The sequence below is a fragment of the Electrophorus electricus genome, chromosome 24 (assembly GCF_041902795.1).
Source record: "Electrophorus electricus isolate QZ-2024a chromosome 24, ASM4190279v1, whole genome shotgun sequence".
Taxonomy (NCBI): Eukaryota; Metazoa; Chordata; class Actinopteri; order Gymnotiformes; family Gymnotidae; genus Electrophorus; species Electrophorus electricus.
In genome coordinates, this window is record NC_137520.1 from 14,800,498 (window position 1) to 14,930,753 (window position 130,256).

At 40.2% G+C, this 130,256-nt stretch overlaps 10 protein-coding genes and 1 pseudogene across 26 annotated transcripts in view; 2 read left to right on the top strand and 9 right to left on the bottom strand.

Moving 5' to 3' along the window:
* The window catches only part of LOC113572339 (fibulin-2-like), a 29,073-nt gene extending 17,793 nt beyond the window's left edge, over nt 1-11,280 (top strand). For 2 of the 3 annotated variants that reach the window (XM_027001792.3, XM_081707054.1), the window contains 11 exons: nt 838-942; nt 1,358-1,459; nt 2,338-2,472; nt 3,618-3,755; nt 4,810-4,953; nt 5,577-5,705; nt 6,300-6,425; nt 6,706-6,822; nt 8,820-8,948; nt 9,374-9,497; nt 9,925-11,280. In XM_027001792.3, the coding sequence (XP_026857593.2) occupies nt 838-942; nt 1,358-1,459; nt 2,338-2,472; nt 3,618-3,755; nt 4,810-4,953; nt 5,577-5,705; nt 6,300-6,425; nt 6,706-6,822; nt 8,820-8,948; nt 9,374-9,497; nt 9,925-10,282 (1,607 nt within the window). In that variant the 3' untranslated portion in view covers nt 10,283-11,280. Of the gene's footprint in view, nt 1-837; nt 943-1,357; nt 1,460-2,337; nt 2,473-3,617; nt 3,756-4,809; nt 4,954-5,576; nt 5,706-6,299; nt 6,426-6,705; nt 6,823-7,570; nt 7,627-8,819; nt 8,949-9,373; nt 9,498-9,924 lie in introns of those variants that run through there. The other variant, XM_081707055.1, reaches the window with a different exon arrangement.
* Nucleotides 11,281-28,161: 16,881 nt separating this feature from the next.
* wnt7ab (wingless-type MMTV integration site family, member 7Ab) lies at nt 28,162-35,909 on the bottom strand. The gene is made up of 4 exons (XM_027001740.3): nt 35,612-35,909; nt 34,789-35,015; nt 32,588-32,859; nt 28,162-29,796 (listed from the first exon to the last, which is right to left on the bottom strand). The coding sequence occupies exons 1-4, from the start codon at nt 35,680-35,682 to the stop codon at nt 29,314-29,316; spliced, it is 1,053 nt and encodes a 350-aa protein (XP_026857541.3). The 5' UTR covers nt 35,683-35,909; the 3' UTR covers nt 28,162-29,313.
* A 1,885-nt stretch (nt 35,910-37,794) lies between these two features.
* On the top strand, nt 37,795-42,736 carry fbxw12 (F-box and WD repeat domain containing 12). 2 transcript variants are annotated; one of them, XM_027001738.3, is made up of 10 exons: nt 37,795-37,960; nt 38,857-38,894; nt 39,002-39,171; nt 39,347-39,468; nt 39,648-39,854; nt 39,940-40,104; nt 41,012-41,222; nt 41,357-41,538; nt 41,651-41,781; nt 42,127-42,736. In XM_027001738.3, the coding sequence occupies exons 1-10, from the start codon at nt 37,817-37,819 to the stop codon at nt 42,224-42,226; spliced, it is 1,470 nt and encodes a 489-aa protein (XP_026857539.2). In that variant the 5' UTR covers nt 37,795-37,816; the 3' UTR covers nt 42,227-42,736. The 2 variants fall into 2 exon arrangements, with proteins under 2 accessions (XP_026857539.2, XP_026857540.2); XM_027001739.3 differs by having other exon boundaries at nt 37,824-37,960; nt 38,870-38,894.
* A 592-nt stretch (nt 42,737-43,328) lies between these two features.
* On the bottom strand, nt 43,329-46,801 carry adtrp1 (androgen dependent TFPI regulating protein 1). 5 transcript variants are annotated; one of them, XR_014119727.1, is made up of 7 exons: nt 46,575-46,801; nt 46,211-46,357; nt 46,031-46,132; nt 45,623-45,738; nt 44,954-45,114; nt 44,581-44,760; nt 43,329-43,997 (listed from the first exon to the last, which is right to left on the bottom strand). XR_014119727.1 is itself a non-coding variant. In XM_027001744.3 (6 exons), the coding sequence occupies exons 1-6, from the start codon at nt 46,749-46,751 to the stop codon at nt 43,960-43,962; spliced, it is 708 nt and encodes a 235-aa protein (XP_026857545.1). In that variant the 5' UTR covers nt 46,752-46,801; the 3' UTR covers nt 43,329-43,959. The 5 variants fall into 5 exon arrangements, 4 of the variants coding, with proteins under 4 accessions (XP_026857545.1, XP_026857543.1, XP_081563079.1 ...); XM_027001744.3 differs by lacking the exon at nt 44,581-44,760 and having other exon boundaries at nt 45,623-45,705; XM_027001742.3 differs by lacking the exon at nt 44,581-44,760 and having other exon boundaries at nt 46,575-46,795.
* Nucleotides 46,802-46,944: 143 nt separating this feature from the next.
* mybl2a (MYB proto-oncogene like 2a) lies at nt 46,945-56,021 on the bottom strand. 2 transcript variants are annotated; one of them, XM_027001809.3, is made up of 9 exons: nt 55,854-56,021; nt 54,556-54,652; nt 53,808-53,879; nt 53,594-53,686; nt 52,376-52,596; nt 51,570-51,720; nt 51,423-51,479; nt 51,073-51,171; nt 46,945-50,163 (listed from the first exon to the last, which is right to left on the bottom strand). In XM_027001809.3, exons 2-9 carry the CDS (start codon nt 54,646-54,648, stop codon nt 48,328-48,330), a joined length of 2,622 nt encoding a protein of 873 aa, XP_026857610.1. In that variant the 5' UTR covers nt 54,649-54,652; nt 55,854-56,021; the 3' UTR covers nt 46,945-48,327. The 2 variants fall into 2 exon arrangements, with proteins under 2 accessions (XP_026857610.1, XP_081563078.1); XM_081706952.1 differs by lacking the exon at nt 51,423-51,479.
* A 5,569-nt stretch (nt 56,022-61,590) lies between these two features.
* sgk2a (serum/glucocorticoid regulated kinase 2a) lies at nt 61,591-68,150 on the bottom strand. Of its 3 annotated transcripts, none has more exons than XR_014119783.1 (14): nt 68,014-68,150; nt 67,297-67,465; nt 67,157-67,209; nt 66,718-66,775; nt 66,455-66,538; nt 65,780-65,911; nt 65,496-65,608; nt 65,354-65,390; nt 65,174-65,260; nt 64,978-65,073; nt 64,688-64,843; nt 64,228-64,317; nt 63,808-63,861; nt 61,591-62,618 (listed from the first exon to the last, which is right to left on the bottom strand). XR_014119783.1 is itself a non-coding variant. In XM_027001731.3 (14 exons), exons 2-13 carry the CDS (start codon nt 67,324-67,326, stop codon nt 63,843-63,845), a joined length of 1,098 nt encoding a protein of 365 aa, XP_026857532.1. In that variant the 5' UTR covers nt 67,327-67,465; nt 68,014-68,150; the 3' UTR covers nt 61,591-62,618; nt 63,808-63,842. The 3 variants fall into 3 exon arrangements, 2 of the variants coding, with proteins under 2 accessions (XP_026857532.1, XP_081563312.1); XM_027001731.3 differs by having other exon boundaries at nt 63,808-64,004; XM_081707186.1 differs by having other exon boundaries at nt 63,808-64,004; nt 67,297-67,372; nt 68,014-68,096.
* Nucleotides 68,151-68,369: 219 nt separating this feature from the next.
* On the bottom strand, nt 68,370-79,873 carry l3mbtl1 (L3MBTL histone methyl-lysine binding protein 1). 7 transcript variants are annotated; one of them, XM_035522369.2, is made up of 22 exons: nt 79,739-79,873; nt 78,391-78,535; nt 77,697-77,878; nt 77,450-77,594; nt 76,842-77,007; nt 75,727-75,874; nt 75,521-75,566; nt 75,182-75,273; nt 74,715-74,819; nt 74,484-74,619; nt 74,167-74,258; nt 73,904-74,055; nt 73,729-73,805; nt 73,304-73,389; nt 72,750-72,860; nt 72,040-72,178; nt 71,590-71,692; nt 70,902-71,096; nt 70,657-70,706; nt 70,319-70,476; nt 70,070-70,132; nt 68,370-69,728 (listed from the first exon to the last, which is right to left on the bottom strand). In XM_035522369.2, the coding sequence occupies exons 2-22, from the start codon at nt 78,524-78,526 to the stop codon at nt 69,597-69,599; spliced, it is 2,514 nt and encodes an 837-aa protein (XP_035378262.1). In that variant the 5' UTR covers nt 78,527-78,535; nt 79,739-79,873; the 3' UTR covers nt 68,370-69,596. The 7 variants fall into 7 exon arrangements, 5 of the variants coding, with proteins under 5 accessions (XP_035378262.1, XP_081562868.1, XP_035378264.1 ...); XM_081706742.1 differs by lacking the exon at nt 79,739-79,873 and having other exon boundaries at nt 78,463-79,729; XM_035522371.2 differs by lacking the exon at nt 79,739-79,873 and having other exon boundaries at nt 70,319-70,434; nt 78,391-79,729.
* A 129-nt stretch (nt 79,874-80,002) lies between these two features.
* Nucleotides 80,003-85,617, bottom strand: srsf6a (serine and arginine rich splicing factor 6a). Its single transcript, XM_027001730.3, has 6 exons — nt 85,437-85,617; nt 84,346-84,509; nt 82,602-82,717; nt 81,974-82,176; nt 81,027-81,104; nt 80,003-80,928 (listed from the first exon to the last, which is right to left on the bottom strand). Exons 1-6 carry the CDS (start codon nt 85,541-85,543, stop codon nt 80,466-80,468), a joined length of 1,131 nt encoding a protein of 376 aa, XP_026857531.2. The 5' UTR covers nt 85,544-85,617; the 3' UTR covers nt 80,003-80,465.
* Nucleotides 85,618-86,564: 947 nt separating this feature from the next.
* On the bottom strand, nt 86,565-90,211 carry arl6ip5b (ADP-ribosylation factor-like 6 interacting protein 5b). The gene is made up of 3 exons (XM_027001805.3): nt 89,985-90,211; nt 88,845-89,062; nt 86,565-87,559 (listed from the first exon to the last, which is right to left on the bottom strand). The coding sequence occupies exons 1-3, from the start codon at nt 90,161-90,163 to the stop codon at nt 87,384-87,386; spliced, it is 573 nt and encodes a 190-aa protein (XP_026857606.1). The 5' UTR covers nt 90,164-90,211; the 3' UTR covers nt 86,565-87,383.
* A 4,833-nt stretch (nt 90,212-95,044) lies between these two features.
* LOC113572315 (bifunctional apoptosis regulator-like) lies at nt 95,045-98,025 on the bottom strand (annotated as a pseudogene).
* A 3,030-nt stretch (nt 98,026-101,055) lies between these two features.
* smpd2a (sphingomyelin phosphodiesterase 2a) lies at nt 101,056-111,708 on the bottom strand. Its single transcript, XM_027001756.3, has 10 exons — nt 111,535-111,708; nt 110,644-110,740; nt 110,433-110,509; nt 108,692-108,785; nt 108,220-108,309; nt 107,510-107,592; nt 106,706-106,838; nt 104,554-104,658; nt 104,304-104,445; nt 101,056-101,435 (listed from the first exon to the last, which is right to left on the bottom strand). Exons 1-10 carry the CDS (start codon nt 111,576-111,578, stop codon nt 101,056-101,058), a joined length of 1,245 nt encoding a protein of 414 aa, XP_026857557.1. The 5' UTR covers nt 111,579-111,708.
* Nucleotides 111,709-130,256: the final 18,548 nt, after the last annotated feature.

The following is a 130,256-nucleotide window of genomic DNA, read 5'->3' on the forward strand; positions in this document are numbered from 1 at the left end:
TGTGTGTGTGTGTGTGTGTGTGTGTGTGTGTGTGTGTGTGTGTGTGTGTGTGTGTGTGCATGTGCATGTGTTGGGGTGGGGGGGTTAAGGTTATTTGTCTTCACTGGAAGGCCAATTACCTTCCTTATTGAAACTAGAGTTCCTTCCTCTGAAGCCTCTTAGATTGACTGATAATATTTATCCAAATAAGACATGGAGAAGCTTCTGGGCCCAGCATGCTGACTGTTTCTTAAGGTCACCAATAACCGTAATAGCCAAAAATAACCATTTTTTTCTTCTCTGCTCTTTCCTAAATGGTCAGTGCTATTCAGGAATGTCTACAGATTGAAAGACAATATATTGTTCATACACACATTTTGTTCATGGTATTAGGTAGCTGGAAAGTAGCGTCTTCTGTCCAAGCATGTGTAAGACCTACAGTGGCCGCTTTTGTTGCCTGCCAGTAAAGGCTTTCAAAAGACTTCAGTGGACAAGTCTGAACAGGAAGGAAAGGCAGGCCACTTTCACAGGAAATTATAGTGCGGCTCAATCCCAGAATGACACTGGAAAAATAACGATACTTGTACAGGTTCATAACCTCAGCTCTCGCACACATCACATGTTTAACCCTCTGCCTGCTCTACTATTGGTGAAGGAAACATCCAACACCAGATCCAAGTTCCTTTCCTCCACCACACCACATAAGTGGAAAGATTTGCATTACATAATTGCAGTCCCCTTTCTGGCTGCTTGGTTTGGGTTGTGTGTGTGCATGTGTGTACGTATGTACGTATGTATGTGTATATGTATGTATGTGTGTATGTATGTGTGTGTGTGCGTGTGTGTGTGTATCTACAGTGATGGTAGATGAGGAAAACACACTGACAGAGAACGAGGCCCCCACAGTGAGCCCAGCTGAGACGCCATCCTCAGCACCTCCTGGCATCCCAGGCCCATGCGAAGGTAAGTGACGTGCTTGACACCTGAGAGAGTCAGATCTGAGTTCATCATGTCCCTGGCTTAGCTGTAGATATTTTTTTAATTGCTTTGAGGGTTCAGCTCCACCCAGTAAGGCAACAGAAAGCCTATACCACAAAATCACATATTTCCAACAAACAAATTTGGCTTTCTCAACCATATCACTCCAGTGTTACTGAGCTGCGCTGACACGTTTGGGTCCTGCGTGATCTCGGCTTGAAGTCTCCTGGTTCGGGTGCCACCCTGGTACCCCAGTGTGCTGGCGTCAGGCAGGAATCCTAAAAGAGCAAAGGGGAAGGGAAAAGGCCAGCTAACTGTGAATCACTCATCACACACACAGGGCTGGGGACTTTCCGCATTTATGAGTAGTATCACCAAGACAACCGTTGTCCTTCTGCAGGAATTGGCCCGTGTGAGCAGCAGTGCTCCCTGGTGGCCGGGAGGCCTGTCTGCTTCTGTTTCCCAGGGTTCTCGCTGCTGGCTGACAGACGCTCGTGTGAGGGTATGTGCCTTTTTATAGCACACATGAACTACTCGTGACTTTACCCACATCTGAATGGCTCATTTCTGATCAGCACAAGCCCTTAAGATGGTTGTAAGCGAGCATAATCTAGCTAACTGTGTCTGTGTAATTTAGATTTTCCTTGAGTGCTTGGCAGCCCAGGTACTGAAGTGTACAAATAGAGCATGCAGGTGTGTTAACACACACACACACACACACACACACACACACACACACACACACACACACACTCATGCTGCTTATACAATAGATCTAGTGTTTCTTCCAACAGGAGGGCAGCATTGAGTCAGGTGAGGGGGAGCAGTGGAATGCACTTGCAGGAGTCTAGAGAGAGTTACTGCAGTATATACCTCCATCAGCACTTGCTAATCTCACCCCCCACCCCAATACACCACCACTAACCCCCCCACCCCCACCCCCACACGGTATCTCTCTCTCTCTGTCTCTGAGCTGCTGAACCCATTGTAGGCCATACTCATGCTCAGGCTTAGCTGTGTGAGTGCACACTGAGCTCCCTAGCCTCACGTAACCAAGCCAGATGCTGCTGATTTCCGAGCGTTCCTGCAGGGGGCTAAAGCTTGTATTAAATTCAGTGCTGCTCAGGTCGTGTGTTGTTCAAGGCGGGGGTCTCTGCTGGGCATGCAGTGACTCTGGGATATTGTGAGAGCGTCGGTCTACTGTTGTTCACTACTGCTCACACTCCGCCCTTATCACAAATGTTCTGCTTACACACTGCTCTTCTCTCTCGCACTCTCTCACATTTATCTCACCTCTCTCATTCTATCCCATTTTCCCCCATCTATTCTCTTTCTCTTTCTCTCTCTCTCTCTCTCTCTCTCTCTCTCTCTCTCTCTCAGACATCAATGAGTGTTTGCTCTCGACTCACACTTGCCAGGTGGATGAGAGGTGCGTCAACACCGTTGGTCATTTTACATGCGAGCAGCAGATTGTTTGTCCTGCAGGCTATCAAGTGAGGAGCAGCGTGTGTGAAGGTACTCGCGCTTAGCTAAACACCATCACAGCACACCAAGCAATGAACACCACGTCCCCTCACAATGTCCCATGCCACAAAATTCCTAGCTGTCCATAGTCAATAAACTTTTTTACTAGCATTATTAACATAATTCTCACATTTCTCATACGATGCAGTTTTATTATTTAATATTAGGGTTCATTTCTATAATATTTTAGAACAACACAGAACAGAATGTTTTTCTTTGCTGTCTTGTTCAGGATATTTTTGTCCTTTGTATACTGTAACATCTATGAGACATGTCAGTCAGTGATGTCTCAGATAACATCCTTGACTTCTAAACTTCTAAAAAGTCATCTTCTGAATACTGGAGTCTCTACATCTCTCTCTCTCTCTCTATCTCTCTCTGTCTCTCTCTCTCTCTCTCTCTCTCTCACTTTCTCTCTCTCTCTGTGTCATTTTCTGTTTTGTTCTTCTGTCTGTCACTCTCAGTCTCACATTCTTTTTCTTCATCTCTGTTCCTCTCTCACTTTCTTCATCTCTGTTCCTCTCTCTCTTTTGTTCTCCTTCTGTCTCCCCGACTCTTATGTTTACTGGCAGATGTCTGAAGGCTCCAGGAATTTGGCACCAAACATATAAGCACATCCCTGATCAGCACTGTGCTATCTGAGCTTGCTGCTTGGGTTGGGCAGAACGGACATTACAGTGTTCCTGTCCCATTATAAAAGGGATTAAGAATTATACAACACATCTTCACATATAAATCTAGGAAATATTATAGACAACATATGTACTTAGTAAAGGAGTATGAATAGAGGGAAAAGAACTTGATGGTTTTCATATTTTATCCTTGAGTAACAGTGCCACCAAGTGGTTATAGTGGATCCTACTTCAGGGGAATATTGTTTGGTTTTTTTGTTTGTTTGTTTGTTTGGTTTTTTTACTGTTTGCAAATTAAATGTAACTGCAGCCTAACTTGAATGATGGCATGTTAGGAGCAAACATGTTCCAGTTAATGCTACAGAGTTCTCTCATGTAGGTAGCCATTGTACATACACCCTGCATAATTATAGCTCCTAGTAAAACTGTATGTTCGTGTTTATGACTCAGTTATTTCACAAAAATACAAAAGCAACAGCTACCATTTCTGTTGTGTCCTTTCAGACATTAATGAATGCACCCAGGGAACACACAGCTGTGCGCTGGGATACAAGTGTGTCAACACAGCCGGCTCCTTCAGCTGTCGAGCCAGGGCAAGATGTCCTGAGGGTTTTAGTCAGGACACACGGGGACAGTGCATCGGTAAGACCTTTAATTCCCTTTGACATCCAATTAGGATGTTTCAGAGACTCAAAAAAAAAATTGTAGAATCTATGGCAGGAACTGTGGCACTAACAGACCTAAGTTAATAAAGTCACAGGTTCATATCTCAGGGTTTCTTACAGTAAGAGACCAAACAGTGTACTATTTCTATCATTAATCAACCCAGTTATATTATATTGACATTAAAGCTTAAATCATAAATATCTATAAGGTATTTTTCTCACTTTCTGTTGCATTTGTAATTTAATCTGTTGTTGTGCCTTAGAGTTGATATTTAAAGTTCTGATCTTTAATTAATTTCAGTTAATTTAGCAGTTTCAGGCACATGTGAATATTGGAAACAGAGAGTGTAAGTTGGCTCTGCTTGGATTGGCTCTCCAGTACAGCAGGAGATACTTGGTCCAGTCATCTTATTTAGGTCGCAAATGTCCATCTGCACAGCTACAGTACTGCAAGATGTAGCTGCAGGGTCCCTAACTAAACATACCTGAGCAAATTCATCACCTGATTGGCTGAGCGCTTCCTTCGCTGGGTGGGTATGATCGAGGGGGCATGGCCCAGCCCCATGATGCTCTGCTCTGCAGTTGGATGCCAATGGTGTGAGACCCAGCATAGTGTCTCAAAGCAGCAAATCATAGGGCAGCTATTGAGTTAAACAGCAGTCGGTTTGCAGCAGGATCAAAGAGCAGGCGGGGCAGTCGCAGAGGGGCAGAAAGCATGACCAGCAACATACTTGCCCCTCCTCCCCCCACCCCACGCTGGTGAGATGGAATTAGTCCTCAGGAACAGGAAGGAGGGCATGTTGAGACAACCAGCAAAACCCAGATCTTGAGTTGGAACAGGCCTAAAACGAAGGCATTCGTGCTGTAGAAATGCCATCTTAAAATGGCCCGATTTATCCAATTAAAGGCTATAATTGTTATAACCTTTAGATGTGTTGAACTGAAGTTACCAGTCACTGGGCTTTTCATTGTGAACTGTAAGAGCTGCTCTAACACTGTCCTATCTGTCCTATCCTGGGTTGTGTGTGTAGACATTGATGAGTGCCGGACCGTAAGCCGGCTCTGCACCACTGGCTTCAGCTGCATCAATACAGTCGGCTCGTACAGCTGTCAGCGCAAGAACATCATGTGCGGCAGAGGCTACCATGCCAGTGCTGATGGCATGAGGTGTACAGGTAAACACCTGCTCACCTGAGCTGGATCTGCTCAGAAAGGTATTTCTCTGTTCCAGGTGTTCTGAGCACTGCTGTCACGTTTGGCTTGACACCTGCTCTACCGCAATCTGATTCTACTCTTTAAGGGATTATTAATTACCCCATGCTTTGGCTCTAGTGTTTTAGAGCTGGAAAAAACACTAAAAAAACAACAACTAGATGGTTGGTATAGTGTAGTGGGTAACAATACTGCCTCTCCTGTAGCGAACTGGGATATAATCCCCTTCTGGGAATGTGCTCTATACTATACCAGTATGAGCTTTTGGACTACACTCACCTGCCTCTGTAACATACTTGAAACTGTAAGTTGCTCTGGAAAAAAGGGTCTGCCAAATGCATAAAATTTACATATAGTTCAACCAAACCACACTTTTTCCAGTATATTAATAAAATCCAGACTTAACAGTAACCAAGACTTTATGCTAGCATTATCTTTCATTCACTGTTTGCATGACTAAAATTTCCCTCATTAGTTTTTATTTTGATATGGATGATATGAATGTGAATTATTACTCACAAACATGCTCTGGTGCTGCCCCCTGTCTGCTATGTCTGGTAATACATCCTCTGGCATTCGTATGCAGATGTGGACGAGTGTCAGAGGGGTGTTCATCACTGTGGGGAGGACCAGCTGTGCCACAACCTGCCCGGCACCTACCGCTGCGACTGCCATACTGGTTACCAGTATGACATGTTCAGGAAGATATGTGTGGGTAAGGGGATGTAGATATACTCCAGGTATGAGCATGAGTAAGCCCAACACCCAGTCTGGATCTGTTAAATTGGTGCCATGACACTGTTTGCTAAAACCTTACTGTGTGTGTTGTGATACAGATGTTTGTACCTAGTTGCAAAAAAATGCACAGTACCTAATATGATAAAGTACAATCCAACATGATATGAAAGGGCAATATATGATTTAATATGTATAAGCATAAAAATAGTTCATTACTATCTTTGGCTGGGGGCCATCCTGAGTTGGAATGAAATAAAGTTACCAAAATATTGACAGCTATTAATCAGATGATAAAGACTTCCAACCCTAAGCAAATATCTACCGCCTGTGAAAAGTTGACATGTTGTGAGACACATGCAGTGGTGTGAAATCGCCTGCTCAGTTTAGACCATCTGTTTACATTTTTATCAGGAGCACTGGCACAGGTAGTCACGTGCGGCTTTGAAGAGCCTTATCTCCACCTTTACGGTTCCAATGGGCTGTAGAGGACCAGGCACTGATTCATGGTGTTGTGGCTCAGTGTTGGGCCCTCTTTGCACTGTTTAGACTAACATCTTGCCTCTTCCTGCAGACGTAAACGAGTGCTGGCGGTACCCGGGCGGGCCATGTGCTCAGACCTGTGAGAACACCCTGGGTTCCTACCGTTGCTCCTGCTCCGCCGGATTTGCTTTATCCACCGATGGCAAGAACTGTGAAGGTAGGAACTGATAAGGAGGCAGCATGTGTTCAGGACGCCTCACTCCGAGCTACCTTTCCTTCTGACATGACGTCTTCCTGTTTCTCACAGAGCAGAAATAGTGCAGGTTCCCTTTCTGGCCTGCCACACCGAATCTCTGATGAGCGACTGTTAGATTACTAGAGCATTTATATCAGTCAGCATCAGTATAAGAAAATTCTGTGGTGATGATGGAAGACGGCAAACGTACACCTCAGTGATGGAAACATCCAGAATAACGAAAACATGTGTCGTCATGCAGATGTGAATGAATGCCTAGTGAGTCCCTGCAGTCAGGAGTGTGCCAACGTCTACGGCTCCTTCCAGTGCTACTGCAAACAGGGCTACCAGTTGCAGGAGGATGGACGCACCTGTGAAGGTAGCTGTAATCCCAGTACATTCACCTGTGAAGGGAACCATAATCCCCATACATTCACCTGTGAAGGTACCTGTAATCCCAGTACATTCACCTGTGAAAGTTCCATAATCCCCATACATTCACCTGTGAAGGTAGCTGTAATGCCAGTACATTCACCTGTGAAGGTAACCATAATCCCAGTACATTCACCTGTGAAGGTTCCATAATCCCCATACATTCACCTGTGAAGGTACACGTAATCCCAGTACATTCACCTGTGAAGGCAACCATAATCCCAGTATATTCACCTGTGAAGGCAACCATAATCCCAGTACATTCACCTGTGAAGGTAACCATAATCCTAGTACATTCACCTGTGAAGGTAACCATAATCCCAGTACATTCACCTGTGAAGGTAACCATAATCCCAGTACATTCACCTGTGAAGGTAACCATAATCTTAGTACATTCACCTGTGAAGGTAACCATAATCCCAGGGAAGAAGGATGTGAGAGATCGGGATGCATAAAGAGCTCTTTTAAAAATCTTGAATAAAGAAAATTAAAACACCAAGAAAATAGGTTCAGTCAACTTTCTCTCCTTTTCTTTGGCACTTTTCAGTGAAGTCTGAGTGTTTTCCTGCAGTAGAGCTCTCTCTCTCCCTCTCTCTCTGTCTGTTTCTCTATCTCTGTCTCTGTCTCTCTCTCTCTCTCTCTCTCTCTCTCTCTCTCTCTCTCTCTCTCTCTCTCTCTCTCTCTCTCTCTATCAGGTAAACTACTGAAAGAGAAGTCACAATTGAAATAAACTACCATCAACGCAATGCAGGTGCAGCCAGTTTGAATGATCTGCTCTCTCTCCGGCTCCCTCTCTCCGTCCCTCACTGATGATGATGGAATACACATTATGATTTCCATAAACACTGATCTACAATGAAGGAGAAGGATCAGTGTGATAGTGATAGGATTAACTGACTATCCAGGATCCAAACAGTCAATAATAAGTGTGCTTATGTGCTTAAAAGACACATATCTTGGTATGTTACATAATCTAAAATCTAGTCTAAATAAACTGTTGCAGTGTTGGCACCCAAGAACACACAGTAACAACTAATAACACACCAAAAAGTGATGATCCATGTATGGCCACATACTCCCAACTCAGTTATTAAATGAACATATTACAACATTAAATTTTACCAAATAAAGGGACATGAAGAGACACACTGCATCCTAGGATTCCTCTCTGTACTCCTCTCCTCTTAGATGCCACATTCACATTTTCTCATTTAAAGATCATTTAAGAATCTTCTGCAATTAATTAATTATTTAATCTATAGAGTTTATTTGTTTTGTTTTAATTAATTTTACATAGAGAAAGGTCATTTTAATCTTATTTTGCCAGATAATTGTGCTTATCTCAAATAATCATGCAGATAATTTAGCAGTTTTTAAAAAATATTTGAAACAAGCAAAATAACCTACTAAGTACCTACTATTAAGACACTTTAACTAGAAAAACTAACTAGAAATAAGTTAATTTAGGCTATTTGCTAAACATAGCTATCTAACCCAGTTAACCCAGCTAACTCACCAGACAGCTGGCTAGCAATGCTACTTGGTACGATCACTGGCTAACTTATATGAGAGCCCCAAATATAATGCATCAACTCTATCTATGAATGGATTAGTAAAGATGTAATGTCCATTCATCTTATCCTATTACATTTCATCTTGTAAATAGCTTTAAAAAATCAGCTTATTTGTTGCCTCTTCTTCTTTAGAGTGCAAGAGTCAGTGTGGTTTGAATTGCATTCACCAGAGGGGCACACGCTAAAGTACTTGAAATTTACATTTATGGCATTTAGCTGATGCTTTTATCCAAAGCGACTTACAATTGTGACTGAACACAGCTTGAGTAATTGAGGGTTAAGGGTCTCGCTCAGGGGCCAAATAGTGATAACTTGGCAGTGGTAATTATATAGATGGATATTACTCATGCTTATGTTTTTTACCATACAGATATTGACGAGTGCTCCCAGAGGATCAGTCACCTGTGTGCCTTCAAGTGTGTAAACGTCCCTGGAAGCTACCGGTGTGCCTGTCCAGAACACGGCTATACCATGTCCTCTAATGGGCGTTCCTGCCAGGGTGAGCATGTCTGATTCCCCTTCTGGCACAATCACTAGTATCGAATAAAACAAACAAACATCCTCCAGATTTTCAATGAGATTTACACAAGGTGAACAGACATGGAATTCAGCCCCTTAGGGTGTAACTGAGAGTCAGGCTCAAACTCAGCTCCCGTTGCTTCAGATGCATATTTCTTAAACTGTGATCTGTCAGGTATAAGAAATATAACTCAGCCTCCATAACTTTGTTGCCTCTAGATTGGCTTTTTGTTGTTGCTCTTTGTTTGTTTGTGTTTTTCTGGGTATCTTTTGTTAATCCCTGCTGTAAATCCAATTGCTACTGTTTATTTTGTGTCACAAAAATAAAACACTACAAAAGAAGTCATTGCTAGTGCATGTTGTTTGATGAAGTCAAACTTGACCTCTTTCTGTTGTGTGTTTTAGACATTGATGAGTGTGGGACGGAAGCTCATAACTGCACTGCAGGAGAAACCTGCTACAACATCCAGGGAGGACACCGTTGTCTGGGCTTCAGCTGCCCCCACAACTACCGCAGGGTGGCGGACACGTATGAACCGCAGCCCACAACACAGTTCAGCCACCTGAGACACACTTGCTTCCAAATAATAAAGTAGGGCCACCCCCACCAGGATTGTTCTGTGTTATCTACAAAGGGGCAGCGTCAGTGCAGGTTTTCATTTCAATCAGGTACGAGCCATACCTGTTTGGTTGATTGGAGACAGAGACCATCTGATTACACAAATGTCAGGTGTGCACCAAAAACCTGCCACCACGTTGGACCTCTGTGGATAAGACTGAACCCACCAGGGTTAAGGAATGATGTACTTACAGGTGTTCATCTCACTTTACTGTAAATCTCGTGTAAGCAGCTGTGTGGCCCTGTAAAAGCACTGTTTAGTTCCTTAATCTGAACAGTCATGGCTGATAAAAAAAACAAAAAACAAATTGTTTCCCCTTTGTTTCCTTTTTTTCAGACGCTGTGAACGGCTCAGTTGCTTCAACTTTGTGGAGTGTCAGAACACTCCTGTGAGGATCACCTACTACCAGCTCAGCTTCCAGACCAACATCATCATCCCTGCCCAGATCTTCCGCATTGCTCCTTCTCCAGCCTACTCTGGAGACATGATCATCGTCAGCATCTCCAAGGGCAACGAGGATGGTTACTTCAGTGCCAGAAAGCTGAACGCATACACCGGTGCCATCTACCTGCATCGGCAGGTCCAGCATCCGCATGATTTCCTCCTGGATGTGGAGATGAAGCTATGGAGGCAGGGCACCTTAACCACATTCCTGGCCAGGATCTATGTCTTCATCACAGCCAATGTGCTCTAGAACGAATCCTGCTCCAACGTCCAGGGAGGATTCGGCAGCCTGTCTTTTGGCCGCCCACCAGATTGCCACAGACTCTTGAACTCATCCCTGCCTTATGCGCTTCACAATCACGGCTCAAACCTAGATCATTCAATCATGCCTTAAGTTCTATTTATTATTATGCTTCCTAAGCCTTAAGACCCTGTTGAGCAGATAGATGCAACCCAGGGGCCTCAGACTACAGGCTCAGAGGGTCACAGAACTGTTATGTTAATTATAAGGCAGACAGTTGCACTTATGCCAGTTTAAGTGCTGAATGTCTCAAACTCAAGGTTCACAGTGTATTTCTCTCTTTGTCCTGTCTTAAAGCCCCACTGAAAAAAGGGTAAATAATACATTTTAAAAAGCAATTTTAAATAAATAAACAATTGTACACACATTGCTAATTTCCATTTAATATTTATGATAATTGTATTTCTACTCATATAATATTTACTGGATGTATAAAGTTGTAAGCTGTTACATTTATTTTTCTTACTTATTTGGTATTAAAAAACAAACATTTGAAATGAATATGGGTTATGATGCATGCTAATCAGAACCATCCACAGTCCTACCCAATGTCTCAATTTCAGAGCTTTTCTGAAGTTGATATTCGACTAAATTCACACTCACCTCTCCAGATTTAGACATTCTCTGTGTCCACATTGGGAAGTCTGTTTATAACTGACAACACTAATAAGCAGGCAATACTTTCAAACTCACCAGCGGTTTGAAAATATTGAACATTTGTTTTATGAAGAGCCTACAAGAAACATTAGGTCTAGCTTTCTGTACTTGGCTAACATTACAAATCCCACCTGACCTCACACTACAGGTTAAAAAAATAAATAAATTGGTTTGAAAAGCATGTAATGTAAACCCTATAAAGAGTGATTAAATATGAAGGAACATGCCTACAGTGGTGGATCATTATAATAAAAGGGCAGGCCCTGTGAGGAAGTGTGTCTGGGTCTTAACTATCTTTTCCTTTTAGTGCTTCAAAGACATCCTGTCATTCTCCTGCCATCCCATAAAGCCTGGAGATCTGCCTTTCTTCTGTGTATTTATCATCTCTGACAATTAGGCTTACTATTTCTGCCAGATTTAATTGTGTCAGAAGCTGTGATCAGGGCCACCGAGTTGAAATCCTCTTTGATACCTCTTTGATACAGGTGGTCATTCTCTTAGGGGAAAATGTTTTTAGCTACATGGAAAGACATGCTCAAACCTATAATTGAGCAAGATATGAAAGCATATCATCACCAGACAAAACTGAACTGAATTACATACTTCACCACCTTTTTGGCTAAACAAGTCAGAGTCAAAGAAAGTAACTCATACACCTTAGGCTCATGCTCATAACCACAAACATTTCCTCTGAAAAAGGAGGTGTGAGTTTAAGTACCTCAAAGCAAGAGAGGCTGAGTGTGCATCGGAATTCGCCCCAGAGGAGCATGAAGATGTAGAATGACTGTGAAATAAAAGACTTAGCAATTCTCACTCCTGTTCTGGGCTCCAGATCTCAGAGGTGGAATGTAGCACAGCAGAGAGAAATTACAAGTTGTTTTATTAACGTCCATCCAGTGGAACATCAAGCCTTGTCTACAGACTATTTTTGTTAAAGGAATTCAGTTATATTTTAGCTTCTGGGTTAGATTAAATATATTTTCAAGTTTGCAAAATCTCAGGATTTGTTCTATGACAAAAGTCAAAATCTGTTCAAATTATTCCTGGAAAAGGAAAGAAATCAGGAATTATGTTGATTGCAAGAATGTAATGTGATAAGTGACCTTACAGAATTATATTCACAATACAAAAGACTTGTTTACCAACCATGGTGAGCATTAGTAAGCAGATGATGGGATTTATTTACAGTAGCAGACATTTCAATAAATATTCCCTGAGTACTGCTTATACATTTTAAATTTTCCTTTTTAGATATTTTTCTGACTTTCACTTTAGTACTTTAGTCGCCATCTGTCCCATGTCACTACTGAATGGGGTAGGCTGTCTGTCCAGTCCACATATGGGCTCTGTCAGTGGAGGCTTCTGAACTACCCAGCACATGACAACGTTACACTCAGAATAGGTTTGACTCTTTCATTCTCTTTCAATAACGTCATTGTGAGTTGTTCTTGGGGATCCTGGCTACAGACAGCAGATGGCGCTGCTGAGCGTTGAAGTTTACCGCGTCAACATTTCACCAGCTGCACAGTGACAACTGTGGCATCTGTTAAACCCAACATGGAGGAATAATAATAATAGAGGAAATCAGGAAACTGTGTTCAAGCAGAAGTGGCGTATACAGAGAACCTAGTGAGACGCAGCTCTATACAACACCACACAGTTCTTCTCTCAAGTCTCAACTACTCTGAATGCGTACACTCCTGTTGTTATCGCAATATCACAAAAGTGTACACTTCAGAGAATACCTTAGGGGCTTAGGGCATAGGGGCTATGTCACTTCATTATGTAGAGCCACTCTGTATGCCTTCACAGTAATAAAGTGATACAAATCCAACTTTTGAGTCTAAAAGAATAAAGACTCCTTACTCATAAAACAGACGGAAAAAACAGAAATTTGTTCAAATATTAACCTAATCGAAAATGAATTTAACCTAAAACTTAATTCATTAAAGAGCTTAAACATACCAATTTGCCACAAGCTTCACATTTACACCTGGCCATTGAGATCAGCACTGTACTGCTCCCTTCTGGTTGGAAGGCGTTACTTTTTTTGAGAATGTGTGATTTGAATGTCTTTCTTGAAGAGACAGTGGATGAACACATTGCAATGTAGAATTCTAAACTACAAACACGTTTTAATCTTCATGTAAATAAAAATCACCTCATATAATACCGAAAAATAGCTATCCTTAATACCCTCTGTGCTGTCATTACTCGCTGTGCAAATAATGAGCAGAAGGTGAAATGAATAACGTTTCGTCGTGAAAGTCATATTTCAGAATGTGAATTTTGCAAGATGCAACAGGTAGGCTTTTCATGGCTGTTTGCATACCGTGGTGACCGCAGTCTAATCATGATTTACTCCTGCTGCCTCATCTCCCCCAGGGCTCTGCAGGAATATCCTGTGTAGTCGTTCCAAACCCACTTTGCCAACTATGGGATGCAAACATTTGTTTGTGTTTATCCCTACAGCAACGTCTTCAGTGAGCTCGCGCCTTTCAATCATGTCGCTTATTTCCTTGATTGTAAAAAAGGTGGAACAAAGGCTGGGGGGGGGTGAAAAGTTGCGCTACAAAATTATGTCAGCATTCGGTCCCCTTTTCTGCATTATTGGTATTTTATAGCCGTGCAGTGTTGACTTGATGAGTACTTTATTGTTCATCAGATCAGTGACAAAGCAATACGCACAGGCATCATCTTCACTCCATCATCATGGCAGGAAAACAAAGCGAAGTCTTGTAAGCGGAGTTAGAGTTAGTGTTAGGGTTATGGTCAGAGTTAGGGTTAAAGTAGGGTTAGGGTTATGGTCAGAGTTAGGGTTAAAGTAGGGTTAGGGTTATGGTTAGAGTTTGCAGTTCAACTGCTTTCAGAAGATAAACGACTCAATATCCAGCAGGTGGCGCACTTCCTCACCTCACTGCTCCCAGATCATCTCTTCAAAAGTGATTTGTGCTTCAAAATGTGTTAATTTTTTTATTGATAATTATATTGACTTTAACTTTTTTAAATTTATATTGTCATTCTAACTTATAATCATCCATCATCATTCCTGTCTGAGGCCTTAACTACATGAACGATGCGTCCCTCCATGATCTTAATAATCGTTTTATAGAGATTTCATTTACATTTTTACTATTAATTCTGCTAATATTTAATTTTTACAGTTGGCACTCTATGAGGCTGCAGTACAAAGCATTTGCTGTAATCTATTAAATTACAATAAGTGATCTTGTTGAGCAAAGTTAGTTTGCTCAGTCTGACAGCAGGTGGCGCTGCACTTATACCCAGGAAAACATTTACTTTTCATATCCACACACGGTGAATCTGCCCTGATTTTTCTTGTGTCAAAAGTAAGTTGATAGGTATAACCCTTGATTCTCAACTTACATTTATACCAAATGTCTGATACTGCAAAGCTTTTTGAGTTTAGCTCTAACCTGAAGTTGCCATGCTATGGTTCTAGGTATCGATGTCCTTTTCTTAAATATATCTAAAACATATTTGCTGTTTTGGGGCTGTTTGCTGTAATTCTTTGCTCATTCTTCTCACTGCTATCACTGTATGTCAGATAATATCTTTGTCTCAGAACCCCAGTCACCTTTACAATGAGATCAAATCAGCTCATGTGTAGTATCACATTAACCTGCAAATACAGGTATGGAATAGAAGTGGGTGTATGGGTGTATGTGTATTATGTATTATGTATATATTAATACATATAACACGTACGTCTGTGTACCTGGGAGGGGTAGACACCTACCCTCCACTTTTGCTAAAATGAGGGCGAGACTTAGGCACTACTTTTAACAAAGAGCTTCTTCTCACCAAGGTGCATGCATTACCTAATGAAGGTGGGGGGAAAGCCAAGATAAAAGAGATGGAAAATGACATGTGATGAATGTGATCATTGTTTCCTGCTGCTTTTCTGTTTCACATGATGAAGCTCTCGGAATGCAGCTATGAATCCGTGTTTCAGTTCCGTCTCCTCGTCCATTCAGTGCCTTTTGTTGTGCACTCACCTAGATCACACTCCACAGTGACTGCACGCCCTCGATCACTGATCTGCATGATGTTTGCACAAGCTGCCCTCATCCACAGACCCAGGATCAGTTCCATTGCACTTACCTATGGCTTAAGATTGGTATTTAGGCACTGGAAACTCTGAACTCAGACCTAGCTCAAAGGGGTCGTCTCTGCCTGAGCACATTCTGCCTGGCTTGTTTGAACCATGAATCTGGATTCATACAATGATAAGAGGCCTGTATATTCATGGCATTCACAGCCAGTAGCCATGCCTCAACAACAGAGATCTCATGTAGTCACTCTTGCCTGTTATCTCATGATTTGCCTGTTATTTCTGAGATGCTTGTCTCCATGCAAAAGAGACTCCATGAGTGAACACCTTGCAAACTGTGACTGCACTGAGTAACGGTGGCAGTTTTTCCTACCACCAGGAGCTTTTATATATGTATATATTAAACAAACAAAAAAGCAGCACCATGCCCATTATGCTGCATCTCATCTGCCCTAAATTGGCAGATAATGTCCAAACTGACCATTTCTTGGTGGTGATCTGGATAGGGAGTTCCTGATTCCTTTCACTGGGAAACCTCAATAGTGATGCTTAATTTTCATTGACTCTGTTTATGTTGTTGCAGAGGGTCTCATCAATCATTATATTCAGTCTCAAGCATTCTGACAAAAAACTGGGGATTTCCTTCAACAGGGCTGCAGAACACCTTGTTTTCTGATATTCTTCATTTTCCTGTGGTAAGGCTGATTAAGACTTAAAAGGTAATTTTGTGTTAGTTGAGAAGTGGATTTTGTATTGAAAACACCAGGTGACCAGGTGCCAGGTAGGAGCAGAACAGAAGAGTAGCTCCAGTCTTCTTCCAGGGTTCATCACTACTCCATGGTTGGTGTAGCATTGCTACAGCTCAGCTCCACGATGCCATGAAGCTAGGCATGAGTTCTAGAATCCACCAGAATGGCTACAATGTTACTTGTCTGTCTGTCTTCTAGAACCACTTCCTAATATTGAAAGATTTGAGACATTTAACTTATTCTAACCTATTTATGTATGATGTTTCTAAGAGTCTAAAATGTACGTTAGAGCTCAAATCAACCTTTTCCCTGTTGTGGTCTTTCAAAAAAGTGAGGGGAAAAGCAATCCTTGCCATACAAGGGTATATTCCAGTCTGTAAACTGCAGGTTTTGGAGCAGTGGTAGCTCAGTGGTTAAGGTACTCCACTTGTAATTGGAAGGTTGCTGGTTTAAGACCCACCACTGCCAAGTTGCCACTATTGAGCAAGACCCTTAACCCTCACTTACTCAAGTTGTACTCAGTCATAACTGTAAGTTGCTTTGGATAAAAGTGTCACATAAATTCATTCTTTTTTTGTAATGAATGAATTTGAACTGTTCAGTGATCCCCTGGCAGAAAGAACATGATATGGCATGCTATTCTGTTTTTCTTTTTGTACAGGGTGGCTGCATTTCCTGATGAGGCAGAAAAAACCCACATCGTGGAAGGCACAACATTATCAGAGTGCATCTGTAGCCTTCTGTGGACACAGATGAGCGGAAACAGCCCGACTTCAGAGCATATTGATGCCCTGTGGTCTTCAAAAGCTTCTCTTTCATACACAATGTTTGCAGTGTAGATTCAAACATCAAGAGAACTGGAATTGTTTTGCAGTGCATCTCATGCAGTAATTGAATTTAGAATGGAAATAAAAAGCCTTAGAACGTGAAACGTATGACCTCATTGACCACCATATTCAAAGTGAGTGTGGGAATGAGCTTTACGCTGGAGGCTTTGGGTCTTGAGTTATACTGCGGCAAAAGCCTCTCTATTACATCTGTCCTGCCTTCATTTGTTATAGGACTTACGCAATGTTGGGACAAATGCAGAGCCAGCGATGTTAAGGCAGAACTGTGTCTTTGAAACTGTGAAAATGTTGACTTGTGTCTCGGTTGCCCACAGGGCAGTGTGTGTGTTATTGCTGAGATTTACCATGACAGGTAAATGATTACATGGTAAAGATAATTTCCTGGCCCTGCCCATGACAAGACCAGGATGAATGTCAACAGGATGAAGGTAGCAGAAGGATAAAACAGGCAAGATCACTACAGAATGTTTATTCAGTCTCAAGTAGAATGCAGTTCCAAAAAACTATTTCTACCAGAGCTTCCCATGGTAGTAGGTAAGAGCTCAGCAGAAAATAACACACACACACAAAATACACAGTGACTTAAATCTGTCACTTGGGCTCTATATTGGGGCAAATTTTGAAAAGATTATAATATGGTAAGCATAGAAAGGGTGGACAATCTGGTACTCACATCTGCAAATGTGTAAATGTTAGCATTTCAGCTAATTTCATGCTGTAGCCTTTTCATCTACATTTAAAAGTATTTTGCGAAGTCAGTAGCTCTGGGTGTCTGCACAGCAATTAACAGCTAGAAGTAATTGTATACATATGAAACTGATGGCATTAGTAAAACAGAATTGCAGCAACAACAGAAAGAAAATCCAACCACAACAGCAAAACATATGGGACTCTTGTGATGAATGTCTTTCCTTGTGAGCTCAGATTGGAGTGCCTCATTAACGCTGGCACTGGTCTGATCTCCCTGCAGGAGAGTGTGTTTTCAGAGACTTCATCTATTTGTGGGTGGTCATGATTACCTCTATGGTCTCCGAGCTTTGATGTAAATGGTCCCAGCTACACATAGTACTTCGAGGTTTGATGTGTAGTCGTTGATTACCAGTGTGTTGCCATGTATTGTCATAAAACATCAAACAGCTCAGAAGCCACAGTACCTCATGCGCGTTGTCCTTCTGCCATGTCTGTGCTCCTTTGGATCCAGGAAAGTGATGATACCAAAAGCAGTTTCTGGCATAAGTCAGTTATATTGGGTCTGGTTTTGTACATCTCAATGAAAAAAAAATTGCTTTGTTACTTGATTAGTAGAGTCATTTGTATTGGGGACAATTTGACAATCAATTGTTTTATCCAAGATACGCTTATAATACGTAAGGAAAACTGTGACATTTATATGCATTTTATTGTCTAGTTATGTGTTGTTTCACTCATCAATCCACCACTCCATTCACCCATTCATCCTTTTATCCACCCATCCATACACACATCAGGAAAGTATTTTAAATGTCTTTCCAATTAATAGTTAAGTCATGCTTTCATTCTTAAAATTGGCTTGAAATGTACATCAGGAATCAAACACTCCACTTGGTAGGATCTTCTTCAGGATAATCACTACCTGCAGGGTTGTGGGGTTTTTTTTTGCCTTTGCTTCACTGAATGGAATATGGGCTTCCTATCTCCAAACTTGTCCCCACAGGACCAGAGAACTCAGCCACTGGGAAAATGCCAGCTGACTCTGAGGGGTACAGTAGCAGTGGAACAGGACTTCTGCTTGCTTACAGTTCTTAATACTACAGTTAACAATATTGCAAATGAAGGATTTCACGTGAAGGTTCTATTTATTCGAATGTATTATGATATAGCAGGTTCATCTAAATATAAAATGTAAGTATTTGACATATATAAGACGTTCTTACTGCTTCCTGAAGACAATTGGTGTAATTAATAAAAAAGGGAAGTGGTGAAGCATAGTAGCTGTGACATCAGTAACTGAGGGATAATTAGCTGGTATACCTCTCAGGCTTAATGTGAGAGAAGGATTTAAGGAAAATGAGTTCCTTAACTGATTTTCTCTGTGTTGCTCTGTGCAAATTAGAAAATACTAAATATATTGAATAAACCAGTTTGGTTTCAAGTGGGTCTAAGATGTTGGATCATTCAATTCAATAAACCCATGAAGTCCAATGTGTTCTTCGTTGTTGTGAATTCACTTTAGATTTCTATGTTTACAATGATCACAAGTGAGCAGGAAGGTACACTTCTTCTGGACATATTGATCTGCTTTTAAAGCTATTGCACACACCTGTCTGAACATATTGTTACTGTTGTGTTTGTTTGTTTGTTTGTTTTTCAGTACAGGTGATGCTGAGGGACTGTCTGTGCAGACTGTGGCCAGCTCTGTTCAACATTACACAGGACCTGGGGAGGACAGGACAGCTTCACAATCAGTGAGAGCAGCTGCATGTCAGTTCATAGAACTCTCCACACTCTCCGGATAGGCCCAAAGCCTTCAGGGACTAAAGCAATTTTTCACATAATTGCAGTAAACCTGCCAGACAGGCTCTGCACAGATACAGGCCTCTGACTTCCCCCGCGCGATACACCAAGTCTTAAAAACCCCAACTGTGGAGCCATACACACTGACGTTTGAGCTGTTTACGTATTTCAAACATCTCGCGGTGCGACCTGGAAGAAAGCAGGTCTGCCTGCATGCCTTCTGCAAGTGGTCCCTTTGCCCAAGTCATTCAAAAGGAGAAAAGGGGCTCATTTCTGGCACAGCACCTCATATATGGAGTGCAAGTGATTTTAATAAAGCACCACAGCATATCACAGTGAGAAAGGTTAGAGATGCCAGGTTGGGACCATTATGTAACTGTGCATGACACAGTGCAGAACACAACACCTTAGACTGAGCTTCAGAAGAGCATCCCTGCAAATAGAGAACATTAACAAGTTATAATGCAAAATAAAATAGAACTAAGGACGCCTCCAGAAGGAAAGATGTGTCTTGAAAAAAAAAACCAGAATAAAGAGGTTATGCTGTTGACATTATAAACAGCTAAATACAGTGTATACAAAGAGGGTTGAGCCCAGAACGGAATTCCCCTAAGGATATATCAGTTCAGCTTGAATGTCTAGCTGTTGTTATATTGGGGAATCTATCCTGGAGCCTCTTCAGCAGTTTTGGCCTGTGTGAGATAAAGAGTTCTGTTGTAAGATATCATTTTCTGTCATAATTACAGAAGTGTAGTGAAATTACATATCCCTTTGTCCCAGCTGGTTTGTTTGACTGTATAAATATAAGTATGTTTATTTCCTACACTACTGTTTGTTTTTTCAATGCAATTTGAGATAGAAAGAAAGAGAAAAGAAAGAAAAAGAATGAATAGAAGGAAGGCAGACTGACAGAAGGAAAGAAAATGGCTCTATTAAAGTTAAGACAATCTGTTCTTACCTAGCTTAACTATTGAATGTCATATCCAGAAATAAAACTGCAGGTCAGTCAAAATATTTCCACTTGGCTATGTATTTGTTTTGCAAAATTTTCGTTCCTAATTAACCTGCAGTGACAAAACATTTTACAGGAATCACTATAACAGGATTAAGCAAAATGATGACATTTCAGTTAATTACTACTCGGTAATTTTATTATACTGAGTTCAAGAAACCACACACTCAGAAAGAAAAAGGGTGCTTGTTAATGGTAGGTTTGGTAAGTGATGAAGGAGAGAAATACACATAGCTGAAACTAGGGTGCAGAAGACAGGAGGAAGGTGCTATGATCTGAGGACACGAGTCAGTGATCTGCTGGAAAGCTTCCTGAAGTCTCTAAGCAAGTCTCATTAACATCTCTAGCTGAATGTAATACACACTACACAGTTCCAGTACAAACCAGAGCTTTACAGCTCTGCTGCTTTCCTTTGCGTACAATTTCTCAGTGTCATATTTCAGGTCTATATTCTATATATATTTCACTCAGCTGATAGCATAGTCTATATTTTTATTTTTTTATATAATATTTTTGTGCCTTTTTTCTATTTCTACTGCTGTTTGCTGTATGAACACCGCTGAGATTGTCACTTAGTTTCACTGCACCCTGTGCAATGATAATAAAGCAATCTATCTATCTATCTATCTATCTATCTATCTATCTATCTATCTATCTATCTATCTATCTATCTATTCACATTTCGGATCAGATTTTTTTTGGTTTTGCTTTCAAGTAAGGTTGCTTCATATCAGGAGTGAATGGCACAGAAGGGAGTGGTCATCCACTGGGATCAAGACCATGAGCTCTCTGTCAAGTAAAAAAGTCCTGGGCATGAGCAGTAACTTGCAGCCATCCTGTGGGCTTAACACCCGGCTTCTGCTTACCTCCGATCACAGCAGAAAAGTCCTCAATAACTGCTCAGCTGTTTCATCTATTTGCTGACTGACAGAGTTGTACACAGCAGGTGAATTTTAGAGTCTGAACAGGAGTTTACCTTTTCACAACTTAGCCCATGAGCACTCTGAGGAGTGGGAGTCATTTTCTACACTATGATTCTATTTTTTTTCCCCCAAGAGTGACTCATAACATCATAAGTCTTTTTTAAGACCTGTAACATCATACAATGTTTTTGAAAAGTTATCCACTTCAAAAGAATATCTCAGTGCTAGCGTTCCACTTAGGTTGGCCTTGTGTGGTTGGACCAGATAAAGACAACCCTGAGGGAGGGTAATCCCCGTGTGACAAGCGAGAAGGCAGACGATGTTTATCAAATTCATGCAGTTACAGTCAGCATGTATATTAAACAGGTACTCTATCGCTAGGATGCCTGGCCGAGTAACGTAAGTCATACTTAACAATGATATGTTACCTGTTCAGAGTATGCTAACATATATCTAAAACCTTCACCTAGAACTTAATATCATACTTTGGTTTGAAAAGGATTTGCTTTTTTTGCCAGTAGAGTCCTGACCATAATGTTATCTACAGTGAATAAGCTCCGCGAGAACACTGTATTCTTGGCCAAAGCCACTTTATAGCCATTGATACTAACTAAAGAACAATTACATATGTATAATTGATCATGGGGAGTAAAATATATTGTACTACTGTGCAATGAAAATGTATCGCCTACTCTTCTAAGTAGCTGAATGATTAAGGCCAAGACAGCCCCAGCACAGAACAGAGGCCTGTTCCAACCTGCTTATTCCACTCCAATCACCCGAGAGTCAACAAAACACATGGAGCAATTAATCAAAGTTGTGATTTCAAGCTAGCGCAGTCTGACAATATGTGCTGTGTGTTCAATGTTCGTATTTTCCTCCCTGTGTAAGGAAGGGAAATATCCGGAAATATCTCACATCTGTCAAGAAATTTAGTCAGAAAGTCACAAGCCTGAATATATTTCATAAAGTAAAGAGTGGGTGAATACCTATAGCTATAAATACTAAATCTATGAAGCTAGTATATACTGTATATATAGTGTATTTTCAGCTTTGATGTGTAGCTTAGTTCAAACAGATGTTGGAGTATCCATTAATATTTAAGAACTGACTCAGAGGTCCCATGCATGTGCTTCAGTCTGCCTTTGATAGACATACTGCAAACATCATAGAATGGAATTGGTTAATGTACATATAATTCACACACAAATACCCTCTGACAGATGATTTTAGAAATCTTTGCCTTTAAAAATCAAAAACCAAACAAAAATAGTTTATAGCTCTAAATGCCACGCCACACTTCTGAGCAATTTCATTAATCCAGAATATTTAATTATTCTCTTGTTAATGGATATACATTTAAAACATGTGATCTCATAGTTCTAGGCTTTCAAACTGCAACCTTTGTGGAATAATAAGCAGTATATATTTTTTACTTTTATATTACATATTTATACCGTACACAGTCTGTTTCTCTTTTAAAACGTGACTCAAAAGGGAGTGCTGAATTGAGCTATGTGAGTTGATGCAGCCTTGGGCACTAAGAGTGTGTCAAGCTGTCTCCATCGCTCTCAGACAAGCACCACCCTGTACTGCATTAGCTACTGATCAGTCCTTAAACAACAGCCTGAGAAGACAATGCTACTGTCCTTTGTGTGCACAACACCGGTGGATTGCGGATGTCCTCCACCGCCCAGTATAATGTCCTCCTTCCAAAAGCTATTCAGAGAAGATCGCTGCTCTTCCGTCACATTGCCATCGCCAACATTTCGTCATACTGTAATGAGAGATGGGGGCCTTTGAGAGAGTGTCAGTTCTGAGGAGAGCTCAGATACTCGCTTTAGCAGAGAATGCCACTGTGCTACATTCTATCTCCCAAGCCATGGTGAAACAATGCAGGAGCAGGAGCAGTCACTGTGGTGTAATCTTTCTCCTCTGGGATGTGGTTTTGAAAGCTAGCCTTCAACACCTTTCCACGTTCGGTGACCAGCAAGAACCTGCAAAAAATTGTTTTTAAATGCACGAATGCTTGAGGTTGCCCACGAAAACCGGGACGCTGTGAAAGTCCTTCCAGTGAGACAAAGCCTTCCTCCCATTTCATTTGTCTCCGTCTAACCCTGTCTTTAGAGTACGTTATATGGCAGGCCTAATTAAGCATTGAATCTCCAAGGCCCGTAAAAGAACCGAGTCGACCGGTTGGTGATGTTGATGGTGCCTCAGCACAGTGGCAGGTTAATATACATCAGCTTAGTAGGCACATGGGGAGGGACTTTTGTTGGACTGGTAACAAAGATGCTTCTTTTCTTTCTCCACCTTTTGTCCCATCCGTTATCCCATTAACATGACTGTGCCTCTGCTCATAGAAGTACAGCCAGCTGGACTGCTCTGACACACGCTGAGACATTTGACCTTGCTCTGAACCGCTACCGGTGGGGGGAATGTTCCATCATTAAGGCGGGAGGAGGTGCATTTTTTGTTATAAATTGCAATGGTGACTAATGAGTGTCCTAATTATCGTTTGGATTTGAAGATGGACACAATGGCTGCTGAGAATACATTGAGATCACTCAATTTTAAAGGAATACAAAAATGATATTGTCTGATTTGAAAGAATACATAAATTATAGTCCAATTTTAAAAAGAAATGTGAAAGGTTCTAATAAAATATAAAAGTCTAATAATTGTTTAGTATACTATATATTTAGTGTAACATGCTATAGTGTTAGTACTTTAGCTCAATGATAAATCACATTGTAAGGTCACATTTCGTCATATCTTTTACACTGTATAGTAGTGATGTCCTTTATATCACACTCACTGTGAAAGCTGACATTGTCTTCACTACAATGCAGTATTTCACAGATCTGATGGTGTCATATCTTCCAGGTACTTTTTTAGCAGCAGCCTTGTAATGTAAGAGGTTTTTTACCTCTCGCATCTTCCCACTTGTCTGGACCTGTTTCAAATGTATCATTGCAGAAAGCCATGAAACAATTTAAGATGATACTGCCAGTTTAAATTACTAAACCATGTGGTCACAGTCATTATGCTATCAGTCTTCAATCTCGCTCACATGCAGTGCATTCATGCTAGTCTTCTTTAAAAACACTACAAAGGAAAAGGCAGCACCTTCCCAGGTTTTTGGTAGGGTTCTAGAGATCAACCACTTAAGCACAGAAAACTATTTTAACTACCAAAATGTTTCTTAACCCTCTTTGTAGTATGAAAAATAATAATATTTGCATTCTTTGAAAGCTATGCCATACCTCCCAAGACACTGATGAAATTACAAGTAGATTATAATACACCAAAGAAATAAAAGGAGAAGAAAGAAAGAAAGAAAGAAAGAAAGAAAGAAAGAAAGAAAGAAAGAAAGAAAGAAAAAGAAAGAAAGAAAGAAAGAAAAATGGAGGAAACATCGGTCATCAAAAGAGTTTTGACATCGAGTTCACTGTCACTGTGATACAGGTTGCGGTTCAAAAATGATACACTGAGCTTTCCACTCTTCATTTAGAAAACCTTTCAAAGTCCTGTTCCATGGCACAAGCCTTTCTCTTTGTGGTTTATAAAGCCCAGTGTGGTGAGTTAACACAGACTTTAGGTCTTGTTTCAATTAGCACATCTTAAACCGGACAATCCAGCAAGACGATTCTTTCTAGATTTTCTTTCACCTGCATGATTTCTGTTATTTATTTGCAAAGTAAAACTCCAAAGGCCCAGTACATTCGAGGAACAAAGAGACTCTGATTGGGACTGAGCTCTCCCAAAGTTCTTTGTTCAACTTTAGTTATTTAGTTCTGAAGTTTAGTTTAAGTGTTTTTATCCCAGTCACTAGACCTAAGTTGTATTCTCTGAGTTGCCCAGAGGGGAACAGTGAGAATCAGAAGTCAATAGGAGACAGTGCCAAACTTCTAGTTTCCTCAACTGGAAAACAGATCAATTACATAATATAATGAAATGTCAACATACACATGAAATTAAAAATGAATGATGCACAAATGTCACTAAAGATTATCTCCATGTAAACCTGAACATTTATAGCACATTTGTACATTTATTTTGTGAAGTTACAACATTGGTATGAGTGAAATCACAGGATTGCATACACACATGCTGCAGGCTCTTTTCCTACTGCCCAAGTATAAATTATTAACAAGACTACAAGACTGCTGTGCAAATATGGCTGCCTCACCATTATTACTGGATCCCGTAGCTTACCTGCCCTGCATGTGATGTAGGAAACCACTGCTGACTCTCTCCCAGCTCAGTGCAGGTGGCAAGATGTGGATCGGCTGCTGCAGGGAGCGCGTCGTCTAATTCTTGAATGCGATCATCCATAACAAGTCCTTAGGCTGTTGTCGCAACATGGCTGGACTGTGACATGTGGTGATTAAGTTAGATGACATCAAAGAAACCCAGTAGCTTCAAAGGTAAATATCCACTCCCACTATTTCCTCACATCAATACCATGTCAGCTGTAATGCTAGGGAATGTTGCATCTAGGTTACCTGGTTCATTTGACCTTCAGCTGTGTTAAAAAAACACACATACTAGAAATGAATTAAAAGTGTTGGTGAAAAATAAAATACCATCATTATGGAAGCTCAGAAGCATCATAAAGAGAAGGCATGTGTCAGGTTGTTGTGCTTCAAGCTCCTTATAGAGATGTCAGTTGTACGAAGATTATAGTACGTGTGACTGCAGTGAAGGGGACAGGGATGGGTACATGAGAGACCACCATACCCCACACCAAACCACAGCAGAGTTTGAGCAAGTATCCTATGGGGTTCACGGCTCCTTAAGAGTACCATGAAACATGCCAGAATTCCTGCAAGACCTTCAAAGAAACTCATTATTGAAGTTCAATCACTGTGTCTCTAATATGCACTTGCGAAATACATACTTCAAGGATTTCTTTCTTTAATGCAAACATTATCTGTATTAAAAGCTTGCCTTGATGCTGCCTCCTCACAATCTCATTGTCTAGTCATGTTCCCCGTGGGCTTTGTGGAGCTTATTTCCGAGTGTTTACAAGCAGCAGGAACGTGTCGGGAAAACACGAGCCTCCAGTGCAATGGCGTGCATTGTTCTGTCCTGCACACTATCAGGTAATGCAAAGACAGAGTTGCCAACCTCACAGCACATTACCGTTACTGATTGTCTCCTGCCACCAAGATGCTTTCTGTGTTGTGACACTACATCGTGTCTCAGTGGTATAATGATTGCCTCGCACTCTGCAGTTTGCAGCGCACATCTCTGGTGCTCGTGCATGTCCCAACCAGACAGAAAAACAAAAGTATGACTGATGGAATTATGTGTCAGGTGATTTATGGACAAGCAGAGGGTGGAAAACACGCTTGACTCCCCGCTCTGCGTCTACTACAATTACTCTTTATTGTTGTCTTTTGACTACTGATTATCCATGGTGATTACTTTAGTTGAGGAATTAAAGCTTTCTTATCCTGACAAAAATTATGTTTTATGAAACCATTTATAAGTAATTTAATGAAATATTTCTAAATCAGCCTTTTAATTTTTATAAAAAATCGAATAAAAAAACATTTTTAAAAGGGTTGCCCGATACAGATAAAAAATTAAATATGCTTAAAGGTAGACAGTCTAGAAGCTGTCTAGCAGTCTAGAAGCTGCATAGTAAGCTGCAAAGATATGAAGGAAAGTTTGAGGGAATGTTTGTATATACGAGCAAGTCTAAAAAACTGAAAGAATAAAAGGTTCCACCTCAACAAACACATCAAACATTGCTTATATTTGCATTGATGTCTTTGTTTATATAGAAACACTGCTAAGAACATAATTGACATCACCTTGATCTCTTTACTACACAAAGGCTCTCTTGCACATGCTCGTCAAACAACAAAGCCAAAACAGTAGCTTTTCAGATGACAAGGCTGGGAAAGGCTTTGTTGCAACAGTGCATATTAATCCAGTTTCAACAATATCTAAAGAGCATTTCAGAGAATCAGTTGAAGCACTAAGGGAGAAGATTTGCAGGTTCCTGCTTTTGAAGAGTGGAATTCATTCCCTGAGCAAGGCAAGTTATTGAGTATATTTGATAGCATGTGTCTATACTTTTAACATCATTTAATAAGTAACTTAATTGATCAATTAATAGGTAACTTTATTCCGGCAATGAATTTCCTCAGTGGAAAGAACAACTATGTGTTTAAGCACGTGACCCTAATGTGACTGTAGCTGATGACTCATAATTAAGCCTCAGTGATGCAAAATAGCAAGAAGACTTGCTCCCAACCGCTACGACTGCAAGAGAAGGTCTTAAGGGGTCTTCTGGTTTAACTTTAACCAGATTTCCCAGCCCAGAAGCCATTCATCCCTCTGCCACCTTTTGATCCTAAGTGGAGGTTGTCTTATGCATTGCAAATCTTTCCCATCCTCCTGCCACTCTCCAATGCATATACAAACCTTCCTCCACATGAAATATGTGATTTTTAAGGCCATGAAGAAAAGGCAAAAAAAAAGGACACTTCCGGACAGTGAAAGACTGGCTTTCTCAGAGGCTTTTGGGAAGACTGGCTTTCCCAGAGGCTGGTGGGAAGACTGGCATTTCTTGGATGCTGCTTTACATTTTGTGGCTCCTTCTTGAAGTTGTTGTAGCAACTGGCAGTGGAGTTTGAATGAGGTGCATGTCAGTATCATTTATCACCAAAGGCCCCAGCTCCTCCCACAGGAGCAAGCCATTGCCAAAACACTTTCAGAACAAAACACATCCATTGCATCCTCTGACCTCACACTGCTCCTCTGCCCTTTGAGATCTTAATTCAGTAGTTTTATTCAGTAGTTTCAGAAGTTTTGTCTTTTAAACAATCTTTTTTTTTTTTTTTTAACGTTCATGGTTTCTATGAGTAATTTCTTATTTGCAGGAACATTTAAGCTTATGTCTATATCGATATGAGAACTGTACCTGACTACATAGAAAAAAAATTTTTTTTTTTTTTGAAGATTAAACAGTAAAAAAAAACCCTGAAGAATCAGTACAAGGCAGTATTACCTTGAAGTTGTCTAGTGCCAATAAACTATGCAGAACATAGGATACCATTTGTAACATATTTATATCAGCATTTGTGGTGTTAGCTTTTAGCTTTTCATACTACACTTCTTAGCAGGAAACCAATACACAGATACACAGAAAGAAATTACACACAAATGATGTGTAATTAGGTGATTCATTAATCATGCTTGATTTTAATGTCACTACCATCTGCCAGCTTATGTTACCCATATTCCATAACTACTGCATAACCAGACTGAAAGGCAATGCAAACTGTGCACAACAAACAGGAAAAAAGTATAAATAAGTCATTCATATAAAAATACTCTTTTACAAAATATACTCTTTTACCAATTATTTTCAACGTAATTCCATGTCTGGATATATCACTATACTAATTAAAATTATGCTTGTAGTCAGTAGTTATTCCACCACTTCACCAAATGGTGATTCTCCAAACTAGCAGCAAATAGAGGGAAACACAGAGAGACATGAACTATCACTACATGCCTCCACTGCTGTATTTTTAGGTTCCAGTGAGAATCTGATTTCAGTGTGAATCTGATTTCAGTGTGAACTGATTCTGCGTTCACAAACATGCAAGGCTGCACTACTACTACTTCGTAGCACCTGAATGATGAATAAATAAATAAAATTGTTTCTCTAAATGAATCGTCAGTTATCTCTAACGTTGAGTTGTGCCATTACAAGTTGCACACACCTATCGTTATGAGTCTAACTTGGAGGAAGGGAAAGTCTAGTAGCTTAGATGCATTTCAGACAGCTCCAGACTCGCCCATTCTCAACGTGTGCCGCAGGCCTGTTAAGATAAGCAGGGCCCTATGAGGAGCTGAGGTTATGAATGGATGCACTTCATTCAGTCTTACAAGTCCAGGACCATGTCATTTTTCTCCCCATCCTCTAGTCATTTTTAAGGTCTGCTTTTAAAGTCTTTCTCCAGTGTTCAGCCCTGACACTCATGGATACATTCCATGAGGAGGCAATGTGCAAAAAAGACAACAGCAAACGTCTGACATCAGGGCTTTGAGATGTTCATCAGTAGACTCAGCATCCCACCCACAAAAAACGTGGTGCAGACTTACCACCCCACCCCTCCCGCACCACAGCAGGGCGGAGCCCCCAAAGGTGAGGGGGTCCAATGATCACTCTTTAAAACCACAAGAGCAAAGCCAAGTTCACTTGCAGGTGTAGACCTCCGTCCGCTCGCTGCAGGTGTTGCACTTGACGTAGCAGCACCAGAGGAACTTGCAGTTGCACTGCCACACGCGCGAGTACTGGTGTGTGTCATAGCCACGCCCACAGCACATCAGGTCGCAGCTGCTCGGGTGGTGCGCCACAGTCTTGTTGCACACACGGCCATGCGTACCCACACTGCCTGTCACCACATCCGGCTCGCAATAGCTAGGGGACTTGTCGATGTACACCAGGTCCGTGTCCATGGGCTTGCGATAGGAGAAGGGCTTCTTGATCTTGAGGAAGGTGGGGCGTTTGTTGCGGCTGGCCTTCACGGGCTCCACCAGCACGGCCTGGCTATACTTCTCCTTCAGGATGTAGCCCAGCTCCCGAAACTTGGGCAATGTGGTCCAGCAGGTCTTGGTGGTGCAGGAGCCCGACACGCCGTGACACTTACACTCCAGTCTCATGTTCCTCTCCAGGACCTAAAGCAGAAAAACTCCTTAGTCAGCTACTTTCAGACAAATGTATCATGGATTACAACACTCTGGGGTTTTTGTTATTGCAACCAATATATAGTTCCGCGTATATAGTATTATATACCATACTGTAATTACAATAGAATTACAACCTGATTTGATTTTACAGTGAGCATGGGCATAAAATGCAAAAACAGCAGTATTGCATTCATGGTAAAAATACTCAAATTAGAGTTACATAATCCACCATTATTCACTATACAAATGTGGATGAACCTCTTAGGTTTTGGGAAGATTTGGAATCTGACACTATGTCAGTGTTAAGTGAATCCCTCCTGACAATAGCAAGGTGCCCCTACAACTTACTGCCCTGTCAGAAAAAAGTCTCCTGTCCCAGCTGAACTGATATGATTAATGAGCATAGGTCACCTGATATAGTAACTCTGTCTATAGTGTATACACAAGTGCAACTATCAGATGTCAGGCTATGCATGTGTGGTTATACCTTACCTTACACAAGAAAAAGAAACAGAGTTAAAGGAAAGAGCTGAATAAAATCTTAGAATTACCATGAATTTCATCTCTTAAAAGTGTGGTCTCATATATTTTACATCAAAGTTTCAGAGCTCTTCTGGGTTATTGGGAAGAAAGTATTTTCTTTTTTAACATTTCTCCAGTGTTCAGATCAAACACCCCAAATGTTCCCAAAGCAATATACCTAAATGTCAAAGCTTTGCTATTCTCAAGTAATGGTGAATACGGTCTGATAACACACAACTGCAGTTGTGCATCACACCATGGGGCATCTTAAAAATGCCATCATTTAAAATGTTATTTGGCAAGAGAAGTTCAGTATTTAAAATGGTACTGTTAGCCTTGCACAAAGTTTTCCTCTTTGCCTGAGCATCACCAATAAAACTGACCTTTCTGAAGTCGCTTCTCTGTTAACATACCAGTGACAAAAACCATGGGCAGCTTTTGTTAGCTCCTGCTTAGCACTGGGCAATGAAAGCCAAGATCTTAACCAATGTCATTACATGAGCCAGCATAAATTAAGACTGTGGATAAGGACGTTCCCAACAGAGGCCTCCTTTAATGGCCCGGAGACAAAACATACAGATAGAATGAACCTGGAAGCATAGTCAGTCCACTAAGAGGCAATTTAGCCGCTTAGATAAGCCAGTGTGAATTCAGCTGTTCCATGAGGAGGGAAAAATGGCAGCTGTGAATTGGCTGTGTAATGTCAGCATGGAGGCCCTATGTGAGGGGATGATGCTCGAGTCATGAATCGTCTCTCTGTGACGAGGAGTTGGACAAGCCAGACACAAGATGGAGACTTCTTTTCCTCCTCATTAAACTCAACCAACAGGGGAAAATGAGATTTGTTCTGTGTCTGCCAAAACTCTGCCACTGGAAGCTGAAGAGGAGCCCAAATCTAAAGCTGACAGGCGCATACGTTTAACGAGGTCCACTTGTGATAGCAAGAATTCCTGTTTTTCATATAGAAGCACAACAAAAGGCTTTTATCAGGCTCAAGATTTAGTTGAAGATATTAACCTGCACCACATCAAAGACAACTGGCAGCTGGTGTGGAAAGGGAGGACTTTCAGATGCAGGTGAAAGTGAAAACGGCATTTAACAGCACAAGGTGTTCTGAGGAAACTAAAAGGTCTGACAAACAACAACAACACAGCATCAGAGATGAAACATGTTACCTTTTTCACCATTTGATGAAGAGAGGAACATCATGAGGGCTCCCAGTGTGAGTCAGTGAGTTGTAAACTGAGCAGAACATAGGGGAGCTGATGCTTTTGTGTAGTTCCAGTGTGTTTGCAATTCTCTGATCTGGTTTGTAATCAAACTCTGCCACTTAAACTGCTCTTACCCCTAAAAGCTTCCCATTATTGCACTGCCAGCTCAGTTTTGGCTTCCATGCCAGGCTGCTGACGTCCAGGCACTGCACTGCCAAGTTTACTGACTACGTTCAGACTCTGACTTTACTTTGATCCATTTAGTGTGACCACTTGGCCAATAAGAGACCAAGTAGTAATAATCTACCAATAGCTAATGGGAAAAACAGTAATAACAACCAAATAGAGTAAGCCATGGTTACACCTCACATCTTTCTAGCTCAGTGGCTGTCAAATTAAATTGTGATTTGTTTTCCCTGATGAAATGGCAAAACAAGCCAAAAATACAAACACACAAGTGATGGGATATTGTGAACATTTATGGATTATTTAGTGACAACAGCCTATCTGTTGCCATGTACAGTTTGGTTTAGACAACCTTCAATTCTTCATGAGTTGCTTGGATCTGTTTTGATGACAGACAATTCTCAACCAAATGGCATGTGTAAAGATGCCCTGACCCCCTCCGCCAACACTGCCACATCATTGTCTCTGCTGATTTGACCAAAGGATGCACCGCTGAACTGAAAGCTGTCCAGCTATGGTGACCAGCTAAAGCTGTTCAGCTGTGATCAGAAACAGACCAGTGAGGAAAGAGGTCAAATGTAGCTAATGGATGGTGCCTGGGAATATATGTACTAAAATCTGTACCTGTACACCCATAAAATGTAATAGATGTGAAGTAAGTATAGGTGTATTGTAGAGGTTTCCACTAACATAGGGGATGAGTGTACACTATGGAGATGAGGACCACATAAGAACCATTACACTGCTCTTTCTGCCAGATTAATATGTCGAATTGTATGCATGATGATAAAGGGTTAAAAACACAATTAGTTAATTAATGCATGGATTTATTTTTGGAATTCCTACTCTTGTATACGTACCTTCCGCCCCACCTCATTGTTGTGGAGGTTCATGAGCGTTCTGGCACTCTGCTTGATCTCGCGTGCATCCACGAACACCTTGGAGAAGCCCAGGCCGTAGTGGACGTCGGCTGAGCAGCCGCCCCACTTCCAGCCATCGGCGCGTCCATAGAAACCTTGCTTCTCTTTGTCACAGCTGCAGTCACTCAGGTTGCCCTGTGTGCACGCCGCTGTGATAGCATGTGCCACCCCCGCTGCAATGATGGCATAGGTGAATGCAGCCTCTTTACTGCCTGAAACACACACACACACACACAAACACACACATACACATGAATATACACAAACACGAACAAACACATGAACACATACACATAATTATATATATGCACACACAGACACACAAATACACACACACAGATACCCACCTACACATACACTCAACACACACAGTGTGTACCAAATCGTCCACATATTTTAAAAGTGATCTGTAAGGTGGACCATTTCATGTTTGTGAACACATGAGCTGTTTATTACAGTAGACATGTAAATGTGAAGTTTTAATTACAGTGCTGATTCTCCTATTGAGAAATATATGTTTCTTTTTTTGCAGAAATGCCCATTGCAAGCATCAAGTATTTGTATATTGTATATGTATATCTTTTTGATACTCATGAAAAAAATCTAAAGTTAAACAACTCAAGTGTCTTTGGAGCATTTTCTAAAAAATTCACCTAAATACTGTTAAACTTTAGTCCACTGTCCACATCGCTAATACAAACTTCAGTACAGCGACCATGTTTTTGGCTAGTAACACATGACACATATGTCACAACTGCACTGAAATGAGGTTTGTGAGAGGTGAAATGCATTCATGTCTATTAATTATTCTGCACAGAGGTGCTGCACTGTGAAAAAGAAACGCTATTGATCATCTTAGTCAAACTGGTATTACATAGCGGGAGTGAACACCTGCACCCATAAGGTTAGCACCTATCTCCTGTGTTATAAATCATCTACAAACAGCGGTTATGCAGGATTGGTGTTTAGGTACCAGCCAACCTGGATGCATATAATGCAGGGCAGGTCAATCATAACAGGCTTACACTTAATAAGGCACCTGCATTTAATAACCTTCTTTCTAACAGAACTGAAACTTACAGTACACTGTACTTCCCACCATGTTTTAGAGTGAATAGTGTACAGTATTATTTAACAGTATTATTTACACTGTAAAGTATATTACAGTAAAGTTTATTACAGTATTATTTACACTGTAGGTTAGAGCACTCCTACTTCAGTTCTATAAACAGACTATTTTCTGATACTGTGGATTTGCTGGAGTACACCAATTTGGCACGTGATCAAGCCGGGCTACTAATCTGCAATGGCACTGCGCTGTGAAGGAAAACAAAGTAATTTGTCTGTTTTCTTTTATTTTCAGTTAAACACATCGTAACACATACCCGTGGAAAGACCTCGCTAGCTGTAAATGCTAGATAAACAGATAAGAAAACACAAAAATATGTGAATGCTTCTCTCAGAAAGTCACTTTTCATTTAGAAAAGGGATTGACGAACTTGCTGACAGCTTTCTTCCTATACAGTTCTACTTAACGCTAAACAATAACTGCAAACAAATGTCCGATACCTCTCACCCAAGTAAAGGGCTTCACTAACGGGCAAGAAAACCATGTATTTACGCACTCGCCCGCAGCCGTAGTTGCTGTTTTTGAGGTAAAAGATTTTTGTGCTACCGCGCGGCCAAGGATTTGAATAACAATAAATACTAAAGTCTTTTTTTTTTTCATATCAGAGATGATAGCAGGAATGTTTATTTAAAAGTACAACGCTAAACTAACCAAAAACAACGTATCTTTTGCTGTCTGACTTTTAGAGGGCTCTTAAAAGGTGATTGGGTGCGTGCATCTGCACGCTTGCACGACCCCAGGTACAAACACGCGCTCATGTCATCTGACAGACATCTCAGGCATGTGGGACGGAAGTCTAAGGTGAACCCGGTCGATCATTTCGTGAACTTTTCAAACCAACCTAATCCATCTTCACGCATTGCCACTGGGCTGTTCAGAATCAGGTTTACCTGAGTTGTAACTCAAATCAATGCGCACATTTCCCTTTACAGTGAAGCCGTTGTGTAACGTCTGCCCCCATAGACCCGTAAGGTACGTGATGCAGTCGAGCTTTAAAAGTTTTGCAACATACCCACTTTCAACTCTTTTCCGAAGACAGTTCTCTCTCCAAGGGCAGAACAGTTCCAACGACCGTTCCTGAACTGAAATTGGCATTCATTAATCCCCATTTGGGCTCCCTGTCCGATAACAATGATTGCGTCCGGTCGACTTTGGCAGATGATCCGTTGTCGGGGTACGAGTCCGGGGATCTTGTTGCATATGATGCTAGCTCCTAGCGCTATTACCGATGAGAAACCCCTAAAATTAACAAGACAGAAAAATCCGTTGTCCGTTATTCAAAAGTTGAAGTGCAAAAAGCAAGGCTTCGCTTGTCCCACTAAACTAATTCTACAGTAACAAAAGCAGAAGCATAAAAGCAAAAAGTTAACAGTAATAGATGTGTGTATGTGTTTTAAATGAGAATACTCGTTTCAGTGTTTTTATACAATATACAACTTCTCTGCGTTTCCGAGACGCGTCCTGAGAGGTGCCGTGTCAGAGACCGCGCAGTGCGCACTCGCACAGCTCCGAGCGAGAGAAAAATACGATATCCGAAGACTTACACAAACACGGCTCTTAGACAAAAAGAAATGGGTAAAATGTATACTGTGTTCTATGTAGGTTTTACAGCCTGTTCCACATTGCGATTAAGCAATAATTCTAAATGTTCGTTCCGTTTCACACTGGCGAACACTACATAAACTTTTCATACCTCCTTTCATACTTTCAGCCTATTGTGCGACAGTTCATTAAGATGAACCGTGAAGCTCTTAAGATTTCATGTTATGTCAAAGAATAGCCCAGAATCCATGTACGAATAGTCGAAATGCAGATTGATCTCCGTCATAACTCACCCAATTTTCAAGTAGATTATTCCAAGACAAAGAAAAACGCGAAACATCCAGCGTCGCGTTTTTCTGCTCATGGTGATCGCGTGTCTGTTTCCCGCAATGATAACTTGGAAGTGTAAAACTAAAAATGATGTTCAGTTGGCAACTGTTTTACCGAAGTCGGCTCGAGTCCTAAAAGAAACGCGTCCTCCCGTCATGTGTATTTCTTGCAGCTCGCGTCATCAGAACGCAGATACACGGCTTTGAGCTCGCGCAGTAATGCTGGTGGAAAGATGGGCACGCAGCTCGCTGATGTGATATCAAACTGCCTCGTGCCGTGTGATGTCTCTAAAGCGCACTTCAGTGCACGAGTCCTACAGTGGGGCGTGTTCTGGGCTGCAAGGACTGAGCCCACCTGTGGAGGCCGAGAGACAAGCCTACTGCACGAACGACAATTCACCTGTTCATTGTTTTTATTTTTATATGAGTGATTTCTTAATGAGTACAGGTTCGCGCTGAAGGTTATTGCGTATGACTATTTCAAGGGACTTGCACGCCCATAATACGATTAGGCATTTTCTTACATTATATGATCTAAGATCTAATTTTTTGTTCCCTTTAAATTGAAGTGACGGTGAGACACGAGCGTTTTTAAGTTAGAAAGCTATTAGGAAAATAATTGTATTTATTTGGTTCGTTTGTAACGTAACAATAACCCAAACCATGTGTGTTTCATTCTACAGCCTTATCGGGCGTTTATACATAGAGTTGACTAGTTCACTGCATTATATAAGTTTAATTACCAGATGTAGAATTGGTAGCTTGGTATTGGTCTTGGATGCGCGTGTTGTTCCATATGCAAAAAATGGCAATTGGGAACGACTGCTGGTATTGCTCCCCCTGCTGATACACTGCGTCACGTGCTTTCTATATAAACAGATTAACCACTTATTAAAAAGGTAAATACGTCCAGTTGGACACAATCAAATAAGTTAACTAACTGAACGCTAGAGATGATGCTACAAAAGAATACAATAACCCAAATACATTGGGTGAAAATAGGCTCCTAAACATTCTGACGCTCGAGGCAGGCTGAGGTCGTGCTGGTTTGTGTGAAAGAGTATTTCCCATCACAATGCCAAAATATTGTGTAACTATCATTCAACAAACCATTAGGTAATGATGGGAAATGTTTATAAAGCGTACCTATAAGCGTACCTATTCTTGTAGTGTATCTAACTATCTCTCTCTCTCTCTCTCTCTCTCTCTCTCTCTCTCTCTCTCTCTCTCTCTCTCTCTCTCTCTCTCTCACAAGATGTATATATATATACATCTTGATTCATGTATGGCAGTTTTCATAAATGCGACACCCTCTTATTATCTTTCTTTTAGACAGCCTGATTCGCCTAGCAATAGTTTTCCGTTAACATTCTTGTTCCAACCCTTTCTCACTGCAGGCTGCTTGCAGGTAAAAGCTCCCGGTTAGGGTCGTGCAGTGCGTGTCTTTTCCCGGTTGGACGCATGATCGGGATGCGCGCAGAGGGTGCAGGGTCTCTTCACTAGAGCGCCGTCCGTCTCCCGCGGGGCTCCTGGGGGTCACACACAGTAGTCCTGGAAAAGATGGTCTTGTTGACACGACTCAAATTAGAAGCACAAATCTCTGTTTTTTCACCATATATCGAGCGACTTTCTAAAATGGCACAGCTGCATAATATTGTAAAAGGGAATGCTCAATGGACAGGCTTTGAAGAAGAAAATTTGATGTTGGCTACACATCAACTAACTTGTTATAGATATAGTAACCCACAATGTGCCGTTTTAACTGGATTTATATTGCTATTTACACAGGTCTCACCTTCACCATGTACACAGCTGAAATAAATGGCTAATAAATGCTGCACAACAGACTGCAGTGCACTGTTACCTTTAAAATGTAATTACAATATTAAAAGTAGGTGCAACACGCACACACACAAACACACACACACACACACACACACACACACACACACACACACACACACACACACACACACACACACACACACACACATATATATATATATATATATATATATATATATATATATATATATATATATATATATATATATATTCGTTCATTTAACGAGAAACACAAACAAAAATCACTCCTCTTTCAAAACGCATTTCACCAAAATTGTCCCCGTCGTGATGCCGTAGTTGAAGTAAACATATCCTCAAACCTCGATGGACAGCCAAACGTCAGGCAACTGTGGTAGTCTTGACCACAATATGGAGTACGATCAGCACCGATTACCGCTGGATTGTTGGATAAGCATATTTTCTTTTCTAAATGAGGATGACTTAATCAGAGTTTCGTGTGTGTGTAAGGTGAGCAACTTAGAAATTGTATCCTGCCCGCCTCATGAAGCTGCTATGATCTAAGCCTGGTCGCTTCTCCAGACGTACCGTGTCCCCTGTGAAGTGTTTAGGCTACCTACTGGTAGCCTAATCCCACGGACTATTGTACATGTGAGCACAGAAATGCACAGATTTCACGCGTGCCAAAAACCGGAATAGTAGTGGCAGCATTGTGTCCGACCTTCTCCCCCTCACCACGCACATACATGAACGCGAGGTGAATGGAGTGTAGTACTCTTTACAAACACAAGCATTTGGGTTTTCCCAACTGCTCTGGTCAGTTTAATATTTTCCCCTGCTTTTACATACGTGCTTCGACTAATCGAATAACTATAAAAATCACTGGTATAAATGTGATGTAGTGGATGAGAAACTATGGCATTTTAAGGAAGTGTTTACACACCGCTGGAATTAAATAAGGGCCTAGTGTTAAAGAAAGTGCTTCTCAGGCCCAGAAATTTCCATGCACCGCACACACTGAGCGTTCCCTGCTGAATTACACCTGCGCCACATATTTGGTAATTCCAGCTCCAAACACACCTCAGCCAGGTAATCCATCCCGCTCGCCAGGTGTGTTTGAAAATGGAACTTTACAAAAATCTAGACTGGAGTCAGGATGCCTAAGGACAGGGCGACCATAACCTAAAAACGGACCCTTTCTCAGCAAAAACTCTGATGATTGCAACAGTACTATAATGTAGTACAAAGCCCAACATAACAGTTAAATCTAACCAATGTCATTAATAAAATGTCTTAAGCAATATATAGTAGATGTAATGTATTTTTAGTTTATTTATGCAACAAATATGACTGTTTACACAGGAATAATATTTTTTCCCTTCTCATTAATTGCACCTTTTGCTGAGGAATGGCATGAAGCTGGAGAAACTCCATGGCTCTGGAGGTAAGTTACACTACAAAACAGTAATTCTGCATGCAGTCTTCGGGCTGCATTTAGTAGTCAGTTACCTACCAATGAGAGGATGCCTTTTAAAAATCCACTTTGTCCAGAGAAATGTGCTTGCGCCGATGGGGTTTCTGCAACCTAGGCCAGCTCCTCGCCGCCTCCGAGAGGTACACCTGGAAAAGGTATTACCTGCATCGAGTGAATCTGGAGCATCATATGAAGTCAGGTAGGCCAGGAGGGGACTACACCTGCAAGAGCCTGAGAGGTCATAAAGGTACCTGTGCCCGTTCTGACGATCGTTCCAGCAACAGTTCATTTTTTTGGTGCTTGTTGCATTTATCTTTATGTGCATACTGTTTGTGTTAATTTTATATCTGTAATTGTAATTACATACTTTGTGTGTGCCATAATAAATGTCAAATACTATGGTTCTGCATCTAATCTTTAAGGAAAAGTTGTTGGTTTTTCTTACCTGGTGGGAAACACCACTCTCCAAGACATTTGGAGATGCTCTCCAGTTGTCTGCAGTGCATCTCTGGATGGCACAGTGAAAGCATGGGACATTCACAAGGTGGGACATTTCACTGCGAGTTATACTGTGTATGGCTATGTATGTGACAAATTTATGTGACAAATAAACCAAACTTGAACTTGGTTTTATTTGTTGTTGTTGTTTTTTCAAACTTTTAAGTCAATTCAGCAAAGACCTGAGACAGCATGTGTTACATTTCATGTTTTTTTTTCTCTGAGGGTGTCAGTCTGTGGTCCAGCTCAGCTGGGAACCCAGTGACTGCCATCGTCACAGACCCACAGCAGTGTGTTGTAGTCACTTCTGATAGCACAGGAGCCATCAAATCATGGCAGGGCCAGTCGGGGGCGGAGCTGGCCACTTTCTCCTCCTCCTCCACTCAGTGCACATTGCTGCCCTTCTACAAGGACGGAGCCTCTTTCCTCATGGTAATTACACAAATCTTGAATTAGTATTGATGCATGATTTATTCAGAATTCAAATTTGTACATTATGCCTGTTTTTTTCTTTTAGGTGGGAACTGCTCCAGGTTCATTACTTGTCTTGAGCTCCCCCTTTCTGTCAGAAATATCAAGGCATGTGGTGTGTGACTCATTTCAAATAAATATTATCCTCTCATCCCCTGATAAGAAATGGATACTTGCTACCTCAAAGGAGAACTTTGATTTTAGTCCAAAGGTAAGCTTTGCAGTTTCAGACACTGGCTTCAGGTATGAGACTCTTGAACACAGAAAAAGTGGACAATTAAACAAAGGGTTTAATGATATCATAACTTCAAACAGTTAACCTCAAAATAGGTTGATTCTCTGTTTTCAGAGAACCACTTTGGTCGTGAGTAGTCTGATCAGTAGTCAAGTACCTTATGCACTAAGATACCACTGCCCTGATTGTATGTATAAAAACCTATGGGTCAGATGCTTCACAGGAAATAGAGTTTGCCTTGTTACACAAATCACATTGTGTCCCTTATTTGTATAAGTGTTGTACCTGAATACATATCTGTTCCAGACCCTGCTTAACTTAACACAGAACTGGGAAAAGAAGGATTTAAAAGCCATATTTGTTTTAATCACTACACTTAAATTCTCAGGATTTATACGTGCAAACTAGAATTAATGGACTGGTTTAAGTAGAAGTTTCAAAAAATAATCATTATGAACTACAAGAGGTCTGATACGTACAGTAGGATTAAAACAACATCTGGTACTGGTGTCAATATCAGCAGTTACCTGAAGATCTGGAACTGTACTAGCTGTGATGCGATAACACAACCTCTGCATCTTTTTTGAACTAAATACATTTTTGATATACCAGTCTATATCCTTGATGCAAAAGGAAAATAGGAAAATAAAACTTTCAGCTGCCATGCAGAATACTATTTTAATTGGAAAATTTTTTAGATTTTTGTGTTTTGTATATGACTTCTTTTAAAGCCATGTATTCCTGTTATTGATTTATTGATCTCTGTATGCTTTCCTCTAAAAGTGTTTAAACGGTTCTCTGTACTGCTTGAGAGATAAAAGGGTAAGATCAGAATACGGAAAAAAGGAAAGCACAAACCTTTGAGCCGCTTTTCTGTGGTCAGGTTTTCTGGAGTGCGAGCCTGTGCAGCCCTGTTGAAGAAGAGGACACAGTGTTTGTGAGTCTCCCCGTCAGAGGCTGCATCGCTGCAGTCTTTCTCCCCACTCAGCCGGCACGTGTGGCCGTGATTCACCATTGGGGACCGGTCCACCACACGGCTCTCTCAGTCTTCGATTTAGGCATGAAGAAGTCCAAGTGCAACATGGAGGCTGAGGGTAAGGCTGACAGCTAAACACAGCAATGTTTTTTAAAGTTCTCATTGTTATAATTGGCTGTTGTGTTTGTGGTGTCAATGTTTTTGAGTTTGTATTCAAGATGTACTCAGTCTTCGGTTTTTCTGTGGTTTCAGGTCAGCAAGTCGAATCATTTCCACTAAATTTAAAGCAGAGGCATTCAGACATCATTCTTCACGCTAAAGGCAGCAGCACCATTCTGCTTACTGATGGCAATGACCTAAACGTCTACACCCTTAAAGGGGCCCTCATCGCTAGCTTTAAGGACCACATACAACCAATAATCTCGCTCTGTGTGGTAGGAGACTGTCCTCATGTTCACTTCACCTTTACCAGGAACATAAGGCAAAATGCATTTACATTTATGGCATTTAGCTGACAAATGCACTTACACTGTCCTGAATTTACAGGACAGTTTCCGCGTGGTCACTGCATCACGTGACTTGTCTTTAAGAGTGCTGACATGGAAAAAGGACCAGGATAAAGCGCTCACCCTCGAGAGCCAATACCACCTTCTGGGAGGATCCCACACAGCATCAAGGTACATTATCACTGACACAAGGGTCCACTGTATTTGGTAGACTTTCATTCAGTGCTCTGGAAAACCAGACAATACCATTTCAAGCCCATTGACCAATGCCTCAGCACAGTACAGACCAAAGTGTGATGTGCTGTGTGGTACTTTCCACTATTGGTAGGGAGAGGAATTTGCCTGTAACTATAGCTGGCATCCAGTGCTACTTGCAGTGTTAAAAGTGAAGAGGTTTCGTGTTAAATGCAGTTTGTGAAATTTTTCAGCAATGTGTAAATGTGTCGGAAGCTTCAAGCTTCCCATACAATAAATGTACATCAATTCAATTTTAATATGAATTGCTTATTTCTACAGAGGATTCACAGGGGTGGCATGCGATTATGCAAGTATAGTTGCATCTGTGGAGTCTGTGGAGGGGAAGGATGTTCTGAAGGCTTACATTTTTAATTCTTGATCTACTTTTGATTTGAACGATGATTCTAATATGCGGAGAACATTTACCACTTGTTTTACTCAGATTGTTTTAGGACTGTGTGAATGTTTATATGATTCTGGAGTTTTTAACATTGCAGATTTACCTTTTTATCATATTAAATATTGCATTAATTCTAATCAAAATAGTGATGTTTTAACTTTAACAAACCAACTATGCTCTCATGACAATATTATTCTGTAAAAATAGATTATTCTAAAGTTTATGTAAAAGTTACTTATTAAGCCTCATGACTGATGCAATTATTCGTGTATGCCTTAAGCTTTGTTTTCATTATGAGATAATTGTAGTAATGTAGAAATAAAGAGGCAACGAGTAGACCATTCAAGCAAGAGGAGAACCTGCCCCTGCCATGATCTCTCCACCTCGGCCATGGTGATCCCCCTTACGTTCGTTCACTGTGTAACTAAGACTTAAGGGAATGTTTTTTTAATAATAAATTCTTAATAATAAAAATTACGAATATAGCGAGCCCTGCTTTTGTTTCATGTTTTTTTCCACCACAAATTCATATCTATATGTATAGTACTTTATGGAACACGATATGAAGCAGGGTTACAGAAATCATATAGAGAGAGAATCCAGGTCCAGACCTCTGGTGAGCAAGCTAAGGCAGCAGTGGCAAGTCCCCAAAGGGAACCAGGAGACCTGAGATGTACAGGGAGCTGGCTGCTTCTTATTTAGCATTTTACGTAACGAGTCAAAAAGTTTCTGTCTAGATTTGGTCTTCCCAAAGCTACAAATAATTGATTTGGGCATTTAAAAAATAAACACAAAATAATAATTAATATATTGGAAATGAAAGACAATCAACACAGCAGACTGTTGAACAAGCAGATTATGAATGAGGCCTCAACTTCTGCTCCCACCTAGTTTAACCCACTAATCCAATTATGCCTGAAACAGCAAGAGAAAAGGTCGACAGCCACAAACAGACAACAAATAACGTTGTTTAGGCTAATCTTTATCATCTGTAGTTCTTTTAAAAAAATAAATAAATAAATAAATTCCTTACAAAAAAAATATTTAAAAAAAAAAACAGGGCCCCAATATTGCATGAAAATATAAATGACATCTGATATTTATTTTCTAATGCAATGGTCACATTAAAGTAAATGAAGGAACAGTAACAGAACAAAAGGAGAGATCAGGCAAAAGCAACATTAAAATGCAGCTTTCTGTATGAAGCCAGCATTAGAATTTGATTTTACATCAGTTACATAGCAAATTACATATGCTTTAATGTAATTGTAAAGTAGCAAGCAAGAAGTCTCTGACTATTCAATTCAAGCAATGATCCTGACTTTTTATTCATGTGGTCTATTAATGATATGAATTATCTTTAATGAAACAACATTTTATGACATTAAATAAAGGCAAACTATTTCCTGTGGAACCACAGGTTTTTATGAATGATTACATACAATCAGGGCAGTGGTATCTTAGTGGTTAAGGTACTTGACTATTGACCAGACTACTCACTACCAAGTTGCCACTTTGGGGCAAGACCCTTAACCCTCAATTCCGCAAGTTGTACTCAGTCATAATTGTAAGTCGCTTTGGATAAAAGCATCAGCTACATGCTGTAAATGTAAACAACCAGGGATGTACAATGGTTGGCACAGGTGCCTCACAGCTCTGGTGACCTGGGTTGAGTTCACAGCTTGTAGATACTCGTTTCCTCAGTCTCATCTTCATACCTGAAGATGTGTGGTAGACTGGTCTGGTATGACTGGGAGTGAATGAGAGAGAGAGAGAGAGAGAGAGAGAGAAACACTCTGAGGGTTCCTGCCTTCTGCTGCTGGGATAGCCTCCCCCTCTGTGACCTTGAACAGGCGTGGTTTATAATTATTCTAAAAAAGTACATTTTTTTTTAAGGACAGAGGAAGTATAGTAATGATAGAGCCATATTTTATGAACTTAGCATCCTGTACTGACTGTCAATACTGCAGTGTATCGTAAACATGTTAGTCAGTACTGCAAGTGCTAGTTTTATGTAAACAAAGTCACTGAATTTAGCTTTAAGTGAACAATGAAATTGAATACTACTAGCACAAAATTAACCACTCTGACATTTTCGGTATTAACCATTCATTTTTTAATAAAATTATATTTTTATATCTCACAATCCACCAAGGGACTCCTTATGATTCTAGTACATCTGAATATGAATAAATAGGAATGCATGTGTCAAACAAATTTTCTAAACAACAACAAACTAGTATATTACATACATTATGTATTATTAATTGCTACTTTTGCCATCAACAATCATACCTTTTTGTGAAAATGATTAATCTGTGCAGTCAAATCACCTTTATTATTAATTCAGATTGCAGGAGTCATGGTGAATTCTGCCAGAAAGACACAGAGTCCATTCCAGAGTGAACTGTGATTGGACCATTATTCTGAGCTCAAGGAAGTGATCTAGTCCAGATGGTTTTAAAATGTAGATAGTCAATCTGGATTCCTGCAGTCCCTTATTTCTTTAACTTCTGATCCCCTTTGAGAGAGCAGAATGTCAGAAAGACACCTTACTTACATGACTGTACATCGACAGCAATCATCAGACAGGAAGGTGAAGGGAAGTCAAGACCACCCATCCTTGTTTAGATTAGGAGACATTGTACAGTAACACTGGCATGAGGCATGTGTAAGCTGGCAGGCCTTGCTGGACTGGCCTCTCACCTGCTGTGCTCCAGACTGCATGACTGAGCTTCTCCCCTAGCAGGTAAATGGGGACCATGCTGACAGAGGCGATGGCCAGAAACAGAACCAAGCCGAGCGGACTGAGGCGGGCCATGATGGGGTACACCCAGATCCCCGAAATGTGGCGAACCCATAAGACCCTGAAAAAAAATTAACACACAGGTATGTCAATTTCCACCACCTGGTACCAGCTCAAATCGACTGTACTCACCTTTTGTGTGTGTGTGTGTGTGTGTGTGTGTCTGTTTTAAAAGGACCAATAAAACCTCATTAGTGGGAATATATAATTCATAAATAAACAGAGATCAAGCCTTGTTGGAAGGACATGTACTAATGACATACAGAAACCAACACTGATAAAGATGAAAGGTCAAACAAAAATCATAATTGTCAATAATAATAGTGGTAGTAGTAATAATAACAGCAGCAGCAATAACAGCGATGATAGTAATGATAAATCAATAAGTGATAAAAGATTAAAAAAAGACAAGAAGAAAGGCACCAATTTAGTTTATTAAAGCATAGCGAGTTAAAATTTTATTTTTTCGTTCAGATTACAGAATATTCTAGCTAGGAACCATTATGTAATGTTAGATTCAAAATAGTAAAAATGAGCATTTGTCATAAAAAGCACCAAGAGGACATTACCATGCCAAATACAGGGAAGCAAACAGAGCCAAGCTCAGAATGGCTTTGGGACGACTTGGGTGTCTGTGGTGCTGCAGATACATCTGCAGCAAGAGCAAAGGCATGACCGCGGTGTGCTGGGGGGGGGGACGACGACTGCAGTCAAGAACAGCTCACGAAATCCACCATCTTAATAGCAAGACTAATACTGGTCCAACATGACAAAGCTTTTATTTAGCACAAAGGTTACGCATACTAAAACGTTACATATTTAAGTGTTTGAATTTCAAATTTAATACAGTACGTGAAAGAAATATGTACAAAACGTTATCAGCGACTATTAGAGCTTTCAGGCCTGTGAAGGCCTACATGTAGCCAAGTACAAGAATTAACCGACAGATCCATGGAAGCAGCACTGCCAATACTCACCAAGGCGTGATTTAGCCACACGGGAATAATGTGGTCTATGAGCTTGGGATACACCAACTCTCGGTCGTAGGCGTACAGAGACCAGAAGGAAGCGCACACAAACTGAAAAGAACAGGTGCCGTTCATTAACCGGACCGTCGCCCACTCACGTTAGCGTGTGTTCTGGACCGGGACACTCACGGTGCCGACTGGAGCAGCCAGAACGGTGAAGAGCCCATCTCTCGCGCTTACAAGGAACAGCACAGTCCCCCGCGTGCTTCTGCTCGGGACCACCAAGTGCGCCACATCAGTTATAACGCAAACCGCAAAGAAGCCCGTCTGCATTACCTGCGCGGGAAACAGGTGCGGTTAGCTGGCTAGGCTACGCGCGGTTACATAGCTGGTTAGCTCGTTAGCTAACTACTCAATAACTGTCCGGAAACGAATATGAAAGTCAGTAGCTATCGTACATCTTCATAAACAAATATTTGGCTGGCTTCGTCATTAACTGAGAACAAAGTCAGCGACTAACTTTGTTGAGAATCGTTTAGCCATTGCTACTTACCAGATTGATAAAGGTCAAGTACTTCCAGCGACCTCCGTATGTCCGAGCTCCAGGATGTCTGCCTGAAATGTCTAACGAACAGTTAGAATAAAGAATGAACACATACCAGGCAAAAACTGTAATATGGACAAGCAGACATAACTTGAGATTAACTCCCGGTCTGACAGTTTGAGCCATTTTTAATTCTACTGTTGCAAGTTGGATATGTATACCGCCACCTACAGGCGCCTGAATAAACTTGTCGGCGTGAAGACAATAAATCTTCTGGATTACTACATGGGCGTTAAACTTGCGGGAGAACTACGGGATACCAGTTTTGCCCCGACTTAATATGCTTATCATTTCAAATGTCCTGTGCTGAAAACTGACAAATACAAATGCCTGAAATTGCATCCCAGCTGCTGAAACAGAGGCATAATTTCATTAAATTTAATTTAACCCTCAAATTTTCATTATTCTACTTATTTCCAGAGGCTGTTTTAGAAGCACAGCTGTGAAATTTCCCTTTAAACATCACAAGACAGTATTGTTTCTCCACAGGCCATCCAGTTAATTACAGATTTGAAGTCATTTACTGTTTCCTTTTCATTAACTGAACTTACTTTTAAAACACAATCACCTCCAGAGCATAGACTGACATGTCAAGGGAAGAACTCGTAACCCAAATCATTCTCAAAATTGGTACACTGCCCATTTTCACAGCAAAGGACTCATTTTACTCCATTCAACAGCAAAACTGTGCCAAATCCATCCAGATGAAAATTGAATTTAAAGAAAGCTTGTGAATTCAGATGTTTGTAGGAGCGTAGACTATATTCTGAGGGTAACAGCTTCAGCCTATGTGCCCTGCGACAACTAATCATTAAACTACAGCAGACCAAAAGGAAATTCTTCCAAATGCAGTGCATCTAACTCATGCCTGGAAGACACATGACAGAGTCCCTACAACACAAGGTTATTTTATGTAACTAGCATTATTGCATTTAATTAAATGGAAATACTTTTACATTTATCTGACATTTTTATCCAAAGTGATTTACAATTATGACTGAGTACAACTTGAGTAATTGAGGGTTAAGGGTCTTGCACAGTACCAGCTTACTAGAGGGGTTGGAACCGTCGACCTTCCGATTAAAAGTCAAGTAACTTGACCACCAAGCAAGCACAGGTGGCAGCAAATAAGTAAGTACACTTAAAGGAGAGGTAGGGTTATAACAATAAATTACAGCAGACCACTCCAAGATGAATCAATTTACTACCAATAGACTAATCTGCAAAGCTTGAAAATGAAAATTCTGAAAATACAGTTCAAGAATGTATTCAGTGTGAATTTGAGAGATCTGAATGGTATACTCTGGTCTGAGACCTGAGTGTTATATTCTTGAGAAGAGAGTGTTATAGCTTGCTGATGTAAATATTATTTTAAGAACACATAACGAATTGTGTAGTATTACACATCATAACATTTAATAACATTTCCAATGCACATACAGTATTAAATCATGAATTAAAAGGTCTGTGCTGGAACATGAGGGCAGCAGCTTTGACGAACGCAAATGTTAACATCAGACAAAGTGTCCTAACAGCTCAGGTTCATAAAACATCAGTTAACTTCTATTAACTTTAAACATGGGGTGTATTCAGTCTGTACTGTTTGCATGTAGTATGTGGCTATTAAAAAAACCAAAAAAAAAAACAAAAACCAAACAAACAAAAAAACAATCCTGACAAAACAATATTCCAAATACATAGATTACAATCTAGTACTGTTTTTTCCACCACTTAAACTTAGATACTCTCTGTACAATAACAGTCTCTCTGTAGCATGCTCTGGCAGCCTATTCCTTCGGGCCCGAACTATACATGCTGCCAGAGGAAAGAGACGTTTGAATCCTCCTGAAGAGGCAGGTACAGCCAAAAGCTTGTGGCAGACACTTCTTAACTGTGGGAAACGAGTGGCCTCTCTCCAAAATACCTGGATGGAAGCATCTCCATCTAGCAAAGGTTCTGATATATAGAGGTCCAGCTCTGAGACAGTCATTACCTTTGGGGCAGGCTGCATAAAGCACTTGATGTTGCCCAAACTAGCTGCTCCTGTGGCAGGTATACCACCATAATCTAGAGCCACATTGCCTTCCTCCACTGGAAACCATGTGTTGGTTTCACTCATTGCAGATTCTAGTATTGAACAAGCCCAGTATTTAGTAGGTGGAACAAGTGTGCTACCCTGAGCTACTTCTTTGCCATCGTCAAAGGGCTGAAGCTTAATACGCGGGTCCAGGACCGTGGCTAATATGACATCTTTTTGCATAATCAGAGGTTGGAAGTAGTCATGCAGGCCAGAGCGGAGAGCTTTGCAGAACTGGGTATAATTTGTGGACTTGTCCTTGAGGGTTTTATCAAGGCCAATAAGAGATGGAATGACGAGGGAGAATGTGACGCCATCATCCTGAAGCACCTGGATGGCTTCTTCAAAGGGCTCCAACAGGCCTATGAGGTCCATCACCTGTTCACGCTTGACATGGATTACTGGTGGAGACACGGTAGTCTCGTTTGCCTCTTTGCGGGCTTGTGTTAAAACAGCCATCACGGAGCCCCAGGAAAACTCCTGCACTAGTTTGCGAATGATGGTAAAAGTGGAGTTCCAAGCATAGCTGTTATAGTTGTAAGGATTTGCAAGGGTAAGTTTGCATTCCTTTACCAGAACCTCATTCCAATAGGTGCTACGGCGGAAGAAGGCCACAATATCTTGGACCTGAGAGAGCACATACTCAGCAGACCTGGAAGCCTTTAACGCTTCCTTGATCACCAAGTGCAGAAGGGTGCTAATGCAGTCAACATTTTGGCCCAATAGGATTTCAGATAAATCCACTATAGAGCCTTGATCATCAAGGAAGTCTAACAACTCATCTTCATCTGGGTCGTTCTTTAGCGCACTATGCATAATCTTGTAGTCGCAGAAAAGGTCATGTGTAGCAATGGTATTCTTGGCTTCGTGGGCAATAACATAGCCAATATTTCTGTGAAACAGGCTGTAGCTAAGGAGCACGGCCTCCAGCTCTCGCTTAACCAAGACATTCAAGTTTTTCCGATCTAAATGGCGAAAAGCAACCATTGGCCTATGAATATTCCAATCATTGTCAAGGAAATGCAGCTGAACAGCTAGAATAGGTTCAGAATACTCACTGGACCAAATATCTGCAGTGACATGAACATCAGCACTGCCTCTACTAACAGTGACACAGTTCCTGAGCTGTTTAATCAGATGAGGTTTAAGACACTTCTCCACCTTATCATAAAGCTTTAATGTAACCATACGCTGTGAAAGCCTGGGGTACTGGGGACCAATACTAGCCATGAAGTGCCGGAACCCAGACCCCTCAACAATGCTAAGTGGCAGCATGTCTTCTGCCACCATTTGGAGTACAACCTTTGTGAAGGTTTTCTGTTGAGACTGCATTGTGTGACTGGAAGTTGAACCTGGGGGGAGACTTTCATTTGTGTCATTTTTAAAGTCTGCTTTCAACTGCTTTCTTGTTTTGAGTTTGTGGTTTTGCCTTGGATCCCTGGAATTTCTGACTGTGGTTAACTGCAAAGAAGAGATTACTTTTATATTTAACATTTAAAAAATTATTAAATATTCTCACTCACACACACACACACACACACACACACACACACACACACACACACACACACACACACACACACACACACACACACACACACACAGAGAGAGAGAGAGAATCACCAGCCCCTTATTACAATATGTACATTTAATGACTGGTAGAATAAAATGTCCTTGTTTGTTTGTTTGTTTGTTTGTGATGCTCCTAGATTAGGATCCTCAATTTTTTCCTCCATCTCTCCATTGTCCCTTCCTTCATCTCTTACCATTACCTGCATTTCTCTTTTTCCCTGTTCCACAATCTTTACTTTCATTCATCCAGCTCAGTTCCTCTTGCCTCTCCTTGATTGGTTTCTCCTGTCTGTCTAACTGTCTATTAAAGTAATAGTAAAGAAGAACCTACTCTTTATGTGATTATCATTCTTCCACAATTATGACAAATACCTGTGTGAAAATGTGTAAATATTAACTGAATTCAAAATCAAGACTTTCTAGGTAAATACTAGTGAACTAAGTTCCTGGTTTGTTTGTTTGTGTTTTTGGGGGGGGTTGTGTTGTGAATGCACCGACTAATCTCCACTGAATGCATCTGTGAATTGTAACATTATTGTTTGTTAATTGTATGCCTTTCCATAAACAGCAAAGTAAGTATGTAGTTAAATGTATAAGCATTGTTTCCAAATGCAATTAGTAATCTTATCACTCAAGACAATTACAATAATATATGTACTGAAATGTACTATTTTACATTGTACAATTATTTTATATTGTACAAAGCATATACAAATATACACTCAGCTGACATAATATCAAAGCATGATGTCACCAATAACCAATTTTCCAATTCAAGTACAGACTTAATATTCTTACCTGCTCGGGAATATGTGTCACAGGATCTGAATCCAAAACAACATCACAACAAAAATCATCCAAATTCATTTTGGTAGGCAGTGGTGTAGTTTCATTTAGCTAGGACAAAAATATATATAACAAATAATTACAATTAATACATAGAATAAACAAACAATTACATTTTAAACATCCAATCAACCATTCATAAGAAAATTCAGCAAGGAATAATATCAGAACTACATAATTTGAAAATCACAATATTATAATTTACAAACCTAGTTCAGATATTTAATCAGATTGATATGAATTAAGCATGTGAGCATGAACATAAATGAGCATTATAACGCTGTCACCCAGAAACGACTTACATCCTCAGTAATGTCCACCATAGCACCTGATGTCAAACCAACACAAGCAGTGTCCACCTAAGAACACAGTTCCTACATTGTAGTAATTAGCAACTCATTCATATACAAGAAAATAATATGCTCCATCCAAATATTACATTGTCATACCTTGTTTTCCTCTACAGGGGGAGACTTATTGGCGTTATTTTGTATAGATGGTTCTACACAAGGCATATCACCATCATCCAGCACCAAAGCACCAGTTTCCACTTTACGCTTTAAAGTTGAATACCAGTGATTCTTGATAGAGTTATCAGTCCTGTCAGGTATATTACAAATTAATCAGTGCAATTGTCTTGATGCAGTGAAACACACTCAAACATTGACGCTGAAAACAAATATTACACTAAACTCAGTCATCTGAGATGTAGTCAGAATCAATATTTAGAACATTTCTCAAACACTTTTCTACATGCAACAAATTTAGAGTGAACTGAACAAAATAAAAATACAAAGTATTAAGTAGGATGGCATTCCTTGGGCTTAGGATGTTTGAGACTCTTCTGAAGGTTGCCTTGGATTACTGAAGTCTGTTAAAGCATGTAACTATTTGGAGTCTTCATTGCAGGCCAAATTTAGATAAGAACTAATATTTTAAAGTTGATTTAAGTTCCTTAATAACCATTTTTCCTACTAAATTACAGGATGTGTGTTGATTTAGATCAGCTACTCTATCCATGTTCACACCATTAAGATGTATACAGGTTTCTGCTGGTCTGACCAGTAAATTTTGCTACTCAACACTGAACAAAAACAGCATTTAAAATTTATGAATGAAAACAAATTAAGCAATGCAATAACCTTAACATACAATGATCAAAGATTCACATTAATATATTTTATTGGCGCACTATGTTTAAGTCACACATGCTCATTATATATATATATATAAATATAAATATAAATTTGCATACCTGCCAGGGAGCAATCTTGAAATCTTAGCCCAACGATTTCCTAACATATTATGGGCTTTGCAGATGATGACATCCTCTTCTGTGGTCCAGGAGGTTTTATTTATAGAAGGGTCCAGATGGTTATGCCACCGCTCTCTGCATTGCTTCCCTCTGCGACCTTTTAGGTACTTGGCAATTCTTGTCCACTTTTTGTCTCCAAACTTTGTTACTAATTCCATAAGCTATAGAAATTAAGAGGTTTGTTAGAAAACAATTGACTGCAAAGAAAACTGTACACCAGTGTGTATGTACATGTGTGTATATATATAGAGAGCCAAAGCTGAGGGGATTGTCCTTTGGAAGGTAAGGTAGCATAACAGATGTTAAGGTCAGCTACAAGTACCTTGGAATCCCACCAACAAATGGGAAACCAAAAGGAAAGCAGCTATAGCCAAATTCCTACTAAGAGTGAGGCATGTCCTGAGAGGTCATGTGAATGGGAAGAACATGATCTGGGCTATCAGCCTCTACAGTCTACCAGGCACCAGATACTGTGCTGGCACATTAAGCTGGCCAAAGGAGGAGATAGAAGCCACTGGCATCAAGACAAGGAAGCTCTTTACAATACATTGAGGGTTTCATCCCAGTCCTGCACTCAGAGACTGAGCACTAAGCAGAAAGAGGGGAGCTGAGAACTAGTGAGCATCAGAACCAGTATCCAGGATGAAACAACCAATATCCATACACCAGGAAATATGCCCCAACTGATGAAGTACTTAGTAAATACCCGAGACAGCAGAAAGCCAAAGATAATGGGAATGAGGAGGAGCAAGAACCATCAAGGGAGAATAAACCCCTGCACAGCATGTGCTACCGGCAAATAGAGAAAGTGGCTAATTTGGAAAACTCCTACCAATGGCTAGAAAAGGATGGATTGAAAGACAGCACAGGAACAAGCTGTGAATACAATAAATAGAAGTTGGAATCTACAACACCAGGCAGGACCCCAGATGCAGACAATCCAGCATATAACAATGGGATGCAAGATGCTAGCAGGCAGACTGTACATGGAACGCCATAACCAAGTGGCTGGCATAGTATACAGAAACGGCCAAATGGGATACACCCCTGAAGATGGTGGATCCTGTGGGACTTCCAGATTTTCTCTCTCTCTCGAAGTCCCACGGAAGTTTAGCTCGGGGTGTGGGTATCTCTCCCTCTCTCATTCTCAAGGCTCACCCTTTCATCTTCTTCCTTAGTCCAACTTCCCTTGACAAGGTTTGGGTCCAATACAGTAGTAAACCGATGCTTACAGTCCTGCTCACTGCGTCCCTATGAAGATGTAATATTGAAAATTGTTTTAGCTTTCCATATGCCACTCTCACACACAACAATTAATCTTTAAAATGGAAAATAATATTGTTTTCTTTTATGAAAAACTACTGTTACTTACAGGTAAGAGCAAAGCAATTGCCTTCCAATTATGGGGGCCAAGGCTCTGAACTAGTGACTTGAGATTTTCATCCTAAATGTTGAAAATAAATAAATAAAAAGACATTTGCCAGGCATTATTGTAAGGACAAATGAGAAATAAAACAAATGAAATTCTGCCATCATTGCCTAGTAAAGCCCATTAGACAAGATTTTGATTCACCCAGCAAATGACATCAGCAATGAATTTTAATTTAGTGCCAAAAGTTCTACAGCATTTTCACTTAACTAAGCGACAGCTGCTGTTTTTTTAATTTACATGTGAAACCCCTGATGCTGCCACCCACATTCCTTTCTTTCTTTTTTCTTGGATCAATACCTTTTGCATATTTGGCAGCCATATTTGTGCATGTGGGTGGCAAATCAAATATTTTTAGTTTCAAACCATTACAAAAGCATATTGCAACTAAGCAAATGCTCAGAGTCCACTTTAAATATATATGCTGTCTCACCTTTTACTGTATGTGCACAAGTCATATTGCACCATACTGAATGCACTTTATAACTGTCATAATAAAATAATTCATTATTAATAAAGGGTTTTTTACCATGCAGTAAAGATGACATTACCAAGAATGCTAATATCAGGGTTTTTCAAATGACAACACATCTGATCCAGCTCCTCATGAAATTGTGAAGCTCTCCAGGAGCAAGGGCAAAGATTGCATGAAGGTGTTTCAATGTTGAGACCCAATGCTAATATTACTTACTTCCTCAAGAGTCCATTTAGCCCTGGACATATCATTCGCTGTTTGATCTTCAGGGATGTCCATTACAGGATTAAGGTTTTCTGTTTCCTCCATGAGGCTGAAAATATAGTAAAGAGGAAATGTGGTCCTCAGCAGATTCCTGCTTCTCATTTTAAAATGTACCATGACAGACAGAGATAGATAACTTTATTCATCCCAAAGGGTAACTGTTTTGTTGCAGCAGCATAAGACATATCTAGGCACACTATGGACCCAACATATTAAATAGTAATTACACTAGAGACAGTACAGTTACAATGTGGACTATAGTTACAATAGAGACAAATGATTCCTCACGAATACAGGGAGCTACACTGGATGGAGGATAGGGTACTTGCTTTTTTGTTGCCAATTCTAACAAGATATATGTACATGTAGCTAATTCTACCAGTAACGTTAAAACGTTACAAAATTTTGGCTGCTGCCGACAACGGTTTAATCTAGCTACAATGTTATAATTAAACCTTTAGCATTAGATAATGAATTACACGAGCCAATTAGTTAGCTATCCTAGCTACTTCCATCTATGCTAGTTAGCCAGCTATTTGACCGGAGCTAGACGTAACGCAAATGAACGTCATCTAAAACGTCCATTAGACAAAGCTATGTGTCTACAAACCTGAATTACAGGTTTTTGATGAACTAACATCACCGTTTAAGATCTGCTTTACTGCTTGTTATACTTTGTTTTTTGCAAAAAAAGCTTCTTGCTACCCTCAACCTGAAGTAGCTACCTAACTTGGCTAATGCTAACTATCTTATCTAACTAGCTAGCTAGTTCAGACTGTTAGCTAGCACGTTTACGATATAGCCAAAAACGTCAAGACTTTCCACAAACATCTGTGTGTATCAATTTCACGCAGACTTGATATGGACGAAGTAACCTTTCCACTTGTTTATTTACATCTGTACGGACACAAAGCTTAGCTAACCAGCTTTCAGTTAGCTACATAGCTAGGTTAGCGCTCAGTTAGCTAGCTCGCACATCTGTAACTAGCTGGTAACTAGCTTTCTCTTGCGTTACAGCTGTGTACGTTAGCTGGGTTAGCAAACCTAGCTACCTTAAAAGCTTGGTTTTGGATATGAGACTACATAAAAGGTTTACTAACGGTAGACAGCTATACAATCGTAACTAGTCGGGCTTGAAAGCTACGCCAGGCTAGTTAGAACCGAAAACAGCAGGTAATTATGCTAATACATTAGCGGAGTTAGCCAGCTAGTAGCTAATGAGACCACGCAGCCGTGATTTATTCACATACCTTAACACTGAAAGCTGTCTTCCAAGATTCTATGTTATCAACGGTTTCCAAATAATTAAAGCCAAGCATACACTACGTGATAACTCTTTTTGTTGTAATATCAAAACATTTGCCTTTTTCTTTTCCGTGCTGTAGTGCACCTTCAGGCGCCGAAGTATCAACTGCAAATGAATGTACTGGTCGAAGTTAAACGGCGCCCGCGCATAGTCAGTTGGCTCTTGCGCATCAGAGCTGCGTTACAACTGCGCATTTCCTAAGTAACATAGCAAGCTAGCTCTCTTAAGTAATCAATTTAGTAACAACAGACACGTCCTTAATGTTTAATAATTGCTTATCGTTATGGAGAAAAAGGACGCAGATACAATATTACAAGATACACAATAACACATCGGTTTATATCAGACAATGAAAGAAAACGGTTTATCCACAATCATATTGATATACAAGCTAGCTAACTCTATAGAGTTGTCCAACTTGGCTGCGCTCGCGACTTACTTTGGGTCGTAATCATGTCAAAGTTAGTAACGGAACAATATTAGCTAGCTATATATACAGCTGTATAATTGGGACAATTAACTATGATTAAATTATTTTATAGATGCATCTTTGCTCCCACGTTACTTGTCTTCTGTAATATATTTACTTGGGGGCAGCAGAAGAGGTAGCGTAAAGCTAATGACTCTTTCCAGCTAACGCTAGCTAGCTAAGCTAAGATAATTAGATAGATAACGACGTCTGGATATTCAAAATTAATATATTGTGTCCACATATTTAACAACATTACTTTATAACAGCCTTGCATCTACTGAATACAAAGGACATGTGTCAGTAACGGTAAGCTAAAAACTGTCTTATGTAGCTCCCAGTCAGGTGTACAGTCTGTTGCGTACAATTCGTTGGTCCTTTATGTTAATAAATCATTATTTTCCTCAGGTACCATTATATAACCAAGATAGCAGGCCTGTTTTAGTCCAGAGTCACTGTAACAATCGACTTGCACTATACATGGGGTGAGATATAATTTCATAGCGGTATAGTATTTAAAATGACAATCAACTTCTATGTAATAACATTAAAACATATTCTCTCTCTCTCTCTCTCTCTCTCTCTGTGTGTGTGTGTGTGTGTGTGTGTGTGTGTTTGTGTCTGTGTACACTCTGATGCTTTGTAAATAGCACAAAACAGATCCTCTTAACAACATCATTTTTTGATGAACATTCTGTGCCTCTACATTACTTTGGACCACAGGTGTAAAACAAAAGACCATATCCCTGTCAATTCTTTAACCATTCAAATTGCAAATAAATTATTAACTTTTCCAAATTCAACATAACGTTTTTAGATATCCAGTGGCTCTGTCTCATCAGCTGCCTTTGTGCTAGATCATGTTGTGATTGTGATTGCTGGACAGGTCTACCTTTATTCCTTGGAAACACAGACCTGGATTCCCACACAAGGTGTTTTTAATTATTATTTATTAATTTATTTTATTAAATTATAGCACATTTCAGCACAGTCACTAGCATTTGAGGTGAGTCATGTTTGTAGCATGTGGTAGCTCAGTGGTTAAGGTACTTGACTTGTAATCAGAAGGTTGCTGGTTAAAGTTGCCAGTGTTGGGCCCCTGAGCAAGGCCATTAACCCTCAATTGCTCAAGTTGTACTCAGTTATAATTGTAAGTTGCTTTGGATAAAAGTGTCAGGTAAATGAAATGTTATTGTCAGGTGTTGCATCAAGTGTGTCTAGTGTGTCATCTCTTCAGTGCTGCTTCAGTAAGGACAAGGCCTGTGTGGTAAGTGCAGATCATGTACATTAATGCACATTATGAAAGTCCTGTGATAAGTTTTCACATAGTGCACCACTGTGTTTGCATAGGATGTGAGTTCAGTTGTCATAGTTTACAAAGTTGGAAATGCTGTGGAGAATCAGCACGTTTTTCTCTCTTTGGACGGAGGATTCCACTTTAGGATTTTGCGAGTTGCACCAATGGCCAAGGTAAGAATTGATAGACAGGCAAGAGTAACTCATTGTTTTTTGGTATTGTTTTTATTGTTGTTTTTGTTTTCTACCCAAAGTAAGCTCTGTGAATTGTGCATGTTCAAGGGAATAAAGGCATCACTGCTTAGACAGTACAGATTTCACAAAGAACATGTATAACTCCACAGGTAATTTTTTTAATCATCTCCATTTGTTATCTCACAGCAGTTTATTGGCGGTGTGTACAATATGCCTACTCTGTCTACTATTGTGGCTATGGTCATAGATGAGCAGAATATGGTATGATTACTCATCTAAGCAAGCAGTTATATCATGTATCAACCCTGTGGGGTACTGCCTGAATTGTGGCAGCTTTCTTTCCGGTATGTATTCTCCAAAACCTTGCTGCGAGCTGTCCTGCACCCACTGAGGGATCCTCTGCACCACATCCAGGTCATTCAGCCTCGTGGCATGCAGGGCCATCTCATTATATGGTCACCACACATGCTGCTGTATTCACCCAACAATGGTAAACTCTTGTATCCTCAGATTAATCATAACTGCACCAGTCTCAGCCATTATCATCAAAATATTTTTTTCCTTTAATACAAAAAATTAAAAGATTTAGATTTGAATTTGAAACGAAACATAATTACCTTCCAAGCTTGACTGGTGATATTACCAGAAAACCATATATCTAATCAGTGAATATTTGCTTTTCTCCTTGTTCATTCCTCCTTGTTGAGTAGGACTCATTATTATACCCTTCTCCCAGATTGGTAAAGAAACGAGCACCTTACCCTCTTCAGGTGAAACAGTGCTGCAGGTTACAACAGGTAGTCATAGCAACACACAGAAGCTCCCCTTCTTCCAGCTCTGAAGAAAGAATATCATTAACATGTTTTGTCACTGGTAGGCAATCATGGTTTCGTGGCCATTTATACAAGTGATGGGGCCCTGTACTATGGAAGAGTTGGACTCGAAGCAGCAATGACTAAAGTAAAGAGCAAAAGAAATGTGTGGAGTCATGCAAACCACATCTGTTTTTGTGATTGTCATGATAACAAATAATTTGTACTTTGGGCTTATTGTGCTAAAGTCATATTGTTTTTCTTTTTAGTATTTACAATCACATATAATAGTGAAAGTACATTATAAACTTGCACTGTCATATAGTGAGATCTCTTTCCTACTTCACACTTTTTCAGTTTTCTTTGGTTATGGATGTCTGTGGGGAAATCTTCATGATGTTCACTGAATATGGAGACCTGATGCTGTTTAAAGCCAGGGCTAAGGACCTGCTGATGACAGACTTTATTTTCGATCGTACCTACATCAATGTCAACCAGGAGTTAACACGCTCTGATCCTCCTGCTGGGTTTTGTCTGGTCAGGCAACAAACTGTCCAATATTTTAAACTTTTTAATTTATTTTAATTACAGTTCAGCTGAACAACACCGATGTTGCTAGCAGTCCAATGCTAATGGGGCTACTTCTAAAAGTAAACTATGGTAACCTGGTATCATGGTAACCGTAATGCTTTGTCAGTGTCCATGGCATTAACATCATGTGTTTTCAATATTACTGTGATTTGTTAGAGTGTATAGTTTGCTCTATTATATCTCAGGTAGAAGAGTTTCATAGTGACTTTGAAGATCAGCTGTTTTACATTGATGTTGGTGGCACCACACAACTCACTGCTGTTTTCTCCCCCTCCCTTTACAGTCGATTATTTCCATTGGTAAGAAACCGGCTGTGCGGTTTTTTTTTTATGTAGATGTTGAGAATTCCGGAGCTAGTATGTTTTTTGGCTCCTGGAGCACTTGAAGAATCTCAGACAGTTGTTTTCTCCATTTTCTTGCATTTTCTGTGGTTTTTGATTTTCTGGTAGGTCACAGTGACAGATGCTCAGGTCATGGAGGCTAGATACATATGCAAAGAGGATGGTACCACCACTATAGGAAATATCAAATACAGACTGGTACTCTCATGCTTAGATGTGTTAATGTAATTTATGCTCTTAGAAGACTTTCCAGTGCATGTACAGATTAATATTTATGGTTCCTTTACATGGCTGTTGTCCTTACAATGTGTTGGACATACTTCCAGGACATCACAATTCGCCCATTAAAAGACAGGAAAGCTACAAATATGTTACATTGGTAGGAAGATGTTATATGGAAGATTTGTTTTGTTTGTTTGTTAAACAAGATAATCCATATTTATAACTTAATGTATATGCATCCCTCACAACCATACAATTCATGGTTGGAGTATTTTAATTAATTTATATGGCTTTCAGTGTGGTTTTGGAATTGACGTCAGTGTTAGCACTGTTTGGGTGGGGGGTGAGGAGGGTGCTTCATCATGCGTGCACTTGCATGGTCTTCCAGGAGGTGGCAGTGATGTGCAGCAGGTGTTTTCTCTTCCATCACAGCTCGCAGGACAGTGGAATCTTGTCTACAGTCACAGTAGACCTGATGAGAAGGCACATAGTGTGCAAAGACCATAACCCTTTGGTGAAGACCAAATACTTGGTGATATTAAATAATAATCAATAATGATAAGTAATTGGTAGTGAATGATCATAAAACACTTATTAGATATTTTTGTTTTAGAAAGCCCACATCATAAGTGGATGCCCTCCTGAAAAGCATTTACGGGTTTTGAGGTAGGAGAGGGCTTATTCCTTCAATCTGCCCTGCCTTTCATTGTTAAAATAGACATGACATTGCAAATCTGCTGATTTTGACTGTTGTTTCTTTCAATGTGTCTTTCCATTAGCAATATAACAACATGTTCTAGGGGTATCTTAAACCAGGAAGTACTTCAGGACAACTTCTCTTACACCATTCCAAAGTAGGCACTATAATTCATGATGGCTTCTGGACTGAAGCAATAAATATTTTCCAACTGTGAAGTGTGCAAATCTCAGCTGGAAATAAAATGCTTTTTACTATATCCCCAGAAGCGTCTATGACCCAGAGCATCTGTTTAGGCCAAACTCAACCAGCAAAGACCTCCATATTCAGTATGACTTTACCAAGTATGAATGCCCCGTGCTCGCCTATTACAACATACCATGGAAACCAACCCTGGAGCTGTAAGTCCCTCGACATCTTGCAATGATGCATTTTATTTCAGAACAAAATAATGTGAACAGTGTGTATGAACACAATATTAGTTTACAGTATTTAGAGTTAGAGGGCTGCTTTTTGCTTTCAGATTTATTAAAACATTTTAAAATGTGTTGTGTTGCACATTTTAAAATTTCTTAATATGTAAGTGGACATATGTAACTGGAAGAACAGGCTCACCATTATGTTCAACTGTTCACCTGCCTTTTAAAGTGTAAACTACCCTGTTTAGCTGTGTGGACTTATCAGATTACATAACATTCTGACAGTGCTCTTAACATGCAGGTTTTACACTTACTGCACAGATTATTCATCCAGCACATTGATTTCAGCTGTAAATGACATCCAGTAGAAGTCCTGACATAAATGTTTAGCAGCAGTTCTGCTTAAGTGTCTGTATATCACAGATATGGAGCTTGGACTCATAACTGCACTTTTCTGTGGCCAGTTTCCTTAACTTGGCACATGCCCTGATCTGATTATATTCAACACTGTTAAACCCTGACACATTAGTTTTGCTTTGGCTGGCAAAACTGTACAGCTGGCAACTGTTCAATTACTTTCATAATGTTCAAAGTTTAGTAAGTGATGTTCATTTAAACAGAATGAAGGCAGAGACAATTGCTTTTTAAATTGGGATTTATCCACTTCATTTTTTTATTGGCAGTGGAGAATCCCAAAAAGACACTTATTACACTGCGACAGTTCAAACCTAAAGATTCTTTTGCTGTGTGGTGTGATTGTAATTTATATTGCTAAATAATATAATACATAATACAATATTGATAAATAGTACAATATACAGCAGTTTAAATGACCTTGCAAGCGTAATGACCTTGCAAGTGTATCATGTACAAAGTACTATCTTGACTGGAAATGTTGCCCACCTTGAACCTCAGCTGTCCCTGTTTCAGCTGGAGTGGTAACAAGTTTGAGGAGTATGTGCCAGCAGATTTTGTGATGTTTGAAGTGAACGGAATGTACAACTACCAGTATTCGCAGTCAGTCAGAGATGCTAAATGTATTTCTCAGCCTCAGAACTGGATCTCCATGCTGGTTCGCCAAAGCCACCCTAACCCCAACACTGCCTGGAGTAGAGAGGTACCACCACTCCACACACACAGTGGCATTAAAAATTATGACCTTTGCAAAGTAATTAATATTTATTTAATTGCCATAATGGTGCAAAAATACAATGGGGGCAAATTCCTTCTAATCCAAGGGTTGTTTTGTGTGATGCTTGGTGGTTTCGTGCTACTTATTTCTGATTGTTCTTAAGAATTATAAAAGTTGCAATGATCCAGATGGACCAGAGCTCATAAATCAAAAGGCAGAGTATCAGGTTCTGAATAAGGATGCCGGGAACAGAATAATCTTCTCCAAGTACAACGGGATATACATTTTCAAAGCAACAGTAGTGGATGCCAGTTACAGGTAAGGTATCACAAGCAGTAGAGAAATCATTTTGCAAACGGTGTGCTAGTGTAAGTTAAGGTGGTAAAGTGTCTGCTCTGTCCTCCCACAGCTTATGTGAACTGAGCACCACATTCAGTGTGTATGTGTACGGTGCATTCCCCCTACAGTCCCTGGTGATTGAAGTGATGCTGGGTGTCTTTCTGGCCATTTTGGGGGGGCTTCTGTTCATCAGCTTCTGTTGGTGCAAGGAGTAACATTGAGAAGAAAGGACATCATCACAGGCTTAAGCAACTATGTGTGATCCATGTCGACTTTTTGTTGTACCTTTTGTTTTAGGTGATGATATTGGAAGCTTACTACTTCCTGTTACACAGTAAAAACATTTGTTGCTATGTCTTAAATAAGTAATCTTATTTATTTGTTTCTAAGAAAGTAAATTAGAATAAAAATCTGTTACACATTTTGTTAACTATTTGAGAATTTTAAGACAGCTGGGTTGCTTACATAAATTTTTTAACAGTGGTAATAAACTTCTGATGCAATGCTGTGCTATTACATATCACTTCTCATTATACAATGACAAATCTCTGAGTGTTGTCATTTGTAATTTACATAATGAACAAGAAAATACATGATAATGGTGGTAAGGCAGGAAAATGTTTTATCTTTTACTTGTTTTTACCACACCTTATACAATTGCTTGGCACTCATAGAACAACTGAAAACAAAACATATCACATGTATACTGTGCTCTACAACACACTCAGCAATCACTTATGTTTTGTTACTAATAATATTGTTTTCCTTAAAGGAAGCCATAAATGCATCAAGGTTCAGCAGTATAGTTATTATAAGGCAACTACAAGAATGGTTACACTGTTTCTCCAGTTTAATATTTAAACCAGGACTCGTTATTATATACAGTGTCCAGTACTGGGTCAGAATTTGTATATACATAATCCATTTTAACACTGAGTATATAATAAAAAATGTCAGGAGGACAGTCATTTAACCACACACACTAACAGTCAAGTGACAGACAGAAGGCAATGTGGAAAATATTCGCATAAGTTTCATCACATGTGGGTGAGGGGGAGCTTATGAACGGTGTACTACTGTCCAGTCTCATCTGACTTGGACGTTAGCTCATTGGTAACTGGTGCAATGAAAGGAAAATTAAAACTGCCATTCGGTGTTCAATGTTTAAAATGACGGCTTATGCTCTGAGGCTTGACTAAGGCAATCATATAGCTTGCAGACACTATTGTTTTAACTCCAAAAAGCAGATAACCTAACTGCCTTGAAACTTTGAGTATCTTTGAATATCTTCACATATGAATATAAATCACAGATTATGGTTCTGTTAACTTCCTAGTTAACTTACTTACTCTTCTTCAAAATATTAAGGCAGGCAGGTTACTTACTTCTTTTTATAGTGAAGGCTCAAGCTCCAGGAGCCTCAGAGAAAGTTGTCATCACTAGAGACATAAGAAAAGCCGTTGAAAGCATTAGAGCTGCTGGTACCCAGGCTGGGGTTCAGTTCTGGGGTATGACCCACTGAGTTGGGCACCATCTCTCTGGTGAACTCTGGGTCAATGTGCTGGAGGTCCGCTGGACCTCTCTGGGGAAATTGCAGTTATAGAGTAAACACACTGACAGAACTATTTCACTGCATATATCAATCAGTTTAATTCTAAAAAAAACTTGTGATTAACCAGTAATATTTATAAAACAATGCCAATTCTTTCAGAAATTGATAAGAAACTCAAAAATCTAATATGCATGAAGATTGAAAACATTTGCTTAAGATACACTAAATGTGAAGAATTATGTTCACAACCTACCACATTGGGGTTATAAGGTGGAGTGATGCGCTTGTGAAAGAGGTCGTCCCAGTTAATGGGACTGAAGAACACATGATTTTTAATCTCAAGCTGCAAGCCAAAACAATGCTTCCATTATCTTAATAGTTACATCAAGACAAACACACAGTGTTATTACTAGTGGGGTTAGCAGCATGTTAACGTGTTCATTTGCCAGAGAAATGTCCCATTAGCTAGAAGAACGTCACATTTGTAGGCTATAATGTAATTTCTCACAACATTTCTCACTCACTCATACCATGCAGGTATGGTAAGCTGGACAGTGGTAGCTCTGTGCTTAGGTGCTTAACTAGTAATCAGAAAGTTGCCAGTTCAACCCCTGAGCAAGGTGCTTAACCTTCAATTGCTTGAGCTGTATTTAATCATAACTGTAAGTGTTTTTGGATAAAAGTGTCAGCTCAATGCCATAAATGTAACTCACAAAGTCAGCAATGGCGCCCAGTCGACGGTGCTGGTCTTTCTGCAGCAGCCCATGGAGCAGGTGACAGGCTGCATTTGATTTCCCAGGTGGCATTTGCAGGGGCTTGTGCAAGATGCCGTCGTACATCTCTGCTACGTCACGTTGGTAGAAAGGTGGCTGCACACACCACATTGTGAAAGAGACAGAAATTGTAAAGAGAAAATTCAAAAGGAATTTCAAATTTCAAATGGTTTTGTGTATGCACTGTTTGTAAGCAAATCGTGCACTATGAGGTCAGTGGTGGAACTCACTAAGCTGAAGAGCATTTCATACATCACAGCTCCTAGACACCACCAGTCCACCGTGCGGTCATATGACTCCTTCCGGAGCACTTCTGGGGCCAGGTACTGAAATGAGAGAGGAAGACTTCCCATGGTAGTAATGCATGATGGAAGGAAAGGTGGAATCCAGTTTCAACAAGTAAAGTGTTTTTCTTGTGTTCTTCACCTCGGGTGTTCCACAAAATGTTGAGGTGGTAGCTTCTGGGTCCAGTCCTTCTTTACACAAGCCAAAATCAGTCAGCACAACATGACCCTAAAGCAGGCAGTGGTGTTTAGCATACAAGTCACAACACATTTCCAAGGATTTTAGAACACATTAGATTCAAAGATGGGTAGTCCCCAATACCTGAGCATCTAATAGAATGTTTTCCGGTTTCAGATCCCTGGATGGATAGGTTGAAGATCAGAAAGAGTTGAAGTGTGGATGTGAAATTGAGCAATTCATGTGATTTATAATGTGGATTACAGAAAATGTCCCAGGAACTGACCTGTAAATAATATTGAGGGAGTGGAGGTAGCCAATGGCACTAGCAACCTCAGCTGTATAGAAGCGTGCTCGCGGTTCGGAGAAACACCGCTCTCTCTGGAGATGGAAGAACAGCTGGGAATAAAAGAAAAGGGCTAGTTTGCATACGTATTCACAAATGATCTGACCTATATGTGAACTCTGTGTGCATACAAAAGCATGGTATCATGAGCCAACTTGAGAGCAAACTTCTGCAATGATAAGGGTACACGATGGTCACGGCCAAGTTTCTCTGTCAGACTCTACCTCCCCTCCATTGACGTAGTCAAGGACAAAATAAAGCTTCTCTGAGGTCTGAAATGAGTAGTGGAGGCCCACAAGGAAGGGGTGCTTCAGGCTCTTCAGGAGGACACTCCTTTCTGCCATTATATTCTTTTGCTGGAAGGCACAGAACAGCATTGATGCAAATGACATGAGGCGAGGTGACACAGCAACACTGCCTCTCCGTGAAGGTCAAACACAATGGCACACTCTGGACAGAGCATTCAAGCCTGATGCGTTAGCATCTCCTCAAACAGTGGCACATTCTTCTTAGTTGTTTGCTTATTGGAGACAATGGACTCATGTAACTGATTCGCCCGCGGTGCATTACAAGTGGAACGTTTAGCAGGATTTCAGCTCATTTCACAAGTGGTGACATTGCAAAATGCAGGTGGTGGAAGCAGCACATGTAGGCACAGACACAATAAAAGAAAGGTTAAGTGTTCAGCTAAGAGCTATAAATGATTGTCATGGTACAAAGGACAGAGGAAGTATATCATTACATTTGATCGCTACTACAGTAACAAAAAATTAGTCATGGCCACTCACGCTTCCACTTCTTAGGTTAAGTGGTCACATTATCAAACACTCAGCTTAAAATAATGACTCCTATATATGTACCAAACAAATGTTCAGGTGGAAAAGGCTAGCAGTACAAACCTCTTTTTTCTTTAATATGACTTTTTTCTGCAAAACCTTCACAGCATAAAATTTTCCATCTACTTTGAGTTTGGCAAGGAGCACCTGTAATTGATAATGTCATTCCAATGGCATATTATTACCTTGAGTAAAACCCTGCAGTAAATATAGAATTTTCTGCATTATATATTCTAAAGATAGCAGAGTAAACAAAGTTCAGCAGACTTGCTATTAAAAGGTTAATAATTTCTCAAGTCATAATGCAATGCTTCCAACACTCCTACTTTTCCAAAGGTTCCCTTTCCAATCACAGCAAGAAAATCAAAGTCTGTTGGTTTGGCACTGAAACCAGAGAAGGCACAAAATTAGCACCATCATATATATGATGAAGATTCTAGGTGTGTAACTGCAGTTATATATATATATATATAATATATTCAAAAATATTCAAAATATTCAAAATTGTAGTGAAGTACACAAGGTTTCCAGTGAAACAGGACGTTTTTGACAGAAGTCCTTCATCAGCTATACAAGCAAAGTGCAAGTCAGCTGTGCAAGTCCCGTTTCTCTGGAAACTGTGCACGTGTATATATATATATATATATATATATATATATATATATATATATATATATATATATATATATATATATATATATATATATATATATATATATATATATGAATAACCTAATTTTAAAAAAGAAATAAAAAGCAACTTACTGAGGATTGGCTGAGGCCCCTAAATTAACATCACTGGCCGAAGGTGACAGCGGCTGAAGCACAAATTCGTTAAATGTTATAAGTCTATAATATCAGCTGAAGAGCTGAACTCGGTTGGAATGCGGTTGTAAAAGACTTACTGGATTATAATGTGCCATCTTTTTTTCCATTTCAAGGTTTCCAGTTCCCAGAGGTCAGTCTACATCTGAACTGTGTCTGAACGGCAAAACTGTCAGCGTTTGATGACTCGGCCACTATCGAGTGTTTGCCAGTCTGCCTATAGAGGTGGTAGCTTCGCAAAAACTGGATCTTCCGGTTTGTGTTAAAAAGCAAAGCCATGAAGGACATTGTAACAGTTCCCATTAAGTTTACATAGTAAATACTCTCTTTCCATGTAAAGGAATTTGACAATTAGCCTCTATTTACAATTTGGCATAAATGATGTGGAATGACAAAAGACAGACGCAAACAAACAAAAATGATTTTACCTGTAGGCTAAAAGACAAGTGTTATAACAGTCGATTAAAAATAAAAGCATTAAACTTACAGGTGCACTTGCATTAGCCAAATGTTTCGTGTTTTTGATAGTAACTAACAGTCTAAACTATTCTGTAAGAAAACAGGATTAATGCAAATTCTAAGATGTCCATGATCTTACTGCTGAAAACTACACTATAATATAAGTGAAGAGTGAACTCAGCAGTCCTGGTTAACGGTTAAAGTGGACAAAAGTGCTATCGTACATTTGTAAAGAATATGCGACGTAACCTGCTTTCTTTTGTCAAACAGAAATGTATACTGCACAGTAAGGTCGTTATGTCTTATATAACACGTGTATCTTATGCCACTTTTCCTACCTTGGCTATCCGAACTCGTGTAGTTTGCATGACGATTGACGCGCGTGTGAAGAAATGGAATTTTGAGCGGAGTCTCGCGGAGGTGTTACGGGGACGCGCGCTGATTCGCAACATTAGACCTTCACGTCAGACGGCAATTAAATTATCGCACTTACGCCAAAACGACAAGTGAATGATCAACTAAATGTATTGCCGAAAGAGGTGTGGGTGCTGTTTAGTGCGCTCGGGGTGTTTATGGCAGTACGCCAGAAATATTCAGAATAAATAATCTACTATAGGAACGCTGCGCTAAATTATCAAATTTAGCGATATCTTTTTGCATGCTATATATATTTCACAGACAGAAACTATCTAGCAGGGCTTGAATTAAACGTTTATTTATGTTGATGAGCTGAATGACATTTTTACTCAAGAACTGTACATTATTATATTTTCCCATCAGAGAGAGAATAGTTCACCGAAAACAGATTAAGACTTGTGATGAAGGTTCAGTCCCAATCCCTGTTAATTAACAACAACAACAAGAACAAAGAATGAATACAAGTTCATTATTTTGATAAGCAACAAAATACCTCCAGAAACAGTCTAAAGGGAAAACACTGGAGATTGCCCTGATACTGCTCTTCAGTTGGCTCAAAATATGCATCTGCTCCACCTAGTGGCCGATCATATAAAGTGCATAAACATTATCGTGGGTTAAACGAGGTTTCGGGGTAGCACCAAATCTGCCTAAAATGCCCAGATGTTAATGAACACCTCTCACATCGTTACGTAGAACACGTTTGTTCACATACAACAGCATACTGTCAAAAAGTGCTACTCAACACCTGCCTCATGTTTCTGTAGAACACCCTTGTTCACATACAATACCTTACTGCTAAAAAAGTGCTACTGTTTGTGACACCAAATATTATAAATCCCATCTTAGAATAATTAGTATGGGGCCATCCAGGGTATTCACAGATCTCTCTGCACCAGCTATTCACAGTACAAAAACTGCTTGGTTATGACTGAGGAAAAGAGAACACATCCCCTCTTACTGGACTCTCCCAGGAGGTCAGGTGGCAGGATGGTATGTCTGCATCACTTTATGTGATGCATCACGAGCAATGATGACATCACTTTCTATCACCTTCTAGAACACATACTCAAAGGAAAGTGGCAGCACGGACGTGAACAGTGGACAGTTCGCTCGCACGCACATACGCAAAGGTCCTGGTTGACTGGAGCAGAAAGAACAATGACCACCCAGGACAGCCCAGAGCCTTGTGTTTTGGATCGGACCATTTTCTACTGTAATGCTGCGTTCAGCTTTTTTGAAAAGCACAGCATCCTCTGTGAGGCTTCAGCTAGGCTTCACTTGGCCCTTCCTTTTTCTGTTTAGTGGCATTTAATTTTTTTTTTCCCTTGCTTATTCATTTTTATTCATTTTAGAGTGTCTCTCTCTCTCTCCCCTTCTCCCTCTCTCTATCTCTCTCTTTCCCTCTCTCTGGTGGGGACAGCAGTAAACACCAATCACATGATGAGTAATGAATTCCGGGTGGATGGGCACGTCGCACAGATCTGAAGAGTCACACAGTTGACTACAGTCCTTCATCAGTGCTCTTGAACATCAAGATTGCGTTGTAGATCTTCAGGGCAGGTCCCAGCTTGATACTCATTATCTTCACAATATCGGTCTGAGTCAGCAGAAGAAAGGCCTCTCCGTCAATCATCTGTTGAGGAAAATGTTTTTTGTTTGTCTGTTTATTTTAGTGCTGAGACAAAAATTATTTGGACTTTATAATTCCAAACTTGTCCAGTAAATATATAAAATAAAAAAAAACAGTAAATTTAAGACTTGAGAAAAAATCCAATATGGAAATTCAATATTGTGATATTGAGGAAATGAGTAATGAGATATAGCTGTTGTTAATGTTACAATTTTGTTTTTTTTTTCTTCTCTAATGTATATGATTGTGAGAAAATGTACCAACATACCATATTACTGAGACCTACTCTCAACTGACTGACTGAGAAGATGATTGTAACAACGTAGGTGTGATTATTTGCTCACTTCTTCTTTGAACAGTCTGGCCTGCTCCTCACACCCTATAAGGTTCTGCACAAAGCCGAAGACCTGTAGACAAAAGGAAGACACAATGCAGCAAGACACTTCAAACTCCAGAACAGTCGAAGACAATGAGAAGCCAACTGGTAACTCTCTTCAAGAACTGCAGATACATTAATGAGGGCTCTAAGTTTTAAATACTGCACATCTGAAGATATGTTGTCTACCTCGTCAATATGAAGATATGAAGTCTACCTCGTCAATGCTCCACGTAGCTACTTGGCTCGCATGGATTCCAGCGACACCAGGCAGTAACTTGCAGTGCTGCTCCCAGCAAAGGGAAAGCGTGCGGTCCGAGGTGGCCGTCAGTGCTGACATGAAGAGGGAAGGATACATGCTCTCCGTGGATATGTCTGATGTCACACATATGCACGCACACGCGCACACGCACACACGCACACACACTAATTTGATGTTGTGGAAGCAGATATAATAGCTTCATATCTTATTTTGGGAAAGAAGAACTCCATAAAGGTTATATGTTTTACCAGAAGCAACAGAGGTTTAAGCAAATCATAAAATAAAAGACTCACTTTGGTAGGTTCTTTGTTGACTCTTTCGATATTTTGGAGGGCGACCAATCCTGGATAAAAATTTTTTACCTTAAACCGAAATCTGGGCTTCCAAATGATTACAGATCTTTGAAAAGCATGAAAAGTTTAGCTAACTACTAAGGACTCATTAACAACAACCAATCTGAGTATGAAAATGCAGTGCCATACAGGCTGTCAGGAGGAGATGTGCTCCTGAGATGTGCTCCTGTTAAGGAGTAAAGTACCTGCCATGGTAACGTGATTTTTTAGCCCTCTGGCCAAAAACAAGCAGATTGCGTTTGGATCCCTCTGTATCCGAGAGATCAGTTTTGACCCTGCCCTGATTCTTCTCAGCCAGTGGGCAACCTGATATGCAGTGATGCGCTGTAAAACGTCCAGTCACGTGACCTGACCCGTCACACCCGGGTGTAGGACACTTCCTGTTTCAGAGAGAATGCAATTAAGTACTATTTAGCCTTGAAGTGATTTACAGGAGAAATTTCCAAAAAATTCTAACATTTCCACACACTAAAAAGGATATCAAGACACTCTGGACCACCGCCTGAATAGGCCATTTAATATAAAGGCAATAAAAGTCTTTCAATAGTCACTGGAGTTCACAGGCCAGGCCAGGGAACTGCAATGAACGAGGATTTTGACAATTCAAAATCAACAACACCAACTCATTACAACTTTGACATAATCCACTGCCAAAATTTCTAGTATTATATGCTTCTTGGTAGCCCATTTTCTGTACTATTGTCCAGTAATATCTTTTTACATAGGAATTACTTTTCACACAATATATCTATTTATATAACCAATGGCTTTATAGTGGAGTACTTCAGATTCTTAAGAGTCCTGTAACTAAACTTCACTAAACATGTTTTGGTAGTTTCTGGTCAGACCGTTAAGGGAAGGTGCAGGACCGACCTATGGTGGAAGCTGTACTTAGAGGTGTTGCGGGACTGCGGGACAGTTTTACAGGGTGCCGGTGGGTAACTGGGTTGCCCCACGATGGCATTCTCCCTGGGCCCTACAGAAGACATCACAGCATCATACACGGAGATTTTAAAGACCAGACTATATACAGAGATAATAAAGACCAGACTATACACAGAGATTTTAAAGACCGCACTATATACAGAGATAATAAAGACCAGACTATACACAGAGATATTAAAGACTGGACTATATGCAGAGATTTTAAAGACCGGACTATTCACAGAGATTTTAAAGACTGGACTACGACTGTAACATCTTGGGTTTCTCAGCTAATGTTGGTGAGCTGTTCACGCAGATATGAAGTGGCAGGTGAGGAGAGGCTGTGTGTGGGTGGTACAGGGAGATTGTGCAGCCAGGTAACAAGGTTGCTCTTCTTACCAGGATGCTGGATACTGGGTGGTCCGGGAGGAGGCTTGAGGGGGTGGCCTGTGTTTTCACACCAGCCCACCGGGTGTATGTCAGGGTGGTCGGAGTCCGCCCACTCGTCATACACATGACTCCAGCCATCAAAATGGATCTGGGAATAACACAGAACAGCCACATTTCATTTATCTGCAATTTAGGAAATGACATATAGTCAACTGCATAGAGCTCATTCATTTTACATTTCAGTATTATTTGGATAACATTGTAATTATGTTCATCTTTAGTGTAATTACAAAGTGATATAAATGAATGATTAATACATATATTTGTGTGTGTGTGTGTTATATTTTCAGTGCAGCCCCTGTTGTCTTCTTCATTCACAATAGTACATTTATAGTCTAATTCATTAAAACCCACTGCATGTGCTTGAGCGTTCTTGTTTTGCTTCACACAAACCCAACTGTAAAAGTAATGCAACTTGAGTACCAGTGTATCACGATGGCACCAAAATTAAAGTCGAAATCTAGTTAAAATCTTTAAAGCATTAATCCACTGATCCACTTTAAAGCATTAAAACCATTTGATCCACTGGCTCTGACACAGTACAAAAGCAGAACAGGCTGAATTAACCTGCTTTACTTTATCACAGATCTGCTGGGTTGCTGTAGCTACAGCCACACAGCACAGCCGTAGCCGTGTGTGAAGCCAGAACCAGCGCTCACCTTGATCCTGTGCGTGTCCACCTCCTGCACGCTGGCCACGCGGATCAGTGCTGGGCTCCTCTTGTCCACAGCTTCCAGCTTCGTGTTCACCTGGAAGCCGTGTGGTGGCCGCTAGGCTCAGGCAGAGAGAGAGCTCACGTTACACACCTACACCCCAGCATGGCTGCAGCACAAACTTCCAACAAACATGTTCTTCAACTTTGCAGCATTAAATGTTTACTGATTAGTGTGATGTGACTCTCTTAAAGCTTAAATACCTCATAAACCTGCAAACAAGAAAGTAGGCCTATGACCTATTTTAGGTACTATATTGGATATCTACAGAGGTCTCATTTAGGTAACAGAAAAAACTGATGAGCCGCCATAGTTTATATATGATTAGAATAATGTAAGCTTAGATTGTTTTTTTACTTAGAGTGTATTATAAAAAGTAAATGTTTTGTTACTGTGGAGTAATTTTTAGAGATGAGAGGTTCTGATTTCAAACAAAGACTTCTATTAGGCAGGAATGTCTATATTTTACGAAAGCAGTGCTGTGGTGGTGGATTGCGCACCACTTTGAAGACATCCACAGGAGCGGCTGTTGAGCCAGTCTCATCTAGGTACCTCTCCCAGGAGAACCTGCCAGGGTCAGGATAGTCTGTGGAAAGACATGGTGATAAAAACAAGACATGATGATGAGAATAAGACATGATGATGAGAACAAGAATTGTTAGAGTACTGATTATAAAAAACGTCGTTGGGAATTAGAGAGGTGCTGTAAAATAATAATAATAATAATAATAATAATAATAATAATAATAATAATATATTATATGCTTTTCAGAAGTAATATTAAGAATGAACCTTTATTTGATAATGATAAGGTGAATGAATGAAATAACATATTGGTTTATATTGTTTTACACTGTCTTCAATGGGGATTCATAAGAGTTGAACCCACTGGAGGTGTGTTCAGCCTATAGGAGGTGTCAGTCACCTTGTGGAGGGGTGAGGGGGAGGTCTCTCTCTTGGCACCAGCCAATAGGATGAATGTATGGACTTTGTGCATCACACCTAAAAAAAAAAGAAAGAAAAAGAGAACAAAAATGCTTGTGACACAATCTCATCGTAGACTGTGGTGCATAACGTGATACGCCAATGGTTGAACACACCAGTAATCGTATGTGTCGTCCCAGTTGTCGAAATGAACTAGAAAACGGCTGCCCACGATGTCAGTCACCGTGGCCACGCAGATGAGGGAGGGGTTCATGCGGTCGACTGCTTCTAATTTCATGCCAACTTCAAATCCACACGCCTTATCTATCTGTATGTAAAACACACACACACACACACTCAAGAAGATTCCAGGGAACAACTACAATGTATTGTGGTTGAAGATGTAGAACTAGTAAAAATTTGCTTGAAGGTCTATTACTTTGCCCGGGCTGGCAAACAGTTCTTCTGGAGCGGCTTGTGCTTTGGTGAGCTTTAGATAGCTGGCCCAGGAAAACTCCTCCTCTTTACACCCTGTGATGTACAATTTTAGATAAGGAATAGTGTTAGAGCTGTGGCATATAAAATAGGACTTCACGGAACTTCCTGTTTAGTCAACAGAGCCATGTAGATTTGAGCAGTAGTGGTGGCACTGTAGATTTACAGTGGGACAAATTTAGCCCCTAAGTCATAAGCAGCCTCTGAGGAAATGTCTGTCCAAACATGATGTGGATGGAAGTGGATTATGGTGTTTGTTACCTTTGGGAGTGTACAGTTTGTGTCCTGTGCTCTCACACCACCCAGCAGGGTGAATATCAGGGCAGTTGGCATTGACCCAAAAGTCATGGCAGTCTGAGTAGCCATCGAAATGAAGACGTAACCTGTAGCCACACACCTGAGGGAGAAACAGAAGGAGATGTTTGCCTTCCGCTCAGATACGGCTGAAAACAAAGCAAAGTGCTATGATTATCGGGTGAGGTCGGTCTCTACCTCGGCTACTGTTAGCACAAAGTACATGGAGGGGTGCTGAGGGTCGATGCCCTCCAACTTCATGCCCTGGCAGAAGTGGTTCTGACACTCCGGAACCCTTTGGGACTTTGCAGACACACAAGTCAGAGTAATGATGTAAAATCCTCTAAAAGCCACACAGAGACCAGTGCTTATAGACATCACCAGAAGTGTAATCAAACTGCATAATTCCATCATCATTCATCATTTCTTCAAACTGCACCATACCAACATCCAGACCTTTTGATTTTCCTGTTTACATGAGCTGTATAGCTATTGTAACTGAGTTTAATAAATGACAACAAATAAAAATACATATCAATTTAGCAAAAAAAAAAAACAAAAAAAAAAACTATCAACCATTAACAGCTCAGTAGCATTTGCATGCACCTATATTTGGTTGCGTAGTACAAACTCCATCTTAAGAGGACATGATGGAAGCACAGTACCTCCTGGAAGAGTTTGGGTGGGGCTGCCAGTGCCTTCTGCTCTTGGAGATACCGCGACCATGACCACGACTCCCCTTTGGGATCTGTGGTGCCTGCGCAGATAAACATGGCATTGTGTTCACGTGTGGTCCCTCTTCATGACGGCCAACTACAAGCTCACCCAGATAAGGAGGAAATCTTATAACAGAAATGTTCCGTTCTGAAGGATGCAATCAATAGGCTGTACTAGATGTGGAGAACAGGCTTGTGTACATTTCAGTGGTGTAAATCAATAAAGAAGCACGTAGCCTTAGGATATGGAGCACATGTAGCCTCGGGATATGAAGCAGACTCACGCACCTGCTTTTCCCTGACCTTCTGTTTTCAAGTGCTCAGATTTCTCCTCCTTGAATGACAAAGCGGGTCAGTGTAATAAATTCATGATGCATTTAATCTAAACAATCCACACAGTAGCATCACATGGTAGCCCTTTTGAGGGGGGCATGTGTTTTTAGAGCGTGAATCACTGTTGACAGTGTTCAGATGCAAGAGAAAAGATTTGCTACCCTTTCTAGGTGTATCATGGTCTCTGCTTCAGAGTCTTCCTCAGATGGGCTCAGATAGTCCCTCCTCCTTCTCTTCTTCATTGGCTTCAGCAATTCAGGGTCGCGAGAGGTCACATGGGCTTCTGGAACTTTCTCAATGCCTGTTGTGCTGGAAGAAAAAGGTGAAGGAGACCAAAAATGATTTTGACTGTGATTTTGAGTGTCATTTTTAATAGATTTTAATTTAATTTTAATATGTGTTAATATAATATGTGTAAAGCATTAATATATGTTTTAGGATGCAAATGACTTGCAGTTCAGAGTGTGAAATAACTCCAAGTTTTGTGCCTGTGTCTGAATCACATATGCTTTTATAGATTAAATTGCATGTTGAGTTTTTATTTAATTAATTTATTTTTTGGGTGCGCTTATACAGCTTCTCAAATCTGAGAGGATTGTGTGGGTGTACATTAAATATTCATGAGATGCACAGTACAAGCCTACATTGGCTGAGACATGCCATCTCCCAGCAAACTGCACAACTTGCTGTGAAAACAAATGCAAACTCTTCGATTCATGCATCTTTGCATATTATGGGACTTGATGTTGAAAAGTACATTAGTGGTACAAATCTCCCTGACTTGAGAAACATATATACAACTGTATGCACTTGTATATGGACATGAGGATTCTTACTACAGCTTGTTTCCCTAGGACAATGGGGGCCCTCTATCTCTGCAAAGCCTACCACTAAGAAGCCTAAGGCCCCCTGGTGGTGGAATTATATAAGTAAAAAAATTGTGCCATGCAATCATTTCTTCATTAGAATCCATCCAGTGTCAGCAATGAATTTTGGTTGAGCTTCCATGGTTTTCAGGAACCATGTGTATGTGCTTTGCTGTCCTTTTTTTGGTCTTTTGATAGCAGATACTATATAGCGCCATTAACGTGCACAAAGTCATACAGGACAGGTCAAACCGGCTCTAATCTTGGATGCCAGGTGGTCCTCTATTAGTCTTCATGTCACATCAGAATGAACTGATGTCACGCAAGGATAATGACTCAAAACATTTTCCTCTCAGCTTGACAGCACCTCAAAGCCTCGTGGCCCATTATTCTTATTAAGGGACTGTTACTTCTCTGCCGCAGGGCCCCGGTGAAGCTCCTCGGGGTAGGCACGCTTGGGCATCTGCTCACTGCTCTTCTGCTGGCCGGCGCTCTCCTGGGTCTTTGGACTGCCCTTCATAGCCAGCTCAGCCTCCGCCAAGGCAACCGCACTGGCAGCGGCGAGCACTGGGACACCTGGAGAGGAGCAAGGTGTGCTGATCGTTACAGGGCTTTACAGCGGAGCGCTGCCAAACACCTCCCCGTCATGACGTGTGAACTACATGCAGGATGATTGCCTGATCGCAGGCTGCTGTAGGTGCTTTAGATATGTTTTAATCGAGCATTCCTCTCCCTCAGTCTTGGACAGCCCAAAAATGCTAAGATCAGTCGTGAAAACTTTGTCCAGCAATGGAAGACTACAGCACTGCATAGTATCCAGCACACTTGATTCAAACCACTTCCTAATTAGCAGGCTCTTACTGTGCTGGATCAGAGCTGCTGTTTCCAGGACTGGATGTCACAGTCCCTAATTAAGGGCTGCAAACACATTCTTATAAACAACTTGTGGTTATGCAAAAAGGAAACGTAAGGACACTCTGGGAGATCTTTCACCACGGTGTGGAGGAATCATGGAGACCTGCTGAGGGATCTGGGCTGGGTTTTGCTGCCTTTTTGTGCTCGCTGTCAGCTGGCTTGGCTCCACCTCCCTCGGTGAGCGGGTTGGCGACACCCACTTTCCCCTGGCTGATCACCTCGAGTGTCCCGCTGTCCCCGACGCACAGCTGCAGAATACACACACCAACATCTGCTCCTTCCTCCCAGATCTTACAGAACTATAGAAATTTAAATCTATGGCTTAAGATACACAATGGTGTATTGCTAACCTTCAGGTTGCTGCCTGGGAGGATGGCCACGCCTTCTTTCCACTCCAGGACGTGGACGATGCTGCAGGTGCCGCCCACCTGAGTGGTCAGCGGGGTGTTCTCCAGGTTACCCGAGCCGCTACCCTTCACTTCCTTTGCAGCATTTTGGGACACTTCCACCTTTGGCATTGGATGAGCAGAAGCTTTTGGAAAAATGAAAAGGTTGGATTGGTTTTTTTGTTTTGTTTTGTTTTTTTACATTTTGCTTAGTATTGTTTAGCAGAAAGAAGAAATATAGGGCATGTCGTAAAGCAACTGGGACTAACTTCAACTTCTATGTTGAGATCATCCACGAATAACTTATGTTTTTATTGCTTTGGATACAATCAAGGAGCCTTCAGAAGCAAGTGAGGAACAAACTAACATCTAAAATTGTCTTTAGATGGCTGTTAAAGGTATATGTAGCCCTGCATTAAAACCTTTTTTAAAAACTGCAATCCACATTCTGCACATCCAATTAAAAATACACTAGTTGCTATAATACAGTTGGATATCCAGTCAAGACACCTTGAAAAGGCACAGATAAACATATTGAAACAATCACTCTTAGTTTACCAAAACAAACTCAAACAACATATTTATATTTTATAAAACATTGAAAACAACCATCCTAGTGCAAGAATGTGGGTGATGTGACCTATTTGCCTAATATCACCTGGTAAAATGACTGTAGTGGTATTTTGAGGTGGAGGCCGCTGAGATAGACTGTCCTTGGAGGGGAATGTACCATTGCTTTCAGGAGAAGCATCTGCATCTTTTGGCAGGACGTCCACATCCACTTTGGCACTCATGACAAGACGCTCAAAGCCACATTTGACACACACACGCACACACACAGAGACAAAGAGAGATAATACCTTATTTTGGTTAAAGTCACTCTTATGAAATATTATTACTGATGATCATGAGAAGTGTGCACAGTATGTCTATAAAACATAATTTGTTCTCCAACCATTCTTAGTCTTTTATATGGAGGTCAGTTATGCAAGAGATCAAAAGCTGTGACTACAACGCTTTTCTTTTCATTTCAGGTACAGGAAGACCTACAGGAGGAATTACACGACAACGGCGTTTCTTTAATATGGCAATATATAAGGCTTTTAGTTAGGCTGAGACAGTTAACAAAAATATTAGGCATATCTTCCAACAATCCATTCTTTTCGACTGACTGCATTAAAGAGCCCATTTATCCAAAGCACTGTACCCTGTAGACATACCCCTGGTACCCGATATTGCCTCTACGATAGGCATAAACTCAGTTTTGGTTTGATCACCCCATTAACAAAACTAGGCAAATAAATGTGCGCGTCACAAATTTATAAATACGAAGATTTAAGGGTAACGGTAAACGGGATATTATTTTAAAAACCTGTTTGTGTACCCACGCACCGATTAACCAGTACAACGTACAATTTATTGCATATTTCTGATGATAGTGAGCTTGACATGGACCATGTCGGACGTGCTGTTAAGAATCTGTGCTGCATTATTTGACGAGCACAGCCCACATAACCGGTGAGAGGACAGCGCATCCTCTGGGTTTACTATTCCAGATAAATTAATTCAATAATAGCACCGCAAAATGGCGGACGCATATATACATTTCTGAAGTAAACTGGAGTGAACTCTTCATGAACACGCAATTTAACATTTCGCGCACATACTTAATATATTCAATGCTGAATAAGAGCCAGCTACCGCTTCCTACTAACAGTGCTCCATCGCGTAGAACCAACAATTCAGCAGCAAATTATCATGAATTACGGAAAAACATGTCACAAGCCCGCAGTGACGATATATTTCCAGTTTCATGGAAACATTAGCTTGACGGCTAATTATTTCAGCTTTATAAATTGATAAATTAGGCGCTGTGCAGTAATTATCGGTGGTTTGCATTTTTTACCGAGAACAAACTAATCGCGCTGCAACTTTATCTTTGGTATATTGCGGAATGATTGCAATTCAGAATGTACTTGCCGATAAGATAATCAATTTATTCCTACCAGCGCTCCGTCCTGCTTCTGATAAGGTTTTTTTTTTTTCTTCTTTTAAACAGCGCATGCGCTCATCATCAGCGTGGCGCGCCCCCCGAACGCTCCTGAGCACGCACGCGGGCCCCTGCTCCACTGCCGTAGTACTCAACCCCTCCTGTACCGCTCCATTTTAACTCTTCACGATCAAACTAGGTTGTATATCTTCAGACAATACAGGGTATGAGAAATTAAAATACTGAAAATCAAAACGCTAAAAACAGCGCTACAACGATAGAAACGTATCAATGTGGACTTTAATAAAATGCACAATAAAATTTAACTGTTTGCAATAATCTGGAAATGTCACAATAGGGGAGTTGGTTGGTTTAACAATTACAGGAAATAATACACAAACTGTATATAATCAATGTAGATGACAAAGCCACAAGACAAATCAGCTCATTGTGTTAGCTTGTGCATCATTCTTTTGAATTAACTGAGCAATATTGTGCACAACATTGGGGGAAATCCAAATCACATTATGAAAAGGATTAACTGCATGACTGCTCCTTTGCACAACACAGATCTAAGCTCCGAATTCATATAATTCTGATCATGCCACGTATGAAACATCTAATCTAATTTGTTTATTGTTAACTGGCTTCGTCCAATGGAAGGTCAGCAAATTAAAAACTGCTCAAACACATCTTGCCCTTCAACATTGAAATCCATCCTTTACACGACTGGAAAGCATGTTCTAGTCCTGGGAGGCGGATCTGGATCTGGATTTGGAGCGAGACCCAGACTTGGAGCGCGAACGGGAATGCCGTTCGGGAGACTTGGAGCCGCTTTTCTCCGCTGGAGGTGAAGGTGAGCGAGAGGCCGACTTGGCCCGGCCTTCGTTCCCGTTGGTGGCGGGTGATGTGGAGCGGCTTCGGGATTTCTTACTGGCTGACTTCTCGTTGGAGCGGCCTCGCGAGTCCCGCTCTGACTTCACCTTGGAGGTGCTCTTGGAGCGCGATTTCCGGTTGTCAGAGCGGGAACGAGACTTGCGGCTGGTGGACCTGCTGCGAGACTTGTGGGTGCGTGAGCGCGAGTGGGATTTGCGTGTGCGTGAGCGAGACTTGCTAGAGGGGGACTTGGAGCGGGACTTGCGGCCCGACCGTGAGCGGGACTTGTGACGGGACCTGGAGCGAGAGCGACGCCGACGGGACCGGGACCTGGGAAAGAGGGGGATTGTGCAAATAGATGAGACAACCGCACTGCGCTACAGGAGGAGCAGAGTGCAGAACAACAGATAGTGGAGCAGTGCTGGTACCTTGAGCGAGATCTTGAGTTGCTTCGGGAACGGCTGCTCCGGCGGCTCCTGCTACGTGAGCGACGCCGGCTGCGGGACCTGCGAATGAAAACAGTACCGCAATGCAACACGCATAAGCGCGCGCGCACACACCCCGGCATTTACATTTATATATGGATGCCTTAATGCAGTTTGGCTTTCAAAAAGCTCTTTGCACAAGGTAAGTATAAAATATTCTAATAAGATGATGGAATTTACTACCACAAAGTTTGATTAAATTTAAATTTACAAAATCAGGGTGTGTGCCGCCACCCCCCAGGACAAAATTGTTTTTCAATGTTCTTTACATTTCACATAAAGGTCAAGATAAATGCACAGCAAAACATTCCAGAAGAGCACAACCCATTGAACATTTGTTTACTAATAACTTAGCAATCACCAATATTGATCCTGTACCTGTAATTTATTTAGTGTAATTAAACCTTTAAGTACTCCACTCAAGTGCCTTTGAAAATTAAAAAGTTAAAAGGAAATCATTTTAGCCATTCTGACTAGCTACATTCTCCACCTCTTCCTCTGTGGAACATGACCCAATGGACTCATGTATTCACCAGCAAATGACCAGTAAGACTCGAACTATACAAGATCAGATCAATACCACGAGGCACAGAGGAGTCCAAGTTAAAATCAAACTTGGAGACACCTCTACTTAGAGTTAAATGCCTTCATTTTCTTTGAAGTAGCCAAGGCTCTATGGCAAATATTTGATAGTTTACACAGGAGCTCTAATAGTTGTTAAATGCAATGAAGAAACATTACTGTTAAGTACTCCGGAAAGCACTATGTAAATGAAAAGTTTTAGTACTATGAATGAGAAGGGTCAGGGGGTAGGAGCAGATAAGACACAAAAAGGACCAAGCATCACTGGTTCAGCCACCCGAGAGCGACAGATCGTCTCCATGCATTACCTAGAGCGGCTTCCCGAGTAGGAACGCCGCCTCCTTGGCTTGTCCTCGATCAGCCGGATTTTCCTGCCATTGATGTCTGTGCCGTCCAATTTGTCCAGAGCCCTGCGCATGTCGGAGTGGGTGCGGAACTCAATCACCCCCTCGTTGGTGCGCTCTTTGTGGGCATCAGCATAGGTCACCTCCCCCGCCTGTCGCATGAAGTCCTGCCAGACAACATAGGGCTGCAGTTCTGCATTCTGGAGGGTGGTGCAATATTCTGAACTTGTACTGGGATATCAAACAAGTATTAGAGTATATCTATCCTGAGGCATTTTAAATCTTTCTTTACAACATTAAGTTGTATGCCATTCAAGGATGTGTGTCATGTTTTCAGCCATTTCAAATGTAATTTGGGAAAGAGGCACATGTAGTGCAATACTCTTTCCTTGCCATCCTAAAAGAGCACTTCTGCACATGTACAACAACAGGCATACAACAAACTACATCATACAAATGCGCTGTAAAATCATTAACCGTCGAACCCTCCCCTTCACAAAGCAATAATCGCAGATAGATAACCCACCCTATTACAATGCAAAAATGGCAGACATAACATGGCAGAAGGAAAGTCCGTAGCGTTCATACTTACCTTCAGGTCTTGCCAGCTGCAGCGACTGGACAGATTCTCCACGATAAGCCGGTACTCAGTGCGAACCGGGGGACCATACTTGTCCCTGCCCGAGCGGCTCCTGCTACTGTAACCACCTTCAACAGACAGGGGGAAACCAAGAGCAGCAGTCAGGAGGGTCTGCCCCTCTCAGGGAGACATTCAAACAAGAGACTAATTCATAAATTGCCCAGAAACGGTAAAGCTGGCAGCGACTGCCTTCTTGTTGCTTATCGCAAACCTGTTCACAGACTCAGGCATGAGCTGTTTACTGCCTCCCAGACATGGAATTACTATTTGGAACAGAGATATAGGAACTCAAAAACACAGAGCTGATCAGACAAGGTCATAATCTTTCAAGGAAAATGGTCAATTTTGTGTATGGAAAATATATGAAAATACATTCAAACAAAAACAGGTTAAAACATGTTTCTCCCTTGTATGTAAATCACTGACCACATTGAACAGTATGCCTAACCGAATGCCTCCCGTTCAGAGATTGCTTTTACATCTTTGGCTAGAGGCTTTCCATATCGACAACATAATAACTAACATTCCTCACCATCACCCCTGGTCTATTGGCAAAAGGCTGCTGTCATCTTGGCTTCCGGTTAGGTCAGCCAAAGCATCAAGGGGCAAAGGTCACACACACATTGTAAGGTGAAGGCCAAGGCCAAACCGGTCAGGTAGTCATCTTAGCCACAACGAACTCGGACTCAGCCTCAGCCCCCACTGGACTCTTTCAAATTGAAACATCAAGGACTCTGTCACTGTGGCAATCAAACTGGAAATAAAATTGCAACTTTAGCAGTCATACATAATAACTGACGTTCATGTTTCCACTCGGCTACAACAAAAGCTTGAACAGTATATAATCAAAAAATAAATGAACATTCAAGACAGTCAGTATCATCATATATGCTGGAGAGAGTTTCTTCTTAAAACTCCAATTAATACTCTTGGATTAGGATGAGAACATACACGCCAAATTCTTGCTATCAATAATCTGGACCATTTAAAAGACTTGTTTAAACAAACTTCTCTTACCATAAGTGATTCATAATCCATTTTCTGTGAAAACAGCCCATGTTATCCACTATAAGAGGGAGTTGTGTAATCTGTTTCATTGACACGTACTGAATTATTGGGACAAACCAGATTAACAATCTATCTTAAATTCAGTTGAGTCTTCCAGGCATTTTGATATCCATCTGAGATCTTGAGTTCCTAAGAGCTTTATTCTTGCAAAGAGGATTGTTTTTCCCATTGGGAAAACAAGGCACTAACCATGTGAATGAAGTGATACACTATTCTCTTTACTTCATTTGTGTTGTTTGTTTATTTAATTTGAGAGGGTTGTTGTGCAGGACCTTTAAAGTGTTGATGTTTGTTAAGCATACTTGGCCATACAAATGGGTCATGCAGGCAAAGCACTGCTCTGTGAAGCACTGTGACCCTCTTGCACCTCAGTTTGAGTACTGTGCACACTTTATGCCAGATAATACAAAATAGAACTTTTAGTTGGGCTGTTTACTCCCTGTGTACTAACAGACATAGTATCTCTCCAGAGTGCAGGGTACTTAGTAATAAAAAAGTGAAGCACAAATTTGCTTTAAAATTACTAAACCAATTCTAAACTTTTATAAAAGTTTACAAAACTGTGACCAAATACCCAACATACAGGTATTAAAAGCACATATTTCTCAACACTACGGAACACACTTACTGCGGCCGCCTCCATAATAACCTCCTCCGCCGTATCCATCCCGGTCTCGCCGCGGTCCTCTCGCATGCTCTACCATCACCCTCTCGCCACAAAGCTCCTTCCCATTGAGCTCATACACCGCATCGTCGGCGTCCCGAGTGTCCTCAAACTCCACAAAGCCGTACCTAGAAAATCACAGAATAAGTCTCATTGGATTTTTAACCTATATTAACCTATAAATTGTGATTCTTATTTACTCCACAAATAATGTTTGGACTTTTTCAAGAGACTTTAACATTGCCTTCAGATATTATATCCCGGATATCATTCTTTAACCAGTTGTTTAACGTAGTGTCGATGTCGGGCATTTGTTTCAGCTAGCAGTGCAAATATCAAATTAGCTGTCCGTTAGCTACAAAGGTAAACACTTGTCCAACGAAGCCAGTTTGTAAATGCTTAGTCGTTACAGTTTTGTAAACAAATTTAAAAAAAACTCTAGATGGCAATCTTGCTATATTTTCCACATAGCTACTAGTTTTAAAAACGTCGAGGCTACAACAACAAAACTGGACATATTCATTTTATATAAGATAACTAGCTAGCTCGCTCGCGCTAGCTAAGCTACAGCGCGTGTGTTCCGACAACGAGGGTCGAAACGAGAAAATGGGGTGTTAGCTTCTGCTAACAGAGAGAATATGTAGGTTAGCCAAGTAGCTATGAATACGTGGGATAAAAACTGGCCCTTCAGCAAAACCGCATATCCTATGTATCTTGCGGGGGAGTTTGTAGATGGCTAGTTTCTGCCCAAGAAAAGCGGTTGTTGTCATAGTTCGAAAGCTAGGCCAGATAGGCTAACTATGCTAAGATTTGATAAGAAGCTAACGGCATCCAACACATGGCTAGGTAAAATTCTCAGTCAACATAACATGTCCCAACCGAAATGACGATCCTATAACTTTTATTTAACAGATTTACAAACAAAACGGTAAAATGCAATTAGACAATGCTATCTTATATTTCGTAAGCAGTTACGGTCTGAGGTTAGCAAAATAGCTCGCTGGCTAATGGCGCACAGGCTGTACTCTTGTGATATGTAAAGCTCGCCTAGTTACCCATTTTTTAGGTCCACTTCAAGAAGCTTTCCGTATCCACTGAAAAATCGCTGTATATCCTTTTCGCGGACATGATAACTCAGGCGTCCAATGTACACCCGAGGCATGATATTTTCGTTTGTAACAAGCCCTAGAAACACTTCTACTCTCCTCCCAACCACGACATTAAAAGGACGTGAAATCAGCAAAAGCAACTCTTTTATCAAAATGGAGACCAATAGCTTTCAAATTACAAGTCTCGCACTACCAACACCGTGTGGTGTACAAATTATCTTACTCTTTTCTCTTTAGCTTCGGCTTACAGATAATTCAGTGAATGTTGTTCAACACGGACATATTATTTTGTATGCATTGTTTATTTTACAACATTCAAACGATCCATACTATTCATTTCTCATTATAGGATGCTTTAACTTGGAATATGTATCGTTACATAAGATCAAAATCCCGTAACTCCAAACATAAGAAAACAGTTTAGACATGTTTAGTTATGGTACTATCTATAGCATGAGATGTGTGTGTGCATAAAATCTTATACAGACATAGCATGAGTCTTCTCTAATCTACTGATTACATACCAGTCAAGTTATCCTTCCTGTAAACATCAGTGAAAAATAAGTCTGGCAAAGCTATAAAGCAGTTTTAAACAATTTAGATGCATGTCGCCTTTAAAACAATAAATATAATTAACTTTATATATTTTTGATTCAAAAATGGTTTGAGAAATTGCCAGCAAGTGTCAATAAACAATGATAAAACATACACATACCTTCCTTTATGCATGTGTGTGAATTTGTATGTGTTGGAGAAATGTAACATATAGACATGAATGGACAAAGTCCATCTCTATGTTTGTCTGCATTGCATAGCTGTCACAGGGATGAATTTCCCCTGTCACTGCACAAACAGCATCCTAAAATATTAAAGCGAGAAGCACTTCTAACTTTTTCTAATAGTTAGGATGTGATGCTTTGCATCTTTTATAAAAATGAGCCCAACACCTCACTAATTAGCTGCATATACGTATAGTGTAAATTACTGTGATATGTCAAGAAGGATTTATAGTACAAACTTATGCCAGTAAATACACCAGCATCCTAGGGGTATGCATCAAATCATATGCAGACATAGCTTGCATTTTCTTTATTGGAGTCCTGCATTAGGGTAGGAGTTATGACAATGGTTTAATTTGAGGTAGCATTTTTGCTCTTCATCAAAGTGACTCAGATAACTATAGACAAATTCTACCATGACATTTTCAGTAAATTTCTAACAAGCACTGTAAAATGTGCATCACTGTGACCCTGCAGAATGCTATACTCACAGAGGAAAACAGTACACATTTACTATGCCCTAGAAAAGATACCAGAATACCAACAAAAATGCAACATTCTGAAGTGCTTTCCTTCATACTGAAGCCATATTTTTAGGCCTTTGTAAGATTCAAAATGCTATGCCCATCTTATCAAAACACATTCTATACTGGACTGTTTACTATAACTGTTCTAACAATATTGATTTACAGTCAAAAACCCATCTTATGTGCAAAAATGTTATATCAAAGGTGCATATATAAGGGAAGGTAACAGCATTGCACAGTAGCTTTTGCAAGAAAGCTCAGCATGCTAAAATAGGAGACAGATTGCCATATGTAAGATGACAACTTATTAAAGGTAGCAATAAAAAATCCAAAAGAAAACAAAAAAGTATTCCAAAGAGTTCTTACGTCGTACATACAACTTATGTGGTTTAAAGTAGGAATCAATAACACGCAGAATTTAAACGACTACTGTAACATAGTTGGGAAAAACCAAAGAACCTTTGGAAGACATTACTTTCTTGTTTTGTTACAGGACCCTTTGTCACACAATATATTGGTTATAACTGGGAGGGGAGGAATGAACATAATCCTAATTAGGACTTTGTGCATACTGATAATCACCAGGCTCATTCCTTAAGCTTGCTCTCAATGAAATCCTGGATCTTGTTGATCTTCTCCTCTTGCTGGTCTAGCAGATCTAAGATTACTCCCATAGGTGTCCTCTTCAGCCCTGCACCCTCAATCTTATTCTCCAACTTGTTCTTCATGCTACGTAGTCGCAGAGAGGCATGTATCAGGATCACTAAAAAAAAGATAACTCTATCAATTAATTATCCAGGATTTACAATACACAAAGATCAAAAGATCTATGATTAAATAAAACTTAATAGTGCATCTAACGATTCTGTTAAAAATGCTTTCACTACTACTAATAAACAAAAGCATCAACACATTGACTTGTGGTTATTCATTGCCATTGTCTTATTCTACTTTAGGTATGTTAACATTTTTGGTTTAACAGCTCTGCAGGGCAGAGAGAATGAAAATATTTCCAGAGCCTAGTATCAGCTCACTAAATTCTGTGCCTTTAACACAGAGCATGAAGTTTCATTTTAAGTTGAGCCATTGCCAAATGTCAGCGAGTCCTAAAAATAGAAAAATATACCATAAATACTGTAAAAAAAAAATCAGCAGCATTCCATGCCTTAACTCAGCAGCCATTCCACCCATTCTAAACATTCAAAGCTACACATTCTGTTTTCAAACAGTGATGTGAAATACCCACCCTGTCTTACAACAGTACAGGTTCTTTAATCCATGACCTGAGGATGTTAGCTGAAAGTAACCCATGATCACGAATGTGGCTCAACTTTGCAACATTTCACCAGGGAAAGTGAAGAAGCTTCACTATATGGGCCTTTCATCTTGTAGGCTATCTTTTGGTTATGGAAGCTGGTTTTAAAGGGTAAACAACAACTAATGACCCAGATTTATTATTTAAACCATTGAAGCAAACTGCATAACAAAACAGTAGTAAAGAAACTCTGTAAAGAAAACAACAATAACTCAAAATGCAATAAAAGGCCAGTTTCCAAGGTTTGTGCAACAAACATGCCAAATAATGATGACATAGATGGTGAAGGTAATGTCCAAGAATTGTTGACTACCCTACTGACCTCCAAAAACTGCTAAAGGATACACAGCAAGACTGTAAATACTGCTGAACTGTCAGCTTGTCACTAACTTGTCACTGGATAATATGTTGAGATTAATGCTAAACATATAGCATTTATTTAGTTACGCCTCCTTGTACCACTAACAAGGAGATACACCAGCCAGCTATCTTACCTTATATTTACCACCATCTACGTCAACATAAATCTCAATGTGTGCTGTGTTTCACAACTTTATTACAGCTATGCTGCTAGCTTGTGATTATCCTTGAATACTTTGAATGTAATATTATAAAAATTAAAAATATAAAAATAATTTGCATATTTTTATTTTCTTACATCTGAAAACTTTGTGACCAGGTACTGTATCAAAATGACTTCAGTTTTGCTGCCGCCAATGAATTTAGTACTCACAGAGCAAAGGGAATGTGATGCCAAAGATAAACACCATCACCCCTCCACAGAGAGAGAGCAGGAAGTAGCTGGTTGCCATGACAACAATAAGAAAGAGAGCAGGGTTCTTCTTCTTGAAGTTCTTGACCACAGCTTTGTTCTCTCCAGCCCACACTAAGCCCATAAAGACCACGGTGACCACTGTGCCACCAAGCAACATTCCCACTGGGTTCATAAACCTGCAACAACCAATAACAAGAGCAAAAAAGACATGTCGAAAAATGTATTTAGATGATATTCACCTCAAATGACGATAAAAAAACGAACACCAATTCTCTAATGTGAGAAGCATGTCTACGTGTCTGTACATGACAAAGGTACTGCGATGCTAATACTTTGCATTATGAACGCACAATTCCTTGTGATATAATTACACATTTAAGGGTTAGTGGGGTACTTGCTGATGACAATTCACCATTACTGCCGAGTTGTCATTTGGACTATTGATTACATAGTCCGATTGACTACTGGTCCGGGCAGCTGCGACGTTTCCGGCCTGTTAGCCAAGATAGCCATTAAAGCTTAATAAATATCGGTCTACATAACTCTAGTCTATGATCTATCATACACTTTATAAATAGCAAACACTAAAAGTCACAAAGTGGTTATTAGGCTATACGCATACAAATAATAAATGTGTGTGATATTTCTTTCCATCTGGGCGTAACCCTTCATTAACCATCTTAACGAAGTCTGCAGCACAAAACCTAGCAGACCCGATGATGGTTTCTAAATACGTGCTAAACTTTGCTCTAGAAATTCCACAGCACACGACATCCTACACTAGCCGGACTGTCGTACTCATTTACACAGTAGCTGGTTATACGACGGTGGTAACGCTACGCGATAAGCAGGTTTGGGGAGATTTCTCATTAGTTTATGACATCTAGCTAGTTATCTTAGCTAAGTACATCACACGGCTAACTATCGGGTTACGATGAACGCGGGATTTATCCACAACGGACCAGCTAGACAATTAAAATACTGTATCTTAAACATACACAACCACAACCTGTACTACGGTAGGTTAAGCAGTCAAGTTACACAATAAAGTTACTGGAACTGGCTAGCGAACTTAGATGGCGTTAGCTAAATACCTACCCGACAATCAGGAAGAGCACAACAGCCACCGTAAAATAATTTGTCTGAAAGTACAGCAAATTGCTTATTACTCTGTTATTCCATTTAGCTAAGTCTGACATATCTGGTTTGGCGAAGCGATCAGCTCCAGGGAAAAAGTCTTCCCATGGTCTAAACGGTGCGACTTCCATTGCATCCATCGAGTCGTCGATGTTCCGGGACCGGCTCGGTTGGTCCTTACTGCCCAAGTGAAGTCAGAAATAACAACTGGGTTTGTTTAAAAACGTCTGGCAATATACAAGTCTACGATCAGATTTTTGTCAAGGTACCCATTCATTATTCTGGTAAAGAAAGCTAAGATCCAATCAGTGCAAAATAATATCCAATTTTGTGGTGTATAAGCAAATAACAGATTTTTAAAATTATTTATAACTATTTGGGTGAGTTGTAAACATAAACATTTGAACTATGTACATCTATAAAGCATATCTAGAGGTTGCTAATCCATAGATATACGTTATAACAGATAATCAGGAGTACCTGTCATGAGGTTAATTTACTGCTCAGCACTAGGTTTGAGTTTGTGAAAAATAAGGGCCCGTGGAGGCACTACACTAGCCACTATATTTATAGTGCACTAGTCTGATCCATTTTCATAATCAGAAATCGGTTATCTTAATAGGAAGGCTGACAGCACTGCCTGGTTTTTCTCAAAATTGTTTATAGAATATGCCTCGGATACATATGCTTTAACTTTCTTCTCAATAAATTCTAGACCCAAATTAACTAACTAAATCCCGTAAACCAATTAGCAAAGGCGGGGATTCCTGCATCAGCTCAGATCTGCAGAGCACATGCTCCAATATTATTAAGGGTGACCCGTCACGGACGGAAAGCAGGTCTAGCTGACGCAACTCTCCAGGACCCGCCCCCACGTGAGAGACAGCCAATCAGCACAAGAGAAGCCAGTCCTACAGGTGCATCAGCATGGTGCAAAATACTAGGCGTTATTAATTCTCAGTATAACAACTGCAACAGCATCAACAACAATAATAATTATAATTACTAACTCATAATTAAATGTGAATAATAAAGATATCAAATTCATAATGATATAAAAGATATGTTGACGCAGCAATTATTGGGGCCCATGCACTTTGAGACCACAAGAGAAAATATAGGAATCTAATTGACTAACGGCAGCCATGTGTTTTACAGTTTGTGCATTGAACTAAGTCCACAGGGTACACAGAGGGAGAGACATCCCACACAGAGCTCAACTTGGAGAAAAAAATAAGTGCTAGTTTTCTGAAAAGGTCATGTAAAAGAAGAGATCACATCAGACCCTGTTTCTGGTGGTTTTTATATCCCATTCAAAGGGATTAAAGGAGAGCTCTGTGCTACTTCTCCCTCCTGCATCCTGTTTCCCACTCTTTCCCAGTATATCTCCACAACATCTTTCTCTTTTCTATTTTATTTTATATTTTTATCTTTATCTTTTATGCTATACATGAAGTATAAAATAGCCTTTTGATTTACTTTATTTTTGTTTATGTTTATTCTGCTTTCTGAGCACTCTGTAGGAAATAGTTGTGTCAGTACTCACTTTCTGTTACTTACATGCACACTCACCAAGATAAATTCTTAGATAAATGGCAAATCCAGTATCCAGGGGCAAAAAAAGGACATCATACATAATTATATCATCCCCCCAATAAATAAATAAATAAATAAATAGATAGATAGATAGATAGATAGATAGATAGATAGATAGATAGATAGATAGATAGATAGATAGATAGATAGATAGATAGATAGATAAATAAAATAAAGAAAAAGGGACAAAACACCTAGGATTACAACATGATATAAAGACAAGGCGGGATTGAAGCAGGACAGAGAGAATGGTTCCAGGAATTAGAAAACTGCTAACACAACTGTGACACACAAGCAAGGGTTCACACCACAGTCTGGCCAACAGTCAGTGAACCAAAGGCAGTAATTGTCTCTCAATAATTTAATATAATACACTTAGTGATTAATTAGTTATGTTTATTGTACAGTAGTTAAGTGTAGATTTGTCATTTTGCCTGTTCATAGCATCTGCACATCATTTCTGATGACCCTGCTATAGGACATTTCAAATCATCAGGTTGGTGGTGCTCTCATGTGCTTTTTAAAAAAAAGAAAAAAAAGCTGTGTGTTTTTGACAAACTATCACAGATTGCACTGCTGTCATAACTTTCACCACTATACTCCAATATATCAGCCTTCATATAACTATCAGCTAGAGCATTGCTGCTTGTGTGAGCTTAGGGTGACACACTGGAGGAAAAATCAATAGGACTTGAGCCATATATGCAGATGAGCGAGCTTTATTGGTTCTTTCCCTTATGCACTAAGGGAGAGGAGCCTCAAACTTCTCTCTAACATGAGTTCATATACCCCCACCATTCCCCGTTGTTCTCTCATGCTCTAATCTCATGAATCCAGGTGCCAGGCATCTCAACCGTCCTTGAACATTCTTTCCTGCTAAAAACAAGTTGTTACTCCCTGCTGCTGCACCCCTGCCCAGCAACAGTTAAGTGATAACTATCATACTCCATCACTTCTCTATTTGCCTTTCTTGCAGACTGGTCAAGACAAGGGCAAAGGTCACATATTTCTTAATTCTTCTTTTAAGCAAGCATTAAGCATTTTCCCTCGCACACACCTTGTTAGATTACCCAATCTGTTAACCGATTGATTGATCCATGGCCTCTAAATTGTTGTTCTGGTCAACAGATTGGGTTGAATGCAATGATAAGTCATACCAGATCCTGCAGTTATAACTCATATAGTGGTCTTCACCGCAGTTACTATGTTACCAAGTTTATGTTACTATGTTCCATTACAGTGTCCAAGGGTTGCAGGTGTGTGTAGTTACCAGTGGGTGGCGCCATTGCAGAGCTGGATGGCCACATGGCACATGTGGGATCCATAAGATAGACATCTGGAAAAGCCAAAGCACAGCCTCCCATGTATTACCGTGATAGTCCCCTATGAGTCAGTGCTGCATTACTGAAAAATAAAATTATGATCAAAGATTTCTGTTCAACCCCTTAAAATGTTAAAATCTGACAGGCTATATCAGAGTGAGGTTTACATGTTTACATAATAATCACTCTTTTTATAAATAATAAAAGTAATGAAATATTTATTCACCACAATCAGAATTTAAATAAATGATTACAAAACAAAAATAGAACAAAGGGGAAAACAAATCATATCTTTCTACGCAAATACCATGAACTCTTGCCATTCCAACATTCACACAGTTATGTTGCGTCCAGTATTAGTTATTTACAAATCTCAATTTACAGGTATTCACAACTGTGTGAGCAAAATCACACCATAACAACAGAATACTGGGTAATTATTATGGCATATTGTTGTCAGAACTATAGAAATACTGTTGTACTCTTTGTAATCATTATAAATTACTATAAATTAATACATGATTCAGATCATTAAAGAATAAATAAATTATCATACAGTTTGCCCTTTTGCCAGTAAATAGTCATGCTACATTTTTTTTACACTTATGTGTAGTCTACTCTATGAATGAGTGAGAAATAATTGCTCTTCCAGGCAGAGTAGGCCAAGGTTCTATGTGAATTTTCACATGCCTTGGTCAAATTAAAAAATGGTGACCTAAAATTAATTAATCTGTGTTATGAAAACATTCATGCTAAAAGAAAAAAGATTTTTGGAAATAATATTTGGAAATTTTGTTTTTCTATAGCGTGTGTGTGCATGTCTGTGCATGCATGTGTGCATATGTGTGCATATGCTATGGTCCATGGAATATATATGGACATACAAATCTCATGAGATTGACTGTGTTGATGATAGAGATGCAGTAGAGTGTCCAGTAGAACAGGCAGTCGCACACAAACTGAGGCATCAGCTTCCACAACAGAGTCCAAAGGACCCAGCAGAACGATCCCGTGCAGAATGTGCAAATTAGCCTGTATGACATCAGAGTTATAATTAAAAAAAAGCTCTTTACATAAAGCTGTGCAACAGAGACAATCTTGTCAAACTAGTGAAATCACTGGAGATCACATATTATACATAAATAAATGGAGGATGACTGACTGTACACTTTGACATTTGTAGCACTGCTCAAGTTTTTTTCCACTGTTTTAACACCCACTTGGCTCATTAAGATAATTATCAAGTGCTTCAGGAGATGAATCACTGAGTAAAAAAAATCATTTCTAAGCACATTTTAATCTGTATGGGAGAATGCTCTCTTTAGCTGCTTAAGGTAGTTTCTTGTATATCTAAAGCACAAATGCTACTCTTAGAACACTTATTTTTATTTATAATTCCAGCTAATTTGCTCAAATTTAAACTGTGCAAAACAGAAGCTCACCTGGATACTCATCAGGAAATCCTGAAAAGTTATTTATTTAATCATGATAATTAGCTTCCCAATGGAAGTTCAAATTTCCCTAGAATGGAATATTAAAATATCATCCCTTACAAAAAGTATTTGAAATACTTTTGCTCTTTCTACCAAATGTAGTCATCTCATAATTTCAAAACATGTAATAGGACACACCACAGGGTTACAGGCTGTGGTTCTACATGTGCATTGCTTGTGCATCACTCTCTTACCTTCTGTTCAAATGTTAAATTAAGGATAAAACACCCAGGGACTCAGCTTAATCTAAGATCCACCCTGGTGCCTAGAATCAAGGCCAACTGGCAGATCTCACAGGAAATGTGTGTTGTATTTGTCCTCCTGGACTGTTGCTGTCATCCCGTGACACAGAGAAGGACTGTGTGTAGTATGACAACACTGGATGACAAGAAAACATGAGCAATAGAACGTCTCAGCTGTTACCTGATGTTAATTCTCCTCCAGTGGGATTGTAATATTGAACCTTCTTGCAAGGTTACCAGGAAGGCGCTTAAGATGATGATGCGTGATATCCAGTAATGAAGTTCAAGCCAATCCCACACAAAGTCAGCCAGCAGCTAATAAGGAAGGAGACACAGCTTCACCAGAAACCACAGCCACTGCATCGTGCTCAGGGTCTCCTGCTGCCACACCAGGAAGAGGGATCCACAGAGTGAGAATCTGAAAGCTACTGAGGGCAAACAGGTCACACCAGTCTATCTGGCACACACACACACACACATGCCCACTCCTCCTACCAGGCTCTTTAATGAAAGGCCTTCTTCTGATATATTTGTCCACTGTGCGGGACAGCATATGTAGATGAAGGGCAAGAAAGAGACATGGTAATCAAAGAAATACATGTAGAGGATAGTGAAGCATGGGGAGTGGATCAGGCCTAAGAGAAGGAAAAAAGACTTCTTCTCATTTACTGGCTTCAGGAAAGGCAATGTAGAATTATATATGTGTATGTGTGTGTATGTGTATGTGTGTGTGTTTGTGTGTGTGTGTGTGTTACAAACAATCACACATATTTGACTGATAGGTATATGAGGACACTTTACAGCCATGAATTTTAAAAGCCCATACGCTTCCAGAACCCAAGACCAGAGGCCAGAGGAGGTAACGTGCCTGAATCTGTCCTAACCCAGAAAGCCCAGCAGTGGCATTCGGTTTGAGGTCACTGAGAAACATACACAGGAAAATAGTACTGGGATGTCATGTGACAAGGCATTGCATATACAGTGTTAACAAGCACAGGGATTTTCTGCTCCCAGCTCAACTGAAAGTATGACTCATCAAATTTCATAAGAGCAGCATTTTTTAAATTAGTGTGAATATCAACACTGTGGTAGTTATGCGTATCTCATAGCAAAATTCTGGCAATGATTGGAAGCTCAATGATGGGCAGGAAAGTTGCCCAAAAGTGTTTAAGGCTTTCCCCATTTCTGAGGGGACTTAAGGCTTGTTATACATACAGCAGTAAGCAGTACAGGATGGGTTTATGTACCTTGTATTCCCAGAGGGTGAGGGTGTTTCTAGGCCAGTGCCTGCAGAGCATGTACTACCTTCTGCATTGCATGCCTGTGAAGCTGCTTCCCTATACTGTAGGGAGGCTTTGACAAATCCTTCTCCTAGAGCATTCAGCAGCCTAAAACACACACACACACACACACACACACACACACACACACACACACACACACACACACACACACACACACACCACTGATGAAGAGAATGGAGAGTGGCTAACACAAATGGTGCACAGCATCAGGTGGGCTAAATTCTCTAACTGTGTTTTAAAAAGGTGACATTTTGTAAAAACTGTTTACCAAATCAGGACCATTTAAAATGCTCCACTGTGTAGCATGTTTGTGCCATACCTGCCGTTGACCTGTTCCTTGAGGAAGATGCCTCTGTACGAGAAAGTCCAAGGACCAAGATCCTCCATCCATATGGCCAGATCCCTCACTGTCCACTCTAGCAGGGGCTTCTTCACCAGCAGCTGTGCCTCTGAGTCCCTACAGCTTCAGTGATACATCAAAAACACTACCTAGGATATAGACACACACACACACACACACACATGCACATATACACACATAAACACACACACACACACACACACATACACACGCATATACACACACAAACACATGCACATATACACACACACGCACACACACACACACACACACACACACACATGCACACACACACAGTTTTATCCTTGTTAGACACATATTACATATGTATTATACACACTTAGCACCCTCCTTTATTAGGGTCACCCAGCTTGTACCAGCATCCACTCACTATTTTATTTGGTACACCTATTTTATATGTAATAGCTGCTCTATTACTGAATGCAATCTATCCAACGTCATGTACCATGCCAGCAACAGCCTAACCTGTTCATTATTGGTTAGTTTATGACAACAGGTACACTCATGAGCAGATGTTATTGAGGCAGCTGACTACTCTGAGTGCAGCAGTGACTCTGAAATGGGGTTATTTGTGAATTCTCAGCATCGATGCACCTGAGCTAATAACCTCTACTGAAATTTCATATTCCTCCAATACAGCATTTCAGGCTTTTATTCAAAGCTTAACCACAAGTAACCTGATCTTCATCAATATAATTCATTCTTGTTTTCATTGGTAAGTGTTCATCCCACAGGGGGGCTTGACAGTGTGCAGTGCGCAGCTCTCTGTGGTGGTGGGTAACTTGAGAAGTGTTAGTACGTTGTGTCCCATTGTAATTTCATACAATTTATATATTCTACAGCTGTTGACTGCATGACTGAACTGATGCTGGTCCACTAAAAGGACGCCTGGGCTTTGTTCATGGGTCTGCTGCAGATGTGTCAGCACAGGTTCGTAACTCACAGTGACAAAGGGGAGCGTGATGAGGATGCCAGTGAAGAAGCCACCCACACCCAGCCATGGATGCCAACGAACAGGCAGAGGGATGGCTCTGCAGCTGGCATTACGCGGGTGGGCCTGGAAGGCCTGCAGAGAGTGCACAATTCTTGGATCATCCAGCATGACTTTCCCTCACCTTGTAACATCATCAGAGAAATGCATTTCCACAAGATCCCTGCAAAGAACAAAGTCTTACCTTCGTATTAGGGCTAGGGTTACAGTATGGAAAATGTACAGTACTACATTGGGATTACACTGCTATCTGTTGCAATTACACCACTCCAAGAGTGCTCTCTGGCCCCTAGTGAGTTGCATGAGGTGTGGGTGCATTAAGTATCCCCTCGTTTCACAGGATATGTGGCAAACAGTAGCACACAACACATAAAAATTATTTTGTCTTCCATCTTACCTTAATGAAATGTTTATTTTTGGAAAGTTTTGAAAGAACTCGCAACACCCAGGACACTCCATTGTGTGTGAAGCTTGCAACCACAGAGCGATACAATGGCGACAGAAGCTATGGCCGCAGTTCAGTGTGGTGGGATCCACCATGACTTCATAGCAGCAATGACACTTTAAGGCATCCTGTGAGATATGGACAGACTCATCCTCCACGTCAGATGCAGAGGAACTTACAAATCCATGGTCTACAGCACAGTCTTCTCTTCTTTGCTGGTTTTCCATTTGGCTGCTGTCAGACATATGTCGTGATGTCACTGCACGAGGGAAATACCTAATCGTAGTGGAATCCTCATTGTAGATTTGTGTCCCTTTGATGTTCTTTTTGGTGTGTATAACCTGATATATTTATATATTTACATCTATGGTAACACAAAAATGCACAACTGGAACTTGTGCTCATCAGTGTTCACTGCAGGCACTGTGGTCACTTCCCATTCCAGTTTACAGATCAGGTTAATGCGAGAAAAAAACAGTTAAAGAACAAAGTGAAACTAAACCTTAGTTTAGGGAACATCAAAGTATAAGTCAAATATTGAAGGCTATGTTAAATGCTAAAACCAATGTAAAGCCAACTATCCTTAAGCTCACTGATAGTGTTTTACCTGGTGAAAGCTGCACAAAACCTTTGAAATAAACAATAATTTTCCTATTATGGTTCCTACTGTGTAGAAATTTAAGTATTGTGTAGGAATATAATATCTGCTCAGAACACCCAGCTAAATTCTAAATAGTAAGGTTTCTTACTTTGTTACTGGCCAGTGTACGGGTGGTAAGGTGAGGACCTTGGTGAATATGCAACATTTTGAACATATCAACAAAAAGTTCAAAGCTGGTAGTGTAGAAGAAGAAAGTAACACCCATCCACAGTGTCAACTGTGACAGCCACTCATCTTCCAGGGCGTGCCAGTGTAAAGCATGTTTTACTTACCCCTGTCATTCAGGTGGAAATGTCCTTTATGCACCTCTTTCTGTCACAAGCTGCCACTCATTTGTGTATTAGGAGGGTGAATGTAATGTATACAGACAGTTTGGATATTATCAATTCCATGTTGAAAACTGTACGCTATGGTTAACATTAACGTTTATGTAAAGGACGTGGCTGACTAAGGTTAGCATTTGACGTATGATCCCTTATTTAAGCAAAGTGACTTCCTTTGTCATTGAATCAGCCAGATAGTACCAGTTATCGCACTGTATCAGATGTGCTTCAACACATGAAGCAAAAAACTGCAAGAGAGTCGGACTGCATCAGCTGTTCAGTAGAGCTGCTTCTATGGTTCGGTAACGTTATGTGACTGATCTGAGACCAGGTTTCTGCGCAGACTAAGGAGCAGCACGCACTGGATGACACCTCCACATTCTTGGAGGTCTTGTGAGGGAGCGGGGTCTGGATCGGAGTGCACCTGCTGTGAATTTGAGTGCAGGTGATGCCTCCACCTCTATGCAGGAATCAGCTGACTGCTCAGTGTCTGAAACCAGACCGAGAGAAGGCTCCTCAATCTCCAGATGGAGAACAGCTAAGCGGTCAGAATTTATCTGAAAAAGGGTTGCAGAAGTCATTGTGTAATCCAGCATAGTTTTCTCCACAGTGGTTCAGGGAGGACAGCTCGACCCCCAGGTCCCCAGGAGAATCCTCCTCCGAGCAGGGACAAATAAAGCCAATCTGGAGGATGGTTTTTTTACCCTTCTTTTTTTTCCTTTTCAATAGAAGTGAAGGGTCAGATTCCTCCTTCATGGGGCCATTGAAATAGGGAAGCCGTGAGCGGTAAAGGGACACTTCTTTTCAAGACTCACCTGCCCCGTATTTTTAAAAAAAATAGTGGAATATGCACATCCTCATAGATCCTTTTCAACTGCGGAGATACAGTTTGATGCAAACTCTCATTTTTATTATTTTTTTCAGCATTTTATCATCATTCTAAATTAGCTTGCTGTCAACACCACCAGAACTAAAAGCAAATAACACATAACACAAATAGTGAAGATGTTATTTTGAATAAACATTTTATTCAAGATTAGCGCTTACATATTCAAATGAATAAAAAATCAGAACACATCTTCTTAATCAACCCAGAAAAAAAGGTGTTTAGCACAAGATCTCTGAAGCGGCTTTGAGCTGTTTTTAGAGCACTGTGAAGCAGTGGTTCTTTGTGTGTCATGCGTCATGTTCTTGGCTGCCGTTTTCTGTTTCATGCAGTTTATCTGCTTTGTGAGTTTGTTCTCCTCTTTGTGAGTCTGTTCTCCTCTCTGTGAGTCTGTTCTCCTCTCTGTGAGTCTGTTCTCCTCTTTTCTTGGTCAGTAGTTTAGTTTCTGTAGAATGTCCATACCTGATAGCATTTACAGTTGCTGCACATGTTTTATACAATGTCTCAAGAACCAGTGTTTTGATATCACACCTTTATTACACAGCTAGTTATTGTATTAAAGGCTAAGCCCCATCTATTGGACCTCCGTTAAGATTTCACATTATCTTTACTGCAAAAATGATTATGTGAATTAAAATGAAAATAACATGTTCATTTCTTTCAAAATGACAAATTCAAGTAAATAGTAGCTAGATTTATATTTTAATTTGGAATTGTTGTAATCTTTTCATGGGATTAAAACCTGTATGTCCTGATTTTTATATATTTATTCAGTTATTTTTGCATTGCTTATTGTCATATTTGCATAGAAACTACATGGTGTTAAATTACCACAATACTACTACAGATGTTTTTTTTTAAATAAATTATCATAAAATGCATTTTAGAAAAGTAATAATTTAATTATAATTATTGATTACATTCAAATTAATTGTTTAAAAATGTCTGAAATGTTCCTAATAATAACAGTTAATCACCACTGTGCTCAGTAGAAAGTATTCTGAATTGTCAAGGAATCACTGTATGCACTTTTCTGCAGATTTTTTAGACTACAGAGCAGACAAAGGTTATAGAATGCACTCAACATTGAACTTAAAAACTTATGAAAGAAAAGAAAATAGCAGCTTTCTTTCTTTTCATTGTGACCTACATTATGTACTACTATGGCCCTCTATGTAATTTTCCGTTAAGATTTCCAGTGTACTGAACTTCAAAGAATACATAGATACTGAAGAACCATTACATCTAATCGATCCCTTAGAATGAGACACTTAACCATCCCTCAACCGTCGATCCTAGACTAGGTTTTCTGACTGTGCTGTGATTCATGATTCCAATTCTGAGGTGCAGCAAGCTGATGATGAAGCAGTACTCTGTGTGCATTGAACTATTCTTCTCGTTGGAGTTTTGGGGAGCAGTCAAACAGAGAGGGCACAGATCCACTCAACCCAGAGAGCCTGGCTTGGAGGTTGGCAGAGCTCAGTTTCATCTGGGCTTCAGCCTCTCGCAGGGCTTTGAGTTGCATGGTAAAGAATATGTAGAGGAGGGTTCCTGATACCAAGAGCCCCAGACATGCTGCTCCCAGCAACCACATGGAGAGAGAGGCACAACCACCAGAGCAGAAGACAAGCAACTGTAGCAGCAGTAGGAGCAGACCTGCAGCCAGCATACGCATGGCTTTCACCTGCAGGGCCTCGGTGCGATCTAGACCCTCCTTCACAACTGCACATGCCTGCACTGTTGTATTAATCTGCTCAGAAACTGGCACTCCTGTAAAGAGACAGGAGATTAAGTTTCACCATGTACGGAATCAGTTAACATAAAGGCGCTGAATATGTGGTGGGAATTTCTGGGCTCATAAGTTTATTGATGTTAAAAATGAACAAACAAACAAACAAATAAAAAGACCAACACCACGATCAACAACAAAACCATTATTGTAAAACTGTAGGTTCTATATGTGCTTTACTTATCTTATACTACTATAAAATTGATTGTAACTGTGACAGCATCGATCCTATGTGCATATCGAGTGTTTCTCTGTTTCTCCTGATTCCCCAGCTTTTGACCTCTGCTTTCTCCTCAGACTACGTCTCATTCCTAGCCCCTTGGATTATTCTCACCTACGGATGTGCAGTGGGAACGGTAACCACGACACTCCTCGTTCGGACTCCCCCTGCGTTGACGAGAGCTGCTCAGATCTGCCACAGACAATTTCTGTCAGTGTCAATAAACTATTGGATCCTCACTTAACTGTGTCTGGGAGTTTGTTACAGTAACCTAAAATGAATCCAGGTTGGGTACAATAACTGTCATGGTCTCCCTCTTTGGGACATCATGGATCCCATGGTGCTATGTTACTCTTTGTTACCATCCTAGGTTGCAAAGTTTAGTTTTCCTAAGTTTTTTGTTCCTTGGTCTTCTCCATTTTTTAAGCAACATTAAACAACTCTTAAGGACTTATCAGACCAGCAGAAGAACTTTTATGAGGATCTGCTGAATATGCAGGAGACTGCATTTCAGGTTTTAGTCAAATTATCCTAGAGTAAACAAGAGTCTGGACTCTGGAGTAAACAAAAGAGTGGATGGGTGAGTTACAAGAACTTGTGAGTATGAATTATTCTCAAAATGACATTGATGGTTTAAAGACGCAAAGGTCCACAGTAAATCAGGACAAGCTCTAAAGATGAACAGGTGGAATACCTAAAGAACCAATGCAGGAGAAATAATCTTGTAATTAATGTACTTGGACCAGATACAGCAGATGAAACCTGGGCTGAAACAGAGTCCAAATTACAAGAACTATTCACCACAAAACTTAAGATGGATTCAGAGAAGTCATAGGAATGGAAGGTTCTGAGGTGGCAATGAAAGGCCAAGATCAGTGATGATTAAGGACAAAAAGACAATCTTGGCCAGAGCAAGAACTTAAAGAACAACTTAGTTTACACCAGTGAAGGCTTTTCTGAGTGAGTGGGAAGGAGAAGAGTTAAGAGAGGGAATTATGCTATCATAACTATGCCAAAGAGCAATGACTGACTGGAGAGAAGACTCCCAATAAATGGAGAGAAGGCTCCCAATCAACAAAAAACCCCAGTGTTCTTTATTAGTTGACATGAACTGGGGAAAAGCAATATATATACAAATGCATTTTCCCACTAAGGTTAGTCTGGACCTGATGGTTCCTAGTAATGAGGCTTTTTGGCTGGAGGTCCTTCTTGTTCACTATAAATTAATTTTTTGGTTGCATCTGGAGGTCCCCGAAGTGTATGCAGAATTATGTTCCGTGCTGATGAAAGAACCAGATATCGTTAAAAAAATGTTTGTCCTTGGTGACTTTACTATAAACTGGCTGACAGATTCATACCCACAGAGGAAAAGGTTGAATGGTACAGTACTCATCGGTAATTCGGATAGTGAATAAATCCACTAGAGTGCCCATGCTGGACAAACATCTTTGTCATAGTGTGCCTGACACCCAGCCTGAGGAACATACCCACACACACAGAAACACACACACACACACACACACACACACACACACACACACACACACACACACACACACACACACACACACACAGCTGCACCTTCCCCCTTCCCAATTCACTTGATTATTGATTGCCATTACCTGTCCCTTGGTTGCCATTTTGTTTCTACTTTATTTAAGTCCACAGGAATGCTCACCCAGTGCTGCGCATTGTTTCTCGCTGCTGCGTGTACCAGACACCCCAAATGATACACTACTCTGCTATATCCCAGCATCCTGTGTTTTACTGCCAGCACTATGACCTTTGTTTGCTTTTTAGCCAGCTTGCATCTGTGCTTCCTCTTTTGTCGTAACGATGTAGACTAACAACAGGGAATTATACTTTAAAGCAGCTTTAATCCCTGTGGGGTTCAGTGATCATAAGGTGGCTATAGCAAGAAAAACCACAACTCCAAATGCCAGACCCAAAGTATGGTATTAAGGGTCATATGTTTTGTGAAAATGATTTTACTAGAGACATAGAGAATATTGCATAGGACCAGGTGTGGGCAGGAAATGACGTGGAAAATGCCCTCTGGTTATTTACTGAACTATTTCTTTCTGTGGCTGATCACCATGTGTGATTAAGAACATTTACAGTAAGAACTAATAAAGCATCATGGATTGATGAAGAATTTAGGGAGAGTACATGTAAAAGAACATGTTACAAATCAATTCAATGATCACTTTATGAACAAAGTTGATAAGAAAGGAAATGGGCTCACCTAGTGGGGGTAGTATGTTGATACGCATAACAACCAATTCTGTCTAGAAAAAAATGTGTTTATCCGGATAACCCCTGGTAGCCTGCCTGGTGGTGTGACTGTTGATCACTCACGTGATTTATTTGTGAGTACAGACCATTTGGTTTTTTATTATAACAGACATTCCTAAAGAAGCCCATTAGATAGCATGCCAACCTCTCCTCTGTGCCATGAGACAGGAAGAATTTTGGTACATTTGGAGAATAGAAAGTCGCCAATTATTCCTACCTTGTACATGCATACGATTAGCTCAATAATTATCAATAAGAAAGCAGATAGTTTTCCTGGCACTTTAATTCCAGAAAATTAAAAGCATACCTGTGACCGCGGTGTTCCTCCCACTGCACGAGGCAGTTCCCTCTGAACACAATATGACCAGCTCTGTGGTGAGAGCCTCGTGGTCTGAATAGGGGAAGGGTTTATCAGGCACAGAGCCCTTGGTTGTAGACATAGACTCACATCTAACGTTTACACTTCCTGAGCCCTACACAGAAGACAGGACGGAGAAGGATACACACATTTAACTATGGAATTAACACAGATGCACTGGAGTTTAATATCTTCATGCTGAAGATAAATAAGCCAGCTTCACCTTGATGAGTATATAGTCAATCCTGATGCCTTTCTCAAAGGGAATAAGGTCCTGTTTTTTAGTGAAGTGGTTGTCAGCTATTAGAGTAATGCCTTCTTCACAGCCCTGTAAAATGCATGACACAACTTTATATTGCTAAATTCCACCCCTGTGAGTCTAAACAACTTGTCCTTTAGTTTAATAAAACTGTAATTATAGTTTATTGTTTCTAATATCAGTTCTGGGCTGATGCAGCATTGCAGCTCACCTTTACCACACTGTTATGTGGTTGAATGTTTGCTAAGTCCTGCTGCTTTGGCCATCATTCTAACAGAAGTAAGCACTGACTAAATGTAGTCTCAATTTATTCTAGTATTAATTAGTTTTTCAGTATGTAAGTATTTACTCTCTGTTGTCTATGGTGCAAAATCAAGTACAGCGTCTATATAACAATACATATCTTCAGTAAACATAAAACTATAATCTATGTGGCAAAGAATAGCAGGTATAAAAGCAGAAAATCCCCCAAATATCTTGTTCACAGGTTCTCCTTAGTCTTCTCATTTGTATATTCTCTTATCCCTTTTGATTAAAAAATGGTGAAAAACTGCTGAGATTGTTTTCCAAAAAATGTTTCCTGTGTTTCAGAAACATTTACATCAAAAGTTGCTTTTCCAGTGGAAATACACACAGTGTGACTATATTGTATATCACAATCCAAGTCATGAAGCTTATTTATATTTGTTTTCCTTCAGTAACTGAATGTTCAGTAAGTTTATTATTAACTTATATTTCCTTAAGAAGACATGTAAAAAGTTTGAAAACAAATGTTTTAAATTTCTTATGTGAGTTTTTTTGCAACAACATAATTTAAGCCTTCACATATGTTGACTTTTACCCTGCTTCATTAGAACTGTGTTTTCTACCTGAGAGTAGGAACCACTGTGGTGGTGATGGGAGCATATCCCCCTACATATTTTGTATCGCTGCTCCCCACTGCTTGTTAACACATTTAAAATAAAGAATTTATATTACATTTTATAGTTAAAATTTTTATAACATTAAATGTGCCCCTGGAGTAAGGAATGTAAATGTTTCAGGCCACCAACCTCCTTATAACAAGAACTGCCAAATATTGAAGCATGAAGAGAACAAGTGATATTTTGTCTCCAGTGGTAAATTAAATGACACATGCACGTAGTTCAGCTCATGCAGACTGCTTTAATTCAGTTTTGAATACTGAGTCAAAGCATTTCCTACTAGATTTAGAATAGCAACCTGCTTGTGAAGGACGTCATTCCAGTTTGGGGTTTGCCTGAATGAGAATATGCAGAACTCTAACATTAGAAGGCGACCTGCACCTGCACATGGAATAGATCACCCACTGATGCTTGAGAGCTGTTCTTTTCTTTAGCCAAGACTGACTGAATAAATTGTAAAATGCACCAAACCCGAGGGGCAAAGATTCGCAGTTATGAAAAAGAAAACAAAAGGAACCCATTACAGAATATGAGTTCCCTGCTTGGGGCATGCATTGTTAGCAAGTCGTGGCTCCTACAACAAATGACATTATTGGTGGATTTAATGAATCTGTCTATGTATCTTCTATTTTTATTCCTTGTTTTTATATTTTTATGCCACGTACTCAGGCTTTGAGCCAATGGGAGAACAGAGAGGAGCAGTGAGGATTCCCAGCATGCCATGTGCCTCTCCACCAACCTTATTTGTGTGTATACTTTAGTTAACCTTACTGTCCTGGTGCTGTGTGTGTTAGTTATCATTTCCCCATCAGTCAGTCCTGTTGTTGTTTGTGCTGATCAATAACAGGGTTTCCATTGAAATCAGTGATGGCATCTCCTAGTTCTTCTTCTACACAGACACCACAGTATTTCATTTTATTTATTATTTTGCAAAACATGCTCAGTATATCTTTCAGCTCACAGGATTTTCAGGATTGAGTACATTTGGAACCATTACACAACTTATACTAGAAGATGTCATGTTACACCTCACAGGTATAAACAAACATCTATTAGAGGAATCTGGGTCTAATACCTAATATGGAGTCATCCCTAACTCGGGAGTAGATGAAAACTAGTCCTGGAATTGGAAGAGACTGTGAAGTTCAGGATTAGATCCATATGAATAGGAGTTAGGAGTGAGTGTGACTCACTTCAAACATGTTAGTGTCCAGGTAGCAGTCTCGAAGGCCTGTGTGAGCTCGGATGAGACGGTTCCCCAAGTCTTTAGGGTGCATGTTCAGATCTCCACCCACAATCACCACGTCTGCGTTACCTGTTGTATGACTACAGGAAAATCATTGAAGAAACATGACAGCATATGTGAAAGGATTTTTCACTAGACTATTTGCAGCACTTTAAGGTATAATATGTTAGTATAAATATAAAAGTGTAGAATGCATAACTTTATAGCAAAGAGTGCCACATAGTTTGATGTATTTAAAGTGCCCTGATTTTAACAAGAATTGATAGATCACACTGTTTTAAAGCCCAGGGAACCTAAAACTATGACTGCTATTATTATAACCAAATAACCAAATTATTATTAGGGAAAACAAAGATGAGAATTCCTCCCCTTTTACATTTAAATTGGTATTTAAGCTTTAATAAGCTGTACAGCCCCTCAGACAAAACTCTGTATTTGCACATAGACTTTCTCTTTAGGTCTGAGCATGCTAGTAAGCAAAACCAAACTAGTGAATGAAAACTAACCTAGAGAGAAGCCTACTATGATCGTTTTCTTGAAGGGTTGAATAATCCTGAATCTGTCCGAAAATGTCTTTCATTCACACTTTACTGAATTTTTAATGGAAAGTTCTAGTTTGGTATCATACAAATATTTTACACTGTGTTTCCTGAGAACTTTAATGCATATCCATATAGAAAAAAAAATCATAATTATCATTATATATATATTACATCATCTATGTGTAGAAAGAATAGGACTTTTATTTTACCGTACAAACTGCAGGAGCTCCCACGATTGCACTATTCTGTGAGGTAGGTAGTCATCTTTAGTCCTGGAGTATTCTGCATGCAACTGAGAGAAAAAGAGGCTCATTCTTAAATGGCAGTTAATCCCAAATAAACAGACTACGTTGCTTGCATCTAGTTTACAAATCTTAAACACAAGTTTTGCAGAGTTTGGCATCAAGTTTGTCTGTGCTTGTGATGCAAGCCCATTTAAGATGCATGTTACTGCACTTCATCTGAGAAATTGCTAATCAAACAGAGGGAGATAAAAAGTCTTTGCACAACGCTGTGAAGAATGTGACCTGTCAGGACATAGAGTAGGTTGTATAGAGTACTACTATTGATTCAGCAGACCAATGGAGGATGACTTTCCTTTTAGAGCCTGATCCTTCCATGTTTTTAAAGCTACTTTAAATAATTGAATTAAACTGCATTTCCCATGGACCCTCAACACCTTCTGCCTTGTTTGACACACGTGCAACATTAAAGGCCTGCCGATCATGCATGGTAGAGTGCTAACTGTTCTGTGTACATGACTTAAGATAAACATGTGACTGTCATCTCTCTGTATAAACAGGGTGAGACACAACGAGCCGTCCTACCCAACCGGTAAGAGCATAGACCAACGGTGGAAAACTAGCTTTGCTGAAAACTGACTTCAGTGCCTGCCTTCGTGAAGAGAATTCTGACTTACATGTGTTATATAGACGTTCGTCTTCAGCCCAAACACATCCAGAATAACCAACCCAACTGCTTTACCTCCAAACCAGTCACCGTGGTGCACCTGAATACACACAGGCACAACTGGAACACAAGTCTATTGAGCTGTAAAGATACCACAGAAGCCACTACACCACCTCAGTGGAATAAAGTGTTGAAAGTCAATTCTAATGAACATCTTTTAGATATTTCACACTCCTAAAATATACATTAACTTGACTACATACCAATTATTTTTGTACTAAATGTGAGGTAAGGTGACCTTAATTACATAACATTTTACTGGTTACACAGATTCCAAACATTACTGCATAAACCACAATGGATATGACCAGTCAAGACTGCTGCAGCCACAGTTTGGTCAAGTGCCTGAACATCTGGACAGCGAATAAATGAGACTAAAGCCCCTACATAAAAAAGTATTATATGGGCAGATGTAGACTCACCATGAAGGGGTAGCCATTGAGGGTGTATGGGGAGAGCAGTGCATCCTGGACATGGTGCTTGGAGAACACAGCCAGTCCACTTCCGATCACCCCACTGCAGAGATAACACTGAGGACTCACTGAGGGAATACTCACACACACCCCATTACATATGTCATCACACAATGTCAGCTCTAGCATTGATTTCCATGCAATAATATTTGCTCTCCAACTTCTTTCTTTTTTAAAAACCACTTAATTAGGAAAACCTTGTAGGTGTACAGTCCACAAGTCTCCAAAATGTACTCAGTAGCATTCAAGTGATATGTGACCCACAATGACTATGCAGTGGCTATACAAAGGTTGTGTTTTCTAAAAACTGATTTCTTGATTAACCAGTGTTTTAGCAGACCCTAAAGTCACATCACTGCATGGATAGTTTAAACTGCACCCCTTTGAGTAAGTTGTTCTGAAACTTTTCTGTTGGATTGCTGAGACAGGAGGTGAGACTGATAGTGGCCTTTCATTCCTTATTTATTTTATTTCTTATAATTTATTTCTAGAAGCCATGTTAAGCAACACATTGTCTATTCTAAACTGATAGATGAAGAAGCCTTTTTAATTATGGCTATTGCAGGAAAAAACACTATACTATAGTATACTATAGGCTACATGCAACGAAGCTTTAAAATAAACTTCACCAGCTTTAACTCTAAGAAGACACAAAGTATATTACATATAGCCTGGACCACGACCAGCAGACCATCACAGTTAGATCACTTAACTTAAAACCTAGAGGAGAAGAAATCTTCATTCAGCTGTTATTCTGCATCATTCTTCTACGCAAAACCCCTTTGAGTAAGTTGTTCTGAAACTTTTCTGTTGGATTGCGGAGACAGGAGGTGAGACTGATAGTGGCCTTTCATTCTTTATTTATTTTAGTTCTTATAATTTATTTCTAGAAGCCATGTTAAGCAACACATGGTCTATTCTAAACTGATAGATGAAGAAGCCTTTTTAATTATGGATATTGCGGGAAAAAAAATGGTGTTGACATAGGTCCTGAAAGGTTACGTCTAATCTATTCATCATGTACAGTTTGTGTTAATCATCCTCCAGCATTTCCGACCACATGACCACTGCTGGCTGGATTTCAGGTGTTGGACAACTATCAGCTAAGTGACAAACTATCAGCTTAGGTGACAAACAAGGTAAAAGGTGGCTGATGAATTTTGTATAGCACCATGCTATGGTCTATAATTGTACACTTAAAATGTTTCTAATAATGTTTCTAGTAGCTGGGGAGTGTATTATCATGTAATGTTTTATTTCTAAGTTAAAAATCTATTTGCAAAAGCTTCATAAAATTTTTTCTCCTTCTCTCTATGAGAACATACATACACACAGGCTACTCTCATTTTCTGAGACTTAATACAACATATTGAACATAAACCTCTAATCTCCACAACTCCTGCCCTGTGTGACCACTGTGAAATCCCACCTAAAGGGCCACTTATCAGTAACAAGAAACAAACAATTCCAAAAGAAAACCTTGCATACCAAAGTTCAGTTCTCTTGTCACATACTGATAAGGCTGAAACTCTGTTATGACATCACTGTTTGCATGACATGATCCAAAAGACTGCTTAAATCAGAAATTCATCTCTATCATCTTATACATAAATTTACAATCATTTTGTCCTATGATACACTGCAATGTATAGCCAATGAAAATACTCTCTTCTTCTAGATTTAAACTCACCTTCTGAAATAGTGGCTGTAAGGATGAGAGGAGACCAGCTTTCTTTTCAGGAAAAGGAAATCTCTCTCACTCCATACCTAGAGCATTAAAAACTCATAACATCATATTTATAAAACATGAAAGCATTTCCTGTATTCTATACCAAATTAAACTAGCATTCAAAAGGCACAGATTAAACTAGAAAAAGTGAGCAAGTGTGTGATGGACACACTTCCTGCAGCAGGACAATGTCATGATGCTCTCTCTCCAGGAGATCACCTATCATCTCATAACGCTGAGCACATTTATTGCTGAGAAAATGGATCCCCCTGAAATCCATCCCAATACACACACACACACACACACACACACACCCCACACACACACACACACAGAGAGAGAGAGAGAGAGAGAGAGAGAGAGAGAGAGAGAGAGAGAGAGAGAGAGAGAGAGAGAGAGAGAAAATTAAGAATTAAATCAATTTCTCACATATATGGACACTGACATACTACCTGATAAAAATAAACACTCTGTACACTCAAATATAGTGATTTAAAATTCTAATTTTGCAACAAATGACAACTCAGCCAGTTTTTACCTATGACTTTAAATGACAAAGAAATGAATGAATGGCACAGATATCATTTTTTTAAAATAAAATTTGTATTAGTGTATCTTAAATATACAGTTCTATAACACAAGATACCGAGGGAACATGGCCGAGGGAACACTGCTTCTGCGTTTTCACCGCCTCATTCTAAGTTGTCGGCAACTCATAAACTGACTCAAAATTCAAGATGTGAAAAACAAATCACACCACTGTTTGACTAAATATCGTTTAGTAATTATACGGCTGAAACGGTCGGGAGGAAAAACACTTTCGTTTAGCGTACTTTATAACAATAGGCTACGCGCAACGAAGCTTTAAAATAAACTTCACCAGTTTTAACTCTAAGAAGACACAAAGTATATTACATATAGGCTGGACCACGACCAGAAGACCATCACAGTTAGATCACTTAACTTAAAACCTAGAGGAGAAGAAATCTTCATTCAGCTGTTATTCTGCATCGTTCTTCTACGCAAAATCTCAGCACGTCCATCGGCACGAACGCGAACTCACCAGCAGTTGAGCGAAAAGACGCGCAGTTTGACCTGGGCTGCCATGGCGCGAAAACGGACTCAGCAGTTGAGATGGTGGAGCCCAAAGAGATGGTCGAAGCCCTATGTGCCTCAGTACAGTTGACGAGACTGTCTGCAGTACTAGTACGGAGCACAAAATAGAGGATGCGCGCAGGTTATTGCAGCTGTTAAAGAGAAAGCCAGCCAGCCACCCACCCAAACACCAACGAACGAAGGGAGGAGCGTATATTAGATTAATAATGCTTACTGCACTTCAGACTCAGTTAGAAGGATCGTATCTAGTATGCCTATAATCGAATTACCAGATGCTGCACTCTGATGCGAATGCATCGTAACATTTGCTCTATAATGTTTTCAGTTTTTATGCTAGTTTGACTTCCACCACACTGACAGATGTCCCCCAGAATAAAGCTACTGCCGATGCTCATAAAAACGCCGCATGAACCAACGCGCGCGACAAATGTAAATAGTCACATGTCTTATGGGCAATGAAGTTTTCTTTACAAATGTATATTTGTATTTCCTTTCATTAAACCTTTTTTTCAGGTGTTGCCATTTTCAAAACCGTTTCAGCAAGATTTTACATTTTTAAAAGCGTCAAAAAGAGTCAAACTTCTAAACATATTTTTCATACGAACATATGACATATGAAAAATAACACGTCCTAGTATCAATATACCTCCCAACATCAAGAATCCAAAATACACAAACAAGTTAAAAGTCGTGAGATTATGGTACCCCAGAATTGTTTAGAGCAAATAAATTGATTTTATAAACAATCTTTTAGTCATCAGAGTCAGGGAGCATCCATAAAACCTTTACTCCTGAAATCTTTATTTTTATTAGACATGAGACTGAATTTAACTATGATCATACATTTGCCCTGTTCGTAACAGCAATCATGACAGATGCACATAAAAATGTTATCATGATATTATAGTAGTCTCAGTAGTGAAGATACTTTAGATTGCCATATTTACCATATTTTAGGGCAGTGGTAGCTCAGCGGTTAAGGTACTTGAGTAATAATTAGAAGGTTGCCAGTTGAAGTGCCTGACCAAGGCTCTTAACCTTCAATTACTCCATTGTATTCAGTCAAAAAAGTGCTTTGGATAAAAGCATCAGATAAATGTTTGGAGGTGTTTTGAGTCTCGTAGACATATTTCTACACATACACTTCTGCATAATGTCAGTTGATGTTGAAAAAATGTAAAATTGTTGTGAAAAGGTATAAATCAATGGAATTTCAGTGCTGAATCAGCATTAAAATTCTGCCTTTCTTATTTTATTCGCATTTTTAATATTATGATCATGACCACTTCAAAATCACATTTATATATTAAAAACAGAAAAAAACCAGATATTTCATGCAAAAATACACAGCTAACATTATTTTATAGACCCCAGAAGTGACATTCCCCGTAACAGTAGTTTGCTAATGTCAGCTAACTAAATTAGCTAGCTAGGTGGCTAACTAGCTAGTTAATAGCTAACTAAATTAGCTATCTGATTATTAAGTAACTACATTAGTCAAAAAGCTAACGGCTGCTAACTTGCTCAGGAGACAGTGAGGAACAATAATGTGCATTTCGACAATCTCACTGTGAGCTTGCGCTTTTGCGGTTGTTGGTGACATTTCCAAAGAGCCAAACTGCATCATGTGTAACATAGCTAGCTAGACTGATAATTTATCTGCTAATTTGTTAGTGAAGTTTTTAATCGGTTGTAGCTGTAGAACGCAGATTTAGCAGCTAACACGTAGTCGTAGTTAACATAGCTGTGCTAGCAAAAGTAGCCGAAGTTAACCGCTAAATTTCTAGTGCAATAAGGGTACTAAGGCTAATTTCTGCAGTCCTACAGACATTGGACTAATGTTATATTTTTATTTGTGCTGGTAAAAAAAAATGTATTTAGGCGGCTGGTGGTCATTTGTGCCTCTTTTTGGCTGTTTTGCCCAAGAAAACATGAAAGGATACACTACTGTTAATAAATTAATCCTCTCATTGAATTAAAATAAGTATGACTTGAGATCAGCATTTTTTTTGTTTAGAATAAGTGGCAGAATGTGCAGGAAAGGGATAGAGTAACGCTGGCTCAATAAAGTCAGCATTTAGCTGACACTTTTATCCAAAGCAATTTACAGTTATGACTGAGTACAACTTGAGTAACTGAGGGTTAAGGGTCTTGCTCAGGGGCCCAACAGTGGCACCTTGGTAGTGGCAGGGCTTGAATCAGCAACCTTCCGATTACACATCAAGTACCTTAACCACTGAGCAATAGTAAAGCATTGTATTGTCAGTCCTCATGTTTTCTTAATGTTGTTCTCCACTTTTCTGTGATCAATACATCTGAACCACTTAATGTAGCTACAGATTACATTCAAAATATGAAATTTGCTTTTAGGAATACATTGTGGAATGTTGGTTTGAATTCTGCCACTTGATGATGTCAGGGAGTAACATGGTGGCTTTGTGGTTAGCATGTTTGCCGCTTAGGGTCTTGGGTTTGAGTCCCTATCCAGTTGGAGTGTTCATGTTCTGGCTGTGTGGGTTTCTTCTAGGGGTCTCTGGTTTCCTCTTATATTCTAAATTGTCCTGGGGGAATGCATGGCCAGTGATAGTTGGTGCTCTGTCCTGGTCTTAAGACACTCTCACATTCATGGACCCTCATCCCTCACTTTCTTCTCCCCATTCACTCCTTAACTTTAGCACTCACTATTCATACAGATTAGCTATATCAACCATGTTGTAAGACCCATATCTTTATTTAGATTTATTAATATAACTTATTCCAGGGCAATATATCTATTAACCTATTTGGTGGACTACCACAAAAATTTGTGTGCAATTTTTTCTCCTCAGTAGATGGAGCTTCTCAATTTTGATGACTTATAATGTTTCCTCAGACACCAACCTCAGGTCAAAATGTACAGTCCCCACTCTCTGACCACATGTATTCCTCTGACATGTTCTCAGCCAGTGGGACAGCAGCAGAAGAGGAATAACTTGGATTAAGCCATTGGCCACTTTAAAATAAACACATTTCACATAATGCCTAAGTAGTCAAGTATAATCACTTGAAAGAAATACAAAAATGGCTGTTCCAGTAAGCACTTTTGTTCTGTCAAATGGCAGAGTTGATATTACTGACCAGTTGAATTTTTTTGATGTATGTTTTTCCTTTTCAGCAAGCACATCTGAAAAGATTAGGTGATGTTGAATAAGTGGACATGACTAAAAAAATCAATGACTTTAAGTATTAAGTACTCTTGAATGTGCACCCTTTGTACAAATTGTCCCTCATCAACAGTAAATATTTTTGGAGATTGTACTTCGGTTACATTTGTTATTGTTTAACCAAAATATTCAGTTCAGTACTTTAAAATTAAATATGTTTGTGTTTTTCTGTGATGATGGCAGCACAGAGGGAGCAAGAGGCAAGGTTGCCAGAAAGTGTTCGTTATTCTCCATGGGTGAAGGCACAAATGTCTGGCAACAAAATTGAAGACCAAAACACAAATGCTTGGCTTGGCTTGGCAATTCTTTACACAGTAATCCATTAATGCACAGCGTCCTCCCTACCGACCTCTGGGTTGAAATAGGTGACGGGAGAGACAAAGAACAGGTGCACCGGGTTAGTAGGCTGGTGATTGGGAATGGGGTAGGTGTTTACAATGGATCTCAGGATGAGTGGGCATGGTTCCCCTGCGGAGAGGCCGACCCTCTGTGACACTTTCAGAACTCTCTCAAATGCCATAATGTCTAAGATAAGTTTAAAGGACAGATGTGGGAAGCTGCCATTTTCCCAGTGGTTAAGGTATTTGAAAAGTGTCATGGAATGCTCCCCTTCCCACTGTTCATGTGGTACAGTCCACCACGAGCAGTGGGAGTTCACCATCTCATTTGTAATCACAGCTATGTGATACAGCATCACATATCCTCCAGGCTCCTCCTCATTTCCCCTAATATCAAATACACAAATTTAAAGACCCAATTTGGTAAGTGGTGACACGACGTCCTGCGACTGCGCCTGCCTTAAGTTGTCCTGTACTTTAGCCATGATCTTACCCGTCAGTGGCTGTCCAGCCTACCTTTGGACTTGCACCATAACTTCCAGTCGATCTGGAGGAAGCAGGAGCTGACATCATATGGCTGGCATAGCAAGGTATGATAGTTAAGCATTACATGAAAGCTCAACCCAGAGCCCATCCGCTGTCATTGTCAGCCTCTTGTCATACACCACCCCAAAATGGTGTGTTATAACAGTCCAAACAGCCCCAACACCAAATTGAAGTGACTGAAGCCCTGTAAAAATTCTGGTAATGAATTAGAAAATACATCAAATTATCAAAACAGGCAGAGGAGGGGAGTAGCAGGCCAAGCCACATGAGGACCAAATGTCTGAAATAAATACCTGAATAACTGAAACAACACGTCACGTCTCATCAGTTGAATGAGACAACTCCCACAGAATGCTAGAAAAACAATTCCTACCACTATGCTAGTTAAGACAGACATAATTATACCCTTCCATTTTCCATACAAGCTATCAAACCATCCAGTGAGACTTGTATCGATCCCAGAGTTCCTGGCAACTTCATGTCGAGTTTGGACAGTACTATAGTAACAGAACCATTCGGGGCTGTGTTATTTCGATGAATGTACAGGAGGATTCAAGAAACAGAAGACAAACACCTCCCTATTATGCTAATAACATATCCAAAGCCATATGATTTTACCAGGTCATTAGTGAAGTGGCCTCTGATTTCTCTGCTATGGCTGTTAGTGCATCATGAGTGTAATTAATAAAACACTGCTGGTTATAATGTGTGTAATTTATCCAATCTACATTTTTATTTATTGTAACCCACCAGAAAAGTGCTGATTTAAATTCTGCTGCAATTTAATCCCTGGCTAGGAACTCCAATAGCATCAAGGTATATTTGTCATCGAAACTTCCTGGTACTACAGCACGTTTTTCAATGTGATGATGTATTTGTTGAGCATAATGATGAGTTTCCATTAATGCTTTTTCCGGTACTGGAAACATAGACAATGGCACTATTAGCATAACTCGGGCACATAAGCCTATCCATTTGGCTGCTAGGGTTACATATAATCTCTTATGTCCACATACCCAATAAACATTAGGAACCACTACACTGTTCCAATAATTGGTGATTTGGGCATGACTAGTACATAATTTTGCAAGTTGCACTATCAAAATAAAAGGAGGTACCATTTATACCATACACACGGGTAGGGACGTGGTCTGAAATCCAAATCTTTTCATGCTTCCCTGAAAAATTTCCCATTTTCGGACCTGTTCCTCCTGTACTATAAAAACAATCTGGAAATAATGTAGTGCTTAGCCACTCTGCCTGTATATCAGTTTTATTACCTCCTACAATGTATAAAATATAGCTAGGTTAAGTCAGCGCTAGCTTGCAGCTAGAACAAAAAACGCTGATTAACTTGTGCCTCATAGCACGCAGCTGAGTTAAAATTAAACACAATGAAATCAAATTAAATTGACCCACATGCAATAATTTCAGCAACCACATTTAATTTCAGAGTGGTCAGGTAGTCAGTCTATACAAAAGAGGCTATTGTTAGAAATTCTGCACATATGATTCGCTTAGCTTCACATCTCAGTTTGCTTATAAATTCTAAGATAACGTATCCACGTTCGTAATAACGTGTTGAATTCTGCCAAAAATGGTGAGACTGAGCTTAATAAATAATAAGATAAACTTTGGGACACAACTGGGAGATGAACCTACCCACAGCAGCTATGTCTCACTCTGCTTTATATAGGGGGCTGTAGACTTTCTGACCAGCAGGTGGTGCTGAACCCATTTTGCAGGCATTTCACAACTATCATTTTTAACATTGTTACATCATCTTAGGAAGTCTCTGCGCTACATATTCAAAATACGCACACTAGGAAGTTGAAATGACTTCCTCTTTGGTGAAAATCTTGTTAAAGAACCTTTTTTTTCTACTGCTTTTTTGTAAGTTTAAATTTGGTTTGTTCAGGGTTGCATGATTTATAATATTTTTACTGTTTGGAACAGCTAAAGTTTATAATATTACAAGTTGGAATATTTTCTTCAAACCTATGTGGTACCAGCTCAAAGTTAATAGAAGAATGTATGGCTTTGCTCTGTTTGTTATATATGTGCATGTCTACAGTGGGGATGTTTTTTGTTCAATCCTTTGTTGTGTGGTCTGACTGGAAGCATCTAAGGACTACAGTGACCCAAGGCAATGGCTTGCTGTATAGCTTCAGAATGACAAGGCTGTCTTGGGATATACAGTATCCTAATTAACCACAAACCCCTTTACTTGTGTGACTCATGCCAACTTCAAAGACCTTGTTCACCCATTTGGCTGTTATCCCTGCAGTCCTTCATCTATCTGACCAACATCTCTGGTAACTAAAACAATGCTGGATTGTAGTGAGAACTGTCTAGTTAAACCATCAAGCACTGCCTTGACATGTGCAGAGACTGGTTTCAGAGACAGAGAAGCTTTTATATATTTTGTGCATAATAGATGGGTGTGGGTGTGTAACGTATTTCTGCATCTGCATGTTTTGATAAGCCCTTTTATAATAACACTTTTGGCCAAAATGGGGCAAGAAAGGTTATAAATGATTAACATTTATTTTGCTTTGCATTCAAGGTACAAGCAATCTTTCCTTCAACCCACTTTGTGAAGGACAATCTGACTGTTTTACCTGATGAGTTCCGGAAATGGTGAAGACATTAACAAAGCCTCTTTGATTTCAGTATGGGTTACACTGCAGCATGTGTTTAGTATGTAGTAAGTGGTGATCGCTATCTAGTAGCTTGTGATGCTACACCACCTCGTGGTCTTTGTGTCCATCTTACTGTTACAGTCATTTAATCACATTGGTCAAATTTACACAATGTTGTATTTTACAACATAGTCACCATATCCAATGACTATCTTTGTATTTAAATTAACTTACCCATTTTACACATATTACTATAGCATGGTCAAGTCCAAACTTTTTTAAAGGAAGTAGTTTATCTGGACAAACTGCCAAGTCACTTATAAATGATCTTAGAATAATGGTATCTGTGAAGCACTGTCACCAGTCAATAAAGATATAATTGCCCCCATTTTAAGCCCATTAGTGATTTAGTTTTCAAACTATTGTACTGCTTCCCATTATTCTAACATTCTAGATCTTTAAAATACATTTTATACTGGACAAAACTGTGCAAACAATTCCAATCAGTTATAAACAATAACAGACACTATCTTAATAGCTGCCACATAGCCTGCCATATAGTCAAATGAATAAATTGAGAAATGGGCTGAGAAACCACAGTGTGTGGTGCTGATGTATTAACTCATGATTCTTGCTTTATAGTACACATCTTGAGCCATAGGTCAAATACATTTATCAATTACTAAAATTAAATTATGTTTATTGGAATGCTTTTAAAATATACATAAGTAATATAATGTTCATGAAGTCATGGTTTGCAATTGTTTTTGTGTCACAGAAAAATGGCCCGTCACGTGCAACCTTGACTCACTCTAGCTGCTACAGAAACAAAATCTTTAACAGTCTATTCTAATAGCCCTATTGTGGGGGGAAAAACTCTTCAGGCAAGATGATTTTGCATGTAGCTATTTAATACAAGCATGCAGGGGCCCCCTCTCAACTCAAGGCCCCAGATTGTGCTCTTTATATGCACACTGTCAAAGTAGTGATTAAGGGAACAAGATTAGTTGCATATTATCAACCTTGAGATCAAAGATACAAAGGATTTCATTAATTGTATTAACTTTCAATGGCTTTCTTTTAAACAGACCCTGTGGAGTCAAATAAGATGTCCTAAGAAGATGAAAGATTCTGGTGAGCTCCATATTTCCAAAAAAAAGTTAGATCTCAGTGTTCTTGCATCACTGCTTGGCCAGGAGCTCTTTGAAGTTTAGAACATAGTCTGTCCTAAATGACTTATGTGTACTGCACTGTCGTTAATGATGAATATATCTTGCAGTTGGATTGGAATGGGTAAGATGTTATCAAGCATAATTATATATTCCAAAAATTAGCCTCTGTTAGCCTCACAGATGTACTATATCTGTAGCTTTTAACAGCAGGCTACGCTTCACACCACGTCTCTTCTGCCCTCAGGCGGTTGGCAGAGGAGATGCCTAACCTGCAGGAGTACCTGGAGAAAGAGGACATCGAAAAGAAGCTTCTGAGCCAAACCAATGAGGAGCTGCCCTGTAAATAAAATATAAATATCTGTATAATATGTAAATAAAAGGAAGAAGTGGTTGTGTAGTGTAGTCGTTTGATTATAAATAATCTCATAATAATCTTATCTACAAATTCTGCAGGAGTACCTGGAGAAAGAGGACATCGAAAAGAAGCTTCTGAGCCAAACCAATGAGGAGCTGCCCTGTAAATAAAATATAAATATCTGTATAATATGTAAATAAAAGGAAGATGTGGTTGTATAGTGTAGTCATTTGATTATAAATAATCTCATAATAATCTTATCCACAAATTCTTATACATTTACATAGTAACATTCACTCATATACTCAAATTCCATATGATGCATGGAAAACGTCCACCTCATCTATTTTATAGTTTTTTCCTGATCAATAATACAAAAAAAAGAAAAAAAAAGAAAAAAAGATGAACAGCACCCTCTAGCGATGAACCTCAATTATTTCAAGATAACTGTAAAACATGGCTAGGTTAAGTCGGCGTTAGAACAAGAAATGCTCAGATTAACTTGTGTCTCATGGCACGCAGCTGAGTTTAAAATTAAACACAATGAAATCAAATTAAATTGACCCAGCTGCAACAGGCTCAGCAACCACATTTAATTTCGCTGATTGGTCAGTTAGCCAGGCTATACAAAACAGGCTATTGTTAGAAATTCTGCACATGTGCTTCGCTTAGCTTCACATCTCACACTGCTTATAATTATAAGATCCACGTTCGTAATAACGTGGTGAAATCTGCCAAAAATGGTGAGACTCAGCATAATAAATAATAAGACAATCTGAGCACTTAGTCCACATATTTCTAAATGAGAAGAAAAAGTTCCTCCAAACAATATAAAGCACACAATTCTATATGGGAAAACAGTTACGTTTGTCATTAAGAGAAGCACTACTCATTACACAAATGTCAATAACCGTCCTAATATTAATGGTTCAACAGTCTTCCTCTGTCTATTATACGCACTGTACACATGTTAAATATCTGCCTTGAAATGACAATGAAATGGCTTCCGGGCGCACTGAAAATTGTTATATACACACAGACACCCCCATACCAACATAAGCATAGTGCAACTCTTTGTTTACGCACCAGAGATTGAGTGGGCAAGTGCGTGTATGTGCAAGTTTAAATTATTATACACAAATGTAAGTAGTAGGCTATTTATGTGAAAATGTTTCATATGTATGTACAAGTAGTGTTTCCCTGATTTCTCCCTAAATGGCCCCTCATAGTTCAGCAGTAATGAGGCTAGTTAGATTTTGCTCAGAATTAAGTACACTTTGGGATGTTATATGTATCACAGTCTCCGGTGAGCCGTACATGGTTGATCAATCCAGGTTGAGGTAGAGTCACTGCATTAATGACACGTCTGTTTGCATTGCCAGTTGTTGCTATGAAATTAGGAAATTCAAAGAAAAACAACTCATCTACACTCTTGGAACTTTAGAACCCCATATGTCCTGTGGCCCAATGTCACACGTGAGAGGAATGTCATGAACACCTTTACAGATCAGTCTGTGGAAAGACACTGAAGAGGACAGAGGAAAAATGAGGCATGTGTGCTGCACGCATCGAGGACGAATACACAGACACAAAGGATGTGGAGGGTAAATGTAAATATAATGCCACTCACACCTGTGGTTGCTGGTGCTGCCCCTCATACCTGTGGTTAAAATTCCTTTTTTGTCTTTAGCGCTGCATTGTCGCCTCTATCTCCCAATAATTCATACTCGAGGCTTTAGAAATCTAAGTTTTTGGGGGGTATATGCCATTTCCTGTTATTTGTGCAGAATAAACACACTTTCACTTTGGAATCCACAAAGTTTTATAAATGAGGTCCCTGAATAACATCAATCTATTTCTACACTATATGGCTTGCTAATTTCATATGTCTGTGTGTCTTTCTGTTTGTCTCTCTCTCTCTCTCTGTGTGTGTGTGTGTGTGTGTGTGTGTGTGTGTGTGTGTGTGTGTGTGTGTGTGTGTGTTATACCAGCCCATAGAGGAGGACATGAGTCTGAAAGTGGCGCTGGAGATGAAGAACCAGGAGATCAAAGATCAGCACGATCTTTTGGTAAAACTATATACTCTGTATGTAGTACCTGGTTTAACACTATATCCTCTGTATATATACTATATACTGTTTATGTAGTACCTGGTTTAACACTATACCCTCAGCTTACTCTAGTCTGCAGATGTAAAGAAATTAAACAGAATGTGTATCTGTGTATATGTGCGCACCTGTATGTGTCTGGTTGTAGTATTATTTAAAGGGTCAAACTGCGTGAAGTGTGCCCAGGCCCAGAGCTCCTTTGCTGGGCATGACTGTGTGACCTGGTGGGCCTGGAAGTCTGGTTGTAGTATGATTTAAAGGGTCAAATGGTCTCCATTGTGTGTCCAGGTTTAAGCCTACTTTGCTGGGCATGTGATTTAGAGAGCGTTGGAAGTCTGGATCCTGTATTATTTAAAGGCTCAAATCACAAGAAAGTGTGCCCAGGGACGAAGCCACTTTGCCCTGCATGGTCGATGTGACACGGTGGGCCTGGAAGTATGGTTTCCCCCCATCTATCCATTCACTTGAAGGGGGTCAAAGTGCCCGAATTGTGCCCAGGCACGGAGCTAGGTCGCCGGTCATCAGCACGTGCGCACTTAGACCCTTGAAAACGTGAGCCCCAGGGGCCGCGCGGCATCGAATGTGCACGGCCTTCGAGCTACCGACTGGCCACGAGAGCTGGACCCATCGGGTACGGAAGCCTTTCCGTCACGTGCTCGTTTTCCACTCCAGCCTGCGAATTTAAAACCGACGCGCATTTTATTCTTTTCCCCTTTTATCCTTTCATATCTCTCCGCTACTTTGGAGAAGAGAGACCTCTGTATATATACTATATACTGTTTATGTAGTACCTGGTTTAACACTATACCCTCAGCTTACTCTAGTCTGCAGATGTAAATAAATTAAACAGAATGTGTATCTGTGTATATGTGCGCACCTGTATGTGTCTGGTTGTAGTATTATTTAAAGGGTCAAACTGCGTGAAGTGTGCCCAGGCCCAGAGCTGCTTTGATGGGCATGATTCTGTGACCGCTTGGGCCTTGAAATGTGGTGCTTTGAATGATTTAAAGAGTGAAACGGTCTGAAGTATGCCCATGTTTAAAGCAACCTTGCTGGGCATGACTGTGTGACCTCTTGTGCCTGGAAGTCTGGTTGTAGTATTATTTAAAGGGTCAAACTGTGCCCTGTAAACCGCACTGTGCCCTTCTGCGAAGAGCAAAGATGGTAAGGAAATCTCACAATTAATATCGCGATATGTCATCAGCTTGGCAAATGTCACATCCGGGTCACCCCAACACCATCTCAGCCTGCAGATGGCGTAAGTTTACACGACGGATTCTTTTATTCTCTTCAACGACAAAACTCAGGTCTATACACCAAAAATATGGCTGATTAAAATGCACGTAAATTAAATTTAGGGTCAATAAAATGCATATGAATTGACGTTTTGACTGATAAGTAGTTTTATTTGACTCAAGTTTAATCAACTTATCTTTCAACTTTATCCATTTTTATTACTTGCCTTATTTATCGTTTATTTGAAGTTTGCGGGCGCAACGTTCTGATTGACATTTTTGCCTCGAGAGGCGGAAGTAACGAAAATTGCTTGGGTTAAACCATTGATTAATTAATGAATGTTATTGGATAAACAAGGCAACTGAAACAGTTACTAATGTTAAGTGATAAAAGAGTCCGGTAACACAAACGGCTTGAGTTAAACGTTAAATGACGTGACACAAAGTTATTCGAATTATTTAATTATATACCACTGTAGTATTTAGTTCACATGCATTTGTTGTTTACACCCTCATAGAAACTCCCCTGGTCATGAATGATCAAACTTGATATTTGATTTTTAAAAATATATCAAATCAAGACTGTTTTAATCCTTTCTTTTCCAGATAACTATCACTTACATTTTCAATTCACAAGCATTTTTTCATGACCAGCTTAAATTTTCATGGATTTTTATCAGCTTCGATTTCATCATTTAGAATTTGCTAGTTCCTCCACTCATGTGCCTGAAATGTTACTAAACCGTGTTGTAAATTAGTAGATTCATTCCTGTTTGAGGAATTCTGGCTTGTGTTTATTGTCTGTGGGCAGAAAGGCTTTCCTAGATGCCAACTGGCAAAATGTTCCAAGATTTCTAAGAAATTATTGAACTTCCCTAAAAAAAACACACACAAAAAAAACAAATAAGTAAGCTGAGAGAACTAAAACGAAAGCTATAAATACAACTTGACAGTTTTCAGCAGCAGGCGAATTTGTACGGTTACTGAGCTGCCAGCTAGCTAGCTAGCTAGCTACCGGAAGCACTTTTAACAGTGCAAAGTCAGTAGCTAGCTAGCTAGCTACCTTTGCACTGTTAAAAGTGCTTCCGGTAGCTAGCTAGCTAGCTAGGTAGCTTGATAATGGCTTTGCACTGTTAACCGTGCAGCCGGTAACTAGCTGTATCTACTGGTTTAAATGCTTGCGGTTTAAATGCTTGGTGGACATTTGATTGTATGGTTTACTGAGCTGAAAGCTAGCTAGCTACTTTACTGGGTATGATTCTGTGACCTCCTGGGCTTGGAGGTCTGTTTCTAGTTTTGGTTAAAGGGTCAAACTGCATGGTCTGCCCAGGCCCAGAGCTCCTTTGCTGGGCATGACTGTGTGACCTCTTGTGCCTGGAAGTCTGGTTGTAGTATTATTTAAAGGGTCAAACTGCATGAAGTGTGCCCAGGCCCAGAGCTACTTTGCTGGGCATGACTGTGTGACCTCTTGTGCCTGGAAGTCTGGTTGTAGTATAATTTAAAGGGTCAAACTGCATGAAGTGTGCCCAGGCCCAGAGCTACTTTGCTGGGCATGATTCTGTGACCTCTTGGGCCTTGAAATGTGGTGCTTTGAACGATTTAAAGAGTGAAACGGTCTGAAGTGTGCCCACGTTTAAAGCAACCTTGCTGGGCATGACTGTGTGACCTCTTGTGCCTGGAAGTCTGGTTGTAGTATTATTTAAAGGGTCAAACTGCATGGTCTGCCCAGGCCCAGAGCTCCTTTGCTGGGCATGACTGTGTGACCTGGTGGGCCTGGAAGTCTGGTTGTAGTATGATTTAAAGGGTCAAATGGTCTCCATTGTGTGTCTAGGTTTAAGCCTACTTTGCTGGGCATGTGATTTAGAGAGCGTTGGAAGTCTGGATCCTGTATTATTTAAAGGCTCAAATCACAAGAAAGTGTGCCCAGGGACGAAGCCACTTTGCCCTGCATGGTCGATGTGACACGGTGGGCCTGGAAGTATGGATTCCCCCCATCTATCCATTCACTTGAAGGGGGTCAAAGTGCCCGAATTGTGCCCAGGCACGGAGCTAGGTCGCCGGTCATCAGCACGTGCGCACTTAGACCCTTGAAAACATGAGCCCCAGGGGCCGCGCGGCAACGAATGTGCACGGCCTTCGAGCTACCGACTGGCCACGAGAGCTGGACCCATCGGGTACGGAAGCCTTTCCGTCACGTGCTCGTTTTCCACGCCTTCAGCGCAGGTAGCCTGCGAATTTAAAACCGACGCGCATTTTATTCTTTTCCCCTTTTATCCTTTCATATTTCTCCGCTACCTTGGAGAAGAGAAAATTCCTTTTTTGTCTTTAGCGCTGCATTGTCGCCTCTATCTCCCAATAATTCATACTCGAGGCTTCAGAAATCTAAGTTTTTGGGGGGTATATGCCATTTCCTGTTATTTGTGCAGAATACACACACTTTCACTTTGGAATCCACAAAGTTTTATAAATGAGGTCCCTGAATAACATCAATCTATTTCTACACAATATGGCTTGCTAATTTCATATGTCTGTGTGTCTTTCTGTTTGTCTCTCTCTCTGTGTGTGTGTGTGTGTGTGTGTGTGTGTGTGTGTGTGTGTGTGTGTGATACCAGCCCATAGAGCAGGACATGAGTCTGAAAGTGGCGCTGGAGATGAAGAACCAGGAGATCAAAGATCAGCACGATCTTTTGGTAAAACTATATACTCTGTATGTAGTACCTGGTTTAACACTATATCCTCTGTATATATACTATATACTGTTTATGTAGTACCTGGTTTAACACTATACCCTCAGCTTACTCTAGTCTGCAGATGTAAAGAAATTAAACAGAATGTGTATCTGTGTATATGTGCGCACCTGTATGTGTCTGGTTGTAGTATTATTTAAAGGGTCAAACTGCGTGAAGTGTGCCCAGGCCCAGAGCTCCTTTGCTGGGCATGACTGTGTGACCTGGTGGGCCTGGAAGTCTGGTTGTAGTATGATTTAAAGGGTCAAATGGTCTCCATTGTGTGTCCAGGTTTAAGGCTACTTTGCTGGGCATGTGATTTAGAGAGCGTTGGAAGTCTGGATCCTGTATTATTTAAAGGCTCAAATCACAAGAAAGTGTGCCCAGGGACGAAGCCACTTTGCCCTGCATGGTCGATGTGACACGGTGGGCCTGGAAGTATGGTTTCCCCCCATCTATCCATTCACTTGAAGGGGGTCAAAGTGCCCGAATTGTGCCCAGGCACGGAGCTAGGTCGCCGGTCATCAGCACGTGCGCACTTAGACCCTTGAAAACGTGAGCCCCAGGGGCCGCGCGGCATCGAATGTGCACGGCCTTCGAGCTACCGACTGGCCACGAGAGCTGGACCCATCGGGTACGGAAGCTTTTCCGTCACGTGCTCGTTTTCCACTCCAGCCTGCGAATTTAAAACCGACGCGCATTTTATTCTTTTCCCCTTTTATCCTTTCATATCTCTCCGCTACTTTGGAGAAGAGAGACCTCTGTATATATACTATATACTGTTTATGTAGTACCTGGTTTAACACTATACCCTCAGCTTACTCTAGTCTGCAGATGTGAAGAAATTAAACAGAATGTGTATCTGTGTATATGTGCGCACCTGTATGTGTGTGTGTGTGTGTGTGTGTGTGTGTGTGTGTGTGTGTGTGTGTGTGTGTGTGTGTGTGTGTGTGTGTGTTATACCAGCCCATAGAGCAGGACATGAGTCTGAAAGTGGCGCTGGAGATGAAGAACCAGGAGATCAAAGATCAGCACGATCTTTTGGTAAAACTATATACTCTGTATGTAGTACCTGGTTTAACACTATATCCTCTGTATATATACTATATACTGTTTATGTAGTACCTGGTTTAACACTATACCCTCAGCTTACTCTAGTCTGCAGATGTAAATAAATTAAACAGAATGTGTATCTGTGTATATGTGCGCACCTGTATGTGTCTGGTTGTAGTATTATTTAAAGGGTCAAACTGCGTGAAGTGTGCCCAGGCCCAGAGCTGCTTTGATGGGCATGATTCTGTGACCTCTTGGGCCTTGAAATGTGGTGCTTTGAATGATTTAAAGAGTGAAACGGTCTGAAGTATGCCCATGTTTAAAGCAACCTTGCTGGGCATGACTGTGTGACCTCTTGTGCCTGGAAGTCTGGTTGTAGTATTATTTAAAGGGTCAAACTGTGCCCTGTAAACCGCACTGTGCCCTTCTGCGAAGAGCAAAGATGGTAAGGAAATCTCACAATTAATATCGCGATATGTCATCAGCTTGGCAAATGTCACATCCGGGTCACCCCAACACCATCTCAGCCTGCAGATGGCGTAAGTTTACACGACGGATTCTTTTATTCTCTTCAACGACAAAACTCAGGTCTATACACCAAAAATATGGCTGATTAAAATGCACGTAAATTAAATTTAGGGTCAATAAAATGCATATGAATTGACGTTTTGACTGATAAGTAGTTTTATTTGACTCAAGTTTAATCAACTTATCTTTCAACTTTATCCATTTTTATTACTTGCCTTATTTATCGTTTATTTGAAGTTTGCGGGCGCAACGTTCTGATTGACATTTTTGCCTCGAGAGGCGGAAGTAACGAAAATTGCTTGGGTTAAACCATTGATTAATTAATGAATGTTATTGGATAAACAAGGCAACTGAAACAGTTACTAATGTTAAGTGATAAAAGAGTCCGGTAACACAAACGGCTTGAGTTAAACGTTAAATGACGTGACACAAAGTTATTCGAATTATTTAATTATATACCACTGTAGTATTTAGTTCACATGCATTTGTTGTTTACACCCTCATAGAAACTCCCCTGGTCATGAATGATCAAACTTGATATTTGATTTTTAAAAATATATCAAATCAAGACTGTTTTAATCCTTTCTTTTCCAGATAACTATCACTTACATTTTCAATTCACAAGCATTTTTTCATGACCAGCTTAAATTTTCATGGATTTTTATCAGCTTCGATTTCATCATTTAGAATTTGCTAGTTCCTCCACTCATGTGCCTGAAATGTTACTAAACCGTGTTGTAAATTAGTAGATTCATTCCTGTTTGAGGAATTCTGGCTTGTGTTTATTGTCTGTGGGCAGAAAGGCTTTCCTAGATGCCAACTGGCAAAATGTTCCAAGATTTCTAAGAAATTATTGAACTTCCCTAAAAAAAACACACACACACAAAAAACAAATAAGTAAGCTGAGAGAACTAAAACGAAAGCTATAAATACAACTTGACAGTTTTCAGCAGCAGGCGAATTTGTACGGTTACTGAGCTGCCAGCTAGCTAGCTAGCTAGCTACCGGAAGCACTTTTAACAGTGCAAAGTCAGTAGCTAGCTTGCTAGCTACAGTAGCTAGCTTGTAGGTAGCTTGGTAATGGCTTTGCACTGTTAACCGTGCAGCCGGTAACTAGCTGTATCTACTGGTTTAAATGCTTGCGGTTTAAATGCTTGGTGGACATTTGATTGTATGGTTTACTGAGCTGAAAGCTAGCTAGCTACTTTACTGGGTATGATTCTGTGACCTCCTGGGCTTGGAGGTCTGTTTCTAGTTTTGGTTAAAGGGTCAAACTGCATGGTCTGCCCAGGCCCAGAGCTCCTTTGCTGGGCATGACTGTGTGACCTGGTGGGCCTGGAAGTCTGGTTGTAGTATGATTTAAAGGGTCAAATGGTCTCCATTGTGTGTCCAGGTTTAAGGCTACTTTGCTGGGCATGTGATTTAGAGAGCGTTGGAAGTCTGGATCCTGTATTATTTAAAGGCTCAAATCACAAGAAAGTGTGCCCAGGGACGAAGCCACTTTGCCCTGCATGGTCGATGTGACACGGTGGGCCTGGAAGTATGGTTTCCCCCCATCTATCCATTCACTTGAAGGGGGTCAAAGTGCCCGAATTGTGCCCAGGCACGGAGCTAGGTCGCCGGTCATCAGCACGTGCGCACTTAGACCCTTGAAAACGTGAGCCCCAGGGGCCGCGCGGCATCGAATGTGCACGGCCTTCGAGCTACCGACTGGCCACGAGAGCTGGACCCATCGGGTACGGAAGCCTTTCCGTCACGTGCTCGTTTTCCACTCCAGCCTGCGAATTTAAAACCGACGCGCATTTTATTCTTTTCCCCTTTTATCCTTTCATATCTCTCCGCTACTTTGGAGAAGAGAGACCTCTGTATATATACTATATACTGTTTATGTAGTACCTGGTTTAACACTATACCCTCAGCTTACTCTAGGCTGCAGATGTGAAGAAATTAAACAGAATGTGTATCTGTGTATATGTGCGCACCTGTATGTGTGTGTGTGTGTGTGTGTGTGTGTGGAGAAGCATGTTCTGGTTCTCCTGCAGCAGAATGCAGCACTAATTGCCAGGAAAGACCTGCATGTCGCCAAGTCCAGGTCTCTACACCTCTGCACTGTTTCACTCACACGTCATCATGTGGTATGAGCAGGACTAAGACCTTTAAGGGAGACTCCTTTAAACCTTTAAGGGACTAACCCAGTACTTGTTTTCTTCATATCGCTGGGTTTGTCACCTTTCATCACAAGAATCTGTAGCACTCAATCTGGTAAAACTATGCACTCTCTATGTATACTATATACTCTGTACCTGTCAAGTTGAAATCAGCTCATAATCAAACTCATAAACGTATATATCAACTTATGCTAGTGTATCTACAGATGTGAAGAAATTAAACAGCATCTGTATGTCTGTACGTGTGCCCGTGTGTGTGCGTGTGCATGTGTGTGCGCGTTGTCATCAGGCCCAGAAGAACGTGCTGTTGGAGAAGCGTGTTCAGGTCCTCTAGTAACAGAATAGCACCAGACTGAGAGGATAGGCCTGCATCTCGCCAAGTCCAGGTCTCTACACCTATGCACTGTTTCACTCACACATCAGCATGTGGGATGAGCAGGACTAAGACCTGCAAGGGATTTAACCTTTAAGAGAGAATCTGTTCAGAACATCCTAAAACATTTTAGGAAAGTTCTTGAGGGCTATGGTCGTGTTATTCAAATGAGTTGATGAAAGTTTGTAAGGGTTACATTAGGGTTGATCGAATGAGATCATT

What these genes read in the sequence shown, in the direction of transcription:
- smpd2a (XM_027001756.3), bottom strand. Translation starts at nt 111,578, where the DNA reads ATGGCAGCCCAGGTCAAACTGCGCGTCTTTTCGCTCAACTGCTG. An exon ending in ACATTGTCCTGCTGCAGGAA is followed by an intron (nt 110,510 to 110,643) that starts GTGTGTCCATCA and finishes TTAATGCTCTAG; the next exon opens with GTATGGAGTGAGAGAGATTT. An exon ending in TTGACTATATACTCATCAAG is followed by an intron (nt 104,446 to 104,553) that starts GTGAAGCTGGCT and finishes TCTTCTGTGTAG; the next exon opens with GGCTCAGGAAGTGTAAACGT.
- srsf6a (XM_027001730.3), bottom strand. Translation starts at nt 85,543, where the DNA reads ATGCCTCGGGTGTACATTGGACGCCTGAGTTATCATGTCCGCGAAAAG. An exon ending in TACTCGGGAAGCCGCTCTAG is followed by an intron (nt 81,105 to 81,973) that starts GTAATGCATGGA and finishes TTTCATTCGCAG; the next exon opens with GTCCCGCAGCCGGCGTCGCT. An exon ending in AACTCAAGATCTCGCTCAAG is followed by an intron (nt 80,929 to 81,026) that starts GTACCAGCACTG and finishes CCTCTTTCCCAG; the next exon opens with GTCCCGGTCCCGTCGGCGTC.
- l3mbtl1 (XM_035522369.2), bottom strand. Translation starts at nt 78,526, where the DNA reads ATGAGTGCCAAAGTGGATGTGGACGTCCTGCCAAAAGATGCAGATGCT. An exon ending in TTGTGCTAACAGTAGCCGAG is followed by an intron (nt 74,620 to 74,714) that starts GTAGAGACCGAC and finishes TTTCTCCCTCAG; the next exon opens with GTGTGTGGCTACAGGTTACG. An exon ending in ACCCAGTATCCAGCATCCTG is followed by an intron (nt 71,693 to 72,039) that starts GTAAGAAGAGCA and finishes TGTCTTCTGTAG; the next exon opens with GGCCCAGGGAGAATGCCATC.
- fbxw12 (XM_027001738.3), top strand. Translation starts at nt 37,817, where the DNA reads ATGGACAGCCAAACGTCAGGCAACTGTGGTAGTCTTGACCACAATATG. An exon ending in GAGTTTCGTGTGTGTGTAAG is followed by an intron (nt 37,961 to 38,856) that starts GTGAGCAACTTA and finishes CCTTTTGCTGAG; the next exon opens with GAATGGCATGAAGCTGGAGA. An exon ending in GAAACTCCATGGCTCTGGAG is followed by an intron (nt 38,895 to 39,001) that starts GTAAGTTACACT and finishes CACTTTGTCCAG; the next exon opens with AGAAATGTGCTTGCGCCGAT.
- arl6ip5b (XM_027001805.3), bottom strand. Translation starts at nt 90,163, where the DNA reads ATGGATGCAATGGAAGTCGCACCGTTTAGACCATGGGAAGACTTTTTC. An exon ending in GTGCTCTTCCTGATTGTCGG is followed by an intron (nt 89,063 to 89,984) that starts GTAGGTATTTAG and finishes TGGTTGTTGCAG; the next exon opens with GTTTATGAACCCAGTGGGAA. An exon ending in CATCACATTCCCTTTGCTCT is followed by an intron (nt 87,560 to 88,844) that starts GTGAGTACTAAA and finishes TCTTTTTTTTAG; the next exon opens with TGATCCTGATACATGCCTCT.
- sgk2a (XM_027001731.3), bottom strand. Translation starts at nt 67,326, where the DNA reads ATGGAAAAAAAGATGGCACATTATAATCCA. An exon ending in ACATTCTATTAGATGCTCAG is followed by an intron (nt 65,261 to 65,353) that starts GTATTGGGGACT and finishes TGCCTGCTTTAG; the next exon opens with GGTCATGTTGTGCTGACTGA. An exon ending in CACCTTATAACCCCAATGTG is followed by an intron (nt 64,005 to 64,227) that starts GTAGGTTGTGAA and finishes CAATTTCCCCAG; the next exon opens with AGAGGTCCAGCGGACCTCCA.
- wnt7ab (XM_027001740.3), bottom strand. Translation starts at nt 35,682, where the DNA reads ATGAGCAGAAAAACGCGACGCTGGATGTTTCGCGTTTTTCTTTGTCTT. An exon ending in ATAATCTACTTGAAAATTGG is followed by an intron (nt 35,016 to 35,611) that starts GTGAGTTATGAC and finishes TGTTAATTTTAG; the next exon opens with GGGTTTCTCATCGGTAATAG. An exon ending in ACAATGAGGTGGGGCGGAAG is followed by an intron (nt 29,797 to 32,587) that starts GTACGTATACAA and finishes TTTCTGCTTTAG; the next exon opens with GTCCTGGAGAGGAACATGAG.
- adtrp1 (XM_027001742.3), bottom strand. Translation starts at nt 46,751, where the DNA reads ATGGCTCAAACTGTCAGACCGGGAGTTAATCTCAAGTTATGTCTGCTT. An exon ending in TGGCTGCTCCAGTCGGCACC is followed by an intron (nt 46,133 to 46,210) that starts GTGAGTGTCCCG and finishes TGTTCTTTTCAG; the next exon opens with TTTGTGTGCGCTTCCTTCTG. An exon ending in TGCAGTCTGGAGCACAGCAG is followed by an intron (nt 43,998 to 44,953) that starts GTGAGAGGCCAG and finishes ATTCACTCCCAG; the next exon opens with TCATACCAGACCAGTCTACC.
- mybl2a (XM_027001809.3), bottom strand. Translation starts at nt 54,648, where the DNA reads ATGGAGGAAACAGAAAACCTTAATCCTGTAATGGACATCCCTGAAGAT. An exon ending in CAATTGCTTTGCTCTTACCT is followed by an intron (nt 53,687 to 53,807) that starts GTAAGTAACAGT and finishes ACATCTTCATAG; the next exon opens with GGACGCAGTGAGCAGGACTG. An exon ending in TGGTGGACATTACTGAGGAT is followed by an intron (nt 51,172 to 51,422) that starts GTAAGTCGTTTC and finishes TTTTTGTCCTAG; the next exon opens with CTAAATGAAACTACACCACT.